At 37.7% G+C, this 115,931-nt stretch overlaps 8 protein-coding genes across 10 annotated transcripts; 3 read left to right on the forward strand and 5 right to left on the reverse strand.

Moving 5' to 3' along the window:
• Nucleotides 1-2,971: 2,971 nt before the first annotated feature.
• Nucleotides 2,972-3,907, reverse strand: LOC132779602 (olfactory receptor 10AG1-like). The gene has a single exon (XM_060783282.2). It carries the CDS (start codon nt 3,905-3,907, stop codon nt 2,972-2,974), a length of 936 nt encoding a protein of 311 aa, XP_060639265.2.
• Nucleotides 3,908-7,790: 3,883 nt separating this feature from the next.
• On the reverse strand, nt 7,791-8,729 carry LOC132779422 (olfactory receptor 10A7-like). Its single transcript, XM_060783117.2, has one exon. It carries the CDS (start codon nt 8,727-8,729, stop codon nt 7,791-7,793), a length of 939 nt encoding a protein of 312 aa, XP_060639100.2.
• A 7,075-nt stretch (nt 8,730-15,804) lies between these two features.
• LOC132779603 (olfactory receptor 6F1-like) lies at nt 15,805-16,527 on the reverse strand. The gene has a single exon (XM_067469498.1). It carries the CDS (start codon nt 16,525-16,527, stop codon nt 15,805-15,807), a length of 723 nt encoding a protein of 240 aa, XP_067325599.1.
• A 5,838-nt stretch (nt 16,528-22,365) lies between these two features.
• On the forward strand, nt 22,366-23,304 carry LOC132779605 (olfactory receptor 5B21-like). The gene has a single exon (XM_060783286.2). The coding sequence runs from the start codon at nt 22,366-22,368 to the stop codon at nt 23,302-23,304; it is 939 nt and encodes a 312-aa protein (XP_060639269.2).
• Nucleotides 23,305-25,539: 2,235 nt separating this feature from the next.
• On the reverse strand, nt 25,540-52,297 carry LOC132778046 (cytosolic phospholipase A2 gamma-like). 3 transcript variants are annotated; one of them, XM_060780652.2, is made up of 17 exons: nt 52,161-52,297; nt 48,006-48,058; nt 46,885-46,925; nt 41,867-41,978; nt 40,897-41,039; nt 39,171-39,369; nt 38,629-38,746; nt 37,438-37,578; nt 36,686-36,727; nt 35,758-35,796; nt 34,470-34,562; nt 33,461-33,580; nt 31,683-31,724; nt 30,949-31,041; nt 29,185-29,339; nt 27,014-27,185; nt 25,540-25,821 (listed from the first exon to the last, which is right to left on the reverse strand). In XM_060780652.2, exons 2-17 carry the CDS (start codon nt 48,006-48,008, stop codon nt 25,661-25,663), a joined length of 1,674 nt encoding a protein of 557 aa, XP_060636635.2. In that variant the 5' UTR covers nt 48,009-48,058; nt 52,161-52,297; the 3' UTR covers nt 25,540-25,660. The 3 variants fall into 3 exon arrangements, with proteins under 3 accessions (XP_060636635.2, XP_067326066.1, XP_067326068.1); XM_067469965.1 differs by lacking the exon at nt 52,161-52,297 and adding an exon at nt 48,592-48,637; XM_067469967.1 differs by lacking the exons at nt 25,540-25,821; nt 29,185-29,339; nt 52,161-52,297 and adding an exon at nt 48,592-48,653 and having other exon boundaries at nt 27,056-27,185.
• A 3,821-nt stretch (nt 52,298-56,118) lies between these two features.
• On the reverse strand, nt 56,119-58,418 carry LOC132779423 (olfactory receptor 2AP1-like). Its single transcript, XM_060783120.2, has one exon. The coding sequence runs from the start codon at nt 58,172-58,174 to the stop codon at nt 57,212-57,214; it is 963 nt and encodes a 320-aa protein (XP_060639103.2). The 5' UTR covers nt 58,175-58,418; the 3' UTR covers nt 56,119-57,211.
• Nucleotides 58,419-63,159: 4,741 nt separating this feature from the next.
• LOC132779606 (uncharacterized) lies at nt 63,160-106,911 on the forward strand. Its single transcript, XM_067470532.1, has 29 exons — nt 63,160-63,313; nt 64,906-64,963; nt 65,172-65,307; nt 66,565-66,776; nt 67,766-67,898; nt 69,628-69,725; nt 71,741-71,870; nt 74,902-75,116; nt 76,358-76,490; nt 77,518-77,615; nt 78,025-78,163; nt 79,222-79,445; nt 80,271-80,403; nt 82,249-82,290; nt 90,257-90,321; nt 90,613-90,701; nt 93,226-93,277; nt 94,326-94,455; nt 96,532-96,743; nt 97,641-97,773; nt 98,316-98,413; nt 99,050-99,179; nt 99,481-99,695; nt 100,283-100,415; nt 101,507-101,604; nt 103,264-103,402; nt 104,669-104,889; nt 105,994-106,126; nt 106,679-106,911. The coding sequence occupies exons 1-29, from the start codon at nt 63,229-63,231 to the stop codon at nt 106,724-106,726; spliced, it is 3,732 nt and encodes a 1,243-aa protein (XP_067326633.1). The 5' UTR covers nt 63,160-63,228; the 3' UTR covers nt 106,727-106,911.
• Nucleotides 106,912-112,944: 6,033 nt separating this feature from the next.
• LOC132779424 (olfactory receptor 14I1-like) lies at nt 112,945-114,252 on the forward strand. Its single transcript, XM_060783121.2, has one exon. It carries the CDS (start codon nt 113,054-113,056, stop codon nt 113,972-113,974), a length of 921 nt encoding a protein of 306 aa, XP_060639104.2. The 5' UTR covers nt 112,945-113,053; the 3' UTR covers nt 113,975-114,252.
• Nucleotides 114,253-115,931: the final 1,679 nt, after the last annotated feature.

The raw sequence follows: 115,931 nt of genomic DNA on the forward strand, positions 1-115,931 counted from the left end.
AGGAAAAGAAATCCAGAAGGCAATATAAAAGTTGTTTGGATTACTATTCTGCAAGCCTATTGGAAATGATCCTGAATGTCCTGTTGTTCAAGAAAATGTTATGAAAAAGAATGAAGACATGCAGGAAGCTTTTGAGGTGGAATTTATGACTCCAGGGATTTTGATTTAAGAGGAAAAGGGATGGGTGGAGATTGGAGAACTCATCCTTTCTGAAGAAACATGAACTGCATTTGCTTTTTGTAAGACTCAGTGGACTGACCCAAGTCTAGAAGTATATCAGATATGAATTTTTGTCAAGTGACTAACATCCCAGCTGTGTATCCTGGTTTTATGTTCCAAGTTTTTTCCATCTTTTTCGCAACTTTATAGCTCTTCTTTCACCTTAGTGACTACAACTGGGTGCAAGAGGCAAAGGGCTTGTTATGTGTGTACAAAAATGTGAAGATGCAGTAAATGTCCAGTCACGCTTATTTATCCATTTTATTTTGTGTATTCATTTGATGCATTTTATGATAAATATTCTGTGTTCTGACAAATCAGATTATTAACCATAATCAAGATGAAACACAGATGACAAACAGCAAGAACACAGACAAACCTATGTTTCATAACAATACAATACAAAAAAGAGTCCCTCCAAAAAATTTCATCACAAGAAGATTAAAAATGACATTAAAAACCACAAAAATCTTAATGGAACACTTTAATGCCAGTATTAAAACATAATAAAGAGAGAGCTCATCTGATGTATCTTGGGGAATTACATAGGGCTGCTTTTTGTTTGTTTTCCTAAACTGACTTTCTAATGTATTTTCTGACATCTTTCTAGAGTATTTTTTGTAATCTCTACTTGATCCTTCTGACTAGAGATATTAAAGACTGAACCAGATGATCTCTATACATATCAGAAGTCTTGAATTATCAATAAACATCCTTCTGCTTAGTTTACTTTTAATTGGAAACAAACTATTGCTGCATAATAAAATTGCAAATGTCTGCATACCTACATGCTTTGAGTTTTGTAAAATAACATTTCATTTCAAACATTTCCCAACTCTCATATCCACACATGCACACTCCATGGCTTGTGCTTTTCCCTGGTTTTTTCTTTTGACAATGCCTGTGTGCTTTTCCTTTCAACGCATCCAAAGAAACAGAAGAGCAGCAAAAAAAGAAAACTGGACAGTGACAAGGATTCGTCCAACAGGGAAGAGCAAGGGCTTGGTAGCTAGTAACAGGGGCATTCAGGTCTGCATCCCCATTGAGGAATGTACTGAAGATTTTGCTCATTATCTTGACCCCATGCACAAACATGGATATATACATATACACATGATTAGATATATAAATAATCAAGTAGATATCCCTAAGCAAATGAATCAGGTCATTTCCAATTTTTGTCATGTTCATCTCTGATAAGAAAATGAACATCTCCACTACTCCTTTCACAACCACTTTCAAGCCATAAAATGTTACATGTAAGACCAGAGGACAACTTAAATGGGGTAGATTGTGTTGAAGAAATGAGAAGCCTCTAGCCTGCTTTGATAAACCTGCACAAAATTAGTTGAATCTCATTTGTTCACAGCAAAAAAAACTTTCACCATCCAGAATAGCATAAGTGCCTCATCACACTAGAGCATGGATCCACTTTAAACCCAGTTGCTGCCTTCTGCAGAAATCTGGGGTTTGTAGTTTAGGGAGGTCCAGGACCTGTATGTCTGAACATTTTAAAGGCCCCTCCCTTAAACTACAAGCTCTAGAATTCTGCAGGAGGCAGAAATCAGATTTAAAGTGGATCTTTGCTCTAGTGTGATGTTCTAACATTATATGAACTAATTTTTGAGCCTTGGAGAACTGCTGTGTGAAAAAGGGGAATGGGGAAGTCTTTTTCTGAGATTTTTTTCTGAACTCTTTTTTGGACCCCATCTACATTGCCATATAATGCAGTTTGATTAGTCAGTGTAGATTCATATAATGCAGTTTAATTGCCTTGAAGTCCATTATATTACACTGAACACTGAACATATACTGCAGGCATGGGTAAACTTTGGCCCTTCATGTGTTTTTGAATTCAACTCCCACAATTTCTTACAGCCTACTGCCTGTTAGGAATTGTAGGAGTTGAAGTCGAAAATACCTGGAGAGCCAAAGTTTGCCCATGCCTGATATAATGTCATTTCAAGCTGCATCATATGCCGGTATAGATGGGGCCTCAGCTGTGTCTAAACATGAATCCCAATCTTTGACACTGGTAAGTTGGCAGATGTTATTTGAGATGAGAAGATGTTATATTTATTTGCATTATTTCTACCCTGCTCATATCAGCCCGAAGGCGACTCAGAGCTCATATTGTGGCCTAATAAATTCTTTCTCTCAGGATAAAGTCTGAAAAACAAAGTTGGTTTCCTGTATTGAATCAACCAATTCACAAAATGTTGTTTTCGTTTTTCCATCTTTACAGTTTCTCCATCTTTACAGTTTCTCCAACAAGTCATGTCTCACGATTTAATGAGATATACTGTGATTGTAAGTTTATGCAGGAGCATTGATGATTCTTGGAGATCTGTCATTTACAGAATTGCTGTAAACTAGCTTGATGTCAAACACAGCAGCATGATATGCAATATGGTATGGAGCCCATGGTGGCGCAGTGTGTTGAACCATTGAGCTGCTAAACTTGCTAACTGAAAGGTTGCAGGTTCAAATCCGAGGAGCAGCTTGAGCGCCTGTTGTTAGCCCCAGCTTCTGCCAACCTAGCAGTTTGAAAACATGCAAATGTGAGTAGATCAATAGGTACCACACTGCGGGAAGGTAATGGCGCTCCATGCAGTCATGCTTTCCACATGACCTTGGAAGTGTCTACGCACAATGCCGGGTCTTCGGCTTAGAAATGGAGATGAGCACCTATCCACAGAGTTGGACACAACAGTACTTAATGTCAGAGGAAAACTTTTACCTTGTACCTATACTAGAGAACCATTTTTCTACTAAACAGCTTCCCTAATGATACTTTTACTTCTTTGTTTCTCAGACTATATATGATTGGGTTGAACATAGGCACTAGAATTATATAGAACAAGGAAAACAATTTGTTAATCTCCACTGTGTCATTTGACCTAGGACTCAAATAAACAATAATTGCAGAGCCATAGAAAAGAGATATTACTGTGAGGTGTGAGGAACAAGTGGAAAACACTTTCTTCCGACCATTCACAGAAGGCATCTTCAGAATAGCAGAAATAATTTTAACATATGATGCAAATATAAGGCAAAATGGAATGACTAGGAATAGTGTGGCAGCTGCAAACACGAATAACTGGCTTTTATGGATATCTGCACAAGCCAAATCAAGCAGAGGGGGGATATCACAGAACAAATTGTCGATTTCATGGGAATCACAGAAGGGCAAGGTGAACAGAAAGTACACCTGTCCTACATGCATAAGTACATTGATAGCTAGTGACAAAAAAAGGAATCCGAAACACAATTTCCTGTTCATTATGACTTTATAGTGCAAGGGGTGACATATAGCCACATAGCGGTCATAAGCCATGGCAGCCAGAAGCAAACATTCAGTACCTCCCAGTAAGAGCATAAAGTACAGCTGGATAGCACAACCAATAAATGTTATGGTCTGGTTTTCTACTACCAAATTGACAAGTATCTTTGGGATAGTGACTGAAGTATAGCTAATTTCCAGAAAGGAGAGACTCTTCAAAAAGAAATACATGGGAGTGTCCAAGGCAGGATCAGTTACTGTAACATAAATTATCATTCCATTTCCTAATATGATGCCTGCATAGATGGACAAGAACAGCGCAAAGAGCAAACCTTGCAGATCAGGCAGCTTGGAGTATCCCAGGAGAGTGAAGCCAGAAAATGCAGAACGATTTCCCTTGAACATGTTTGTTTCAAACACATCTACAGAGATAGCAATGATAGAACAGGCAAGTCAGTTAACTTGAAGGAGGTTGTCATACATCCCACCCCACTTACACTTTTCAGTCCCAGTTATTTATTTCATATCAAAAGCATTGCATAAATTAGTATAAAACAGATAAAAATAGAAGGAGCACAACTGTCTAAATATCTTTTGACCAAAAATGGGCAACAGCAATGGCAATGTCTATATCCTCCAACAATTCTTCCTCTGTACATGAGGCAGGGCATAGTGGACAAGCATACAACAAGGTTCCTTATCTCTCCGAGCACTATAATAACTGATGGATTTTTCAAAAGCCTAATATTAGGTTATTTGAGATATGTAAAATTTTTGTATTTAACCAGTGCTTCAACCATCCACCACAATAATGGAGCCTATTCACCTTTTTCTGTGTGAATAAAATGTGTCCCTCTTTGTTGTCAAAGGCTTTCATGGCCAGAATCACTGGATTGCTGGGAGTTTTCTGGGCTGTATGGCCATGTTCCAGAAGCATTCTCTCCTGAGATTTCACCCACATTTATGGCAGGCACCCTCAGAGGTTATGAGGTTTGTTGGAAAAGGATTCCCCCAGGCAGGAAACATCTAGGTTTTGAAGCTGCCAGGCTATTCAATGCTAATTAAAATGATCAATTGCAACATTCACACCTGCCTCAAACAGACATGATTACTTTCTCCCACTCTGGACATTTCACAGATATATAAACCCCACTTGCCCAGTTTCCAACAAACCTCAAATGCCTACCATAATATTTATTTATTTCCAGCATTTCTATCCCATCCTTCTCAACCCCCAGAGGCGGACACAGGACGGCTTACACTTGGCAACAATTTGATGCCATAACATATAAACAGATACAACAATATAACAACAATTTAAAACAATAGATAAAACATTAATTAAAACAATTACAAGCATTATTGTCATACCTTAGATCTGGGCAAAACGTCAGGTGACAATGCTTCTGGAACATGGCCATACAGTCCAGAAAACTCACAGCAACCCTATGTCCCTCTTTGTTTATGTCTTCCAGTGACATATAAAACCAAGACATTGTTATTGAGCAGTACTTACAATCAATGATATTATTTAAAATGTTGGTTTTTGTTGATCCTATTTTAAATTGCTTTGTTTATTTGTTAATAGTTTCCACGACTTTTAAAAACTGTTAGCCAGCTGCAATGCTACTTTCTCAAGTGGAAAGCAGTATTCAGAGGCATGCTATCTTAAATGTTGTTAAAATAAATTGCCATCATGACTCAAATATGTCTATTGAGATATTCTCAGTTATTGTTTTTCTAATCCTGTTTTGTTGTTGTATAAAATGGAATGATCAAATATTTCCATCTTTCAAATGTCAAACATTTCACCTTGCTGCACTGAATGGACCCAGTTCCAATATCACTGGAGGGAGAAACGTTTTCTCACTCTAGTGTGCCCTCTTTTTATGTCTTTGCACTTTTTCCTGAAATTGAAATATATTATTTACCATATTATGCCTCTTCATTCAGTTTAGAGAAATCCTTTTGGAATTGCCACTCTAAATATTGTTTATATCATCTGCAAACTTGGCCATTTTTAAGGTCAGATCAATGACAAAGTTAGAAAGAGTAAATCTCCCCCTCCCCACTTACATTGTGAATCCATTGTGAGAACTGTTTGTATATACCACTTGCTTGGTCTCCATGAATGTACAAAGATGAGCTTTACGAAAAATTTCAAACTGTTAAGTAAATTTCAATTAGCATTTCCATATGCTTAAAGATGTAGTAAAATTCATTACTTACACATTGTTGGATGCACTTTTCTAGTGCACACAGCCTTCGCATAATTCATTTCTAAATGTTATATATATATATATATATATATATATATATATATATATATATACACACACACACACAAATAAAATAAATTTGGGGAACAGGGTTTACTGAGTAGATATGTGTATAACTGTACTTTAAGATTTCCTTTTGTGTTTTCTCCATGTCATAAAATTTCTTAGACTAGAATTTGAGGAGAAAGGTATGCAGAACAATGAAAGAAAAGAAAAAAAATAGAAATATGTTCAGCAGAATAACATACAGATCAAAAAGTAAGGGAAGAGAAGAAGATTTATGTTGATTGAAAGAGGTTTTGAAATTCAAACTATATAGAACTGCAAATACAAAGATACAGTTAGAGAGATTTAAAATGACACTTTACCAGTGCTGTGATGGAGGAGACACAATTCAGCCTTTCCGATTGACTTCCCAGAAGAAGGCATTGATTTGTTGTCAGCATTCTCTTGTTCTCAATACTGGAAAGACAATTATCTCAATCTGAAAGTAGCAGCAGATCCTTATGTGTCTGAATGTGCTGAACACGGTTTATTCAGCATACTCCCAAGGGATGTTATTTAAGAAGAATGTAATTGTTAAAATTAATTGTATGCATTATTGGTAATGGTAATTACATATTTGTATACAAACACATTTCAAATTCAGTGCTACTTGCTTCCTTGGGGGATTTTTTTTACTAGTACTGTAATTATTTTTCTTTGCACACTTTTCCTCGTCATTAGTCTTTGACTGTTCTTCAGCAGCTTTTTCTTTAAAGAATTCTATGACGATAATAATATGAACACAGTAAAGTTTCAAAGACAGTTAGTTGTAATACTTCCTCCCAAATTAAGCTTACTACTAGTAGTGATAGAATGGTGATAGTATGTTTTGGAAGAAATTTCTGTATATGTCACAGATGACTTGACATAGATATCAACCACAATTTGTATTACATTATGGTTAAAATTATTTCATTGTTCTAATGTGGCAAACTAGCCTGAAAGTTTTAAATGAACAGAAACCAAAATGATCTTTTCACTAGGGATATAATTATTGTAGATGTTTCTAGAAAGTAGAGATGAGTAATTTCAGCAATTCTTTGCTCACCGTGAGGAAGTCTTTGAAATTCATTCAGTTTTCAGATGCTATTTACATTTCAGAACTTACTCTTTGCAAAAATCATGAATTGTTATTTTGTCTAGAAAACAACATCTTCTTCATTAAAAACAATATTTCAATGCAAAAATTTTAACTCCTGGACAAAACATGTAATTTTTGGTGTAGAAAAACAATGTTATCTATGCAGATCAAAGAGGTAGGAATTTTACATAGAATAAATACACCATCAAAGAATTTTCTGCACAGAAAACAACATATGGTATATATGTTTGTTCCAGGATCAATATTTCTGTATTGAAATATTATTTTCTGCCCCTCAAAATCTGTTTTGTGCACAAAAATCTACATGCAAATCTTTTACATAGTAAACATTACACTATGAAGATTCTCCAGATTCCATCTTGTTAGAATTTCCCAACATTAAAGAAAATGTAATTTATACCATTTCCAGAATATTTCCAATATTCATCCCATCTCTACTTCACACACGTATATATAGATGATACAATATCTGTGTCCCATCACACAAAATTCTTACCCACCTTAAAGCTAGTTTCAAACATGCACTTTCATTGCACCTTATGAACAGGCTTTTCAGTTAAGAGTGCCCATATCACTGGATTTCATTTCAAATGCATTGGTTTTGCCTTCAAAAGTTAAGCCACGGCCACTCAGTAATGAAAAATGAACTGGTACTGCTCAAATATTTTATTTCACCTTTTAAATTATCTGTCTATAGATCTCTGCCATGGTCATATTAACTGTCTTTGGCTATCAAAGTTATATTTCCAGGATTAATTCAAAAAATGTCACAATACTGATTTATAATAAAACTTTATTTCCCACATTAATTACACATTAAGCACATCAAAAGAAATGTCTACTTTGAAGAATCTTGATTTAATCAGATGTTGAAACTAAAGATTTTGGAAGTCATTCTTCTTCTCAGAGCATCATTTATCTCCTTACTTCTCAAACTGTAAATAATGGGATTGAGTGTTGGGGTGATGGTAGAGTAAAGCAGAGCTAGAAATTTGTCAGTTTCAAGACTGTAGCTAGATGGGGGTCTCAGGTACATCGTACTTGCAGACCCATAGAACAAAATGATCACGATGAGGTGTGAGGAACAGGTGGAGAAAGCCTTCTGCCTACCCTTTGAAGTTGTGATTTTCAGGATCGTGGTGATTATGTGTGCATAGGAACCTAGAATCAGCAAAAATGGAAACAGAGTAATTAATAGTCCCGCCATGAAAACAGTGATTTCATTGATAGTTGTATCTCCACAAGCAAGCCTCAATAGTGGAGGAATATCACAGAAAAAATAGTTAATGTGGTTGTCCTCACAGAAAGGCAGAGTAAATATTAAACTTGTCTGTCCCAATGAAAGTGTCATCCCACTGGCCCATGATCCAGCTACTAGCCAGGTGCATAGTTGCTTACTCATGATGGATGAATAGCGCAGAGGGTTGCAGATGGCCAAGAAGCGATCATATGCCATGGCAGCTAAAAGAAAGCATTCTGTGGTTCCCAGGAAGAGAAGGAAATACAGTTGGGCAGCACAACCAAAGAAAGAGATGGTCTTGTCTTGTGAAAGAAAATTTGCCAACATTTTCGGGGTCGTGACAGATGTGTAGCAGATATCCACTAAAGAAAGACTGGCAATGAAATAGCACATTGGTGTGTGAAGAGAAGAGTCAAGTCTGATAGTGATACTTATTAGGGCATTCCCCAGCAGAGATGTAGTATACATGATGAAAAACAAAATGAAAAGCAAACCTTGCATCTCTACATTGCCAGAAAATCCTAAAATGACAAATCCTAAGGTTTTGTTCTGTCCTTCCATGTGCCTAGGATTCCTTACCTAGAAGTAACAACAAGGGGGTGAGAGATTATTTCTGTGAAATATGAGCAACTAGGTTATGAATTTTTATGCAGCATTATAAAAGGCAGCATTTGAACGAAGAGTGGATGAGGTTTTAGTTCAGTTTATATTTCGAGAATAATGTATCAACATTGACCAAAACTTCAGAATGCATTTGAATACAACAACTCAAATATTGTAGACCTGCAAATATTAACTCAACAAAAACAAGAGCTTTGCATTCTTAGCACTGTAAAGTTAACTTTTACATTTCTATGTATTCAACTACTTTAATACTGAGCACCTCTACACCAGAGAGCTGCCACATGATCTTCTACATGCTAGGAATAGTTACAGCTATTGAATTTCGCCAGTGCAGATAAGGGAGACTTTCACAAATTTCTTCCTCTCTCAAGTGGAGATTTCTGGGTTTTCAGAAAAAAATAATTCCTGAGAAAATAAAAGTGTTGGATTCATTCATTGGAAATATAAACATGTATCACCCATTTATTTATCAACCATTCACATGTATGTTAATTAACAGATACAGATTTTTTAAAATATCAGCATGATTCATTGATAAACATTTAAGTTGATGGTAAGTGTCAGGAAAAACGCATCCCCTTTGTAATTGTCAATTTTTAGATAACTTCATTTTTCAAAGCACCAAATCTAACCATAAAAAGAAAAAATTCCTATCACACAGCTAGTCTAACCTATAAACAGCATTTTCCTACCTTCTCAGCTCTGTGAAGGGTTTTCAACTACTGTATCACCTACAAAAAAATTGTCTTATGAGTGTGCATACAAAAGCTTCTCACTATACTCGGCATTATACCTTTGTTACAGACACCTTTATTACCTCTCAACATCTGAAGGGAGATGACATCCAGAAGAAGGAGGGGAGAGTAGTATCATGGGCATTACATCATTGTTCCTTCTTGACTGTACAATTGCTTGTCTGTATACTGTTATCAATTCACATGGATGATAACTAACTACATTTCTTCCAGATGTTTTGTGTTGTAGGAAACACCATGAAGAAGAAGAAGAAGAAGAAGAAGAAGAAGAAGAAGAAGAAGAAGAAGAAGAAGGAGAAGGAGAAGGAGAAGGAGAAGGAGAAGGAGAAGGAGAAGGAGAAGGAGAAGGAGAAGGAGAAGGAGAAGGAGAAGGAGAAGGAGAAGGAGAAGGAGAAGGAGAAGGAGAAGGAGAAGGAGAAGGAGAAGGAGAAGGAGAAGGAGAAGGAGAAGAAGAAGAAGAAGAAGAGGCTTTATTTATACAAAGGGACTCAGGGTGGCTGGCAACACAATGAATGAATACAGTAAATTAAGTGCAGAAACAATCACATATTGATTAATTATTTAAACAAAATAACATAATAATGTAAGTATAAATAAACAAGCAATTTTAAAGACTAAAACATCCTGTAAAAATCTGTGACGTGGTTTAGCAATCCATTCCTATGATTAGATTTATTTATTTATTTGCTTTATTTCTATACCGCATTTTTCAGCCTAATTAGGCCCAAACTAAAAATTATAGTCATAAAACTGTCCAATTAGGTGGTTTTTCTTTTTGCCATTACTAAAAGCCTGCTTGAAGGTTTTCAACTCCTTCCTAAATACTGTCAAAGTGGGTGCTTCATTATTTGATCTCCCACATGGTGGCACCAGCATTTTAAAATATATAGGCAGTTGGCAAAACTGCCTAAGAACACCCTATGAAAAATTCAGGCAACTTGAATCACTCACCTGTGCAGACAACAGAGGTAGTAGGAGACAGGCATGTAGCCAGGGGGGGGGGGGGCTCGGGGGGCTTCAGCCCCCCCCCCCCCCCGAAATTTTCATGGTGGTTCGCGAAAAGGCCTTATTGGTGCATTATTTAAACTGTTATGTTTATTCATATCATGATCTGATCACCATACTCAATATATCCCATATGGATGGGGGTATTGGGGTAATGATACAAAAGGTTTGCTAGGCTAGACCCTCTTTCACTCAGACTCAGCCCCCCCCCGAAACTCAGCCCCCCCGAAACCCCCCCTGAAAAAAAATTCAGTCCCCCCCCCCCCCCCCCGAAACGAAATCCTGGCTACGGGCCTGGTAGGAGAACTCTTTTTGGCCTTGTTCTTGAAGTCAGCACTCTCAACACCACCCCAAGATTAAATGCTCCCCATTTTCATTGGTCCATATAATAATTAATTGGAATAATCCTGCTAACAGTCGCAGCTCAACTCTGAGGTTGGTTGTAGTAGGAACCAGATCATTAATATTATAAAGTGTGGGTTATCTTTGGAGTTGGCAGCAATAGAAGTGATCCTCTGGGCATGAGAGATTCAGTAGTAGTAATAGGGTAATATTTTGTTTAAACCTGGAATTTCCCAAAAGCTCTTCAGTCTGGAAAACTCAGTTACCCAGACATGAATAGCTCATATATATTAGAGACCTACTGGCTACTGTACATAGTATATAATTAATCACAAAGTGTGCTGTGAAGCACAATTAGCATGTCCACACTCATGTTGTGCAATCCCTCCTATAGACTTGTATTGTTGAAGGAGACTCTCCACTTCATTAGATAGATGGTTTCCCCTGTTTTAGTGCACTGCTAGCATGCTTCCAGTATGGAATCTGCTGGAGCCCATCAAATGATGCAGGGCTGCTTTGAGTGGGGCTCCGTTGGACTCCATGTCAGTAGCATGCTGGCAGTGCACAAAGAGGGAGCCTTGAGAAGTCGGGTCTTCTCATTAAAAGAAGCCAGGAAAGCCAGCCCACAGTGGTAAGGGGACAAAGCTGGGTACTACCCCATGGTTGACCATGCTGTTCCCAGCTGTCCCCAGGCTTCTGGACCTCCATGTGATGAGGTCCTAACACAAGTCTCCTGTGTGAGGAAGCAATGGGTGGATCATAATTATTGCTATTATGTGACTTCAAGACATTTCTGATTTATGGTGACCCAAAGATGAACCTATCATGAGGATTTCTTGGCAAGAATTATTGTTGCCTTTGGCTTCTTCCAAGACCAGACACACAATGCTCAGAACACTACACCATGCTAACTTTCACTAATGACTCATTAACCCCTGATATTTTTCCCCTCTGAATTTTCTTAAAGAGATGCTGGAGAAATCTGGCTGAAAGTAAGCCATCACAGCTCAGCTCAAGTTACAAAAATGTTACAAAATGTTACAAAAAAAGAAATGTTTCTAAACAAAAGTTTGTCTCTGCCAAAAGCTAGATAGGGTTGCATTTCACAGAGATGGGGCTTAGACTTGAGAGGGATGGGAAACGCAAAGGTGGTGCAACAGAGAATATCAGCATCCAGAAGGAAAACTGACTCTGGTTTTGGAGAGCTAACAGAAAATTATTCAGAGATTAACATGCTATTTTCCATCTCAATAAACTTTTATTTGTTCATTTAAGACTGACTCTGACTGTCAAACTAATGCTTGTCACATTAGGTTTTTTCCCCCTTCTTTCCTAATTGTTAAAATCCATCTCTTTGCTCAGCTTTCTCCAACTCTAATAACGCTATGTTCCTGGTTTGAAAGTGTTGTTCCTGTTTAATTGTGTGGTATTTATTTTGAAAGTAGTTGTTATACTCCAGAAATTTCCTTTTTGTGGCTGCTACAAACTATGTTGAAATGGTTGCGAGTCTATGAGATATTCATTGAAAAACTATAGCAAAATGTGCTGCTGGATGCCCTGCAAAAACAGTTTTTTGCAATTTAATACATTTGTCTATGTTTTTATGATGCAACAACATTTATAACCCAGCAACAAAAATTGTGTTATATAGTGTAATTGTTGTTACTCTACCCCCAAGGAGCCAGCTTTAGGGAGAATTGCAAATAAATATATTTTAACTCTTTTTTTTTAATCTCTTGATGGATTTCCACAAAAAGAAGATTTTGAAAAACCATCCACTTGTTACTCCTATTTTTCTCCTGAGATCACATTGTACTAGTTTTTGCTGCCTGATATATACTCATTGAATTTGAATATGCTATCTAATTTTCTGTTGTTATACATACTAGTTATCAGAAAAGGTGCTCCCAGGTATGTTTTGCAAGAAGTATTTGCAATCTTTTGGTACCATGTTCTCACGTATGTCCCTCTGATTACTGAGCCTGAGATATGAGAATTTTGCCTATGCTTCCCATAGATAAATAATTTTAAAAGGAAACTACATGTTGCTATCTCTAATTTGTATAATAGGCCCTTTGTGAATTTGGGACAGAACTTGTTAAATTAATGAATTAATTCCCAATAACAACAATGAAATAAACCCTTTCCCCGTCCATTACTTCTGGAATATGAGTTAGCAGAAATACTGTAATTGGCACTTCAGATCATGGAGAAACAAAGCACAACAATAACAAATATGTTGTTGACTTGAGAATAAGTATGACAATGGCAAACAAAAAACCTTTAATAGACTGAACTGCTGTTCAAATTGAATTATTATAATTACATCGTTCTTTTATTATGACACAATTGCAATCCCATTTTTTCACCATAGGCAGGCATGTACCCGGGGGGGGGGGGCTTGAGGGGCTTCACCCCCCCCCCTAAATTCTGATGGTGGCCCGCGAGAAGGCCTTACTGGTGCATTATTTAAACTGTTATGTTTATTCATATCATGATCTGATCACCATACTCAATATATCCCATATGCATGGGGGTATTGGGGTAATGATACAAAAGGTTTGCTAGGGTAGACCCTCTTTCACTCAGACTCAGCCCCCCCCCCCAGAAACTCACCCCCCCCCCCCGAAACCTCCCCTGAAAAAAATTCAGCCCCCCCCCCCCAAAACGAAATCCTGGCTACGGGCCTGACCATAGGCATAACTGGACATCAAATAACTCAGATTTATTTTTAACTGGCATTGCTCCATTTTGTTTATGATCTGCCTCATTTCAAAGATGGAAGATGAATCATTTTTCCCAAAGAAAGGAAGCTGCCTCATACCTAATCAAGATAGCTTAGGAATTGCGTGGCCTTCCAGATGATGTTGGACAACACTTCCAATGAACAGTTATCCTTGGTTTTGCTTGGTAGGCCTGCAGGGTGGTAAAAATCCATCAACATCTGGAGGGTCACACAATTCCCAGTACTGTTAACAAGGTTCTATATACAGAGTGTAGATATACATGTTGCCAACATAAAGACATAAGCAACCCCTACAATATTTCCACCAAAGCTGGCACAGCTAATAGATATAGCTTTGTATAAGGAAAGTGGTTCATTGTTTAGCAATTAAGTGATGTGAAGTAGCACTGGGGAAAATTATGTGTATATGATTTTATATCACAAAATCATAAAACTGGAAGTGACCACTTGGGGCCATCTAGTCTCTCTGTTCAAAAACTTCCAGAGAAGGAAACTCCACCACATTCCAAAATGTATTCCACTGTCAAAAGGTCTCATGATTTAAAAAAAAAAAACAACGTTCAGGTGTAATCTCTTTTCCTGCAGTTCAGAGTCACTGCTTTGTGCCTTGGGATGCATCTACACTGTATTTATTTAAATTTATTTATTTCTAGCATTTCTATCCCATCCTTCTCAACCCCCGAAGGGGGACTCAGGACGGCTTACACTTGGCAACAATTCAATTCAATATCGAAGTAGAACGTCTGACACTACTTTAACTGTCATGGCTCAAGGCTAGGGAATCTTGGTATTTGTGATTTGGTGAGGCATCCACATTTTTTAATAGAGAAGGCCAAAGACCTTGTCAAACTACAACTCCTAGGATTCTATGGCATTCAGTCATAGCAGTTAAACTGAAACTGAACTGATATTATGGTGCCGATGCAGGGTAGCCCTGATCAAAGCCATCTTTGATATACCACATGCTATAGGCTGTATATCGGGGGAAGAAACAGGTAAAACCACTTCTGAGTGTCCCTGCTGGGAAAAAAATGAAATTAATGTGCTTGCCATATGCTGACAAGTGACTTGAAGACACATGTACACATAATGAGAAGTAAATTTTAGGTGATTCAGTTGTAATAACATCAAACATTTCCCTGTGAAAAGAAAAGCAACTGAGAGTAAGAATACAAGAGGTTTTTTTAAAAAAACATGCATTTCAAAAACAGGTTCAGAAAGTCATGTTTTTAAAAAGCAAAAAGCTGTATTGATTCCAAAGAAAACAGCTGCTGTAGAAACAACTTGCATTAGATTTCTCATTTTCTTTCCAGATACAAAAATTTACAAACAATTATTCCACAAAGGAGGATATATAATGGGGAATTACCCTTGTTTTGTTCTGTTCATTTTTCTTTATATAATACACACTTGTGTGTAATGTGAACTGAATGGGTTTCATTCCCTTTACTGGATTTGGTTGTGATTTTTTTGTCATTGTCACAAGTACAAGAATTACAATATTACATTTTGTTAAGAAATATGTTATAATCTATTGCCTGCATTATTTAATTGGTTTGTTTATGTGTTTAGGCTATTGATGTCTCATTGTTCAGCTACGGATGTTCTCAGGGCAGATTACAAATTGATCATTTGACAATACCCTGCTCTCAGGCTTACAAGACATGGTGGCAGCGTGTGTGATGTCCTGCAGACACAGCTTTTTCTTCTCTTTTGCTGAGGCAAGGACAGTGACAGTTGAGATGGAAGAAAGACCATGGATTTGCTTCAGGAACATGGAATAGTGGAGCTGTGTCTGTCTCCTTGTCTTCTATTTCTGTAAACATTACCTGTTTTTGCTTACATTGAGGCTGAGCTAGCATGGTGTAGTGTCTCAACATTAGACCATGACTCTGGAGACCAGAGTTCAAATCCACACTCAGCCACTGAGTGACTTGGACAAGCCATGCTCTCTTAGCCTCAAAAGGAGACAAAGGCACCCCTTCCTCAAATAAATCTTGTCAAAAAACTCCTTGATAAGTTCATTACTTATGCTGCCTATTTAACCTTAACAGGCGGATTTTTTGAAGTGCCACATTAAAGATTAACTTTCTTAAAACCCTACTCATGGCTTCTTTCACTTCCTTGTTTCTCAGGCTGTAAATGAGGGGGTTAAGTATAGGAGTCAGGACAGTGGAGGACAAAGATTTATGCGACTTAAATGTCTGGAACGAGGCAGAAGATAGACAAGCATAAGTGTTCCATAATACAAGGCAACTACAGTGAGATGTGAGGAACAGGTAGAGAAGGCCTTCTGCCTCCCTGAGGTTGATGGGATCCTAAGGATAGTAACAATGATGAAAACATAGGATGACAGGGTGAGGATAAAGGGTGGGAAAGTGAATACACAGGCATATACGAAAGAGTGTAGTTCAACTGAATGTGTGTCACTGCAAGAGATATATCTGATGTCTGGAATGACATCACAGAAAAAATGATCAATTTCGCCAGAGCCACAGAAAGAGAGCTCTGTCACTTTCATAGTTAAACTGGTGCTAACCAATATACCACATACCCAAGAGACAGCTGCTAATTGAACACTCATCCTGGCATTCATAATAGTGGCATAGTGGAGTGGCTTGCATATTGCCAAGTATCTGTCATAAGACATCATAGCTAGGAGATAGCATTCAGCCCCTCCCAAGAGGGCAAAAGTGAAAAACTGCACAAAACAGGCTCTCATAGATATGCTTTTTTCTCTTATCAAAAAATTTGACAACATGTTTGGCAGGACAGTTGAGCTACAGCAGGATTCCAAGAAGGACAGGTTCCCCAAGAAGAAGTACATAGGAGTGTGAAGGTGTCGATCAGTCACAACCAGGAAAACAATGAGAAGGTTTCCAGCCATGGTTCCCAAATAGATCAGTAAGAAAATGAGGAAGAGAAGAACTTGGAAGTTTTGAAGATCCCCAAATCCCAGAAGTACGAATTCAGATATAATAGTCTGGTTCTTCCATTTTTCATTTTCATTGTGTTGCATCTGGAAAATAAATAAACAGTATTGTGTAATTTAAGACTTTGTAAAGTGAAACTAGACAGAAACTTGCAAGTAAACTGGTTTTGGGAAGAAGACAGGTACCATCCCACTTTGAGGAACCCAAAGTTACACAAATAGCCAGGGTTAAAATATTGCTGCACTAAATACTGCCAGAAAAAACAAACACCATGTCGTTGTCACCATGTCATCTAAACACAAGCTTAGCTGAGACTGGAAATATCCGGCTTATGGCCCCATATTTTCCCACCCTGCCTTTTCCACATTTATCTAATAGTACTGCAAGGGGAAAGAAGTTAAGAGCTTCTCCATGACATTTAACACTTTTTGATAGACAATTCACTGTAATGCCTGAGATGTTTCTGATATATTTCTGCCTCTGATCTGAGAAAGACTGCTTGGTGTAACCTTTTAAAACGAAAGAGAACAGACAGTTAATGTCTTGTGTATGTATGTTCTCTCAAGTCGCCTGTCAACTCATGTTGCCCTCATGAATTTCACAGAGTTTTCTTACACAATGAACACTCAAAGGTGATTTTTACCAGTTTCTTCTTCTGAAATGTGGTCCATAGCACCTGGTATCCATTTGTGGCCTCTCATCCAATTAGTAACCAAGGCTGATCCTCTTGAGTTTCCGTTGATAAGATACAATCTTGTTTCTTTATAATATTTAAGCATTTCTGTTGGTACCAGTACCAGCTAGTAATGTACTCCTCTTCATTTGCTGCCTACACTGAAGGCACATAGGAATCTTGGGAACACTTCAAAGAAATCCCAGGTCCTTTCTGACTCTTCTGCTGATGACTCAGACTGTCTGGCCTTCAATGGCCCTTCCAACACTTGAAGACAATTTGTCCTCACTATATTTACTTTGAGTGTGCTACCCAGTCTTGGGTGTTTATTATCCTATCTTTCTCACAATATAGTTTACAGTGTAAGTTAAAACAAAATAATAGAAGCAGGAATTTCTTATAAAATCAAATCAATTTAATATCCTGTTAAACAAAACCTTCTTCTCAATTAATTAAATGTGGAAGGCCTATCTAAAGAAAACAGATCTTTACCTGCTGGTAAAAATCAATCTTTACACATCGTGAGAGTTTTATCTGGGTTTTTTCCCCCCGAATTGAGCATTTATTTAGGGTTTTTTTTTTCAAAATACAAATTTATTAAATTTTAAATATGAATGAAAAAGAATAGATGGGTAAAATACAAAGAAAGAGGGGGAAAGTGGTATGTTTTATTGATTAGCCCATTGGCCGTATCAAAAACATTTGACAAAGAAAGGGAAAGAATGGAAGAAGAAATAAGATATGGTCTAGGGACAGGCATAAACATACTGTAATCTTGTAATACTCCCAAATATTTTGTTGATAGCTGGTATCAGTAACTGATACTTTTCCACAGACGAATCATTAAAATATTCTGACATTGAATGATTAATGGTGCATATTTTTCCTTCCAGCCTTGGAGCAATGTTTTATCTATAGTAGCAGTATCACAGAATTATAAAGTTGAAAGAGACTACAAGGATCATCCTGGCCAACCCTCTGCCATGCAGGAAAATACAATCAAAGCACTCTCAATAGATGACCATCCAGTCTGTGCTTAAAAACATCTAGAGGAGAAGACTTTATGATGCTTCAAAGCAATATATTCCACTGCCAAACTACTCTTACCATCAAGAAGTTCTGGAATGAAGGATCCAAACAACCTAATCAAATAGTGGTGGTTTGTGTTGTATATTCATATAAGCGTGTAGTGGCAGAGACAATACTCATTGGATATGCTTGTGATTTATATCCTTCTCCACATTTCAAACCCACTTACAGTGATGAGATGGTCTAAAGCTGGCCTGCCAACTCATGGCTCTCCAAGTCTTTTGGACTTCAACTCCCAGAATTCATGTCCATTGGACGAACTGCCTAGAGTTTCTGCAAGGTGGAGGTCTAAACAGATTGTGCAGGCTGGTCTAATGCCTTCAAAAACTTACACAAAATAAAATTCCTGAGAGGTAAATGCTCTGCCTTGAAAGCTCAACATAATCATCTTGATGCTCAACATAATCATCTGGTGCTAATCAAGCAACTCAGAACATATTTTCTTGTTTTTAATGTGACTCAGTAATATCTCTGATGCAGTCACTGTTGCCCATTTTTGGTCTAAAAAATATTTAACCAATTGTGCTCCCTCTATTTTATCAGTTTTATACTTACTTATACAATACTTTTGACACAAAAATAAAATAATAATATCTCTGGTGAACAAAAAATACTTTTACTTATGGGCTAATATTGCAACAAATATAATGCTACCCAAAAGCAAATATTTATGTTTTTGAGAATAAAAGAAATAGACAGGAGATTTGTCAAATCTTTTCCAAGACCATTTTATTCAGGGTTTGTTTGAGGCTGAGAGTGTGTGATCCAAACAAGGTCACCTAGTAAGTTTCCATGACTGAGTGAGGATTCAAACTCTGTTCTTCAGAGCCAGAGTCCAATGCTCAAACCACTACACCAACGGTTCTCAAACTGTGCTCCATGGAGCTCTTACGGCTCCATGAAGCACAATCAGGGGCTCTGGAGGGCCCAGTGGCCCTCCCCCTCCTTACCTATGAAGCATACAACACATGAAGCCCTGATGCTGCCAGTGTGGCCTAGGAGGCTCTTCTCCTAGAAGGCTCTCCTCAGCCGCAATCAGCATGATCAACAGAGCCTCCCCACAGCAGCCACCAGCATGACTTTCCTGCCACCAGTTTGAATGTGCTTTTACTGCAAGGCAAAAGCAGGTTGGACAGAGTGGCCCCTGGGGATGTTGTTGTTGTTGTTGTTGTTGTTGTTGTCGCAAAGGCTGGATGACCATCTGTTGGGGATGCTTTGACTGTGCTTTACCTGCAAGGCAGAAAGCGTTTTTTCGTCTTTATTTTAAATATTATACAGTTCTTTATTTATTTATTTTTACACTACAAACAAGATATGTATAGTGTGCATAAGAATTTGTTCATGGTTTGTTTGTTTTTCAATTAGTTCACACAAATATTCTCCATCCATCTGCCACTGGCCCGGTCCTTCTGTCAAATTTTAAAATGCAATGCAGCCCCTATGTCCAAAAGTCTCTTGGGGCTCCACAATAAATTTTTCCTTGATATATATATATATATATATATATATAGGATTGCATTGAAAAATGTACCTGTCCTGACTTACATACAAATTCAACTTAAGAACAAACCTACAGAATCTTTCTTGTTCATAACTTGGGGACTGCCTGCATTGTGAGGCAATTTTTCATTAAAAAAGAGACTTATGAAGGGCCCCAAGAACTATTTTGAGATGCTCTATAAGTGGATCCTCCCAGTTCAGTTAAGAGTCCTGGAAGGATCCTGCAGTTCTAAACTGGCAAGAAAATGGAAATCTTCCAACTGCAGACCATATATATCTAACATGTGCAAAATATGTGGATGGAGCCATGTGAATAAACTTGAAGCAAGTTCACAATTTCCATAAAACCCTTCTCCTGCACCACCGCTTTTCTTACCAGCGTTCTTCACTATTCAGCTTTCATAGCTTTATGTAGAAATGGTGGAAGCTCCTTCCTTGGAAACTTTTAAACAAAGGCTAGCTGGCTATCTGTCAGGGATACTTTGTGTTTTTCCTGCATGGCAGGGGGTTGGACCAGATGGCCCATGTGGTCTCTTCCAACTCTATTATTATATGACATGGAAAATACAATAACATGAACAATTGTAACTTCTGTGGGATAACTGTTTTACATTCTAAGACAAAGCCTTAAAAACCCTAGGAAATAATTAAAGGGTCATTTTTCAGTACTGAAAATGACTGAAAACAAGACTCCTATGCCAATATGAATGCTTATAAGAAATCAAAGTATTTTCGCAAAAACATCTCAGATGTTTACTACAATTAATTTTAGTACAAAACTTGAAACTAAACTTCAGGGATATCTCCAAAGTTTTTCCATGGGGACATATATTGAGTTATGACAAAAAGCCTAAAACGGCCTCCTTGCTTTTTCTTTCTAAAGGGAAAGTAAAATAATTGACCCAGATGGGAATAAGTGCAATTATAAATTAATGGGAAGCTAACTGAAAATGAAAAGAGATCCAGAACATTACTAACATGAGCCCATAACATGTTTTCACGTTATGGAAAACAGAGAAATCCAAGATGTTTAAGAGGAAACAGTATAAAGTCCTTGCAACTCCCTTTTCATGAAACAAAGAGGTAAATGTGTTTCTTATACTATATGTTTTGCATCTTCAGATTAGTCTGGCTTTAGAGAAATTTCCTTTTTTTAAGTTACAGAAACTGTGTGTCACTGTCTACATAAGACACCACAGGTATGTAAACACTAGAGTCTGTCAAGCATCTGGCAGAAGACTTGGGCCCTTCCACATAGCCCTTTATCCCAGAATATCAAGGCAGAAAATCCCACAATATCTACTTTGAGCTGGGTTATCTGAGTCCACACTCAGATAATGTGGGATTTTCTGCCATGATATTCTGGAATATAGGACTGTATGGAAGGGCCCTTAATAGTTGGTTTTTAAAAAAACATCAATTCTATAAACTTTAAACTGCAAATCAGGGATAGGATAAGGCCACATGCTGACTTATTTAGCCTCATAGAATTTTTAGGGCATATTAATGGCAGTCCTATTGATCGGTTTTATGTTATTGCTATGCTATGAAGCAAAAGGTTAACAGAAATGTAAAGGCTCAACTTTTTAAAATGTTGTTATTGAGTGAAAAGTGTTTTCAGATATCCATGTTTCATTATATATTAGTGATGATATTGGTTAGAATTCTACATAGCTTACTTACATAGCTACCTTATTTTTGTAGCTAAGTGGTATTTTCCCCTCCCAATCTCAATCTAGTAGGACAGCAGCCCCTGCAAGCAACAAAAATCAGTTCTCCTGTCAGTCTATGGGCAACAGACTAATGTTTCTAGCTGGCTTGTATGAGTAATTTCTAGTGTAAGGAGGAATTTTGACAGGCATTCTGTTTCTGACTGTCACTCTGGAGATTGCTAGTGGGAGCATAATGAAAACATCAGTCTATTGCATCCCAATTGACAGAATAATGGACTCCCATTGCTTGCAGTAGCAGCTTCCGAGTAAGTCGGCGTTTGGGGACTTTGATAACACCTCCATTTTTATTTAATTCATAGGGATTGTTAATATAAATCAGTTGTAATTACATAACTCCAGCTTAGTCAGCTGTGTGACCCTGAATTTGACCTGGTATTGCTTGCCAAAACCATAAGGACCCATGGTTGAAATGATCAATGTTATATAAAAAGTGTGTATAAGGTATTAGCAATTCATCATCTACTAGATCAGTGTTTCTCAAATGTGCTCCTCCAGGTGTTTTGGACTTCAGCTCTCAGAAATCCCAGCCATCTTACCAGCTGTTAGGAATTGTGGGAGCTGAAACCCAAAACATCTGGAGGAGCACAGTTTGAGAAACTCTGTACAAGATAATGTGAACATTTTAAATCAAATTTTGAAAAACTATTACCATCACTTGATTATTGACTAGATGAAAAACAAATAGGAAGTCTTCATGAATAATTGTTTATATTTTGCAAGCAATTAAACTATGAATAAGACTTTGAAATTAACCCTTAATTCTGCACTACAGTTTCCTAGACAAAGCCCAGTCAAACATGGAAATGAAAAATCAAACAAGGATTTTAGAATTCATTCTTCTTGGATTTGAAGATCTACATTATCTGAAAATTCCCCTCTTCCTGCTCTTTTTCTTCATTTACATTCTGACGTTGGCTGGAAATCTTCTCATCATTATACTTGTTGTAACTGACCAACACCTTCACATCCCAATGTATCTTTTCTTAGGAAACTTGTCTTGCCTAGAAGTTTGTTCCAGTTCAACCATTCTGCCTAAGGTACTGGCCAGCTTCCTATTGACCAACAAAGCCATTTTGATTAGGGATTGCATGTTGCAATATTTTTTCTTCTGTGGGTTTACTGGCACAGAATGTTATCTTCTCTCTGTGATGTCTTATGATCGGTACATAGCAATATGCAAACCGCTGCACTATGCCACAATTATGAATAACAGGTTCTGCAGAAATATGGCATTTGGATCTTGGTTAAATGGATTTCTTGCCAGTGCTATTGTAGTTTTATGTATGTTGCAGCTAATTTTCTGCGGTCCCAATGAAATCAACCATTTTTTCTGTGACTCGCCTCCAGTTTTAAAACTCTCCTGCAGTGACACACATGTTGTTTCCATGGTGATATTCCTTCTCTCTTCTGCATTCACATTCCCCCCTTTTATCCTTACTTTGATTTCTTATGTGTGCATCATATTGACAATTTTGAGAATATCCTCTGAAGCAAGGAGACAAAAAGCCTTCTCTACATGTTCCTCTCATCTCCTTGTTGTGACCATTTTCTATGGGACTCTCATGTCTGTGTATGTGTTGCCTGAAACCAATAAGGTGATAAATCTGAAAAAGGTCTTATCCCTCTTCTACACCATTTTGACACCTATGGTGAACCCTTTTATTTACAGTCTGAGGAACCAAGAAGTCAAGATGGCTGCAAGGAAACTATTTCACAAATGTTGGACAAAAAGTTGAGCAAAACGTAAACCCCCTCCCCCCCCAAAAAATCTACAATTGCAGATCTCTTCTATCTTCCCATCATTAAACTGAATGTGTATTTGCGGAACAATTTTCAGGTTCTGTTTTTATCAATGGCTTTTTCAGAACAAATAGGAACATGGTGTCCATTTATGATGAACTGTGTATGCCAAGTTTAGGAAGCATGATGTGGACCCCATGGTGTTGTTGAATTTCCTTTACCAACATCTTGCATCATTTGGCCAATTGAGAGGCATTGAGAGTATTCAGTGCAGCCAACATCTGGAGGCCCAAGGAGACCCATTTTTGTGTATAATAATAATAGCTTGTGTGTAAATCAAGAGGGGTATGTTGCTTCTAACATGGATGGACTAAACATTGAGCCAGGAGACATAGCTAATGAGATGCAATTGTGACATCTCCCAATGCTACTCTCTAAAATTTTTACCTTTGAATCTTCTCAAATATGATTATGCAGCATTTCTTTTTTTTAAATGGGAAAGTTAGGCAGTAATGATGATTCTGTCACTATCCTATTCATAGAGTTTGCTTATATAGACAACTGGAGGACCTCCTGTGGGATTCTGTTAGTGTGCTCTGCAACTTTGAGTATTTTGGGAAAGTTGCTCACTATACATTTCTCCAGGACCCCAAAAATGACTGTACTAGGAGGTGAGATATAGATTCTACAACATTGCAGTTATTGAAAATTATATTAGCCAATGTTTTAGGTGCTTAAGATTTTATATTAAATTATACTGGAATCTTCAAAACTGGCCTCAAATTATGAAATGGAAGAAGACATTAAGCAATCCTCACATTTGCAAGAACTCAAACCCCAATATTCTTTATATATGAATCACTTTATTAACATTGTAAGGTTCTTCCAATATATATTCTTTTATTTGATCCCAGCAAATTCAAATCATAGATATAAACTAATACCATATTAATGATATTTTGGTTATATGTTGTGTTGGCACTAATACTGTGTTTGGAGTAAATGATTCCATGTGCAATAAAGGGATCTTCTTACTGCTACTACTACTAGGAATGACAGGTATGGCCAGCCAAGGCTGTAAGGGATAACACACACACATACCCTCACACGCAAGGCAGGAGAGTGGAATGCTACCACTGTATATTATATTTTACTTTGCTGCCACCAAATATTTGATAAGATTTCTTTTGCTGCCACCTTCTATTGATTCATAGGCCACCTCCTTGCCAGAATGTTGAAGAAACCACACAAACTCTTCAGGTGAAATGATACAAGAATATGTGGTTTATTTTGTTCTTGAACAGTAAAGATGTGTAATGGGTTCAATAAACTGACAGGCTTTACTTTATAGAGAATGGTCATTTAACTTAAGTTCCTTAAAAGCAATGTTCCACACACAGGAATACAAACAGGTTATTCTGAACCCTTTGAAGTCTCTCTCCACATCAGCTCTCTAACACTATAGAGGCCTACTACTTTCCTCCCTCCTTCTTCCTGGAAGCTTTAATTATTTTCCTCAAAGACGTATCTTTTAACAACAATTCCCAAAACCCACCCTTCCTTCGTTCCCCTTCAAAACTCCTAACCAACCCTTCAAATTCCAAACTCCCAACTGACCATAATGGCTGCCTTAGCTCCTTCTTTTCCCTTTGGCTCCGCCCATCTTCAGTTGCTAAGCTATTCCTTCCAATTTCACCTGTTTACTGCTTTTACACCAACCTTGTAAGGTAGGCCAATCCATTACAACATTTGACAAATATTAAAATAAGATGGAAAGTTATTCTTATATCTGTATATCAATTTCCACTTACAGCTTTTCTTCATAGTACAGGTTGGAATCTGATTTATACACTCAAATACTGTCTAGCGGAGAGGCAGGCGGGAGAGAGAGAGAGAGAGAGAGAGAGAGATAACAATCAAATGCATAAATTGTTGGTTATTTATGGAGTTCCAAACTTCTTTTGCATGGATTTCTCACATTAACTTTACAAATTCTGGCATAACAGTAGTGTCTCACTAAATATGCACATTGTGGAACAGGTCAGTTCTATTTTCCACAGTTAACATATGAAATATAAGTCTCCAATGAATTCTGGCTATTCTTTGAAAATGGTTTAAGAGAAAATGTAGACTTTTCTTAAAACATTTGAAGACAAGAGATTGTATCCAGTTTTAGTCATACTGAGAACATATGTAATAAAAATAATGGGCTCATGATTAAAAGTCTCGGATACCTGCTAAATGTAATTAAGTTTTCACCCATCCCACAAGTGGAAAAAGGAATAGCATGGCAAATAACATTGAGCAGAGCTTACAAAAGGCTTAAGAAAACGTTGGCCAGAATCTCATGACCTAACTATGATATAAAATATTGAGATTTTTCATCGCTTGCAAGATTCTTTCGGTGTTGTTCCTCACATTTGTTTTTGCTCCTTCCAGTAGATCTTTGATATCCTCTTCCGTATAAGAAAGTTTAATGGTGGAATATCTTTCTCTCCAATCTTCCACTTTATCTTTCAAACAAGAGCAATGAAGAAAAGTAAAAGAGCACCAAGTTATAAATATTGAAAATGTGTTTAAAAACATATTAGGGCTGTGCTTTTTCATAAGCCACCCACTTATAAAAATCAATTGGCTCAATAACTGTGATTATAATACTTGTGATTAGGTAAGGGATTAGACACTGTGTCTACCATTGTGTTTACATCCCACAATATGTTGTTAATCTCACATGAGTGATGAAAAAAATTCAAAGGTTCTAGCCTTGATTTCATCTTATTAAATTAGTCTAGTCTAGTGGAATATTAGAAGGAATTAGAAGGGATACTAGAAGGGATATTGCTTCTTGTTTTCACCCAGTAATGATGTTTGACACAGCTTTAACTGTCATGGATCAATGCTATGGAATCCTGGGATTTGTAGTTTGGCAAGGGACCAGCAAAGACCATGGCAGTTAAAGTGGAGTCAGAGTACACTATTTCTACAGGGTAAATGCACATTTACTCAGGGATAGAAATGCAGTGTTTCTCTGATGTTGTTTAACTGCAACTTATAGTAGAAATAGCCATTATAATCAAACATAGGAAGTGCTGAGTTGCAATAGACCAATATCAGAAGGGCACCAATTCCAAATTTGGCCTAAAAGTTCATCTGAAAACTTCTTGTATATCCACCCTGTTTCTTTCCATTCTTCACATATTTCTCATTGGAAGTCCTTAACTATCTCATCTTGAAGAAATTTCCATCTCCCTAGATACTGGTTATCAACCTGTGAGTCCCCAGGTGTTTTGGCTTACAACTCCCAGAAATCCCAGTCAGTTTACCAGCTGTTAGGATTTCTGGGGGTTAAAGGCCAAAACATCTGGGGACCCACAGGTTGAGAACCACTGCCCTAGAACTCTAAAGATTCAATGTTTCTTTAAGCTTATTATGCTCTATTTACTTAAAGTCCAGAGTGTGCATCTCACTGTGCTGAATAAAACATAAATCTTTCAGATTCAAATCCAAAATTAAGGCACACTAAAAGTAATCCATGTTTAGCCAAGCTTAGATGGAGCCACTACAAATGATTCAATGTAATTATTAATTACTATATTTAGTCTCATTAATTTGAGTAGGCCTCATCTAAACATGAATATGTATGGATCCCAGTCCATGCAATAAATATATAACCTATTAAGGATATCCAAGATATCACAAAAATACCTCTGCAGTTCCCTGTATTGAAGAGTGGGAAGTGCATGACAACTGGGGCATTGTTGCCTTGGAAGATGTAGCAATCAGAAGGGTTGTCTTTACTCTTTTCCAGCTCTGAGATGTCAATATCGGGGAAGGGAAGTTGACTTTCCTTACAATACAAGGCTGCATCCTTGACAGTCTGTGAAAACAGAGAAATGGGAGGAAGCAACATGGAGTAGACCCTCCACTTTTGTGGAGATTAGAGGAACAGAACCCCAATGAAAGTGGGAAAACCTGGATTTAAAATATCTAAGAGACCCACTCTCTAGGAACCTGTAGTCCTTCAAGTTGACGCTCAAGTCAACTTTCTCTGAAGGACCTGAAGATTCCTTCAGATAACACCTCCACCAAAAAGGACTATAGAGTCATCCTGGAGAACCTAGAGATTTCTAGAGAGAACATGTTAATTAAATTCACAAATAATCAAAACATCAAAAGTAGTCTGAATTCTTCACTTACATTCTACAATTTTCTCAAGCATGACCAGATGAATTTTTAAGAATGTGGAGGTTGACTTTAGATCAAGTTCCTCCTTGTGTTGTTGTCACCCACTTTGTGTACCACTCCCACTGTTTCTTAGATGAGGGAGTGTAACCTCTTTGCCTTAAGCTTGTCAATCTAAAATAAGGTAGAACTCCTTGGAGTACATCATTTTGGTCACCTAATCCCAAAGATGAAAACAGCACTATTGTTTAGTAAGGATAGCAACAGCAACATTTCTTTTAAGCTGTGCCTTTTCAAGAATTTTTTATAACAGGAGAATTATAATGTGGCTATATATACTTAGCAATTAAAACAATTACTATATAAATCTAGAAATTTTAGTTAAAAATTGTCCTACACAACCTAGGTTAATTTTATCCACAGCTCAATGTAAATATTGTGGCTTAACTCTTGTCAAATAAGGAACCACTCCCTTATTGAAATGAAATGGCAAAAAGTGAGGGAGTGTATCCTAGGAGAATATCTTCTCTGCACTTATTTATTATTATTTATTTACTTTATTTACTTTATTTGTATACCGCTGTTCTCAGCCCTTAGGCGACTCAAAGCGGTTAACAACAGGAACAGCAAAAATTCAATGCTACAAGAACACAATATTTAAAAAACAATTGACATCATAAACACATTAAACACATTGAACAGTTAACAGCAATAACCATTCACTGGCATCACATAACTGAAAACATGATCCAAATTCATCATCCATTGTTCCATTCCTATGATCACTTATCTGTGCTGCCAACACGTTGTTGGCACAGAGTCCCCTGGAGTCCATCAGATGACACAGGACTACTTCCAGTGGTGCTCCATTGTGCTCCGTGCCAGCAATGTGCAGAGCCCAGAGGAGTTGGGTTTACACCTGACTCCTCAAAGAAGAAGCCAAGGGGGAAGTGGGAGGAACCTGGGGACAGCAAGGAAACTTCATGGGAAGGGATCCCACAACCCACAACGGTAAGGGAATGCAGCATTATGCTGCCCCAGGGTTTCCGCCGCTGTCCCCCAGCTTCTTGGTCTCAATGCGATGAAGACTACTCCCTTTTAATTTTTCTGCTGCAGCACCACTTCCAGACTGTTTGAATGCCTGGCCAGGAAAATGGCAGTCACAGGAGCTAAGGAGGTCCCCCCTCTCCAAGAAAGCACTGCCATTTCCCAGTTTCACGGAATGATCCTCTATCACAGGATCAAACATGCCCTTATACATTTTTTTCTTGTTTTATCTTATCTGTTTTCTGATCTAGGGACTAAAGGAAGCTATGAAGTCGACTTATATAGAAGTATTTCTGGTATGTCAGCTAGTGAATTTCATTAGCACATGGGAGGCAAGGTCCTCAGCAGGTTCCAGAGGCCTGCAATTTGCTCCCAGAGCCATGCAATTTACCCACCTCTGATATAAAGTCTTTAAAGGGGGAATAATAAAGACAATTAGGTAATTAGGAGGGTGTGTGTTTGATGGCTGGGCAATCCAGAGATTTAATTTGTGCCAGAGAAGAATACATATCACCTTTAATACTTGTGACTTTGTAGCCCTTGACATTCCTATCTGGGTCATTTCATGGTAATTCCTTTGTCCTGGTGTGGAGTACTAGTTAAAATGTAGTATATATTTTTAAAGCATAACATCACAACAATCCTACCTCGAAAGGATCTCCCTCACTGAAGTCAAAGGAGAGAATGAGTTTCACCCCTCTCTCTGGACGCAAGACAAGTGGGTAAGCAGAATTGATAGCAAGACCAGCGTCAACCAGCTTAATGTCCTCATGTCTTTCCAAATCCTTGTCATTAAGTTCAGCTGAAGGAAGAGAATTTAGTATTTCCTTGGGAATACATTTCTAGGTATCACTTCAGAAATATAATCAAGGAAGCTCATTGAACAGGAGTCTGCCTTGTAACTACTGTATTACTAGAGCTTTCACATAGTATATGTGTGTATATTTATACATGGGTGTACTTCTAAATATACTTACTTACATTATAATTTTCAGATTCTAATTTTTCACCTAATGACCCCAATTCCCCAATTGCTTATTAAAACTAGACATTTCGATGTGTAAAAATTAGTCTCCTCATACCACAAAAATTATCCTGACTGAGGAGTAACATTTGTATTTATTTATTTACTTACTTATTTTACTTTACTAGCCGTCCCCTGCCATGCGTTGCTGTGGCCCAGTCTGTATATGTGTTTTGAGTGTGTGTATATGTGTATATATGTGTGTTTCCATAGATAGAGATAGATAGATAGAAATGTTATGTTCATTTGTGGGATTAACATAAATCAAAAACCACTGGACGAATTGATACCAAATTTGGACACAATATACCTATCAGGCCAACAAGTGTCCATCACCCCTAAAAACACACAAAAACCCAGCAAAACGGACTTTAAAACCCCCCAAATAAACTATATATACATATACACATACACATACACTCATATACATATACACATGCACACACAGACACCTCTCTCTCTCTCTCTCTCTCTCTCTCTCTCTCTCTATATATATATATATATATATATATATATATACAAACACATGTGTACATGTGTACATATATACACATGTACACAAATATATAGATAGATGGGTGTATATGTGCATGTGCATATGCGTGTATAGATGTGTGTATACTTGTATATATATTTGTGTATTTCTGTGTTTATATGTGTATATGTATATTGTGTATATGTGTGTGGTTGTGTATATATGTGTATGTATTTCTATTTGTATATTTGTGTATGTATGCATGTGTATATGTAAAAATATATGTATGTATGTGTGCATGTATGTGTGCATGTGTATAGGTATGTGTATATTTGTGTGTGCTTGTGTATATATATATGTGTGTGTGTATAGAGAGAGAGGTGTGTGTGTCTGTATGTATGTATGTGTGCATGTGTATATGTATATGTGTATATGTATATATAGTTTATTTTCAGGGGTTTTAAATCCGTTCTGCTGGGTTTTTTATGTGTTTTTAGGGGTGATGGACACTCATTGGCCTGATAGGTGTATTGTGTCCACATTTGGTGTCAATTTGTCCAGTGGTTTTTGAGTTTTGTTAATCCCACAAATGAACATAACATTTTTATTTATATAGATTTCTATACCGACTTTTTCCCTATAGGGACTCAAAGTGGCTAACAATAACAGGACACCAGTAAAAATGTAAAATGCATTAAAAAAACAATTAAATATGTTTCTATGAATATAAAGTTAAAATACAATTCATGCAATAAAATTACATTTAAAGTCCAGGATTCCCACAAAAGCCTACCCCTCACCATCCCACCCCCATATGCCTGGAAATAGAGATATGTCTGGATCTGCCTGTGAAAGGCAAGCAGCATTTACACATTTATACTGCAGTGTGTGTTATGTCTACATGTGTCTTACTGCATTTATAGAGATAGTTAGAGATGGTCCCCCATTTCCATTCGAAGAGACAAGACACGGTTTTTCTCAGAATTCTCAGTGTATCCCAAATGCCTATGATAGGTAATGAGATTAAAAATGGAAAAAAATGTTAAAGACTTCAAGAAGTGCCTTAATATTCTTAATTTATATACCATAGCCCAATTTTATTTCCATGATAAAGTTGTGAAACAACTTTATGATGATGGGAACCCCATCATAATTGCTTAACACGTAGTGACTTCAATCCTTAGTATTTTTCACTAGGGTAGAAACATTGCATTTATCTATGAGTGACTCACCATTCAGCAGTTGATTTAATGGGCTTACTCTAGTTAGGAATAATTGTCAGAATTCCAGTCATTATGTGGATGTGGTTTATCACATGAGCTGTGGTATACAATGGCTTTTGTATAATGAACAATAACAATTTAGGGAAAAGAGACAATACATTATATAAAAGAATTATGACTAAACAGAAACTCCAAAAGTAGACATTGCAATTAAACTATCCCTTTCAGGAACAAGAAATATTTTTAAAGTATACCTCAGGAACCATTTTTAATGTCTCAGAATCTATTTTTAATTCTTCTCAATTGCAATTGCTAACTTTCCTCCCAAATGCTAATCATGCAAGGACTGAATTCACAGTTCAAATACTGTGGATTTTTTGGCATTTCAATCACACAGTGCTTGAACCCAATGAGTATACTCACTTCTTTTTGTTTCGTTGTGGATGATGTGTTGAAATCTCTCAGCTGTCAAAAGAAAAAAATATCACGCAATCATAAAAGACAAAATGCACTGTAATGCTTACATAAGCCAACAGCGATATTGTCTTTCTTATTCAACAGAAATGAGCAATACATAGCAATGGACAGGTTGCTTTCTTGCATCTCCTTGCCCTGGGCTATGTAAGGTGGGGGGATCTCATACAAGTATTGTGATTTGAAACTTATTGAAATCCCATTTGCCAAAATGAACAAACCCTCCCTATAAAACAGGAACATGGGGTGTTTGCCCAGCCTTTGATCACCATTTGTATTTTGGGACCTTCTTGGAAAAAAACAATTTGAGCAAAAATACATTTTTTTTCTGTGCAGAAAATATATTTGCAGAAAGAAAAATGTATGAACAAAATACTTTGATTCTAGTGCAACAATACTGATGCATTATCATCATCATCATCATCATCATTGTCTCCACAACATGAAAACTAGTTGTGTTTTTACACAGGAATTCATGTAGAAATTGCATTAAATTGGACATAAAATTGGGCAAAACATTGTACAAATCGTATAAAGAAATTGTAGTTTTCCTCCCTGTGCTTTTTGTGAAAATAGGAATTATTCTTGTTGCAAGAATTGATTCCTTTCTCCAAAACAGACGTTTTATAGTTCAAAATGTTTTTTTTTCTTTGTAGGAAACTTTGGGTGGTTTTTATTTTACAGATCCATCTCCCTGCTCCCATCCCTTTCATCAAAGTATAAGAAGTATTTTATACTTCTATATACTAACTCTCTATCTGTTTATCTACTTGTCATCTGTCAATTTGCATTGACAGTGTATCTGTCATCGTCAATTTATGCATTCTTAACTGTCATGGTGAATTGCGACCAATATCTTTGGTACCCGTACCAAAAAGAAATTCATACTGCTTAAGGTAATCTGTGAATATATTCTTCCCATGTTTGAAAAAAATAGTTTTCCATTCTTTTCATGCATTGTTGACACAAAATCAAGCATTTTAAAGTCATATTGATTTCATGGAAGAAGAGATTCTTGCTTTCCAGCTGAAATAAGTCAGATATGTTACATTTTGGCTGGGCTATGTTCTCATTGAAATATGGCTAAAGACAAGGAGGTGGGGAGAAAGAAAAACATTATAGTAGAGGAAGCCTTTCTTTTCAACTTGGATATGTATGTTCGGTGAATCCCAACATGGGCAATTAAATGCAGGTAGGAAGTACATTGCATTTCCACTCCAGCAGAGGTCTTACCACTGCTGATATTTTGGAGACACCATGGCTAGTGCTGAAATTCATCACCATTTACTCACAGACAGAAAATCTTATAGGCTTATCTCATACTTTGCTCAGTATAATGCAAGAATTCCACTGGAACTTCACTTTGGCTCTCCACTTAACTGGTTCAAGAGCAATACTATCTTCCACTAAGGTCTGTCAGGGACCTGGTGAGTGATGTCATCAGGTGAAAAAGAATGTTAAGACTTGCATATGTCACTAATAGAATGCCAGGCATTCTCTGCTACACTGATGACTGGGCACAAGGTTGATCCCACATCACCATGACCTCCTTGTTAGAATTTTTAAAAAAATCTTTAATGCACTCCACCATTATATTCCTTTCCAACCCTATACTCACAGAATTCTGTTATCAAATATGAATGATGAACAAGCGTCATTGGAGATACTCTGTTGATCTGCAGGAGCAGAGTGGGAGAATGTACACTCATTCTAAAACTGCTACTTGCCTTCTAGAAACTTCGTCAACTTTCTAATGTGTTCATCATATTGTTCATGTGACTTCTCTTCTATGGCATTCATCAGGTGGTTAGTTACAGCTGAAATAGAATGACAGTCACATCCAGAACCTTCAAAGACAAAAAGAGAAAGAGGATTGATTTAGTTATTATATGATACGTATATTGCAAAATTTTGAGGTCCTTTTATTTCTCCTAGCATTCACATCCTCCATTTCACTAAGTACACATTATGGATTGTCACTGGTTTCCTCCCTATGTGAGAAGTGAGAAAAGCCTCTTGCTCCCAGTATGATACCCAGCAAGACAAATTCTGCTTGTTGTCTCATACCTAAGAAAGTAAAGGTATTCTGCCACCAGAACAGTAGATTAGAAGAGAAGAACCATTCCCCGTCCCCACACACATAATTAATCTGCTGTGGTGAAAGTGGTAAATCCGGTAGATAGGTGGTTCCCAACATTTTTTGACCAGGGACTACTCTCCAACATGAGTACCAATAGGGTTATGAATCAGTTATTGGTCAACTTTAGATTTGGTTTAGTCATTTGGTGTGCTGATTCAGAAAATTGCATTAGATAGATCACATCAGCTCTAGTTTCTGATACAGACATATGCCATCCAGTCGTCGCCATCTGCTCGCCCACAGAAAACCATATTTAATAATCTAAAGCTGATGTAGCAGTAGTAATTTTTGTGGGTAGTCGGTTTCTGCCCTCCAAACATCCCCAGTGCCTCGGCACTATAAGAGGGTTTTACGAGACCAGTAGCTCTCGTTGCTGCGTAGTTTCGAGGCAATGGTGTAGTAATGTTGAGGCCACGGATCATATTTTCATTTTTGTGGGCCACTGGTGATCCATGGACCACAGGTTGAGAACCATTGCTGTAGATGAATATCCCACCTTATACTACCATGTCAGGTGATATTCTAACTCTTTCATTCCAAATGCCTGACCTATGCACATTTATCACTGTCCTATGGATCAATGGTATCTTACTCACCTTGTGGTTCTTCTGGTTTAGGACACCCAACATTTTCTACTTCCTTTTCTACTTCTCCCACATCTTCTCCCACTAATTCTTCATATACGAAAGCTAAAATAGGAATCTCAAATTATGAAAATGGTTAACCTTAACTGTGTATTATATCCTAGCCATCTTTGTCCATCAAGGATAAAGTCTCTGACATATATGCCTTCTGCTCTTTACCACCTTTGGCAGCCTCTATTTCCCAAAAATATATCCATGATCCTTCCTTCCTCATCATCATCTAAAGAAGATGACAGCGGTGGCAGGAGTGTGTGATTGAACTATAGATGCCTGGATTGAATGCATAGGGCTTCTCTGGATGAGCAGTTTAAAGGCTCCTCCCTAATCTACAAACCCCAGAATTCTGTAATAACCACCTCCTGAAGAATTCTGGAGTTTGTAGGTTAGGGAGGGGCCTTTAAACTGCTCATCCAGAGAAGCCCTGGGCTTCCCTAAACTACAAGCCCCAGAATTCTGCAGGAGGCAGTCACAACATTTAACATGGATTAAAGTGGAAAAAATGCTCAAGTGTGATTAATCTAAAACTATGGATTTTTATTTGACCTCTGAAAAAGTCAAGGAGAATTTTTACACTTTCTTTGCACTTTATGTGCAAAAAAAACCCCTTATCATTTCTGCACAGAAATATTACTTTTCTTCAAAGAAAGCATTTTATGCCTAAAATGCCACTTGCATTTTTTGTGTGCAAATGATGTTTCAAATTGTGAGTGGTTTTCCAAAGCTGTGCAGTTTTCAATTATTTTCTGGGAGTGGGAATAATGCTAAAGAGAAAATTAGCCAATAATTGTATCCCTAACTCCACAGTCATATATGTTTTATACACAAATTTCCTCCTACACTCAGGTAAATTTTGAATGACCTAATTTTGGTACACAGTATGGACTGGGACACCTTTGCTGATCTACAACAAATCACTTGAAGATCTTTATCCTCCACACCACTCAGTACATTTCAATCTACTTTCTACCCACTCTTGTAACAACATGGATCGATGAAGAAAACTGCAGTGTTTCCATTCCTCTATCTCTGTCCCAAGCTTATCTTGCAGCCTATCAAAACATCTTTGATAACAAAATGTTTTCCTACCTCAAATATTGACTGAAGCTACATCCTTTCAAACTGACCTCCCCCACCTTTGACCTCCCCACTATGATATCTCCACACAACTTTGCAGATTATTGAATAGTAAAGGTCTCTCTCTTTCTCTCTGCAGAAATTTCAAGGAATTTTGATCACTTACCCAGATTTTTAATTTCAAAAATCAGATGTTTAATAAAATCTGAAAATAAAATTAGTGCAAACATTTTATTTTGCAAATAGTATTAGTATTATAACAGAAAAATATAGTGCCATAATTGTGGTGAGTTAAATTGAATTTGTTGTAGGTTCAATGTTGCCAACTAATCCATTAATTAGAGATGGAAAAGTTTTATTCTAGTACCTTATTCAAGTCATTTCTTTCAAGGAAATATGCAAGGAGTGGGTAAGTGCACTGTGTTTTCCTCCTCAGAAATATTGGGATATTCTCCACAAAAAGGTAGACTGTTGAGGGCGAAAGCCCTAGCCCAATGGCAAAATACAATTAAATTTTCTCTTTTTTTCTTGCAATTCAAGGAGATTTTTGTTCATGGAATGAACATTTTAAATGGCAAATAGTGTACTATGATGGAAGAGGCAATGTACCAGAAGGCTTACTTTATAGATCTGTTTGTGTTCTTTCTGTAAAAAAAATAGTGATTCAACAGGACAGAAATGCACCATTGTAGGTGTTGTAGGTTAAACTATCCATTTATGTCAGAAATCTTGTGAACGGGGGTAGGAGGGAATAAACATTTAATCACATTTCTGTTCCATCCTTGTTATGGGAGGATCAGAGCAGCTAACAAAAATTTATCAGTTGCGGTAGTGATCAAGACCTCCACAGTTTAAAGGTGAATTATATCCTCTGTAGAGAAGTTGTGCCAGAACAGTGAATCCCACACCTTAGAAACTTTCAATAAGTTCTTCTTCCCTATGATTTCCCTATTTCTCCACAAATAAGATGGGGTGTTTCATAGAGCCATTTTAGAACAATTCTGTATGTACTCTTCAGTCTATGGTTTAATTCTGTCACTCTCTTTACTTCTCCCTTTATCCATGTGCATTTAGAAATATTAAATATCACATACCTTCTATAGCTTTGAAACTTGCAATGGCACTTCCCCACAAACCTGAAAGAAAAGAAGAAACTGATTTTTCAGGGGACTGATTGTGGTTTGCAAGAAAGTACTGTTTCTAGAGGAAAGTATTAATGTTTCATTCAACAATGGACTATTGGATTTATTTTTCAAGAATGTAAAAGTTACAAAACAAGTATCAAAGACAAAAAAAACATAAGAGTTTCCTGGAACTCAGAATGAAAACAGAACAATGGGAATCAAAGTAAACAAAAGGAGACTTGGATTTAATTTAATGGCATTCTGCAATGGAGAAAAAATGCTAATTCATACATAAAGTTTGTACATAACTTAAAAGATTGAGCAAACTAAATGAAGCAAACAGATTTTTGTAAGCAAAATATTTCTCATGTTCAGCAAGAAAATGGCAAAGTAAGTTAATCGCCACCATCTGTTACTGGAACTAAGAATTCACTAGCCTGAATTGTATTGGTTAGTCCACAATGAAATGTATTGAATTAACATGTGTGTAAATCATATTTATTCAATGTGTCTAGTTTAATGGGACAAAATAGAATTCACACCATAATGATTGGTGTAATGGATTTGATCCAGTGAGAGAGCTATTCTAGGCATAATAGGAAGGTTCATAAAAAAGAATGCATAATTTTACCAATTATTTTTTCACTACAAGAACATTCAATTCATGTAGAGTTCTCACCACACTCCCATTAAATCTATTAAAGAACCTATTACAGAACTACCTCTCAAATAGGAAATGCTTTTTTCTTCCTTAATTTCTTTCAGTTTGCCATTCTCAAATACACTTCCAAACAACCTCATATCCACAAATGCTCCACGATGAATGAATCCCGCTTCATCAGGAGTAAACTCAAACCATATATCTTTAGAGGAAAAAAGGAAGAGAAACAAGACATAAATATGATTGGGAGTTGTTAGAAACTTGCTTTCACAGTATGGTGTGCTTTCTCAGCATTGAGCTTTTGTGTTACCTGATCCTAACATTACGCAATTTCAATGAATGTCTAAGGTTTTTGTGGTTTTTTTCTGAACTATTCTTCACATACTAGTCAAAGATGGGGGACACCTGTTATTGTTAGACAACTAAAATAAAAGCAGGACAATGACATAGAATGGACACATCACATGACTGACTCAGGGCCCATCCAGGCAGTCCCAAAATGCAAGACCTGTCTTGTTTTTACCTGAGCCATCCAAATGATGGCTCCAGTAAAAATGAATTAGTTTGGAATAAACCAAGTTTTCCTTGGTTTGTTCTGAATTAATCAAATACCTCATTAAATCAATGCCTTTGTGATCAGGGTCTAATAGGTTCCACAATCCCAGGGTAAGTCCCAACAGCCATCCTGCACCTTTTGGGCTCCTGAAGCCCAAAGGTGCATGAGGGCACCCATCCCCTCCCCCCAGCCCCTAATATACTCCTAAAAGGTCACTGACTGTCACAAAGCCTCTTCTTGCATCCTCCTGGCATGTGAAAATGATGCATGAGGAGATGGGGGCAAGGAGGAATTTTCCTCCTGTCTCCTCGGGCATTATTTTCTTCTGTCAGGAGGACACAAGAAGAAGATATATGGAGGCCAGGAACATTTTAAAGTAAGATTTAGGGAGAAATGGGGAGCTTCAGATGGCTTCGTGCCATCTCAATTTTAATCAGGATGGCATGTAGCTGCCACCACCACCCCATCCCATGGAAATCCTGTGGTTTGGGTGGGTGGGTGGAGACTAGAACCTGCACCGAAGCTGGTTATTTTAATCAATTTCAGCACAGATTTTACTTATGTGGAAGGGCCCTCAGAGAGAGAACAAAGATATATAGATATGATTCAGGCATGATTAATACTGTAATCTCATATAGATTTCAACTGGGAAGCTCTGCATTATGAGAAATAGTCATATATAGGCATAACATTTACCTGGATGAGTTTTAGAATTATTAGCTAATTTGTTTGAATCTACTGCTGCATAGATGGGGTAAGGCACTTTCCCATAAGATGAAACTCTCCTTTCTTCAGAAAAATAATGATAATCCAGCTACAGAGAAAAAAACTCATTAGCAATTGGAAAATATTAGATGTTCATCTCAACATGTTAACTCTAGGTAAATATTCTACAACAAAGAAGGAGAATGACAGTAGATAATTTATTTTCAATAAAAATGGGTGATGTAGATATTTTAAAAGCTTTTAAAAATCTATATTTTGGCTCCATCATTGATCAGAATGGAGGCTATTGGCAAGAAATTAGAAGGCAAAAACCAGGAAAGGAAGGCATGAAGGAACCAAATAAGATCACATCACACTTCAAACCCGGTTTGGAACATCTAAATTAGCTTATCTAATGATGGTAAGTGAATATTCTGTATGTGTGTGTTAGAGAGAGTGTGTGTAAATATTTTGTGGAACAAAAAATAAACAAATGGAACAAAAAGTATTAAAAATACGATTTTATTACTCACCTCATGTAACATTGCATTCACAATAACGTTACCCCAAAAATCAGTCAAGGAGTATGTATCATCTTTACTTGGTTCTACCAAGGCATCAAAAGCTTTCTTGGCACTCCAGGCTGTGTTTGTAAGTTGTTCACACAACTTCTTTTCCAAATTGGGAAGCTGTGTCACCCACTCCTCATGCTCATAGATATATGACATACACCTTGAAAAATACAAAATCCAACAAACAGAGATTAGGAACAAATCTTTTAAAATTAAATGAAAAACACCGTACAGTTTCCAAACACAAGGTTGAAGTAATGATGCCTAGGAATGGGATCTTTACAAATTCTAATGCAAAGCCCCACTTTCTACTAATCAAACGTATGTACAAAAATGAATGAGAATATGGAGAAGGTTTGACCCCTGAGGTGTTGTTGAGAAAAACTCACAATCCTTTGTCATCAAAAAATAAATAATTAACTTGCAGTGAAACAGGCTTTCATGCTTTCTCAATTGTTTTCTGTATTTGAATGTAATGTAATTTATTCATATAAGATGCCAGAACTCCTACCTTTGGGAGGAAAGATGAAGATGGTCCATGACTGAAAGTTATTGATTGAAGAATAGATTTTATAGTTATTGAATGAAAAATAGATTTTATAAATAAAGTTATTGATTGAAGAATAGATTTTATCCTGATCCATTAAACAAATTACAAATAAATAAACGCAAGGGCTGAGTTCTAAAAATTCACACGTCTCTGATGATTAAAAATGACTTCCAAGCAAATGGGGAGTATCCCTGCTGTCAAAGCATAATGAGATATCCATAAATTTTAAGAAAATGGGAACAAACAAGGCCAACTCATCTTGCATTCCATGGATATGTTGAGGTGTGTGTTTGCATCTGTGTCTGTCCACCTGCATTTTTACCTTTCAGTCATGGACCATCTCTCTTCCAAGGAGCATTGCCAGAAAAAAACAAGCTGTACTGAGTGCAGATCTAAACACATATTTCTCAGCATCACTGACTACCTAAGCAATACTTACCACTTCATCAGATGGGCAAAATTGCCTGTCATACGATGTTTCCTCTTCACTTTTGCCATGGAGCCCACTGGCTTCCATCCCAAAATATAGATCTACTTCTGGTGGAGCTCCATGGTAAAGGTCAAGAGGAAGTGTCATATGCCCATGGTAAAGGTCAAGAGGAAGTGTCAACAAAGAAAACTTCTTTGTATTGCATAGCCAACAACAGGGGGAAGCTCAGCATTGGACACTTCCCCCCATGGGATGGGGTAAGAGGGAAGCTAGATGATGCAGGATGTGGAGTAACAGGTTTCCCCTGCTCCCCTCCAGGCCCCACTGGATTCACCACAATTTGAGGTGCATCCTTTAGCGAATGTGATGAGGACTTACACTTATAATAGGTATATCTGCACTGACTACTTAGATCAGTGAAGGGTCACATCATTCTGTGGTGGCCAAATGCTGCATGGAATTGATCCGGGATAATGCAGGGCAAGGCCACATCAACACAACCTTGTCCGGAATTAACCACAGTCTGGGGATAATCTGAATTAGGTCAGTATAATGAGATCTGCACAATGAGAGCTAGAACTTGTTTTGGAAATGTATTGGCATGAAAAGACACAGTTGTGATCAAATCATTGCCTTCTCATTCAGCTGATACTACTTCTTTATGTACTGATCTCAATTGTACATAAAAACAGCTCACTTCCACTTACCAAGTAGAACCAGATACTCCACAGAGATACATGACAGCATCCAATAAACCTTGTTTCTGAAGTTCCGCCAGAACACCCTGAAGTGCAATCATGGCTCTCAGACCGCCACCTGAACCTAATATAGCAATACTGGGGAGACTACTCTGTTGGAGGAGGGGAAGAAATACAAAATATTATTACAGTTTGAGCATTCCTTATCCAGAAATCAAAGTTATTCCAAAATTATCAACATGGGTGGTTAAGAAAGTTACATCTGTACTTTTTGATGGTTTAAGGTGCACAAACTTTGCTTCATAAAAAAATTATTTTAAAATATTGTGCATAAAATTACATGCAGGTTATTATGTATAAAGTATATATGAAAACATAAATGAATTTTATTTTTAGGCTTGAATCCCATCTTCACCCCCATAATATTCCATTAAAAAAATCCAAAACATGGAAGACTTCTGTTCCCAAGAGTTTCAGATAAGGAATGCTCAACCTGTATTATTACAAGATGTATACATAATATATTATTTCAACATTATACCGTTACAGGTACAACGAAGAGCTTAAAAATCAAGTAATTGTTTTTTTATTTTGTGGGTTCTGGAACTATACTGCTAGAGGATTGTAATAATAACCCTATCTATAAATATTCTATATATTGTTTTCCCACTAAAACACAATAGTATGTAAAATTATGCCAAATGAATACATTAATTTAAGATTGTCATATTTGTCTGAAATATACATTTAAGATTTCATCCTTAGGCACATTCAGATTCTTTTGAAATCAGTGTGAAATGTTAGGTATAACTAAAGTAAACCATATTGATGTTAAAGAAAGCTTAGTTTGAATTAATTTAGACCTAATTTGCTGAGTTTCAGTATTTAAGTTTCTCTAGGTACTGCCTTAGGAATGCATGTTCATTGGCATCACCAGATTATTTAGCATAGATCTAATACATAGGTCATAGCTTTTTACCATAGTGCAATTCATCCCAAACTTCTGAAGACAATTGTACACTTCAGTTTTTCTTCTAGCAATTGTTGCTTTTTCTTTATCTGATATATCTCTAGAAATACGGAATGTATCACTAGTTGACAAAGGAAAAAAGGAGTGAAAAAAATATTAGCACCATCAAGAATGACTCTTTATCATCATCTGAGTGAAGTTTCCATTCTAGTCATCTGTTATGTCAATGAATAGCGCACTTGGAAAATTCAAGTATTGTAGAAACCCAGAATGAAAATTATCATTGATGAAATTACATTTCTGCTATTGTTAAGTGTCTGCATTATAAAGTTTTTATGACATAGGATGTTCAGTGGACTTCCATCTCTGGTCTCAAAAGTTTTCATTTAATATCAAATACAGTACATTGTATGATTGCTTCCCCTCCTCCCCTCTCTCCCAAAATCTTCTACTGTATGTATTAGAGTTGGTTAGGTTCACTTCGTTAAAACCTTAAATTTGTTAAAACCTATTGAATTTGGTCTTTTGAATCAATTTTGAACCAAGCAAGAAAAGTAAGAGGTGTAATTACGATTTGAACCACTTACCCTTTTTATTCATAAATATTTCGTAATGTTCGGAACTCTCCCAAGGTTATTTTAATTTTCACAAGCATTAAGCAAGTTTTGTAAAGTTTTGCTTCCCCTCCCGGCCAGCGATGCAAAGAAGGGATGAGGTAGGCATGCCTAAGCACTGCCACTGTTGAGGTTTGTGAAGCGAAGGCCCCCAATGGTAGAGATTGCAAAAGCCCTGTTGTTAAACTACATTTCCCACTCTGCCTTACTGCGCATTAGCCAAAATGGTTGAGCAGCTGACTCCTCCTCCTCCTCCTTTTCTGCATTACTAGCTGGATTCTCCCTCTGAGTTTGCATTCAAACTGAGTTTTCCTCACTACTCCCCCCCCCCCCCCCGACTTCTCATCCCAATCTCAAGGTTTGGCAACTGGGAGTTTAGCCAGGCAGGAGGCAGCCTCTGCTCAACAGGATCAAGCCAATGCTGGGTTTAAAAAAAGGAAAGGGGGAAGGCGGGAGAAAATTGGGAAGGGAGAAAGGAGAGGGTGCTTTCTGTTATAGATCAGTGGCACGAAAGATTGATTGGGATATTGGTTAAAGCAACCAATTTTGGAAAGGAAGGAGAACCTGTCAGAAGCACCTTCCTTCCCTTCCTTGCCTTCCTCTCTTCCTTCCTTCCTTCCTTCCTTCCTTCCTTCCTTCCTTCCCTCCCTCCTTTCTTCATTCCCTCTCCTGCCTCCCTCCCTCCAGGTGGAACAGGCAGATCTTATCAAGGAACCATTTCCAAATGTGTTGCCTCAATGCTACACAATCCTGGAAGCTGTAGTTTTGCATGGTTTTTTCCTTTGCCAAAAAGTGTCATACTACAAACTCAAGGATCCCATAACATTGAACTGTGGCTTGGCTGCATCTAATCCAGGCCTGGGCAAACTTTGCCCCCTTCAGGTGTTTTGGATTTCCACTCCCATTATTCCGAACAGCCTGAAGCCCACTGCCTGGCTGAAGCCCAGCAGCTGGAGCCAAGTGGCACCTGAGGGGGCGTCACTGCCTCCTCCTCAGCATTGACAGGCATGCCTGGAGTGGAAGAGCCCCTCGGTCAGGAGTGGCCTGAGTGGAAGAGTTCCTGGAGTTTCCCCAGTGCCAGTGCTTTTTTTTCCTACTGCACATGTGTATCTGCCATTAACGAAGCTGTTTTGGAAGTTTTGGAAAGTTTTGAAAAAATTTTTTTTAAGGAAGTGACTTTAGAATCGAACCACCAGCGCCCCCTAAATCCGAAATGAGTTTTGAACCTTTTTTTTATCAAACAAGCCATACTAGGGTATATATATAAACCCATGCACATCTGAACAGTGTCTACAATACACTGTAATTGTTCCCCATTATACTATTTTTCACTTCCACCTCTACCATTGCAGTAACCTCCCATCCTTTGGATTGAAGACATTCATATACAACCTTGTCCTCCCAGTAAAACATTCACCAATTCTTCTCTCTAGCAAAAAAAAAAATCATCATCCAAAAATCACACACAAAAATTCTAACAAAGACCAAATTCTGGAGCTTATTCAAAAATGTTTCCCCTTCTTCCCACAGAGTTCAAAGATAGTTCCCATTCCTTAAGATAGTTGTTCTCTATTTCCTCCCTATTCATCCTAGCCCATTTATTCACATCCCTCATTCAAAAAACGTTCACTGTCTATTTTCTTCTTTTGCTTTTCTTTTTTTTTTCTCCTTCACCACAAGTCCCTTTGCAGTGGGTTTCCATCACTGAATGAGCCTTCAGTCATGGTTTCCTAGATTTCTAGTCCTACATTCAAAGGACTGCACTACATGGGCAATGAAATTATTGGGAAAAGAAGAAGAGTCACAGAAACTAACTACTTTGTGTAACTTTTATTTCACCTGTATTTCACTTTAGAATGGATACTAAGGACCTGATCACATTAAGCTTTTTCCCTGGCAAAGAATACTTCATCTACATTTAAAGGATGAAGAAGCATGAAGCCCATCGCATGACATTTGCTTGCTTACTTCCATTCGTCATATGTTCCCCTTCATCTTCTATATCTAATTGAAGTGTACTGAAAGGAGGGAGTTCAGGCAGGTGAATAATCATGCTCTGAGCCCCTGGCACATGCCAGAATCATTGCTAGCTCCCAAAAACACATGTGTTGGGTTTAGGCCATGTGTAATTGTTTCAGTGATGTGGAGGAATGGGCATTTCGCATCACTTCGCTTTCACTGCGTTTTCTCTTAATAGTAATCTAGACTCAAAATTGTGCTCTTGCTAGCTTTTTTTAGTTTTCCCTATTTGAAGTTTCCCTGAGGATTCTCCATGTGATGATTTGAACCGTGGGCAGAAAACTGGTGAAAAACCGAAGAGGGAAACACGTGTGATGGAAGACAGAACTTGAAATGGGACGATTGGGGATTGAAAGTTATTATTTCTTCTCATGGTCTATGTGATGAGGTCAGAAGTTAACACATCAAATGTCTGTTTCTGCTTCACTGCTAATACTGAACTAACTACAATGATGGTGGAAGAATAGTGATTTTAAAACAAATGAAACAAGGAAAAAGTATGCTTCTTGGCTCAGTTCAAGAGCAAGCAGCAAGGTAAGTGAGAAAAATCAATAGTACAAATGCATAGTAACAAAAGCACTATCTGCAAATACTTCGTTCTTTTTCTACATTTTGAAGACATCCAAAGAAAAATTCAAACTTTAGTATAAATAATCTCCTTTCAGAGAAAAGTTGTTAGTTCTTACTATGCTCAATGACAACCCTCAGTTTCTGTACACCACCACTGATTTTGCAAGAAATCTGGTAATTATTAGTTAGCAAACACCATTTGGATAAAAGTGCACTTTTGTTTAGAACAGATACACACAACCTCTGCCCTTTAGAGATTAATGCAAGCTAACTGTTATATTTAATAGCTCACAAAAATAAGTGTCTTGCTTGCCTGTCTGGGCCCCTTTAAACAAGGAATATTATTAATCACCCCAACAATAAAACACTTGGATCTAAAGACTTTTATTGGATTCAGCAAGGAAGCTATCACATGTCAGGCAAATAAGATTACTATTCACTTAAAATACTGAGTGCACCTACACTAGTGTAAAATGAATGCTGATTTTAATTGTGATGACTTGGTGCTATAGACTCCTGAGAGTTGTAGTTTGGTGAGGCTCTAGCACTGGCAAAGACTTTGTAAAACAACACTTCTCACAATTCCATGGCATTGAGCAATGTCAGTTAAAGTGGTGCCACACTGCATAATTCTACAGTGTAAATGCACCCAATGAAATTATTTGCAACACACTGATCGTATGGTAGGATAATTTTTGGATTCCTGCCCCCAATATTATTTCACAAAGTATCCTTTTAGTCACTACCTGCTAGATTCAAAAGATCCTGTTGGACTTCCTTAGCAATACACCTTTATATACTTTATAGATATCAAAATGTCAATTAATACATGTAGATAATATGGAATTTCAGGAGCAAAGTATTTATGTCCACTATTAGTTACAGATAGATTGTTCTCCCCTGATTTCCTCATATATAAAACTGGGCATTCAAAGGATTATTATGCACATTCAGAGGAATCATACTTGGGACCTATGCAATGCCTCATTTTAATAGATCAACCAGAAGTCATGGTAAGGATTAGTATTAGTATAACCTACAATGAATGGCTTGTCTTTCAGCCTCCAAGTAGATTCAATTGGGATGGAAAAGTATAGTGAACCCAAACTAGAACAGGTGTCAGCCCACATTGCATTTGGCAACTGCCCAAGGATGTGAGATGCTAATGTTAAGAGCTTACTGTACTGTAATAGAAATAATCCCTGCCCATCTTGATTTTTATTTTTAAGTAATCTGTCAGGAAATATATTTCACTTTAGCAAGAACCAAGCTCCCCTGGCCTAAAATAAAACCTTTACATTTTTTTTTTCACAAAAATCATAGAAGAATACACAAAATATCCTCATCTTGCTGATGGGGACCGACTTTTTGACTGCTTACATTTTTGTTTGGATGAAATGAAACAAGCATATAACAGAATTAAACAACTGTTTTGGATTGTTCCACATCTACACATACAAAAGGGGGGAGGGGGAGAGGAATATCTGTGTGAGAAGCATGATATTTTTCTAGACAGCCACCCATTGATTTAAGCATGCTTATGAAGATTTCAAAGTCATATGTTGCTGTCTTCTGAATTTTTCAAATGTGTCCATGCTATTGGTCCCCACCTCTTTCTATGTTCAGAATATATCACAAGGAACCTATGCATGAATTTCTGATTGCAAATTGCATTTATATCCCCATTAGTCTTGGGAGTTGGAGGATGGATAAATTTATAGGGGGGGGGGGGAAGCTTTGAGAACTGCATTTTTCAGCCATTCTTAATTTCATGAATATCAGTAATGTGATTGAAAAATAACACATTTGTCCTATTCACATTACCTTTTCTTAAAAGCCATTTCTCCATTAACTGTTCCGTTTTCCTTGAAAAGTATAAAAGATAAAAATAAATGATGAGGCTCAACTATTCCACTCACAGGGAACATAAACTCTGTATTTCAATGCAATACAACTTTGTAATGTTTGGTGAACTCAAACAACTGGAATAAAGCCATATGATTGGGCATACAGATATAGAAATGAAGTCACCCAGACAGCCATTTTCCAGCCGCTTGATTTCATTCAATTTCCCCTCCCCTCTTCCTATCCTCTCTACAAATTAGTCAGCATTCAATTGCCACTCTTCATTGTACTGTTTCTGTGTTCCCCCTGGGGCAATTATTTCTGAAGGCGTGGCAAATTCATTCTGGATTTTGCTTCAACTTCTTCCACAACTGCTCCATGTTGAACAGAAACTCTGCCAGCAATGACACATTATACTTCACAATTTGCTGGAGGCAACTGCTGGTGGAGAGATGATAAAACCCACAGTAGACGTACTGCTTCATCAGTTGTGGATCCAGTGCTGTTCTTGGCATCTCTATCTTACGCCCCCCCCCCCCCCCACATATGCTAACCTTGTGGTATCTCAAGTCTACTGATTACTGAACGTTTGGGCTGTTGACAATCATCTATGTCAAGCCGCTTTGAGTCTCCTTCAAGAGGGATAAAGTGGGATATAATATAATATAATAATCTACAGCATGAAGTTATGATTAGGATATAAGACCAGGAGCACATTTACACCATAAAATGAATGCTGTTTGACACCATTTTAACTACCATGACTCAAGCAATGGAATCATGGGAGTTGTAGTTTTGAAAAGTCTTTAACCTTCTCTGCCAAAAAGTGCATGAACCTCTCTGAACTACAACTCTGACAATTCCATAGCTTTGGGCCATGGAGATTAAAGTGCTATCAAACTGCATTTATCCTATAGTGTAAATGTACCATTAATTTTTGTTTCATTATCTACCACTTTTTGTGACACCCATTGGCTGCCTTGCTGCAAGTTTTATTCACATGCACAAATAACTATTTTTTAATTTACCAAGGTAGCAAGCAATAAGCCATTTCATGTTGTAAAATAAGCAGAATGGACCAACATGTATATATTTCTTACCATTCCTCTTCTTGATTGTATTTTCTTGAGTAACTTACAGTTCACAGGTGTTTCTGTAAAAAAAAGTAAAGAACATTTTCAAAAAATCTCTCATTTTGTCACTGGGCATAATTATCTCAATATTTCATTAAACTGGTATTACAGATTTGAGGGCTGAAGGATGGTACATTTGAGAGATGGTCATTTGTTCAATGTTACCTTCTGATTTTGGAAAGAGACAGAATGTGTTAAGCAGCACAAATTGCAATGTTGCAATTCTGTCTAAATTTAGTCAGAATCAGCTTTTATTGGCAAATTATAAACAACAAAAATCCTAGTATGAGAAGCCAGACTTGAAATCCTCTGAATTCTCTTCTGTGCTCACCAACATTTTAATATACAACATTCAAAATTGACAGAATATGGTGTTTTTTTAAAAGAAAAAAGCTTATGCATTCTAATATTGTAATGTAGTGTAATAAACAACATAACTGATCAGTTCCAAATTCAAAACTTTGCAAAACTTCCTTCACTTAATGAAAGAGGGTGTCTCAACAGATTGAGAAATTCCACCCAAGGAATCACTAGCTGCCACAAGGAGACTCACCTTCAGTGTGAATATAAGGCATGTGGTGCTTTTTCCCCAGAGTTTCTGGCATTCATGAAAGAAGATTTCTTTACAAAACTAGTGTGTACTATTTACCTGGCAAGTGGGAAAGGACTGGCTGGTGGATTAAAAGGATTGAAACAACTCACCAAGCATTCTGAGTTGCAAAAGTCCATGCAAAAGTACAGCATCTGCTATATTTTAGCTATGTACAATCAACCTTCCACATTCACCAGGGCTAGGTGCATATTTCAGAGAGAGATGTAGTTTTTGAATTGAGTAAAAAAGTAGAAAGTAGAAAAAAGACCACTTAAAATTTGCTTTTTATTTTATCTAAGTGAACACATCTCAATGAATCTCTATATCTTTTAGTGCAACTATGGTCAGTTTTTGCCAGAAGGAAAAGCATAGAGCATCCTGTATCACCCTCTTTTACCCATAACAATGCCCTTTCCAACACCTTTTCAATAGGTTTTATCAAATTCAGTGATCAATTCAAGTCGTCCACTGGTACACCATATTTCAGAGTGATCACCAGCACTATATGATGCATATTGCTATTTTTATCAAATAAAATAAAAATGAAAATATATTGGTCAACTCAAACCTAAAATCAGTAGCTGAATGCATATGATCCCAAGCTTTGGATCACGTCAGACATACATTAAGACACAATAATCATCTTCCCAAATTTGCAATCTAGAAGGCTCTTAGAAGCCCATAGAGCCTGAATGCAATAGCCCAGTCTGGTCTTCTCATCAGCTATTACTAAGCTTACTACGTGGTGATCCTGAAAGTCCTACCCATCAGTCTGAGGTGATTTTTTTTTACTCTGAGCTTCCCAACAGAGCACAACAATAAACACAAATCTATGTTGAAAGATTTGTGTGTGTGTACCGAGTGTCTTTATGGTTTAGCTATCTTTGTGGTTATAGTTGCTCCTCTGTTGCTGTAGACTAATCACAAGTAATCATTTTACAGCCTATTCAGAAGGAAAGACAACAACCAGAAATGGCACTACTCACATTGTTATCCTAGGCACAGCCCCTTGGATTCAAAGGAAAGAATTTCCACTCTGGCTGGAGAGATTTCAATGGCAAAATATATATAGAATGGCAAAGGACCCTGGTCACTTTGTCTCAGCAAAGTGGTTGTTTCCAAAAAAAGGTAATGTCTTTTGTAACAGTTTCACACAGGTAATGAGCTAAGTTAATACATGCTTGGGCATATATTCTAGTTTTCCTATATATCAGTCCTTATCTTTATGGCACCTGAAGTGCTGACTTCACACTTCAATATCTGATTTAGTTTTTAGGTCCATCTTGGCTGCTGAACTTTAATCTCAAGAATTTTCACCTCAAGGATGTATATGAGGGCCGCCTTCTGTTAACCAAATAAGTACATAAACTTGTGCCCTTTCGCCATCCCAAATTCCATTATATTGTCTTGCAAGGAGAGAAGAAAAGGTAGGCCCAGAAACAGATGGAAACCTTCCCTTTCAACTGCCTCTGCCCTGGTTTTAGACATAGAGAAGAAGAGGCAAGCACAGCACCATCATGCCTGGCCCAGAAGCAGATGAAAAGCTCTCTTTTCATTCCAGCTGTCACTGTCCTGGCCTCAGAGGGAGAAACAAAGCGGCAGGAACAGCTCCGTAATAAGTGAAATACCTTGCCTCCATCCCAACTGCCACTGGCCTGACTTCAGAGGGAGAAAATAAATAAATAAATAAATAAATAATGCTATGAATAAATAAAGCAAACCACAATTATATTCGTAAACGCAACTGGAATTGGGGGGGGGGGAACGGATCTGTCTAGAGTCCTTGTGCTTTCTTCAACTTTTTTCTACTGTAATTAAATCCACATTAAAATAAATGAGAGTCTCACCCTGTCTGCATTTTGATAAGAGCCTTCGAAAATGTGCAGAAGTCTATCAAAATATGATAGAAGAGAGAAGGATAAGAAGGACAAAGAGGAGGAGGAGCAGGAGAGATAGAGAGAAAGAGGCCTCTTGAGTTGTTAGTTCAATAATATTTCTGTTCATCTTTTTCTAAAAGCATTTCAAACACTGTATTGAAGGAAACTGAATTTAGATGCATTCTGATTTAGGATCATGAGACTGGTAATCAAGTTGCAACCCATGATCCTTTGACAAATTATGTATAATGTTTTTTTCTCATTGACGCAAGTTTCACATGCGTCCCTTCTATTTTCTGTATGATGACAGCAAAGTGAAATGTTATTCAAAATCAAAGAGTGTCCTGCTGTAATGAAGTTGTAAACAGCAACCCTGAAGTAATAATTTAACATCCTACCTACTAAAAATCTCTTCTAATCTGGTAAATGGCATAACATAATTAAAATATTAAAAAATGAAATGCTGGGGTTAGGACCTGAAGGATCCTGTTACAATCAAGTGTTTCAAGGGGTCTGTGGAACTGCAGCGATCAAACTCAAGGCAATAGGATAGAATGTGTAGGTTATATTGACAGTTGCATTATTGTAAATCAATATCCCATATGACTAATGGTTGAGATGGGACTTCATAATTTGTGATACCCAAAACTTTCACCAGCTTTATATAGCTATTACAATAAATATTTATTTAACTGTCAGTTGTTGGCTCCTGGACAGCAGACTTATTATAGTAAGAAATCTACATTTCTGTTTCAACTACTATTTGCAAATTAGTCATTTCTCCAAATTTAAGAAACCTGTGCTCAACTTTTCTGGTGATAGATTCCCTCCCCCCTCTCCCCCCCAATTAAAAACACAACTAGATGGCTGCATAACCAGATTATTCACAACTGATTGGGCAATTGCACGAACTGTTCCTTCTGTACTGGAACAGTTTGTGAACAAAATATAGTAACAGGATTCAGAATATTCAGAGAATGTCTTGTTATTCAGTGTCGTAAATGAACTATTTTTTTTCTAATGATAAAAATAGAAAGCATTTCCATTGCCTATTGTACCTTCAACTCGGTTCTACCGCCGCAGATTATGGACAGAATGCTGTTAATGCATTACCGGAGGGTTTGCATTTTTGCCCAGGATTGTGCAGAAAGTACAAGGAAAGATGGGCAAAATATTTCAGAGTCAAACCATTGGAAGTGCAACTATATTTAGCATGTAGAGAGTCATATTTTATCTTAAGATACATCTACAATTTAGAATTAATGCAGTTTGACACCAATTTCAGTGAATGGCTCAAAGCTATAGGATCATGGGAATTCTAGCTTTATAAAGTCTTTAGCCTTTGCTAAAGACTACTTAGTTATCAAGTCCAGTACGGTTCAAAAACAATTAAGGATTTTGGGAAGAGGTTTTTCCAAGCCAAGTTTGTATACAAGATGATAGGAATTATTCCAGCATAAGTGCAGATCTGCGGAATATCAAATCAGTTCCAAAAAGATTTTGTTCATTAACAGATAAGATTTTGAGAGGCCCATTATTGTGCTGAAATCCAAAAAGTCCTGAGAGAAGTTGAGATCTCAGTCTAATGATTTTGTAATATCTCTAAAATGTTCTCTCTCATGCATTCTCTTTTCCACACATCCACACACAGACCTTTGTATCTTCAAATAAGCTTCCTTCGTTGGTGCTTTGACCTCTTTCCACAGCACATCAGGAGAGGTAGATTAGATATGAATGGTTCCGTACTTTTCCATTTCCTCTACTAAAAACTTGGCTACAATGAAAGAAAGACATGCCTAAATTTTCCAGCCTGTAGCCCCCAGCTACATGTTGTGCTTATTTATCTTTCTTCTGAGAAGGTGTACTCTATCTGGGCATTTTCTCCATAGGGCAATAGTTAAGCACGGAGGACACTCATTTAAATCAATAAAACAATGTAGGAAAGCATTTGACAAAAATAATGGCCTTGCCATTATGGCCACCTGAACAAGCCAGACCAGCTGGATTGACCAAAGGGAACCGGCCCAAACAAATCTGTGCACAATCCTAGTGGAAAGCCATACCACTCTGCCACCAATTGATAACTTTCAAGGCTACCCACTCCCTTGCCACCCTGGAGGAAACATGGCCACTGTCACTGCAACAACCCAAAGTTAAACCTTTTTGGACATTTCCTTGCATCTGAAAAAGATGGCCTATCTTTTTGCTAAAACTGTATTTGTTGCCACTGTGTCATCATATGCTGTACCCATCAAGTTGAACCTTACTAGGCCTATTCTCATTCCCTAGCTTTTCATTGTTGATGATTAAGGAACCAGTGGTTGATATATCATGATGTTTGAGTATGTTTTTAGAAAATTTAAGAGACATATATATTGGTTAATGTTTGATTGAATGCTGTGCTCCCCTCTTTCTCAAAGAACACTACATTTGCCACTGTGGAGTTCTCTTATCTTTGTGCTATAGGATTTATTGATTTCTTCTACAGTAATGGCAGTATGCCATTAAAAAACTATTACCATGTTACTTTTGTTAGGCAAGGATTTGCAAGATAGACATAATAGGTTTATATAACATATGGGATCCTGTCTTCATAATATAATGTTCTGTTATGCTAGTTTAGTTTTCTTTTTCAGGTGTGTGCACCCCGACAGGGGGAAGGCAGAAAAATTGTCATTGGGAAATGGAGTCTGAGCAGCTCAGCAACTTGTAAGCAATTTTGTTTTCTTGCTGTGGAAGTTTTTCTTTCTGCTTCACACTGTCACCTTTTGGCTACTTTGCTTTTACCACATTCACCTTCACTTTCATCACTACCTATGTCAATGTAGCAATTGCCCAGAATAGATTATGTTCTTTCTGTTCTTGAAATTTACATTTTAAAACATTTTGATTATGTAATACATGAAACAAAGAACTATGCACAATTTCATGTCTTTATGTTTATGCATACTCATCTACACAGTGTACAAAACTGTGAAGATAACATATATATAGTGGATATGCTATCCACTGTCATTTGCTTTTAGGATCCCCTTATGAATATCAAAATACATGGATGCTAAAGTTTTATTTATAGGCAGTGGCATCATAAAACTGTGTCTATTATATAAAATAAAAATCAACTCAAGATCTGTGATGAACCTACACATCAGTGTGGTACTTAGAAGATGGTAAGATACAGTTTTGCTTTTTGGATTTCTTTCTGAATATTTTGAGTTGTGGTTGGTTGAATCTGTGGATTCAGAATCTGGAGATACAGAGGGTAAACCAGACACATTTCAAAGATTCGACAAAGGTCAAAGTTTGACGTTCAACAGCTCTAAAATGTGTACTATTTTGTTTTTGTAATAAACATCAATTCCTGAAAGCAAGATAAGAAGTAAAGCAAGATAAGTAAATTTAAATAGTAGTTAAGATAGAAAACAGCCATTGTTCATAAAGATAGGTCTGAATGAAGCAAATGTCAATTACGTAGATAATCGCTTAGTTCACTTTTTGCATATATGCAGTGTCATGCTACACATTCTTACTGCCCAAAAAGGAAAGGAGAAGGACATGAATGATTTTGAAAACTAACATTGACAAAGTTTGGCAAGTCAACACCGCAACATCTCAGTTGCAAAATCTTGTAGCAATTTTATTGCAATGGTGAAGAAAGAGAAGCGTAACAGGAAATGAGGCCACACACAGATGAATCTGTTTCACTCCTAATTTTATTTACTAGCAGAGATTAATTGCACCTCTTCCCATTGTTGTATCAGTTTATTTCTTTTTAAAAACACAAACATTCACATGCATTTTGTAGTTTTGCTTAATATACACATTTTTGTTAGATGAGACTTTTTCCTACAATATATAGCCTTATGGAATAACCTTTTATTAGGGATGTGCTAAACTTCAGTTTTAATTTGTTTTTCAGATCTAATATCACAAAGTGATATTAAGAAACACAAGGGGTGGCCATGCAAAAAAATTTAAGATTTTTCCCCAAAGGATTCAACATACATGTGTTTGTAAACAGTCTTCAGTAGTGTACACATTTTGTAGCGATTTTTGACCATAAAAGCTTCATGTATTAGTATGTTTAAAATATATTGGTTCCTATTAACATTAATAGAAATATATTTCACTCTAACCCAGAAATGAGTAAGCAACAAAGGATTTCCATCTCCTTTAATCAATTTGCAAAGTAATATTCAGCACAACAGATGTGTCTCCTGGTGCTCATTTAGAAATACTGAACTAAGATAAGATTGTATACTCTACTGCTCATGGAACTACAAAATATCTTGCAGTGGCATGGGCATTTTTGGAAATGCATAGAGGCCACATGGCACTGTCAATATATGAGGACCTAAAAATGGAAATTAAGAAAACCATGGAATTAATAAGGGAAACCCAAATTATTACATTTTATTTCTCCTACACAGACACTTCATCAGAAGCAGCCAAAAATTGCTTCTCAGAGTCTTAGGGGACAGATAGATCCAGAACATTGGATTGGATTTGATATATGACAATTTAGCTACAACGCTACAGGGTTGGTCCGTCAATTGAGAATCTGGTGAAAACCAACTGTTGGGGTTCAGCCTGAGTTTGAACTTGAACCTGATTCTCTGTTTGTTCCTCCTGATGCTAATGAAAGTATATTTACTGATGCTAGTGGAAATGTACCTTTTGATGCCAATGCTCCTGAAATTAGTGAGGAAGAATCTGCTGTAGGTTTGGAAAAGGCCAATGTTCCTGAAATTAGTGAGGAAGGAACTTCTGTAGATTTGGAAAATGAAAGTACCAGTGTTAATGAGAATGTTGCAGAGGAAGACCTTGAACTTTCCCTCCCTTCTGCACCTGTTAACTGTAATGACAACAGAAGGAGCCAAATTTGGGAAGACAGAAATAAAACACTCAGTTTGCGTCGATCCTCCCGAATTCAAGAATTAAAAACATTAGCTTCACAACAGAAGGGCGGTTCACGGAACCGATTCTTGAGTTTTAATTGCAATACGCCAGGCTGATTCCCTCAGTTCAGGCATCGTTTCAGAATTGATGAAGACCTTGGCAGTTCTCCCGGTTCCATGGCCATAGTATGGAAAGATTTCTAGGATATCAAGTACGGTTAGTGGATTGCTAACAGATTCAAGTATTTCTCAGAAAGGATTTTGGTTTTGCTTTGTTCATTTAAATTCATGTTTGCTGATTTTGCTGTGGCTTTTGACTTGCATTTTTCCTTTATTTTGTAACCATTTTTCTTCAATAAAAAAGGATTGTTTTTCACAGCCAAGTGTGGTGGATAGTTATCTTAGGCCCCTTCTCTGCTCTGGATTGCAACACCAACTAACTATCTTTCAGCATGATATACCATATGCTATTTGAAGTCTTCTTGTTTCTTCAACTGTGCTTAATAAATATCCCACGGATCTTCCACTGTAGGACTTGTGGACAATATAAAGGATTTTCAGGAATCTCCCAATCAAATGCAGACAATGACCATACTAGAGTAAGTTCAGCAAGGTTACTCTGTCATTTGTATTTTGATCATTATCTACTAATTAAAGTAAGGCAAAGAAATCACATGTTTTCATGATTTTTATTTGTGATAAATTTTCTAGGATTCCACAACATTGAAAATTAAAAACTACATGTTAAAGTAATATCAAAGGATGAAGCCATACAGTAGTGCTTAATAAAAATATTTCATGAAAAGCCCTCAAATCAGTTGGATTAGTGGATGATATGCCTGAGGAAATACATCTTCATGTCATAAAAGGCCTACTAACTTATCTCAATGGGAACATTGTTCTGCATGGTGAATGTCCCAATAGAAAAGTTATTCCTCTGCATCAAGCAGTTCGGATATCAGCCAGCATGCCAGCACCTTAAATCAAGAAAATAGCTTCCTAAGATCTACATAGTTACTCGCAGGGACACCTCAACAAGCAAGAGTTCAAAAGTGGCAGGTTAAAACTCGGAACCTCAATCTTTGGCAGATACCAAATCAGATACTCCCTCCTGGGCACACAGAAGACTGGGTGACTTGGAGGCTGCTGAACAGACCGTGCTCTGGCCCTCGAGGTGCAGAGCTAACCTTAAGAAATGGGGCTACAAAGTGGAGTCCATGACATGCGAGTGTGGAGAAGAGCAAATCACAGACCACTTACTACAATGCAGCCTGAGCCCTGCCACATGCACAATGGAGGACCTTCTTATAGCAACACCAGAGGCACTCCAAATGACCAGCTACTGGTCAAAGGACATTTAATATAACGCCAAGTTTTTAACTTTGTTTGTATTTTAAAATACATTACAACTGTACCCTCAATTCGCTGATGACATGATAAATAAATAAATCACAGTGTCAGGAAGTGAATGATGGTTTTCATTTAAATTAACAAACATTTTAGCTACTTTGCATAACTATATTTCCCTGATTGCAAGATTAACTCATTTTGACATTAAACTTACACCTTTTTCTGAATTTCTAGATATTTTCATGCACAATCCTATTTTAATTATTCAATTTGTGGTTTTTCTACTATGGTACAAATGTACAATACAGAGACATCATGTGTCCATTGTCTATGTTATCTAGCACAGATTAAAAATACTAATAGCAGAAATGCTGTGACAGCTCTGCTTTATCAAATAGACCTCTGCCCTGGGGATTGTGATCTGAGTCTTGACTACTACTGGAACACTATATTTTATTATGTTTCCTGTGTTGTCCTCAGATTATACAATTTTCTCAATTGTTTTCCACAAGCCTCCTTAAATTCTCTGTTTCTCAGACTATAAATGAAAGGATTGATCATTGGAGTCAAGATTGTGTAGAACAGTGAGAAAACTTTGTTCAAACCCTTCAGGGCGCTGCTTTTTGGGATGATATATACAATTATTAGGGTTCCATAGAAAATCGAGACCACCGTAAGGTGAGAAGAACAAGTAGCAAATGCTTTACTCCTGCCAGTAGTTGATGGGATTTTTAAAATCATCATGATGATGCAAATGTAGGAGGTCAGTGTCAGCAACAGTGGAGGCATTGTGCAAGCAGAACCTAGGACCATCATTACTATTTCCGCCTGTTGAGTTTCACTACAGGAAAGTCTTAACAATGGTGTATAATCACAAAAGAAGTGATCGATTTCATTGTGGCCACAAAATGTCAACTGCAAAGTAAATCCTGTTGTAAATGCACTTGCAACAATACCAGCTATCCAAGAAGTAAGGGACAATTGAATACATAACATACTATTCATGAGAGTTGCATAATGTAGTGGCTTACATATGGCTAAATACCTGTCATAAGACATTGCTGATAAGAGGTAACTTTCTGCTCCAGCTAAAAAAGCAAAGAAGTAGAACTGGAGGAAGCATCCATTAAATGAAATGCCTTTGTAGTTAGTTATAAAACTAGCCAAAAGCCTAGGAAGGATTGTTGATGTGTAGCAGGACTCCAGAATAGACAAATTCCCCAAAAATAGGTACATGGGCTTATGAAGATTAGGATTGGTGAAAACTACCGTTGCTATGAGGATATTTCCAGCCATTGTCACCAAATAGATTCCTAAAAATACAACAAAGAGGACAATTTGCAGTTCGGGAACTGTCTTGAATCCTAAGAGGATGAATTCTGTCACCATCGTTTGATTAATTGTTTCCGTTTTTGACATTGATTGCTTCAGTCAATAACTAAAAACATGCTGAAAAAGCAACCACAGTTATGAAAAAGTTAGTGCATATTTTTTACACAAGATCATTATTGTTCAAATCCAATTGGCACTCTTGGATGTCCAGTAAGCATCTGGTTGTACACTATGAGGAAAAGGCAGAGCTGTGGTTGGATTCAACACGTTCCTTTTCAGGTTCATTGCTTAATAATAGTCAGGTAAGCTGTTTGGTTCTCATATCACATTTAATAACCTAAGAGACAAAAATAATATATATACAAGTTAATATTACTGAAATTGGATCAGAATGGCACTCTGCTATATTCTACTACGTAAATGATCAGGCTCTAAAAATTCCACACTGGAATTCGTATCATGCTGTTGTATGAAAACACAATTAAAACTGTAATGGAAACATAGAAACTATATTGTAGCCAAGCCATTTATGCCTATGGTATAGTTTACCTTCACTTGGATGAGATATAAACCATTTCTTCTGGGAAGATGTTTTGAATAATTACATTTCAATGCATGAATGGGAATCGGATTGATCCTTCCATTACCTATATAGATAATCTCCATCAATGCTACTTTACCTGACAACATCTTGGAAAATGTACAGTAGGTCTGTGACTGTAACATGGTCATTTTTCCCCCCTTCTTGTATAAAATTTTCTAACACTTTTGTCTGATGATGAATCCCATAGAATTTTGAAAGTGTGCATATTGTATTTTGTGCAGTTTTGGTTGGCCCGATAAAGCAATCACTGTTTTGTGGATTTCAGATGTAATTATCTTAAATCCACAAAACATGTCTACCCATAAATATGCAATCTAAGTGTATTCAGAACCAGTTCTGATTATGAAAAAATCTAAGATACCATTGACATATGTTTGTGGATTCAATTGAATATTTACAAAATGTTCTGCATGTACTCCTGGGATGCAAATTCATAGTACCTCTAGCATTCTCTTGCTTTCTCTCCATCTCCCTCCCTCTCATTTTCTCTTTCTCAGGCTGTATCTACAGTGCCATATAATGCAGTTTAAAGCTTCATTGTAATCAGTGCAGATCCAAATAAGGCAGCTCAGTCCAGGTAAACTGCATTATATGGACAGTGTACAACAACTTTACTCTCTGTCTCTCTCTCTGTCTGTCTGTCTACCTCTATCTCTCCTACACACACATGCAAACACACACATAGATCTTTGTACCTTCAAATAACATTGTGTCATTGCTGCTTTGACCTGTGTTCTGCATATCAGGAACACTGGGCATGGATCCTATGGTACTTTGTCCAAGCATTGTATCCCTCTTGCAAAGAAAGAACCATATATGATGTTCCAGCTTGTGTTCTCTAATAACAATTTGTCCACCACGGAGACATCAACTCTCTAGGCACATCTCCCACAGGGAATTCTGTTAAGCATTTAGAAAGCTCATTTCCAAGCATGAAAAAGGATGGAACATTTCTATCAGCTTAATAATAAGAAGAAAACATTAAGATGGTAGAAATGTGGTCCCTGAAGATATCTTCCAATACCACGACCACTTTTTGCTATTGTGTTCAGCGTTTCCTCAACCCTTGTAAAACTGGCAGCTGATGGTAAAGGCAAAAAAGCAATGTTCTTTGAGAATGTGTTGCTGCTTGTTGTGTTCCTTCAAGGCATTTTTGACTTATGGTAAACCAAAAACTGCTGAACAAATACACTGCTTGCCTTTAATATGCTGTCAAACATTTTTTGTACCAAAAGATATTACAGTAAGGTTCCACTTTTCTTGTATGGCACTTTTAATTCTATGATTTCCCAAAGCAGGCTAAGATTGCACTTGATGTGTGAAGCATTCTGAGATGCTCATGTTTAAATAATAACTGCAGCATTTGGCAAACAGACTGTGAAATGAAATAATAGCTACCTCTCTGAGGCAATTTAAGTTTTATTAATCACAGACCTGATAGATGTGATTACTTTAAAGGACAGAAAATCTGTCCCTGCCGCCATTAATTCTCAATTGTGAAAAAGCATTTAGCAAAATTAAGCAGCCTTAAAGGAATTTAATTTCTCATCAGAATTTCTGAAATGGATTCAGATTTACTTTAACCCACCTCCTAGAAAGTGAGTGATTACAACTGGAGGTCAGCTGTTACCAACAATGCTGTAGAATCTGAAGAGGCACTAATGGAGGGCGAAAGGGAGAAATGTGTCAAAAGAGAGGCATATCAATCCAACCCCTGTGTAAATTGATTTCCATCTGGAAACCTTGGGGTGAACCTTGTATCACTGCAAAATAACATGTGAATCAAGAATAGGTCTCTGCAGTCACCTATGGGCTCACCGCTAAGACCCTACACTTGGAAGGCAATCATAGTCAGCCATGAGTGATAGCCGATGATGATTACAAATGGAATACATTTTGCCTTTTCATCATCTAAAAAAGAGATTTGACTTCTATTATTCGTGCTGCCTTGAATCCCATTCCGGGAGAAAGGTAGCAAATAAAGTAAATAAATATGCCCCATATTCTAAACCAAAGGTTCTGCACTGATAATGACTGTTAGTCAAGGTGGACACATAATAAGAAATATAGATGCTAGATAGGCCCATTTATAACATTTTCCAAAGCCTTATGTCAATTTTATATTGAAATGTCAGGTGAGTTTATAGTTGTCTGAATGCAGCTAGTCTGTTGGGATGTCATAATCTAAAATGTGTATAGCAGGGTAATGTATTGGAGAGGGAAGACTTAAATCATTTCGTGCCACATTTCCAACAAAGATCCCTTCTCTGAAGCCATTTGCATTTGAGAAAAAGCTTCTGCAGGCAAAAATACAAAATTCCCCTCCCAATGAACCAGTCTTTTGTTCACATGGCTGGCTGACAAAATTGAGTTTTTTCCATCACATTTAATTTGGCACATGGATGTAACCCTAGAGTTATGAAAACACTGAAAAGCTTTTAACATTGCCAGGCCTTTAACCTAGTTTGTAAAAGATATGATGGATTGTAAAAAGAGTTATCTGTAGTCCAGTGTCAATCTTAACTGTAGATACAAGGTTCACCCCAAGGTTCATCCAAGAGACACAGGGCATAGAGTGATCCATACTAAATTAAACAGAACATACTTCATATAGTCAGACTACTACTATTATTATATTATTCACTGTTAGGTTGCAGACCTGCTCCTCCATATCTATGCCAAACTGTTGGAGAGGAACGTAGGAAGTTAGCTAGATATATGCCTATTCCCTTAGCCAGTGTGGTGTAGTACTTTGGGTATTAAACTTTGACACATTTTTATTGCAGGCCTATGGAACTTGTTTCTCAATAAGCATATTATTATTATTGTGTGGCTTCAAATTGTATATATCTTATGGGATCCTATGATAAATCAATTATGGGGTTTTCCAAGATGAGGTTACAGTTTAGCCTCTGTACATATCAGAAACCCCTAGCTCATTTCTGTTTTAAAAGCCTGCTTGAATAAAAAGGTTTCAGTCTGTCATTAGAATTACTACAAGGAGAAGGCCATTCTTGCCTCTCCAAAAAGAGAAAGGATTCCAGAAGCAGCTCTTGAGAAGGCCTCGTTTTGCATCTCCACCAGCCATGCTTGCAATGGTTGTGGGACTGAGAAAGGCCTCTCCTGAATATGTCAGAGCCTAGGCAATCTCGGAATTTGAAAAGGCTTTCTCCGAGATGCTCAGGTTTCTTCACCTAAGAGAAACTAAGGCGGAAGTCTGGGAAGGAGACTAACTGCCCCATCTGTTCCTGCACAAAGCCATCCCCTTTTCATATCTATCAGTTGTGTGTTGTCTTGTTATTCCACAAGTTGGTCAGCAAAGTGGATAGCTTCATTCCTGCTAGTGAAAAGGTGTGGGTTTTCTATTTCATATGCTCTGGTTCCTCTATATTCATACAATAAGGTGATATTTATGCATGTTGTGGGGAGGTTCTAGCAGGCATTTGGTGGGTGTTAAACTTGCCCCGTGTTTTATTTTGAACCACAGTGGAATGATCCACCTGCATTGGAAGTATTATTCAGCACCTTGGATAGCTCCATAAAAGTTCAAACAAAACTCTGCAGACTTCCTGCTATGAAAGCTGCCAGTCATCACTAGAAACATGTAACACGGTGGTTCTCAACCTGTGGGTCCCCAGGTGTTTTGGCCTACAACTCCCAGAAATCCCAGCCACTTTACCAGCTGTTAGGATTTCTGGGAGTTGAAGGCCAAAACATCTGGGGACCCACAGGTTGAGAAACACTGATGTAACTCAAATGTCTTACTTTCTGTTAAATTCTCATCACTGATCAATAAGATCCAGGTGCTTCATTCCACACTCACCCATATATCTAGCTTATTGATACTAAGATTGGTTTTCCATAGCAATAGATAAGTAAAATATAAGCAATACTACTCTGAAATAGCTTCTGTTGTGGAACAACTTTAATTCTAATATGTAATAAGGCAGGAAGAAAAAGAAGGAGGAGAAAGTGAAGGAGAGGTAGGTAGCAGCAGCATTACCACTAGTAGATATAGTAATGATAGTAGTATTAGCTGATTTTTACCCAATTCTAGTTCAGATTCCAAATCTGTTGCAAAATATCAAATGTTTACTCGTATGCAGCCTTGGAAATTAACGTCACAGATCTCTGGTCTGAACTTGGGGTCTTTAACTTGACAAAGAGCCATTGGCCATCTTACATAAATTCAATTCACCTTTGGACAAACAAAAGTGAGAAGAGAGAGGTTTGTATATGAGTAACGAAGAATGCTGTTTGCCTAACTGCTTTGAAGTATGTTAAGGGTAATGTCTATTTGTTCTAATTCTGGAAAAAATGACTTTGGAAAGATTTTGTGACAAGATGCCCCCTTAACAAACATAATGAGCAAATATTTTATCAATGTAATTATTAGCAGAACTATTTGTATCCCTCCCATGCATACAACGAACCATAGGTGGTTATTAACCCAACATGCAGCTGCTAAAGTATAAAAGCTCTGCCTTCTCCTTTGCTCTTCCTACCTGCACATTCAGGCCCCTAACAATTCGGAATCATGAAGTGGGTAACATTCATTTCTTGCCTTCTCTTAGTAAGCTTTGCTGAATCAAAACACCTTCCTAGAAAATACCGAGATGCAGGTAAGAACATTTTTAATAGATGGCTTCTATCCAAAATACCAGTCATGTCACTAATTTATTTCATTTATAATGTCTAACGTAAGTTATAGCCAAAATTGCAGCATTTTGTGGTCTGATATGATAGCTTCCTTGTGCCAAGCAGAACTCTGTGCTAACATGACACAGATATTTTATGTCAGACATTACAAAAGAAGAAGTGACTCAAATATACATTTGAAAATGATTCTATAAAAACTAGATCTTAATTACTGTAGATATATTTAATAAACATAATGTTTTGATTAGTGAAAGAAGTAACAAAAATGTTATAATCTATCTTCATGTTCTAACAGAAATATTAGGAGTCCAGGATTCCAGCCAGAGATGCCTACTTCCAGGATATCCCATTCTATTTCCATCCTAATTTATAGCTACTGATAGCTACACTATATCTTCAGTCCCCATTGGCTTCTTGGATAAGGAAGGGGGAATCCTCCTTTCAAAGAATTTGTTGTTCCTCAAAATCTATGAGTATCTAGAACTTGTTAATATCAACTCTAATATTTCTCAGTGGCCCTAATTTTCTCAACTTTCTTGTTGTTCATTATTTTTAGAGAAAGTAATAGCATTTTTGCAGAGCTCCAACATTTCCTCATGAGCACTGGGACTAGTGGTTTTTATGTATGCACCAAACTACATTCTGTATGAGAATGAATCACACCAGCTTTGGTGTACATTTTCATTGAGCTACACAAGGTGCTGCAACTTATTTGGGAGGAGTTCTGCACCATGGATAGCTCTTTTGAAAGGCACAATGACACACATGCACCACTCCATTGTGCATGTAAGTGTTGAAATATGTCCTGCCTTAAAGGAAGAACTTGCTCCATGCAGTGGAGGGAACCAAACCACACTGTCTTCAGTGTTGAAGACAAGAGATAATTCCATCCACATGAGCTCCTTTGGGACTCACTCTCATGATCCTATTCTATTTCCTTTAATGAAAAATGCATCCTGTACAAGATGGTATTCTACATTTCATTCTAAGTTACATTTCACCATGTTACCTTTGATAATTTTTTTTGCCAGTGATTCAAGGTGACACTAAATGGCTGAATTGGTTGAAGAATCTGCTCTTGGAGAGGAGCACAGATTTATTATTCTCATTGCAGATAACCCAGAGATGAATTAATTTGTACTTAATACATTGTACACCAACTCACTGAACAATATGTGCAGTTGAATGCTCACTTCTTTTAACATTTTTTTATTCCTTCTTATTTATTCCATCAGTTGCAGGACTTGAACCAAATTACCAAATTTTAGGTCTGAATACTTGTGTATGTGTGTGCACTTTTTTAAACTATAGGATCCCATTTCAGTGTTGGGTCCGTTTAATTACATCAATTCTACAGCGCAGAGTCCTCAATGAACTCTTTTACCTTCTACTGTTAAATCACTAGGCCTTCATTCCTTGACCTGCTTAACCAAGAGCAAGTAATGACACACCCAAGAGTTTTTCTTTTAACCACCTTGTAAGAAAGTTTTTTTAGATATGCAAATAATTTCAGAACTACTGTTTTAAATATAACCAACTATTGTTTACTTTACAGATGTTCATGACACAATCAGCCGGGCCTCTGAACTAGCAGAAGATGATTTTGCAGCAATGTAAGCATTTCAATAGTGTCTTGCTTCCTTGTTTGATTATCCAAGTCTTTAGCATTACTCTCCCATTTGTATGACAATTAAAACAATATTTCTTGGGTGAAGCTGTGGGGGGGGGGGGGGATAGAGGCCAAAATGAGAATATTGCAGACTATTACCACACAAAATCAATTTTTTTTTGGTTTCTGTCTTCTTTCATACCTTTTTCTAGTGCCATGATCTTATACTCTCAAGTGGCACAGCAGGCCACATATGAAGAGGTGCATAAACTGATGGATGACATTGTTGCACTTGCAAAGAAATGTGGTGCTGATGAACACTCAGATCCTGAATGTGCAAAAGCTTTGGTAAGCTTTTTGAGCAAAATCTGGAGACTATATTTTGAAATATTCTAAGTGCAAAACATAATACTTATCTGGCCAGTCATGGCTTTATCTAATATTTAGTCTACTAACATACATTGTGGTCAAAGCAGGTTCTAACAAATTGTAGATAGAATGCAAATCGTGACAATAGAAGCCAGTTTATGCTGTCATGTGATATTAAAGTAAAACCTATACATAACATATACAGTGTTGATCTCCTTGGATCCGATGAAGGCCTATCTAGCATATAGAGATGGGGTAAGATGCTAGTGAAATATGGATTTTGAAGAGTATTGATAGATTGTTGGCATGGTATCCAAAATTTTAGCAGACTTTACCAAACTATTATTCTTTAATTCAACTTAGAATTTAGAAACTGGGAACAGGGAAAGAAGGGATGGAATTGCAGTAACTTTAAGTCTAAAAGGGTCACACAACAAGATGGGGCATCATAAAGCTCCATCAAAACAGATAAAGGTGCATGTCTTGTGTTATTTTTCAAACACCAACTTCTGCTGCCGTCATCCCATTCCAATATGACTATTGATTTCCTGATGAAGACTGGGAGGGGTGCAGAGGTGCTAGAGGTCAAAACAGAGTTCAGTGGTTCTCCATGCTCACTTCCTCTAGTTTCCCCTGCAAGAGCAAAAGCAATTGAGCTAGAAATTGGTATTTGGAAGGTGAGATAGGACAGGTATCTTCATTCTCCATGATGGAGCTTTTCAGTAACCCAAATAGATCCTGATCCAGAATCTATTAGGTTTAAAGTTATAAGAGCTCTTTCTCATAACACATAAATGAACCCTAGTTATAATCAATATAGCCAGTGTTGAGAAGTTAAAGGTTCTTTATAAGAATTCTTGGTTTTTAGACCTGTTCCTGGGGCTATTTGGGAAGCTTATTCAGAAAATTGCATTGGATAGACTGCATCAGCTCAAGTTTTATATATGGCCATTATGATTTTCTATGGATGAGTAGATGAAAACTGGTATGCGGCATATGTTCTGTATCTCAAAAACTAGTGCTGATGGAAGGAACTGGTGCAATTTTTGGAATTAGCAGGTCAAATATACCCAGAAACAGGCCTAACATTTGAGGTACCAAAATGTGTGTTTGGCAGAGAACCTGTTTATGAGAACCTGGGAGATATTCAATAAGATATGCTAGTTTGCCTACTGTGAATGAACCACTAGTTTCATTTCTCACAAATTTAAGCAGTGATTTGTATCTGTCCACCAGCATGTTGTTTTCGAAGACGAAATATGTCATGAACAAGGTTTTGCTGACAAACATGGATTTAGCGATTGCTGCACTAAAGCTGATGCAGAAAGAACTGAATGTTTCTTGGCTCACAAAAATGCAACTCCAGGATTTATTCCACCTTATCAAAAACCAAATGCTGACGAAGCCTGTGCAAAATTTGCAGAGAACAAGAATGAAGTTTTGGGCCAGTAAGTAAATCCATCCATTGCTGCTGATTTGAAAGACTGGTTCTCCCTTTTGTGTGTAGCGATGGAAAATCCATGCCTTTCTTTTGCAGGTCCTTCATCAGATAACTGCAAATTCTGGCTGCCATTTTTGTGTTAACTGTCAAATAACTAGTGGGACTTGCAACAAATCTTTTTTAAAAGAGTTTCACCCACTTATTCTGCAGTAGATTAACATTCCTCCTTTTTTGCATAATCTATTCCAACTCTACCTTTTATTTTGTCTTAATTTAATTTATTTGTTGAATGGCGCACAATATTGTGTAGCTTCTTCTGTATATGTTCTCTTTATTTTATGGGCTTGGGAAGAAGTTCTTAAATTTATCTTTCTTCTGTTTTGATATTTTGGTTGTGGTTTTTGGCCCCAAAAGCCTTGGAATGCAAGCCTTAAAATTCTCTTATTAGGATGTTCTTTTCTTTGTTTCTTTATGTATGTTCCCAAACTTGTGGTGGCCTGAATCCTAGTGTGAATGCCAAATAATAATATATTATTTATAATATTATTTATTATTACATTATAATATTTATAATATTATATTGTAATACAATATAATACTACTACTAATAATAATACAATAGTATAACTATATATATTATATTACATGTAATATTACTAATAATAACAATATAATGGTGTAGTACAATATAGTAATATATAATACTAATATTGTAGTATGCTAATGAAATAATATGTTGTGTGTGTATGTGTGTGTGTGTGTATGTATGTGTGTGTGTATATATATATATATATATATATATATATATATGGCCGCTCTGAGTCCCCTTCAGGGTGAGAAGGGTGGCATATAAATGTCGAAATTAATTAATTAATTAAATAAATAAATAAATAAAGTAGTTAGATCCTATTACTATTAAGGTTTATAGCACTGGTGTCTTTAACTGTAAGAAAGATTAACCCGAATTAATTTGAGGTGCCTTTCCTTCCCCCACAGCTACATCTATGAGGTGAGCAGAAGGAATCCCTTCGCAAATGTTGCCATAATCTATAAAGGAACTGCTGCTTATGAGCATGTCCTAACTTCTTGCTGCGCAAAAGAGGACAAAACTGCCTGCTTCCAAGTAGAGGTATGTTGCTATACTCTAAATCAAGCCTTAAAATTCTCTTGTTAGGATGTTGGACAGCATCTTCTTTTCTTTTCTTCTTTATACATGTTCATGGCTGCACCCAAGTGAATGAGTGGCTATTGCCCATGGCAAGCTTGACCTAAGGAATTCATAGCAGAACACAGTTTGTATAACATTAGACAATGAGATATTAATTGCTACACATTTTATACAGCATAAATGGATGGCAGGAGTAATAGTCAATGTCCTTCCTGTTGGTATGAACAGAGGTACTAGAACTAGGAACCCCTTGTTTCCAATTCCATATTTACCCATTATCATAACACTATGTAACAAGATTTTTGTTCCTGGGTTATAAATGTCATTTCCTAATTGGTTCTATCATAAAAACATGGAAACATTTCCATGTTTTTTCATATGAGAACTTTGTTTTGGCAGGACATCCTGCAGCACATTTTGCTATAGTTTTTCAGTGAATATCTCACAGAGTTTCAATCAATTCAACATAGTTTGTGGCAGCCACAAAAACAAAGTTTCTAACAATTACTTTCAAAATCTGTGTGGCACAATTAAATAAGATATAACACAATTTGCAGATAAATTTTAAAATAGGGGCTGAAACCTTCAACTTCAGAAGTCTCTTCACAGTGCTCGTTTTCTTTGCCACTGGCATTAGTTATTCTCACAGATGAAATACAATAGTCAATATCCTACATAGCAAGCTAGAATAGATGTTTCCATCCAGTCAGGATTTTACTCTGGATATGCCTACAATAGAGCGCAGTGGGTTAAACCACCGAGCTACTGAACTTGCTGATCAAAAGGTCGGTGGTTCAAATCCAGGGAGCGGGGCGAGCTCCCACTGTTAGCCCCAGCTTCTGCCAATCTGGCAGTTCGAAAACATGTAAATGTGAGTAGATCAATAAGTACTGCTTTGGCAGGAAGGTAACAGCGCTCCATGCAGTCATGCCAGCCACATGACCATGGAGGAGTCTATAGACAACACCGGCTCTTTGGCTTAGAAATGGAGATGAACCCCATCCCCCAGACTCAGACACGACTAGACTTAATGTCAGGGGAAAACCTTTACATTTATGTCTACAATGTAGAATTGATGAGGTTTGACACCACTGCTATGGCTTAATGCTATGAAATTATGAGAGTTATAGATTTGCTCAGTTGCTAGCATTCTCTCAAATAGTGACAGTGCCTCACCAAATCACAACTCCCATGACTCTGTAGCATTGGCAGTTAAGGTGGTGCCAAACTGCATTAATTTTACAGTGCAGATGTGCCTCTGTCACATCTCCAGTGGAATTCAGCTATTTCACAGGGGGATCCTCTTGAAATTCTCTTGTTAGGGATATTTGAGAAGGGGCAGAGAAGCATCTAGCTATGTCCCTATAGCAGTGGACATACAATGACGAAGGAATCTTTTCCTTTGTACACAGAACATGGCTAAGTATACAGAATGCTGCATGGCTGAATAATATATGGGCACAATCTAACTTTTGGTTTACTTTCTGGCTTAATCTTATTTTCTGGCTTTATGACATTTAACATTTAAAAGTGCCTTAACTTTGTAGAGATTTACAGAAATACTTGAAGATTACATCTCAGGAAACCTTTCTTTTGCTTTGTTCTTCAGTACAATTTGCTGTTTGTAGTGAATTGTTTATCCAAGGAGATTTACCTGCCATGTATCACATCAGTTTTCATTTTACCATAGGCTCCACCTGTGAAAAAGCAATTGATGGAAGACCTTGGTATACAAAGACACACTTGTGCTGTCATGAAGAAATTTGGATCAAGAGTATTGAAAGCATTGTAAGTCTAGTTCTTTTTTTTCTTTTTTGAAAAGTTAATACAAATGTGAGTAGATCACTAGGTAGGTAGGTAACAGCGCTCTATGAAGTCATGCTGGCCATATGACCTAGGAGGCATCTATGGACAACGCTGGCTCTTCCACTTAGAATTGAGATGAGCACCACCCCCTAGAGTTGAACACAACTAGACTTAATGTCAAACGGAAATCTTTACCTTAATCTAGGTCAGTGGTTCTCAACCTGTGGGTCCCCAGGTGTTTTGGCCTACAACTCCCAGAAATCCCAGCCACTTTACCAGCTGTTAGGATTTCTGGGAGTTGAAGGCCCAAACATCTGGGTACCGACAGGTTGAGAACCACTGATCTAGATGAGCAAGATTGATATGTTTCTCAGAGTTAAGATGGTGCTATAGAGGGCTACAACCAATGTAGAAAGAAAAATGAGCTCTCTGCTCCATTTTTTGGATTCCAACAAGCACATCTGGACCATTTTACTCTGAGAAACATAGGCTCATCTAGATAACTTTTTTAAACAAAATCATTTTTGTGGACTGCTTCTGGTGTGAAAGGAAGCAGGCCTTTTTGGGAGCGGGGAGGAATCAAAGGAGAAAATAAACTCTTATATCACTCCTAATTTTAATGAGATAACATCTCATAGGAATGTTTTCCCTTATTAGGGAAAACTGTTTGCCAACCTTTGTGACCACATTTCCTTTTACAATCCTGCGCGATCTATCTTTGGGGAGGCCCTCCTCTCGCTCTCACCTTCATCATAAGTGCGACTTGTGGGGATGAGGGAGAGAGCCCTCTCTGTTGTGACCCCCCAGCTTTGGAACTCTCCACCTAGTGAGATTAGGCAAGGCCCCACCCTGGCAGCCTTTAAGAAAGACCTAAAAACCTGGCTCTTCCAGCGTTCCTTTGATGAGTGAACGCATATCCCCATATCATGTCCATCCCAACTATAGTTCTGTCCTCATGACGCATTTTCCCTTGTCTTTAATGAAGGCTCAATTGCATTGTTCGCCCCTTCTGAGCTTCCCCCAGACATATACTTCTCCATTTACTTATCTCACCCAGGGTTTTATCCATCTTATTCTGTGCATTTGGCCCGCCCACTGTGCTTTTATTTTATTTCTTCATCACTTTATTTTGCATCTGTTTATTTCATTTTCTGTCTTTTTATGTATTTTATGTTTTTATTGCATTTTATTTTATTTTGTTGTTCTGTAATTCTGGGCTTGGCCTCATGTTAGCCACCCCGAGTCCCCTTTGTGGAGATGGTGGCAGGGTATAAATAAAGATGATGATGATGATGATTATTATTATTATTAAAAGGGGCTTATACACCAAGAAATTGTGTACAAAAGATATATCCTGGATATGTAAATGTCATGATTTATGTGTATTTTTAAGTCAGACATATGGAAATTGGGTATAATAGAGTTATAGTTTGCAGATATTCAGTCAAAACTGTATTGCACTATTTCTACATCTCTCAAAAATCATTTTTGCAATTGCCATAGATAAATTGCCAGAGATAAATCCCTAATTATGAATAAACTTCTAGGGATGGAAATAGTATTTAAACCAAGAAATTGATTTCCCAGTACCCATGAGATTCTGGATTATTATTATTATTATTATTATTATTAATAACGTTTCAGCTTTCTCCAGTATCCACACACCCTGAAGTGTTTTGGAAAACTAGTCTATGCAATAAGAGATGGAGGGTTTATTGTTGTGTCTTGCCAAAAATTTTGGAGCGTTTGCAGGTATGGAATTATTTTTCCACCACACTTCAGAATGGACAAATAACAGACAAAAAGTGATGAGAATTGGTTGTTTCCCACATACCAGAAACAAAATTGTGAATATTATTTATCCTTACATGCAATGACAAAAAAAATTACACCCCAGTTCTGACCTTTCTGGAACTCCGATCTTCCTGTTTAGGAATATAGTCAATACATTCTAAATGTGATACTGAATCTGTTTTAAAACAATCCTAATATTTCAGTAAAATAGTTATCTCGGCTCAGAAGTTCCCAAAAGCTTCATTTGCGACAATCAGCAAGATTGCTGAAGATATTGCACACATCCATGAAGAGGGTTGCAAAGGAGATACATTGGAAAGCATGCTTGATCGGGTAAGAGTTGTTCATTTTGTTTTCATTACACAATATCTTCAGCAAGATCAAATCTCCCTTCCTCTCCCTCACTTTTGAGATCCATTTAGTATTAGTTGCATTTCCAGGAGTAGTTTCCACTCTGCTTTCCAAATCTTTGAAGGTAGATTACATTAAACACAACCCTCCTTAATATTCTTTTCAGAAAATTGTATATACTCATGTATAAATCTAGAAGTGATAATCCAAAAATTATCCCCAAAATCCTGAGTTGATTTATCCAAAAGTAAATGGCGTAGTTAGCTCTTAATTTAAAATGGTCACCTCAGAGTAGAATGGCAAAAGATGGTAATTTAATTTGTCCCAGTAGAACCTCAAAGAAGCACCTAACTTCTCTATTCTTCCTGCCACCTTTGGAAACTTTTTGTATAGGGTAGGAAAATAGTGGTAGAAATAGGGTAGGAAATGGTGGTGATGTTGACCCCCCCCCCCCCCCCCAGAGATGGCATTGATGCCTTCCCCTCTTTGTAGAAACACCCTAGACTTATCTCCTTCTCTGGAAGTTTTTAAAAAGAGGATTAGGAGCACTTTGATTATTTATTTACCCCACCCTTCTCAACCCCCTGGGGGGACTCAGTGCGGCTTCCAGCTAGCACATATTCGATGCCTACAATTAAACACAATAAAATACACAATGAAACAGTAATTATAAATAATGAAAACATTGAGTTAATACAATAAAATCTACTAGAAAAGAAACCAGCCTGGAGGCCGTCATGTCACCGAGTTCTGTAATTAGTGATTCCATTCAGCTTATCATAATCCATTTCCACAGCTCTTGTCGTCATTGTCCTTGTCAGTCTGCCAGCTTACCCAAAGGCCTGGTCCCATATCCATGTTTTTAATTTCCTTCTAAAAGAGAGGAGGAATGGCGATGATCTAATTTCCTTGGAGAGTGAATTCCACAGGGGGGGCACCACCGAGAAGGCCCTGTTCCTCGTCCCCGCCAGTCTCGTTTGTGACAAGGGCAGGGCTGAGAACAGGACCTCTCCAGAAGATCTTAAATTCCTAGTTGGGATGCAGAAGGAGATACGTTTGGACAGGTACACTGGGCTGGAGCCGTATAGGCATTAATGCCTGACCAGGGGTAGTTTGGATGACCCTTGAGTACTCTTCCAACCTATGATTTTATGACTGACCTAAACATGAGTATAAATGGTAATGTCATAAGAAACTCAGACAGTGGTAAAGACTTGGCTCAAGCCATTTTAAACTCCCAAGTTCCACTTTGTACATAGAATCAACACAGGCTGGGAAAGGGGTTTGAAGATTTCTGTGGCAGACCTTACTTACTGCAGTTGAATACTTCAATATGGTGCCTACACAAATATAATCAACTGTGTAAGTACTTGGGATTTTCAACACACACACACAAAGGGAACACCATCCTATCTCAACCATGTGCATATTCCTAAGGAATGAGTCAGGTGTTTAAAATGAATTTGATTCAATGGTCTAGACCAGTGTTTCTCAACCTGTGGGTCCCAGATGTTTTGGCCTTCAACTCCCAGAAATCCTAACAGCTTGTAAACTGGCTGGGATTTCTGGGCATTGTAGGCTTAAACACCTATGGGAACCCATAGGTTGAGAATTATTGGTCTAGACCTTCAAAAATGTTGGATACAAGGGGCATCTATCCAGTGTTACTTTTCATTTTTTAGTTCCCAAGATGCCAATTTTGCCCCATCGTTGCTTTCTGGGATTGTTTTTTTAAAAAAAGAAAAAGAAAAAATACTCTGTGGGTAACTTTATTTTTTAAAAAAAGCCTTTATTGGGCCTAAAGAATTTCCAGAAAGTGAAAACATGACAAACTTTGCCAGGAGACAATCGGGACTTTTGTGTAATAGAAATGGAAGACCATTAGAGGGAATGCACTAACCTCACTGAATGGACTCATGCAAAAACTTCAGAAAGGAGTAGGAAAGGCTGCTAATATTGCGCAATGCTGAAATTTTTCCTAAGGGGAAACATAAGCCAGACATAGAGAGATAGTATATCTAAATGTTTATCTTTCTAAGGCATCTCTTTTACGCTGGTTTATTTGACAGGAAACCTGTGTATCTGCCAGTGCATCTCAAGAGATTATGGGTTATATCCTAGATCGTTTATACTGTTATAAAACCCTAGTTTATAGCAGGTTTCTTCCAGACTGTTTGGGCCTTGTTCTGTATTTGGTAGTTAGAAATAGGTCACAATGCCTTTCAATGATGCATTGTAAACAGGAATTGTCATCAAAAGGAAAACTTGTTGCTCCAAATAAGATCCACTTGTTGAAAGGACAAACTTACAAGAAACCCCAGACTTCTCCAGTCTATAGTGTGAAAGTTATTTGCGTGTGGATGGGCAACACCTCTCCTGCCGAAGGCACAATGATGATGCAAACACAGAATTGGGAGAAAGCTGGCCACAACTTGTTTATTGGTTACAAGAACATGGGTTGGCTGCCATGCATGGGTTCTGGATCAAGATTGTTCAGCCCGCTACACCCCCAATACACCGGGGGTGCTGACTGGTACAATACCAGGCTAACTTAATGGTACCCCTTGATGACTGGATGATCCCCCCCTCCGATAAGGGGGGGGGGGAGTGAGCCAGATCCAGGGCCCATGCCACATGCCAACATAAGTTGTGACAAGCTAAGAATAACAGACAAGTATGACCGAAACAGAAAACATGAACAGCATGAAGGGAGGGTGGAAGGCCAATCTGGACAGGCACAATGCCTGAAGAGTAGCCCAGGCCAGCTAAATAAGGCTGCCTGGAACAAAGGGGATCCAGCCCTGGCCATCCAGGTAGGGTCCAGGTCGCCGAATGGCTAGCTGGCTGGGCATCAGGAAAACTTCCCACCAAGCAGGGGGCTTCTGGGAAGAAGACCCCTGTACATAACATGACCGACAGGAGAACACCCCCTGCTGCAACGGCCCTCACCCGGTAAGTCAGGCAAGGCATTTCCATCAAATAACAAGTTGTTTATGAACCTCCTTTCTTCTAGGAAAAACTGACAAAATATGTCTGCTCTCACCAAAATGAGATCTCTTCAAAACTGTCAACTTGCTGTGAAAAACCTGTGGTGGAACGAGGAGAATGCATGGTCCATTTGGAGCATGATGACAAGCCTGCAGATCTGTCTGAAACAGTCAGAGAGTTTGTGGATAACAAAGAAGTGTGCCAACGTTATGCTGACAATAAAGACCTGCTTTTGGCAAAGTATGGCATAGAAAATTCAGATTAATCCCTATTTTCCCTAGTGATAGGGCTTTACAGTGGAAAGGATTCATGAAATGGATCAGGTTGGATGAAATGTTGGGGCAGACCCTGCATGTTGTAAGGTCAATTTGGAGATAGTCACTCACAATGAAAGGCCTGACTTGAGAACTTAAACCAATATAGAAATGGAACAGTATGCAGGGAGAATAAAAGTAAAACAAAAAGCAAGCAAGATCAGGAGAACTGTGGAAGATGTCCAAGAGAAGGAGGAAGTTATGTTGATAAAGACATAGGATAGCTAATCCAAAAAAGTTGATGTGCAACTGATTTGCTTTCTAGAACACAGCTCCTACTCTTGTACGTTTTTGTTTTGTTATACATTGTCAGCTGTGATGTTGTTGATTTTTCTGTTGTGACTACTACTGCTACTAGTACTACTGCTGCTGCTACTACTACTTTGTGGGACACAACCTTATAAATGTGTCCAAGGCTAAAGAGCACAAATCAAAATCATTTCAAAACAAATAAGTAAAATTGCCTTACTATTTGTATCAAAATTGAATGGCAGGATATTAATCCAAAGTGAAACAGAATCTAGCAAACAGAAAATATCACACTAGCCCTGTGTGAAAGCAAAGTATCACTCTGCAAAAAAAAAAAAAAGGCTGAAATCTGATGGGTGATAATAGTGGCTGTTCCAAAAAACTCACACAGAGAATATACCAGAAGAGAAATCTCACTTGCAGATCTTATATGGAGAGTTGTATACTTAATCTGTTCTCAGTATTCATAAAAGTTATTGAACCCCATATCTCTTCCAGCCAACAATCAGCTAAATTGTTTGTCTATAATGTGTGTGTGTGTGTGTGTTGTTATTGGCTTACAGAGACACAGTGACTGAAAGACCTCTATGAGCCCAAGTTTTTAGCGGTCCTGCTCAGATCTTAAAAACTCAGTGTCATGAGTTCCTTAATTGAGCAAATCTATCTGCAACATGGTCTTTTTCTACCACCTTCCATTTTACTGAGCATCATCATCTTTTCTAATTATATTTTGGATTTTACTGACAGTACAGACTTGGTTTCTTCAATGAACTATTGGTCTTTTCAGCAGTCCATAGTATTATCAGAACTCTCACCCAGCACCACATTTCATACAAGTTTTAGACATGTCAGAATGTGTTAGTTCAAATTGATAAGTTGTGATAAGAGTAAACTCATAAAATCTTTTGTTTGTTACAGCTTTATGTATGAGTATGGAAGGAGACATCCAGAGTACTCTCCACAACTGATTGTCAGATCTACCAAAGGCTACGAGGAGCTGCTGGAGGAATGCTGTAAAACTGAGCATCCTGAAACATGTCTGCCAAAAGGGGTAAGTTGTGATTGAGCTTCACCAAATGAAGAAACAAGATTTCATTTAGTAAGGGTGTTGTTTTTATACAAAATGTTGATTAACATTTCATATGAAGATGACACTGGGTTTCATAAAAATAAAAATAAAACAATGCTGGGTGTCACCAATTTCAGACCATTATGAGATCTCCAGAAATAACTACTTGTACTTCAAAACCTGTATTGCTATCTGTATTTTTACTATTATCCTGCCCTCCATTTCCATCTTATCATGACCCTAAGATGAACTCAATAGAGGGTTTTCTGAGGCTAAGAGTGTGTACTTGCCCAAGGTCACCCAGTGGATTTACATGGCTGAATGGGATTTGAAACCTGTTTTCCAGAGTTGTAGTCCAAAGCTCAAAGCACACTGGCTCCATTGAAAGATTCATATTACTCCATGTTAGATATTGTGACTTTTCTCTGCCCTACCTAGTTACTTTGATTTGCCAGAAATAGCACTACATTCCTACTTTTTCTACTTTCCCAAAGAATCTCTACTCTCTGCGGTCCATCTATTTATTTTCTCTTAGTACATATGGTAGTCTTAACTGAATGAAGGAACTGTTGCAGGCAAAGGACATCCTCTACCAAAAATGAACAAACAAATATAACCATACAATTTCTCACTGGAAGGTGAAGAATTTTGGTGGGTTTTTTTAAAAAAAAGTTTTAAAATTCCATGAAAAACATTATTGCGGAAAAAGAACATGTTTCATGGGAAATGTTGCTTTTTCAACAATCATGATGCCTTTTGCATAAAACCTTCTATTTTACACTGGCATAACTTACAGAAACTGCAAAAGCAAAAAAAAAGTCAGATTTATCCTCACTAAAGACAATAAAAATGTGTTGCAAGAGTTGCCAATTAATTTGTGAATATTCTTCACAGCCTTAATAATAAGTGAGGTTTGAAAAGCAAATCAGGCTCGTTCCTAATATCATCTACTGTATCTCTGCTCATTTTTTCATTGCAAATCTTTGAAAGCAATTACATTCTCTTTTAGGAGGCACTACTGAAAAAACACATTACTGATACCCTGGAACTGGTGAAGACACGCTGTGACCATTATGCTCAACTGGGACCCTACCTCTACCACAATGAGTATGCTATTCTCATATGACTGCAGCTTGCAAACAGAGGCAGGGTTCTGAGTGGTATTTAGCAATTTTGGCTAAAGATGTAAATACTTCTGCTAGTCTTTATTTGTAATCAGAAGCAAAGGAATTCATGCTTGCTGAAAAGTTTAAGCAAACAGATTTCTGATTTTTCAAAATGTTCTCCTTGCTTCTTTTCAGCTGTTGTGAAATGTCTTTTGGCAAAATAAATCTTTCCCAGTTACTTATCCATGAAAATATTTACAAGCTTTGCTGCAAATGGGATCCCAGTTTTAATACTGTTTCCTTGCATTTTGAAAATACAAAATTTAGTAGTTGGTTTTTTTAAAAAAAATGTCTTGATTACATTAGTTTTTCCTCTCTGACTAGTATCTACTGGGTTATCTTTGTTGCAGATTTCTTGTTGCCTACACCAAGAAAGCACCAGAGCTCTCCTTCCATGAGCTCCAGAAGTACACAGGGCAATTCAGAGATGTTGCTGCCAAATGCTGCAAGATGGATGATGCCCACAGAATGACATGTGCTGAAGGATATGTGAGTATTATTTCCTCAGTATTTGCTTTTCCACTTTTCTTCTTTAGTCCAGTATTGAACTCAACAAACTGTGAAATACCTGCACCCATATCAATTTAATATTTAAACATAACAACAATTATTTTCAGTTTTGCTTGGAGACATCAATACCTTAAATGCAGATGAACTCATCTCACACTACTAAGAAGATCCCCCAATAATATCCCTTCTGAGAACATTTGTAATAACCTTATTTAGATATGACCAAAACATAACCAGATGTTTACCTGGATATAGGTAAAGCTTTACTGACAGTCTCTAGATCTGACTTCTGTAATCAGCATGACAGCTGACTGTCATGCTGATTACACACAGTTGTAGCCTCAATTGCAAGTTGATTAGCAAAGCTAGGCCCAGCAGCACTTTCAATTGTGCCTGGGGTCTTTCAGACAAAGGAACTGCAACTCAATCAAGGTTAAATAATGTTCAGCCCTAGACTGTCACTCATCAGAGAATATTCAGCTTGTGTCTTAATGAAGCTATTGTGTTTAGTGTTGGACTGGTGTACAGTTCTATAAACCTTATTCGGACAGGAGTTGATTGTCAACTCTCATTAAATGACTTTCTTTGTAATATGAAATGCACTTTTATAACACTGAATTAAACAGTATATATTACTCTCAGATGTTTAGCATCTCATAACTTGCAGCTGGTAAACTTGTAGATACTCATAACTGGAGCCTCCGGTGGTGCAATGGGTTAAACCTTTGTGCCGGCAGAACTAAAGACGGACAGGGAGAGCACGGATGAGCTCCCTCTGTCAGCTCCAGCTCCCCATCTGGGGGCATGAGAGAAGCCCCCCACAAGGATGGTAAAACATCAAAATATCCGGGTGTCCCCTGGGCAATGTCCTTGCAGACGTCCAGTTATCTCACACCAGAAGTGACTTGCAGTTTCTCAAAAAATAAAATAAAATAAAATAACTAATGTGAAATGTTACATAAACTGTAAGGTATGCACCTCTATTTATTTTTCAGTTAAAATTATGTTCTTCTTTTTCTCTTTCCCTCTCCTTCAAGGCGGATCTAGCAATAGGAGCTATCTGCGAGAGACATGAAGAACATCACATCAACAAACAAATTTGCAAATGCTGTGGTGACTCCTACTTGAAACGCCGTGAGTGCTTCAGTAACTTAGCAGCTGATGCAGAATTTCATCCTATTGCATTTGATCCTGCATTGTTCACCTTCCATGGAGACTATTGTGCTGCTAAAGAAGAAGAACAGCGATCAATGAAACAAGAGTAAGAAAGCCAAAGTGCTTGACTAGCTCTTTCTAATCAATCAGTACATGAACTGAAGTCAGTGTCCCTTCTGTTCTTTCTAAACATCCTTAAATTTAATTTTTTAGCTTTTTCCTTCTCTAGCTGACCACTCAGCTTCCATCTACATTGCCATTTAAGGCTGTTTGAAACTGCATTTTATGATCAATGTAAACTTAAATAATTTGATTTAACTACATTGAACTGTATTATTTGAGTCTACACTTACCATATAATTCCATTTCAAACTGCATTACATGACAGTGTAGATGGGGCCCTTGTCTCAGTCATTCAGAAAGCCCCTTTAAATGAATGACCTATTATTTCCATTCTCTTGCTGTCTTCTCAAATCTCTGCTTGTTTATTTCCTTGGGGCCTTCTTTTTCTATTTCTATTTTTCTTGGTGGAGCACATTTTCTTTCTATAGAAGCAAAAGCCCTGTTGATATAGGATAATAAACACATATTTCAGCATATCACAATATCTGTGAAGATGTGCTACTGAAGTGACCCAGTTGAGGATTCACCTCTCCTCACTACTTTCTCTTGACCTTTCTACCACTTCAAAATTAAAAATGCAAGAAAAAATATTTTGTTCAGTTATTTGTTCTTACCAATACAGATTGCCTTGACTTAAAAAGATTAAATTGCATGTTTATTAACCCCCATCAGTTGTCTTGCCTTTAACATGAGAGTGATGAGTCTAAAGAGAATTTTAAAAAATAAGTCATTTTGATCATTTGTGTAAAAGGTTTCTGGTAGTAGAAAGATTGACTAACTAACTGAATATCTCTTCTTCTCATTACAGGCTGCTTGTCAATTTGATTAAACACAAGTTCGACATCTCAGACGAGCAACTTGCAGTTGCTATTGTGGATTTCAATGGCGTGGTAACAAAATGTTGTGAAGCTGAAAACCATGATGGATGTTTCACTGAAGAGGTATGTGTGAGTGTGTGTGTGTGTGTGTGTGTGTGTGTAAAGGATATATACCTAGGACATTTTTTTTTCATTTAACATTTGGAGCCCCATAAAATACATCCACTATGTTCACTTGTTCTTAGGTCTCCATAGAATTGTAATTTTAGGACTCTGATCTCCTTTTCAGAGACAAAAGATCTCATCCTATTGGCCACCAGAATCACCACGGATCATGGCAAATCTGGTACTGCACATTAGGGGGCATGGGGAACCCATCACCATGCCCCACATCACCCAATTTACCTAAACCAAATCCCATGGGGGGGATGTCTGTCATCCAGCTTCCCCCCATTGTTGCTTATGCAACACAGGAAGCCTCCTATGTGGCCACCATGGTGACATACGCCAGTTCTGCTGTAGTTTAGCCATGCCTCTTCCTCCCTGGACATGGCTGTATATTGTGGAGTGGGAGCCAACGGGCTCCAAGGCTAAACTACAGCAGAACTGGCATATGCTGATGAAAACAGCCCTATCTGATGAGGTCAAACATGGTGGGTGTCTCATAGACATGTGAATGTGTCCATGTCAGTAGGAAACTATTCTCCAAGCAACTTATTTTTTGATAGATTATGGAAAGTGTTGCTTGTTTCAATAGGCACAAGTGTGCTTTGAAGATAGTGAGAAGATGATCTCATTAATTGGATGATTACAATTAAGAAGCAGAACTGAAATTAATTAATTTATTTATTTACTTCGCTTATATACCGCAATTCTCAGCCCAGGGGCGACTCACTGCGGTGTCATCTCCCAGAAATGTCATCTCCCAGAGTTTAAATGACTTCTACAGACAAGTTATCCTTTGTAGTCAACATTAATGTACACCAGTAGTTCTCAACCGTATGCCATGACCACTTAATATGGTTCCTCATGTTGTGGTGACCCCCCAACCATAACATTTTGTAGCTATTTGATAACTGTAATTTTACTACCTTTATGAATCATAATGTAAATATCTGATCTGCAAGATGTAATTTCATTCACTGGACCAAATTTGGCACCAATACACCCAAATTTGAATACTGGTGGGGTTGAGGGGTTGATTTTGTCATTTGGAAGTTGTAGTTGCTGGGACTATAGTTCACCTACAATCAAAGAGCATTATGAACTCCACCAATGATGGAATTGAACCAAACTTGTCACACAGGACTCCCATGACCAACAGAAAATACTGGGAGAGTTTGGTGGGCACTGACCTTGAGTTTTGGCGTTGTAGTTCACCAACATCCAAAGAACACTGTGGACTCAATCAATGAAGGATCTGGACCAAACTTGGCATGAATACTCCATATGCCCAAATGGGAACACTGGTGGAGTTTAGGGAAACGAGGCCTTGACATTTGGGAGTTGCCATTGCTGGGATTTATAGTTCACCTATAATCAAAGAGCATTCTGAACCCCAACAATGATAGAATTGGGCCAAAATTCCCACACAGAACTCCCATGACTGACAGAAAACACTGTGTTTTCTGATGGTCTCCGCCGACCTCCTCTGAAACCCCCTCGCAACCCCCCAGGGGTCCTGACCCCCAGGTTGAGAAACACTGATGTAGAGTCTTCTTATATGGAGACATACTGGAGATCCCTAACAATAAATTGTGGAAGAAATTATATAGCCACATCACCACATATATTTGCCCCTCCTGCAACTTTATTTAGGGGGCAAAGTACTCCTACATATACACTGTGTGTTTCATAAAGTCTGTAGAACTATCCTGTTCACATTATGAAACTTGTGAAATAGATGGGGATACCACAAAATATCTCAAATATTGCATCTCTTCATCCTTCCCTCCTCTCTCCCTCTAGAGCCCTAAATTGATTGAACGGATTAAGGCTGCTCTTGGAGAGGCTTAAAACATCTGAGGTGAGCTAGTGTGGACATATGTCTCAAGAAGTATGTCTCATTTATATTAAACTGATCATGCCAAAAGAAGGAGCGCATTATTGGAAAATACCTTGTTGAAAATTAATTCATTGCACTTAATGTGCTGTTTTCAATCAACAAATGAATCTCTGAATACAGAATTCATGGATGCAGAGGACTGACTGTAAATCAGTTTTCTTTGCCTCCATTCATGATTTGCCTATGAATAATTTCTTAGAACTTCATATATAACACAATTTCTCAAAAGGTTTTTGCAAGTTAATTTAAATGCACACTCCTATTTTTGTCCCATGTATAATTTTTTTTCTTATTTTCTTTCAGCTCAGCAAAAGGAGAATGCTGGAGATAAATTCCTAATAAGCTAACGCACCCTAGGTTGCTTGCTGTTTTATCACGTGCCAACTTTCTGATTGAAAGGAAACAAGGATTTGATTCCTATGTAACTTTCATGTCTTACGACAGTGTTACTATCAAGAATGAATAAAATCTTTAAACAAAACCTTCCCTGTTGTGGAGTATGTGCAGTATGGGGTGATGTGTCTATTTGTGTGTGTGGAGGGAGGGCAAGAGAGATGGTGATGCAGTTCATTGACTTGGGAAAGCAGAAGTCAAGAAGTAACTGCTGACTTTTCCTCTTCATAAACTAATTTGCCCCACTTAACTCTTTATTTCACTTAACTCTTCCCAACAGGCATGTAGCCCGGGGGGGGGGGGGGGGGGGGCTTGAGTGGCTTCAGCCCCCCCCCCCTTAAATTCTCATGGTGGTTCGCGAAAAGGCCTTACTGGTGCATTATTTAAACTGTTATGTTTATTCACATCATGATCTGATCACCATACTCAATATATCCCATATGCATGGGGGTATTGGGGTAACGATACAAAAGGTTTGCTAGGATAGACCCTCTTTCACTCAGACTCAGCCCCCCCCCCTCCCCCTGAAACAAACTCCTGGCTATGGGCCTGCTTCCCAATGACACCAGTGGTATAAAGGAGATCAAACATGAATATATGAAACGTTCTCTTCTTCTACTTCTTCTCCTGGGCACAGCGAGGACAAAACCATTTCCCTTTGGGTTTTGTTGTAAAGTCTACGCAATCAAAATGTAACACTTAAAATATAGAAAAAAGAAGGATTGTGTTAGGCTAGTAAAAGGGAACAAGAAAATAATAGCTACAGAAATCATTTATCACAATAGTATTGAGGTTATTGAGAAGTTATTGAAAGAAAATAGCAGAGTTTTGTTGTGGTCTGAAAAATGCAGCCACAGGTAAAAGTGACAGAATGTCTGTGATGAATAGTGAAGCTGGCAGCCCATTATTGTGCATTACATGAAAGTAACATGTGGGGAAAACCACAGGACTGTTCAATACCCAGTTAATACTGGGATTAATTAATATAATAATTAATATGATTAATATGGGAGGAGTAAGATATTTTAATGGCGCTCCATGCAGTCATGCCGGCCACATGACTTTGGAGGTGTCTGCGGACAACGCTGGCTCTTCGGCTTAGAAATGGAGATGAGCACCACACCCCAGAGTCAGACATGACTGGACTTAATGTCAGGAAACAACCTTTACCTTAAGATATTTTATGGTTCCCAACACAGAAATAGAGGGTAAGATTATTTCCCATTGATAGGAAGAATGATTTCATAGCATAAATACAGCATTCCTAAATTAACTACATCTCAGGATCTCACATCAACTGACAAAGAATCCCTTTAAAAATCCCATATTTGGTACCACTGAGGCCCCTTCTACACTGCCATATAAAATCCAGATCATCCCCTTTGAACTGGATTATATGGCAGTGTAGACTCACCTAATCCAGTTCAAAGCAGTTAATGTTGATTACCTGTTTTGAAAAACTGGATTATATGACAGTGTAGAAGTGCCCTGAGAATTCATTTTAATACTTTCACATAAGGTTGGAATCTTATCTGTATTTATTATGGCTCAAAAAGAAGCCAAACACTGTATGAGAGGAGCCTTCAAGACGGCCTCCTTTCATTTCCATACTGCCCTGAAGTTTCAGAAGGACTGTGACTAGCAATGACATACCCTTCATTATGAGCTTATCTGATATAACTAAGGTATTTCAAGTTAACTGGATAGCCCAGAGCTATTCACATAACAGAAAGGTTACACCAGAAGGAATTCTTTGTGATACAAGATTTCCTAATTTCACAGCTTATATACAATTTAAATTAGTTTTAAAGACTTTTTAAGAGAGCTTTTCCGATCAATTTCAAACTATAGCAGGATAACTTGGTGTGTGTAGATCCAAGGACTGTCACATGGATTGTTATTAGTAATACAGATACTTTAATATTTCAAGCCTGATAAACATTCTATAAAATACATATATTAAATATCTTTCTACAAATTTATGATGGCATGCCCAAGCCTTTGGGGAAAGCTATATGTCTGACTTTACTCTGAGGCTAACCGATACCTTCTGTTAAGATTAAGGCTCTTAGCAGACAGCAGCACTTTGAGGCAAGGTGAAAATATAAACAAATGAGTTTACTGAAACAAGATGAATAAAGGGTAAACTCCATCCAGGACTATCATAGTATAACTTAAAACAATACATCACAAAAGGAGAATTTGCTGGTTGCAGGCATCTTTCTGAGGTCTTTGAAAGTCTTTTTTGCCTCTGGTGCAAAGCGATGGTTATAAACTGCCTTAATCTTCTTTCCTGTGAAGCTTAGGCTGTACAAAAGCTTCTGTTGTCCTTTGCACTGTTGGTATAAAATACTGCTAAATGCAGCAGCATAAGAAAGTGCTAAGAATGCCTATTTGGACTGCTAGGCCTAAAATTCCAGACAATATCCAGGCTTCTAAGGCTCTACTTCAGAAAAGAGGAGGAGTCCAGCAAAGAACTCTGTGGAGAAATGGAACAAACCAACTGAGGCAGGTCCCTGAGGGATGTTTTAAGCTCCACCCAGAAACTAATACAAAGGAAGGTCTACACTATTGGGAAAGCCTATAAACAGGGGAGAATTAAAGCAGAGGAGAGGAGAAGGCAGAACTAAGACTTCACAAAAATGCTTATAAAAATACACATAACAAAGATTAAAACACAAGACGAGTTTAAAATTCATGATTAAGACTGATTAGACGATCTCAAAGGTTCAGCACCTCCTGGAGACTAATGTGTAGACCAGAATTCAGTTATCCACCTGAATATTTGGGTGGTAGCAAAAATGTCAAATGCAAACTAGTCCATCTATTTGACGTCTCATTAGATATAATCATAAGTGCATATTAGAATTCTGGCTAATAATGCATGTTGTTTCTTAAACACTTGCAAAAAGAATGATTTTCTGCACTACTTGAATGATCTTAACTATTGGAATCTCAGGATATTTGCTTGGAATAATGATCAGTAGGCTTGGGTAACCACGGAAAAATTTGGTTCTAAACTCATTTAGTTTTTAGGGGGCCCTTCCATTTCGTTTTTTTAAAGAATTCCGAACTTTTACTTTAAAAAAATTCGAAATATACGAAATTTTGTAAAATTACGAATTGATTCGTTAATGGCGAACGCGATTGCGCAATATGCTAAAAAAAAAACCTCCAAACGGGACAGGGGGAACTTCTGAAGCTTCCCTCTCCCTCTGTTGTTGACTGTTGGTGTGATAAAACAAACAACAACTATATTATATTATATTATATTATTATATTATATTATATTATATTATATTATATTATATTATATTATTATTATATGATTATATTATATTGTTGTATATTATATTATAATATGATTATATTATATTATTGTATATTATATTATTGTATTATTATATTATATTATTGTATATTATATTACATATATATAATATATATAATATATTATATTATATTATAATATATTATATTATATATATTACATTATATTATAATATATTACATATATTATATTATAATATACAATTATAATATAATATAATAATAATATAGTAATATAATATATAATATAATAATATAATATACAATACTATAATATAATAGTATTATAATAATATAATGTAATATAATATAATATATAATGTATATTATATTATTATAATATTATTATATTACATTATATTATTATATATTATATTATAATTGTATATTATAAAATATAATTACAAAATTACGAAAATAATTATGAAAATAGGAAAAATTGTTTCGATTCTTAATTACTCCTCACACTATTTCTGCATGGCTCGATACTGGATCGTAAGCTAATTTAAACACGAATTAATAACGAATTACGAAATTAACGAACTGGATCACCCAAGCCTAATGATCAGCCTCTTTGGATATCTTAAATAATATTATGCACACATATACCCATTTAGGCCATCAAAAAAAATGCTATCACTCCCAAAGACCAACGGAGTATTTGGCTAGCTGCCATCCTAACTGCATCAGCAATTAAATCTATTACAAGATTATTATTAGTTCTATCTGCTGATATCTTGAAGCACATGTGTGTTTATCTTATTTATACCTGAATCAGACTAAATTAATATAATTGCTAGCTGAGGAAAGCATTTTTGATGGCCTTCAATGGAAGGAGGCCAAGTTAAATTATACCATGGTATTGAGCACATCAAGGAATGAGGGAGAAGTGGGTGTTATTCAAGGTTTCTCTGTCCTCAGTAGCCTCTTTGGCCTTTTGGAAGTTGTCTCACCATCTCAGTTCCCACCCATTTAAGATTTTTTGGTCTTAAGAGCTGAGTAGGACTCTTCTTTTTTCCACAGATTTTTCACCCTCTCTACACTGTGCTTTGGAAAAATATTAATTGTCTTGAGGTGGTGTCCTTATTAGATGGGCGTTTTTTGTGTCAGGAGCTACTTGAGAAACTACAAGTTGCTTTTGGTGTGAGAGAATTGGCTGTCTGCAAAGGCATTGTACAGGGGATGCCTAGATGTTTTACCATTGTGTGGGAAGTTTCTCTCATGTCCTCACATGGGAAGCTGGAGCTGACAGATGGGAACTCATCCCACTCCTCGGATTCAAACCACCAACCTTTCAGCCAGCAGTCCTGCTAGCACAAGGGCTCAACCCATTGTGCCACCGGGGGTTACTTTGCAGGTAGTGTTTCTCCCTTTCGCCCTTTATTTGAGCCATTTCAAAATTCCTAGCACTGTTGGTAAAAGATGAACTCTAGTTAGAATACATGAGGTTCAGGGATTCCCAGTTCTCAGTGTTTATGCCACTTTTTAAGGTTAGCTGTAAATTCATTTTTAAATCTCTTTTGCTGTCCACCAATACTCAATTTTCCCTTCCTAAGTCTTCTCCCAAAGCAGTTATTGTCATGTAGAACTACCCTTGCTGAACAGCAAATGTGTCTAGCAGAGAAGGGCAATTTCTTCAGACTGGAATCTGAATTGACTTGTAATCCTTCAGAAATTGGTACATCCATCTACCTCTGCCACTGCTGCAGCTACCACCAAAATTCAGTGGCTTTTCTAATGCTGTTCTATTTACGAGATATTTACTAGGGCTGGGCAATTCGTTTCGTTAATTCGTAATTCGTTTAAAAATTCGTTAATTTTTGAATTACGAAACGATTACAAAACTTTTTTTTTAACCTGGAAGTGTTTTTAAATATCGAAACGGCAGGCGCCAAAAAATGTTGTATTTCCGTCCATTTCGGAAATACGTAAGATGGCCGCCTGCCGATGCTTGCTGAGAGGGCGAGCTTTTACTTTTCCTTGGAAGGGAGAGGGGCGAGCGGGCGGCGAGCGAGAGGGGCGAGCGAGCGGCGAGCGAGAGGGGCGAGCGGGCGGCGAGCGAGAGGGGCGAGCGAGCGGCGAGCGAGAGGGCCCGCCAGAGTGAGTGCCTGCCTTCCCTCCTTAATAATAATTTTAATTTCTCCTCCCTATTCTACTAAATTAATAATTAAATTTAAAAAATATTTAAAAAATATTGAAAAAAAAAGGGCGCCATCTTTACAAAATGTTTTGTAAATATTTACGAAATTTCGTAAATACTGAACTTTTTTTTTGGAAAATTTTGTAATTATTTTAAATATCGAAACAAAAAAAACCCCCAATTACAAATCGATTTTAGAAACAAATTTTTGCATTGTTACCCAGGCCTAATATTTACGTATATACAGGTAGTCTTCAAGTTACAAACATCTGACTTACAAATGACTCACAGTTAAGAATGAGGGGAAACAACAGGAAGTGAGAGAAGCCTATGCCTCAGATGAAGAATTCACCCCTACAAGAGTTATTGTGCTGGTACGGCTGTACCAGGAGCTCCGACTTTATTTGCTTTGTATTAAATGTTTGCTTGCAGTCCTAGGTTCCAGGGGTTCTGCAGATAGGTGGCTTCCTTTGGTTGCAGTCATAGGGCAAGTCACCTGTCAATCATCTTTAAGTTTTGGTTCCGCCCCTTGCTCAGAGCAGTTGGGAAGAGAAGGGAGCCATTTTTAGTTAGTCTCAGCAAGGAAAGCTAATGTACAGGACGTGTGCAAGCTTCCCCTGTACAAAAGCTTCAACCCTTAAGAGTCTCCAAAGATTTCCAGGAAAACAGCCCTAAAGATCAAAGAACTCCAGCTGGATAATATCTAAACCTTTACTGGTAGGTCCACTTGGTGCTTCGAGACGCAGTTCGACCCGGTAGTGGAGCCCACATCAGTAAGGGTTAGATTACAGTCAGCCTGGGAGAAGTTAAAAGGGGGATTTTCCTTTAAAGTAAAGAAGAAGTTATTGAAGACAGTTGCCTGTCCTTCGTGGGCAAGATTAGGAAGCCACCAGTTGCATAAAGCCTGGAAGCATTTGTTTAGCTTTATTGAAGACAAGAGAAGTTTCTGTTTGATTGTTCATTAATAAAAGACTTTGTTATACTTCACAAGCCATCTAAAGATCATTTGTGGTGGAAAACCTCTGAGAACTTCTCCTTGGGCCCCCTGGCTTCCTGCTGGGCAAAGGTTGCACGTCCTGTTCTAAAGGAAATTCTTTACAGGCCCAGCGCGTGACAGAACAGTTATCATGGCGAAGGTGCCTCCACTAAAACTTTATCACCAATGTTTGTTTCCACAACAAGCCATGAAAATATTTGACAACATGTTTCCCGTCGAGTCTGAGTCTGGGGGGGGGGGGGGGGGGGCTCATCTCCATTTTCTAAGCCTAAGAGCTGGCATTGTCCATAGATGCCTCAAAGGTCATGTGGCTGCTATGACTGCGTGAAGTGCCATTACCTTCCTGCAGAAGTGGTATCTATTGATCTACTCACATTTGCATGTTTTTGAACTGCTAGGTTGGCAGAAGCTGAGCCTAACAGCAGAAGCTCACCCCACTCTCCAGATTCAAACCACCAACCTTTTGGTCAGCAAGTTCAGAGGTTTAACCTACTGTGCCACCAGGGGTGCATAATTTTATTTATGATTGATAAATCTATAAATAAATAAAAACCCAATACTGTCCAATGCCTATATATATTTCATATACTGGCAGTCCACATTATGAACGAGATTGGTTCTGTAGGTCTGTTGGAATAGGTACATTTAAAGTGAAACTCCCTCCCTCCACCCCCCCCTCTCTCTCTCTCTCTCTCTCTCTCTCTCTCTCTCTATATATATATATATATATATATATATATAAGACCTACAGAACCAATGTCGTTCATAATGGGGACTGCCAGTATATGAAATACAAGAGGATCTTCTAACATCATTGCAATGGGTAGTCATGCGATTGTTTCTATATCTTTCATATAAAATAAGAAAGCAGCTTTAAGTTTCTTTTAAGAAAGAAAAAGCAGGCTCTAAATAAAAAGCTCAGAAGGAAAGGGCAGGGAGAAGGAGAAATGGGTTTTGGTGAGTTTATTTCTGAAGCAAAATTCCCTGCCTCCTACTCAGTGCCATTACAATCTGTAAGTATTAAAAGCAGATTGACTCTTCCTACTTACAGAATAACAAAGCAGCTAAGTTTCTTCATAACTTAATTCATCACACAAATAACAGTCTGAAGGAAGAGTGAGATATTAGATTGGTTTAAAGGAGGAGATCAATAACCTTTCTTTTAGCATCATAAGGCCAAAGTCTGTTTACTCCTATTCTTTAAACAACAGTTTGCCAGTATTTGGGGAGAAATGTGTGTTCCTAGCAAACAGAGTGAATAGTCTTTTAAAAGTGAATTATTAGCTGACATTAACTTTTCATTAACTTAGAATGGCTTTTCATTAGCTGAGAATGGGGATACAGGATATAAAAGCTTCATTGACTCCATTGCTCTTTCTCCCTCACACAGTCCAGCCCATAATAAAGCATGAAGTGGATAACATGCATGTTTTGCCTTTTCTGGGCAAATTTTGCTGAAGCAGAATCCTTGACAGAAAGACAGCAGATATTATTGGGTAAGATGATTCCTCCCCACTCCAAAAAAAAGGGTATTAATAATTCAATCATAAACAAAACATGCTTTGGTCAGAGCTAAGGTACTGCATGTAAGACTGCTTTATGATACTGTGCACAGCTGTGTCTCATTCTAATTCCATATAAATATAGGTGGCAAGGCTGCATACTCTCACCCAACCTTTTTAACTTGTATGCAGAACACATCATGCGATGTGCGGGCCTTGATGAATGCAAAGCTGGGGTGAAAATTGCTGGAAGAAACATTAACAACCTCAGATATGCAGATGACACCACTCTGATGGCCGAAAGCGAGGAGGAGCTGAGGAGCCTTCTAATCAAGGTGAAAGAAGAAAGCGCAAAAGCTGGGTTGCAGCTAAATATCAAAAAACCAAGATTATGGCAACAAGAATGATTGACAACTGGAAAATAGAGGGAGAAAATGTGGAGCCGTGACAGACTTTGTATTTCTAGGCACAAAGATCACTGCAGATGCAGACTGTGGCCAGGAAATCAGAAGATCTTCCTTCTTGGGAGGAGAGCAATGTCCAATCTCAATAAAATAGTAAAGAGCAGAGACATCACACTGGCAACAAAGATCCACATAGTCAAACCCATGGTATTCCCTGTAGTAACCTACGGAGGAGAGATCTGGACCTTAGGGAAGGCTGAGCAAAGGAAGATAGATGCTTTTGAGCTGTGGTGTTGGAGGAAAGTTCTGAGAGTACCTTGGACTGTGAGAAGATCCAACCAGTCCATCCTCCAAGAAATAAAGCCCGACTGCTCACTGGAGGGAAGGATACTAGAGACAAAGTTGAAGTACTTTGGCCACATCATGAGGAGACAGCAAAGCCTAGAGAAGACAATTATGCTGGGGAAAGTAGAAGGTAAAAGGAAGAGGGGCCGACCAAGGGCAAAATGGATGGATGGCATCCTTGAAGTGACTGGACTGACCTTGAAGGAGCTGGGGGTGGTGACGGCCGACAGGGAGCTCTGGCGTGGGCTGGTCCATGAGGTCACGAAGAGTCGGAGACAACTGAACGAATGAACAACAACAACAACATAGGTGGCAATTCCAGAGATCTGTTTTCCAAATGGGTACCATAGGTGTTGACCATACTGATGCTTTTCTCCCCCACTACTTGCAAAGTTACCATGAAATAAGGATACCGTCTCAAGACAATTAATAGATAATGCCTCTCTGGTGGTATCAGAGGCAAAGAAGGCTATTTTGATAGACTGAGATTATTTAAGTTTTCTGAGGTAACAGACATGTGTATGGGAAGCAGACTTATTTTACAGCCCCAGATGTTCTCCTGGTCAAATAGCTGTAGTATTTGGGGTGTAAGAACAGAGTAGGACAATGCAGAGGTGATACTGCCAGGAGTTGTTTCTTTTCTTTACTCCACATCGATTCTGTAAATTTTAAGCAATGATTCTCAATCCCACAGAGAAAGCAGATCATTCATATTGGAGACAATTTCAACATGGTGTAGCCTCAATGAAGCTTTCTGTCTACACTAGAGAAACAATCTGAATATAGAGCAAGGAATCTACTATATTAAATTATATGTCCTATCAGTTGCAAGTGGTATGTTCCAAGATATATGCTATATATTCTCGTAAATTTCTATTTGTCAGGTAGTCTCCATGTTCATTTACAGCACAAAGTACAAAGAACAGTCAAATATGCGACTCTATGGACTAGGTTAGGGATGGTTGATTGCTAAGGATGGGGAGATTGCATTGTACCACATGGAATCCTGAGAGCATCAGATCTCATTGTCACTCTTCCACCAACACAAATTGGAGCAATGATGTTTGTCCTTCAAATTGCCAATAGCACCATCCCCTGGTTTCTGTAGGGTATTATTGAAGACATTAGTCATTTGGACGTTCTAGTACTATGAATTCCAGCACTTAAGAGTCAAGCACTAATCTGAGCAAGGAGCTCAATTGCATCCTATTTCCAAAAAGGTAGATGTCTAAAAGCCTGAAAGTGTTTGCAGACATCTCAGAAGTGAGATTTCTTGGGTGCCAGGCATATTTGGCCTTCATTTATGTTGTCTATCCTGACAAATCTGATCATCACACTTCCATGTGCACTTTAACTGACAAGGTAATTTCACAACAGTCGGGTTTTGCTTAAAGAAGAAAGTGCCTTTCCTTCATATAAGGAAATGTGAGCTCACTTTCTTTTTTTGTAATTGGGAGTTTCTAATTTGACCAAAATGAGGAAGTGACCATCTTCCTCATCAAAATAATTGAACAAAATTTAATGAGGAACACTTTGTGTATCACAGTGCACATCCAGGCATGAATGATTCAACTTTGTGCAGGCACAGGACTGTTCTGCCTTGTTGGAGAGAAGAAAATGAAATAGTCCTTAGAAGCCACACACCAACTTGCAGTGGGCTCTTTCTTAATTTTAGCAGACATTTGATTATGTTATTCTCAACACCATTATCTCACAAATAACTCATTTTCCTCTTTTTGTTTTGTTTTTTACACTAACTGTCTTTACAGAAAGATTTACATTGCTGACCCATGGAGAACCATTTCCTGAATTCACATATCTGTAAGTCTAAGAAAGGACAATGTTTCTGGATATGACCCTTATTGATTTCATCTAAACATTTACAGAGGGATTAGAGAGAGAGTGGGGGGGGGGGGGGCTACCAGGAGAATGATTACAGAGAATGATAACAATAATATCATACTAAGTAAACAGTGAGTGAATTTAAACAAAGTGCTACATTTGTTAGGTCAGTAGTAACCTTCATGCCACTTCTCAGCCTTGGCCTGAAGAAAAGAAAACTGAGAGGAGACATGTATAAATATGTGAGAGGAAGTCGTAGGGAGGAGGGAGCAAGCTTGTTTTCTGCTGCTGCCCTGGAGACTAGGACACGAAACAATGGCCTCAAACTACAGGAAAGAAGGTTCAACCTGAACATGAGGAAGAACTTCCTAACTGTGAGAGATGTTCAGCAGTGGAACTCTCTGCCCCAGAATGTGGTGGAGGCTCCTTCTTTGGATGCTTTTAAACAGAGGCTGGGTGGCCATCCATCAGGAGTGCTTTGAATGCAATTTTACTGCCTCTTGGCAGAGGGTTGGACTGGATGGCCCACCAAGTCTCTTCCAACTCTAGGATTCTATGATTCTATAACTGGCCTTTTCTACCAAAGCAACATGTTCTCAGTCCACACTGTTCAGCTTTAGTTTTGCTACCTTAAATAAGAACACCATTGCTTCTTTTCAGCATTCATATATGACACAGTTCACTAGTGGTAACTGTCTACTCAGGCATGTAGCCGGGGGGGGGGGGGGTTGAGGGGCTTCAGCCCCCCCCCCCCCCCGAAATTCTCATGGTGGTTTGCGAAAAGGCCTTACTGGTGCATTATTATTTAAACTGTTATGTTTATTCATATCATGATCTGATCACCATACTCAATATATCCCATATGCATGGGGGTATTGGGGTAACAATACAAAAGGTTTGCTAGCGTAGACCCTCTTTCACTCAGACTCAGCCCCCCCCCCCCCAAAACAAACTCACCCCCCCCCCCAATCAAAATCCTGGCTACGGGCCTGTGTCTACTTACATATATTCTTGGGTTTTATTTTAGTGCATTGATTGCCCAGAATGTGCAAAGAGCCACATATGAAGAGGTGATGAAAATTACAAATGGCATTGCTGAACTTTCAAAGAAATGCATTCCCAATGAACAAGCAGATCCAGAATGTGCAAAGCCCTTGGTAAGCTTTTATGAGCTAGCTTTGTAGATCATGTCTGGGATTTATTCTGATGGGTTTGGTCCATGAATACCAAGTTTGATATTTGACTAGTTTTATGCCCAAAATGGCTAAAATTTCAATTCTCACCTCCCCCCCCCCCTGATTTTTCATACTTATTTGTCATCATCTGTGTCTGCTTAGAAAATATTGGCAAACTAAAAAAAATCTGGAGCCCTAGGTGGTGCAGCAGGTTAAATTACTGAGCTGCTGAATTTGCTGACCCAAAGGTCAGTGATTCAAATCTGAGGAGTGAAGTGAGCTCCCGCTGTTATCCCCAGCTTCTGCCAACCTAGCAGTTCAAAAACATGCAAATGTGAGTAGATCAAAAGGTACCTCTTCAGGGGGAATGTAATGGCGCTCCATGCAGTCATGCTGACCACATGACCTTGGAGGTGTTTGACAACACTGGCTCTTTGGCTGACAAATAGAGATAAGTACCAACCCCCAGAGTCAGACATGACTAGACTTAGTATCAGGGGAAAACCTTTACCTTTACCTAAAAATCTAGATGGTACACGTGCTATATTTTATTGTTACAAAGAACTATATGTATTAACTCTTTAAATCATTCAAGCATGGAAAACAAAGTGACAACATTATTATGTAGAAAAGAGTTAAGGGCTATACTTCTCCAGACAGCAGCAAGTGCAGTGAGAATTATTTATTTATTTATGTATTTATTTACTTTATTTCTATACCGCTTTTCTCAGCCCTTAGGAGACTCAAAGCAGTTTACACAACAATGCAAAATATCACAAAACAGTATAATGCAATTAAACAGATTATAACATCAACAATTAACAATAGTATAACAATCATAACGCCTCAACAATAAAATAAGAATCCACTCTCATTATCCATTGTTCCGTATTCCTATGTTCAATTTCACTGTTTAGTCAAACGCTTGTTCGAATAGCCAGGTCTTCACCTTCCTCCGAAACACCAACAGCGAGGGGGGCAATCTGATGTCTGCAGGAAGGGCATTCCACAGCCAAGGGGCCATCACTGAGAAGGCCCTGTCTCTCGTCCCCGCCAGGCGCGCCTGCGATGCAGGCGGGACCAAGAGCAGGGCCTCCCCAGACGATCTTAGTGTCCTGGTCGGTTCATAGGAGGAGATGCGTTCGGAGAGGTAAGTAGGGCCAGAACCGTTTAGGGCTTTATAGGCTAACGCCAGCACTTTAAATTGTGCCCGGTAGCAAACTGGCAGCCAGTGGAGCTGGCGCAACAGAGGAGTTGTATGCTCCCTGAGTGCCTTGCTGCCGAGCGCTGGACCATTTGAAGCTTCCGAGCAGTCTTCAAAGGCAACCCCACATAGAGAGCATTGCAGTAGTTATTAGGCCTGGGTAACAACGGAAAAATTTGTTTCTAAAATCGATTCGTTTTTTGGGGTTTTTTGCATTTCGATATTTAAAAGAATTCTGAAATTTTCCTTTAAAAAAGTTCGATATTTACGAAATTTCGTAAATGGTAAAAAAATTACAAAACAATAACGAAACAATAACGAATCGATTTGTTAATGGCGGCCGCAATCGCGCAATATGCTAAAAAAACTTCTGAAGCTTCCCTCTCCCTCTGTTGTTGACTGTTGGTGTGATATTATATATATTTTTCACTAATTAAACAAAAAACAACTATAAAACTTGCCCCAGACATGCGGAAATAATAATGAAACGACCTCAAACCAATAACGAAACGAATACATAATGAAATACGAAGCATTTACGAAACGAATTGAAAAATTCGTTTTGTTTTTAAGTTGCTCCAGAATGGTTCGTTATCGCTTCGTTAACAAAAAAATTATGAATTTTTAACGAATTACGAATTAACGAAACGAAACCGCCCAGCCCTAGTAGTTATTATAGCTTTATTCCCTCTTCACTTTTAACTTCGTTTTGGGGTAGGAAATGCTTTGGGTAAGCCTTGGGTCCTTTCGGAATGAATTGAGTCCATTTCAGACCTGGGATTCTTACAGCAATCCCAATAAAACATATCTATATGACTAATAAACTAAAGCAATGTTCTGTTTCTGATCTTTAGGAAACTGTTCTCTTTGATAAAATTTGTAATGAACAAGGACTTGGTGACAAATATGGATTTACTGAATGCTGTGGCAAAGTCAGTGAAGAAAGAAATGAATGTTTTCTATCCCATAAAAATGCAACCCAAGGATTCCTTCCTCCCTTTGAAGAACCAACACCAGAAGAGCGCTGCAAAGCTTTTCAAGAAGATCCCACTGCAGCAATGAGCCAGTATGTAAACCAATCCGTTATTATTATTAGTTTCATTTACTTCCTTTTGTGATGTTATGAAATGTATTAAATTCTGCTAGAAGTCTAAGTAAAGGTAAAGGTTTACCCCTGACATTGAGTCTAGTCGTGTCCAACTCTGGGGTTGGTGCTCATCTCCATTTCTAAGTCAAAGAGCCAGCATGGTCCATAGACACCTCCAAGGTCATGTGGCTGGCATGACTGCATGGAGTGTTGTTACCTTTTCTCCAGAGCAGTACCTATTGATCTACTTACATTTGTATGTTTTCAAACTGCTAGGTTGGCAGAAGCTGGGGCTACTAGTGGGAGCTCACTCCGCTCCCCGGATTTGAACCACTGACCTTTTGGTCAGCAAGCTCAGCAGCTCAGTGGTTTAACTTGCTGTGCCACTGGGGGCTCCTACTCAGTCTTATATCAGATATTTATCAACTACAAATCTGTTGCATATTGAGAATACAAGGCATGCAACAGAATGTGGAGTGCAACATTTTAGGATTCCAACCATTCATACTCTCTTCCAAGGTGTTCCTGTTCAGTCGTATTATTTTTAAATAATCATTCAATATTTTTATAATAACAGACATATCTCAAAGGTTCTTGAGGGTTTCTCCCCCCACATACTTCCAATGCTGGTGATATTCCTGATTGCTCTCCATAGGTGTTTTTAAAAGTCTGGCAACATGCTCTGTGCAAAAGAGATCAAGTCTCCAAATATTTGAAAAGGAGAGTTTGTCTAACAGTTTGACAATTTTATACCAGAAATCCACCAAGGACACATGTCAGAGTAATAACTCTAAGGAGAAAAGTGGAGTTGTGTCCTGATAAACTACAATTAAGAGTAATGCAACTAACTTTTTTTTTTTTTTTTTTTTTTTGTAGCTATCTCTATGCGATTGCCAGAAGAAATCCTTTTACAAGTGTTTTTGTCCCCTTTGCTGTTATTCAGGACCTTAAGGCTGTATTGACAGACTGCTGCCAGGAAGGCAACCAAAATTCATGTTTGGATGAAAAGGTATTATAATCTATTGTGATCTAGATTCTGTCTTGCAATTTTGCACAGCTGGATAGTCCACTATAAGAATTATCAAGCCAAATGCAGTACGCACACAGCAGGTTTCCCTCTTCTCTTAGCCACAGAAAAGAGATTCCACGTAAACATTCAGAAAAATTTCAGGACACAAAAGATTTATTTATCAGCAGAACTGATTGCATCAGAAGATAACACACTTGCACACGCTTGTTTTTAGACAAAAATTGCATAGTAATCATTCAAGGTGCTTTAACTGGTTATGCCTGCAGGCAAGAATTTGGACTTTGAGATCTATGACTACAGTAGAGTTACTCTAGAGCAGTGCTTCTCAACCTGCGGATCCCCAGATGTTTTGGCCTACAACTCCCAGAAATCTCAGCCAGTCCACCAGCTGTTAGGATTTCTGGGAGTTGAGGGCCAAAACATCTGGGAACTCACAGATTGAGAACCACTGCTCTAGAGTCTGCATCCAGTCCACATTTTTGATAATGTGCCTTAACCATATTTTATTTTTTTTAACCCAGATCCCAAATGTCAGAAAGAAACTGTTGACAGCCATTCATATGGAGAAGCACACCTGTCATATCCTGAAGAACTTTAGGAAAAGAGCTATCAAGGCGGTGTATGTCTAATGGTTTGGGTTTAAGCTATTTTTTCAGCAAGTAAAAAAAATGAAAAAAAACTTTTTAGAACAAAGTAAATCTGAGGGTAATAACTTGGTAGTTGTTTTGAAAGTAACTTTGGAAAGGGAACAAATGCATATTTCTTTTCAATGTCACTCCTAACAAAGTACATTCCCTGTGATGCATGTGGGTTCACAGAACTGTAGAGTTAGAATGTAGAAAACCATTACCCACAGCAAAGCCAGAGCCTGCTATATTTACATTATGGTATGAAATAAAAATTGACATGTTATTTCAGGGAGAGGGAGAGGTTTTTTAAAAAAGGAATATATGTTTGTACACAACTGGAATGGCTGTTCATGAAACCAGTCAAGTGTAAATGCAAATGTAAACCAGAAATTCAAGCAAGGCTCTGCATTAGACTAATCAATGGACAGAACCCTGTTTGTGTACCATTTCCCAATTGATCTAGAATTCTAACCATTGTGAATGCTTTTTTTTAAGTGAAGGGAATCACAAAAGGGGCAAGACATCAAATATTTGTCATGTTAAAAGCATGAATGTTTGTCTGAGTCTGATACATCTGACAATAAATGTGAGGCTTATTATTAATATGTTGTTTGATTTCTTCCCAGAAAATTTGTTCAGCTCAGTCAGAAGTTTCCAAAGGCAGAAGTTCTTACCATTGATAAACTGGCTGAAGAAATTGCACGTAGTCAGGAGAAGTGCTGCAAAGGTGACACACTGGAATGCTTTCTTGAAAGGGTAAACATTTAATTTCATCTCAGTTACAGCAAACAAATGATCAGTTAGTGCTCAGAGAAGTACTCTAAGTCCATTGGGAGGTATTAGTTCCTTTCACTGTTGAAACCGTAAGAAATATTTTCCTATAGCTTAAAACTCAAGTATTTGAGATGGATTCCCAATCTATTCCACATATGCCTGAATATAATGTTTTTAAAGGTATCTGTAATATATTTACAAACTCAGACAAACCTCCAAAGAACATCTATGATTCCCCACAGTACAACTTTTAATGTAATTGCTTTCTTTTTTTTTCTTACAGGCAAATGTGACATCCTATATCTGTGGCCATCAAGATATTTTATCCTCTAAATTGGAACTCTGCTGCAAAAAGCCATTTTTGGAACAAAATGGTTGTATTATGAATATGGAAAACGATGAAAAACCAGCAGATTTGTCTCCAGATCTTAGAGAGTTTGTGGACAAGGAAGACCAGTGTCCACGCTATGCTGAGGACCAAAACCCTCTCCTGGCAGAGTATGGCATAGACTGTATAGATTTAGGACCTCATCAGACAAACAGGGGAAAGGGGAGGACAGTGTGGGACAGTGGAGGGAACCATCTTACTCTGTTCCCTCCCATTGAGATCCATCTACTGCCATCCCATGTCCTTTCCCCCTTCAGGTCTATCTTACCCATGGCATTCCCCCATGGAGGAGTCCTCCAAAGGCACTCTGAGTTCCCTTTCTCTACACTGCCAAAACAGAGCCCCACAGAGTCCAGCTAGGAGTTGTGATAGACTCCATGGGACTCAATTTCAGCAACATAGAGAAAGAGGGAGAAGACCCCAAAAAACCTGTGCCTGAGATCATTACATAATTTTGAATAAATTCAATCCCAGCTATTCATAAACTTGCAGAACAGAACTCAGTATGTAAGGAGCATTAGCATAAGTTTATTAAACCTGGGAATCTGAAGGCACATAATGACCTTAGTGTAGTCCAGAACAAGCAGAATTATCTTAGTTTATTGGAATAATGAAATTGTATTGTGCACACTGCAATTTAGTATTGTTTCTTTTATTGCTCTTGCCCATTCATGGTTTTTTTCCCCCTGTGGTATAGGTTTGTTTATGAGTATGCCAGGAGACACCCTGAGTTTTCTGCAGAGCTGATTCTGAGGCTTGGTGAAGACTATGAAGAATTGTTGGAAAAGTGCTGCAAAACCGAAAAGCCCAAGGAGTGCCTCAGCCAATGGGTAGGTTGTTTTACTTTCACAAAAGGATGGGCATGTTGTTGGTATTTTGCCACTACTGTTAGCCAAATTATCAATCATTGGTACCACTATCCCAATGCGTGATTTAAAAATGAATCCAAAACCCACCTTAATCAAAAATTTCTACCTGCTAGCAGAAATAGGAAAGAAAGGGCTAGTAAACACTCCCATAGAATGGAGTTCTACAGCTTTGGATAAGCCACAGAGAAGATTCTCTCACATCTTCAAATGTTTTCATTGTCTACTTTGACTAGCAATAGCGGAGCAGAATTTCGGGCAACAGTCTTCCTCAACCCTCCCAGTAATACAAGTAATTAATTTTTTCCTAAACAAAATATAGGCTTTACTATAAGCTATAACATTTTCTTATATGCTTGTTTTCTTTGGCAGATAGGTTTTCTGGTTAGCTTTTGCCTATTGATGCCAGGCATCCAATAACACTTTCATTTTACTAGAAGATTCACCTTCAAGCTCAAGGCACAGGACTGCTTTTTGGAGATTCAGATGTAGCATGAGAAAGCTGTTATTCTTCTTCAGTATCCATATGGAGCTATTCAAATGCTTTATACTTCCAGAACTTGCATATCTATCTATTATAACAGTGACAATAAAGAGTCAAGAGAAATGGGTAAATAAACCATGCAGGAATAACTATAATAGGTTGCAGTAGATTGCCTTCATTACCTCACCAATATATATTGTTTATACTGTGATTTGCTATTTATTCTTTAGTCTATATCACATTCAAAAAACAATATTTATTCCCTAGTCCATATCATCAGAGCCAGCAAGACATGATGGTATGAGTGAATTTTTGCTTGACCATGAAACCTACTGGTGACCTTAAGAGAGTCTTATTCTATCAGCTGCTGAAAAGGGCAATGCAGAAAAAAAAACCTTTGAAAAGTCCACAGTAGCTTTGTCATAAATGAAAAGTGACTTGAAGGCACACAACAACCATATCATTTTCAAGAGATACTGTTCAGAATTCCCCCAAAGAGATCTACGCGTTTTCTGGTTGTGCTCTTTTTCACTTTAGACATTTAACAATAATCCCCTTGCTTTTTTTCCAGGAAGAGCTCCTTCAAAAACACATTGCTGATACCCTAGAAGAGACCAAAAACACCTGTAAGGTGTCTGCAGGAATAGGAGATTGTGCCTTTCACAATGAGTATGTTGTTCTTCTCCTGAAATTCTAACTTGCAGTATATGGATTCATATACTGCACTGGTCCAGTTTAGCTTAAGGATGCATCTATCCTGCAGAATCACTTTAACTGCTATGGACCAATGCTATGGAAACCTGGGATTTGGAGTTTAGCCTTTGACAGAAAAGGCTAAAACCTTGTAAAAATATAACACCCTGGTTCCCATAACATGGATCCATAGAAGTTAAAATGGTGTTAAACCCCATTAATTATGTACTCCTGCCCAAGTCCCAGGATCCTATAAGTGTAGAAGAAAAAATTCCAGGTCGGCCTCCCGCATTTTCCTTATTCCTTCACAGTCCTCTATGGATCATCACAGTGTGGCCCACCTTTGCGGTCATTTCAGGACTGAGTAGGAATTTACTCCTCTTTACTTGGTTGGTTGTTTTTGACCCATAATTGAATCAGTTAAACTTTGATGATGGGCTTATAGATGTATGTAAATGAACTAAAATAAACTTACCTGACCTCCAGTACACTCTTGGAGCAGCTCTTCTGTCATGTAGAAATTACATGCCAGGAGAATGGGGGGGGGGTAAAATAATTCCCCCCCCCCCCCCGCTCTCCTGGCACATCATTTCTACATGCCAGGAGAGCTGCTCCGAGACTGTACTGGAGGCCAGGTAAGTTTATTTTACTTTTCAAAGGGGTCTGGGGGCTTCGAGGGAGGAGGGTAGGGCCTCCAGATATTCTCATGGGCCAGTCCCGCAAGAGCATCTGGACACCCACCCCAGAAAGCGTGTGCTTTCTGGGATATGTGTGAACAGGCCCCCAGGAAGATCCGCCTTTTTAAAACATGTATTCTCCTGGAATAAAGGCCTTTCTGGATCTGCCCTAAGTTACAGAATCCCTTCAGTGAAAGAAAGTGCCAAGATGTAGACCAAATTCTTAAGCCCACTCCATCCCCTAGCAAATGATAGTTCATTTCTATACATCTATATGTCCATCATCAAAGTTTTACTGATTCATTATGAGCCAAAACAACCAACTAAGTAAAGGGGAGAAAATTCCTACTCAGTCCTGAAATCACCAGGAAGGTGGGCCACACTGTGATGATCCATAGAGGACTGTGAAGAGAGGGACCAGGCGTTAAATGGTCTATTACCCCAACCCATTAAATGACTTGTTTTGGTATCTAGCACCACATGTGAACCTTCTGGTCACTGTCCATACAGTCCATCAAAAGTGTATCTTTCCCTGAAGTGTCTTTTGCCATGCTCTCTCAAGTGTGCAGTATACCTGTCACAACATCATCCACTTAATGTCGTCGAAATTAAAGTGAACAGATTATACCTTAAAGCAGCTATCCAAAGTGCAGAACTTTATCTCTAAAAGAGGTTCCACATCTTGAGTAATACTTAAATGTCTATACTAAAATTAAGAATGGATTTACTTCCCCAATGGCATCCCCTCTTCTACTGAAGCTGCACAGTCTTCATTTCTATACACCCACCAATCCACACCTTAAAGATAACTCAAGCTTTGTTTTCTTTTTCTTTCTTTTTTTGAAACCCCTGAGTTCAGCCTTCTATGCTTCAGACTCCTTAGAAACTACCGACATATATAACTGTCAAGGTTTACATTCCTCTTTGACTATAATTCACTGAGACATTGTTGTTGCAGGCTTCTTGTTTGCTATGCCAAGAAAGCACCACAGCTCTCCTTTGAGGAGCTCTATGAATATACCAAGGGATTCATAGATGTTGCTGCCAAATGCTGCAAGAAGGATGAGACTTATATGCAGATTTGTATTGACAGATATGTAAGTATTGTTTCCTCAATATTAATTGCCTTTCTCTCTTACTTTAGACATACAAATACCAGTATATATTCTTGGAAATATGTTGGCCCAGCTTTATGACAACTCAAGACTTGCCACACAGTGACAAACATTTCCAGCTAATCTTAGAAAGTACAGATAGCCCTCTACCTTCACAGGAAAACCCCTCTTTAGGAATTTCAAGTTCCTCCAGGATGTCTTTTAACCTTATGATAGAAAAACCTTCCTCTTTTTCACAGAGGAAAAAGAGGGGCAGTTGGGTGAATCCATCACCCTGCATGCAGCTCCCTCTCGACAATGCTTACCCCATCACACGTGGGAATTGTTGCCCTTCTGGGAAGCCTCCTGTGTTGTGGTTGGGAGTAAGGCCTTCACCAGAAGTCACACAATGTTGTGTGGTGGCAGGCACGGGGCTTAGCCTTCAAAACAGGCTGGAAGCATCCCAGGATGCTGAATTTGGTGATTGTGATGAGATCATTTATGATTCGCTTCAGCTGACCACGGAATTGCATTGGAGGGCCCAGAGATCCCTATAGAGGTAATCTCACTAGAAATATACAATCCTTCCACATAATTGGAAAACATTGATCACAGAGTCACACTGGAGTACCAAAAAATTCCTATAGAAAATGTTTTAATCAAATCAAATATGCAAAAAGTTAAAACTGCATATGTGGAGGGACAGCTGTGGTAGTGTAGAAGTAAAAGGATGAGATTCCAATGACCTTCCTTCCTTCATAGAGCACATTGCTATAACCTCACTTAAGCTAAAGGATGTAACAATATCCTTACCTGGATATGAATAAAGTTAACATGGCTGCACCCAGATATAGCTTCTATGAGTAGACAGTACTATTACTCAAAACAATGCAATAGCAGGTATTGCTTCAAATGTAAGTCAACCAGCAAACTATACATAGAATTATTTAGACAGTAAAAGTCTTACACTATCCAGAACAGCATAAACTATGCTTTCTGAACTAATTTCTTACACACAGTCATGAAATGTGGATGCCCTGTAAAGCCATATAAGATTTTTACTATTTTTATTTTTATTTTAGGACTCATATTTTCTCTGTTACTAAATATGTCTTACCACATTTTCTGGCAACTATTTAGGATCATATAATAACAATGACTTGAAATTGAACATGATCTGCGTAGATATGATTGAAAAGATTAATGTATGTTATAGGTGGAACTCCAATCATTTTGTATTTCACAAATTAGCCCATTTTCTCTCTCTAGGTAAATCTAGTGGCAGGCGATATATGTCAGCGACATGAAGAACATCCCATCAACAGACGGCTTGGCCAATGCTGTGAGGACTCCTACATTAATCGTCAGAAGTGCTTTACTGGTTTAGGAATAGATGAAGAATATGTTCCTCCCCCATTTGACCCTGAATTGTTTGCCTTTCATGGAGATTTTTGCTTAGCCAATGCAGATCAGCATGTAAAGAAACAAAGGTAAAAAATAAAATAAATTTAACATAGCATTTTAATGGTTATTTAATATTTATGTCAATTAGCATACAGTATATCCCAATTCTAAAATTCATAATTACATCTTCTATCTATAATTTACCATTCTTTGCTCCTTGCTTATCTCAAGAATATATGTGCAAAATTATCAGGTTTTAGTCTAAATTTATTTCTGAATTTCTCTCCAGCTTCAGTCTCCCCTGCTCAAATTTTGTGCTGTTTTATGTTCACATTTTTCTTATGTGTGCAAATATGCCCACTTTTTATTGACTATAGCATGTATATAGCCATGTTTCCAGTTGATATATTTAGTTCAATACTTTATTAAAAAAGTACGCATTGTTTTGTTCAGTTTTTCTTTCCCTCACAAATTTAGGAGCTTTTGAAACAAAAACAAATCCCTTGATAGTCTTCATAGGTGCAAAATAGTATTGTTTTAAATTTCCCAATGGAATTGCAGTCAATTAATTCTCTATAATAAGATCTATTTTTTTTCATTCTTATTTATCTCTTTTTTTCCATTTCAAATCTTGTTCTCTCTCACTTGCTATTCATTCAACAAAACCTTTCATCGGAGAATCTGTGGTTTCCCTTCATGAATTGCTTTCTCAATCTTCCTGCTGCCCTATTTTCGAGATACCTGCTTTACCTACTCTTCATACTCTTAGCTATATTCAATTAAAACAAATGATTACATATAAGGTGACTGCTGGGTTTGAATATCTTTTAATATACATTGATTTTTATATATCCTGAATATATTTTATTAAAATGTTTTTCTTTGTTAAGGATGTAGTGTCCTTTGGCTTCAATGGATTAGGGATGTGTCAACATGGTAGAATTAATGTGCTTTGATGCCTCGTTAAATGTCATGGATCAATGCTATGGACTCATGGGGGTTGTAGTTTGGTAAGGCACTCATGCTTTTTGGCACAGAAGGCTACAGATCTTGTAAAATGACATCTCCCATGATCTTCATTAGCATTTAGCCATGGCATCAAACTGCATTACCTTTATAGCATACTACATGCAGCCTTGGAAAGCTGTCTTACAATGTGTTGTATGATTTAGCTGTTCTTCTCATTGCAGACTACTTGTCAACTTAATTAAACAGAAACCCACCATCACTGGTGAACAACTTCAAGGTGTAGTCAAAGAATTCTTAGACATGGAGGCAAAATGCTGTGAAGCCGACAACCACGAGGAATGTTTTGCAGCAGAGGTATAATGATCTCATGAAGGATAAGTAAATAACATAGGCTCCCCCTAGAATTGACAATCTGAAAAGTCTGTAAAAATAGAAATGAGTTGTGATTATAGTGGCAGAATTTGGGGTGCTTTAACTGTGTATGTATGTATAAGAAAGGCTGAGGATAAAAACACCAGTATCTGAACAAGAAAAGGCCAAACTGAATGGAATGTTCAGGGTTAGATATATTTTTATGCACAAAGGGTATACATTTGCACAGAAAATCTTGACAGAGGACAAGGTGTAAATTCAATATAACGGATTAATGAATATGATTTTTCTGTGCAGAAAAAAATCTGTTTCTTGTACAAAGTTGTTGTTTTCTGTCCAAAAGCCGCAGAACAATGTGAACAATTTGTACAGAATGGTTCTGCTATTACAGCATTTTCTGCACAGAAGATAATAATCACTCAGAATCATAGAGTTGGAAGAGGCCACAGGAGCCAACCCCCAAGTCTGCTTGAATGGTATCTGCTGGGAAACCTTTGACTAATATTGTCTCAGAGTATGCATCTTTTCTTTCAGGGCCCAAAACTAATTGAGAGGACTAGAGCCAGCCTTGGAGAGAACTAAAGTGAATTCATACAGAGATATTATTCATTTTAAAGACTACAATGACAACCCCCTTCTAAAAGAATCTTGCCAAGATGACTGCAAGTTAGAGTCAACTGAAAGACAAACAACATTTTATTAATAGTCAGATATAACACTGTGACAAGAATATTCTTCCAGATTAAGATTAAAGATTTTAAACCAAATGTTCTCCTATCAGAATCCAGCAATTTAATTTATTAGAGCTAAGAATTATGTGCTGTATTTCTGTACTTGTTTGTATTAACAGTGGATAAACTAGTGCGCTACCAATTTTTCAATTTATATAGAAGTTCCACCTAGGTTCCAGGATAATATTGAAATAAATTAGTCTGGAAGGTGCCACCGGAGTCCTTTCTAGTTTCCACATTTGTTAGTGTAACTATGTGAGCATATTCACATGCAAATCCACACTAAAATCTGAACATTTTTCTTTGGGCCTTTCTTTTCTTACATTATGCACATTGCTTATATTATGCACATTATACACATTTCCTCCACATCCCTATAGTATGGATGTGAAAACAATGGAGCAATTAGTAACCAGCCAGAAAACAAGCACAAATTGCTCCATAATTTGCTTTGCCCCTCTTTCCTGATAGGCAGAAACCATAACTCAGAAACATCAACTCCCGGTAGTGGCCTGGAGAGACAAAGGTCTCTATTTTCTTCTTAGAGGTCTCTGCCTGCAGGAACTCAGCAACTTCTTTTTGCAACTTTTTGCTCAGTGTGGCTTTCTCCATGCTGACAGAATGAAATTACAGTTTTGCACACTGAATATAGGAGAAAGCATTGCTGCTCTGAGTCCCCTTTGGGATGAGAAAGGTGGGATATAAATATGGCAAATAAATAAGTAAATAAATATTTTGGCTTAGGTTAACCAGTGAAACAGAATTCTCAACACATCCACCTTGTTTTCAGTTTGACTTGAGACCTTCAGTGATGGTCTTTCAGAACTTTCAAAACTCATCCTCCCAATCAGAAGATAATAGAAGTCTCCTCACTCTGTAATGTTGTGCTGTTTGGGGACAATGGGGAGCAATTGGAATAAAGCAATCCTAATCTTTTCCCAACACTTATCTCACCAGTAGCATTTTTCTCTCACCTTCAGAATTCAAACTAAATCAATAAAAGACTAACTACTCACTAATGAGAAGATAACCAGGAGTTGTTAGACAATATTAGGATTTTTTTTAAAAAAAAACTGCTCTTTTTGATTGGTCTTGGAAGTAGACCTCTTCCTTTTTTTATTTTTCTGCTCTTTCCTATTTTGTACCATTAGAGTAGACTCAATCTTAGATGTTTTAACTAGATATATTCTTGTACAATGGCTTTTGGGGGGTGGGGATGCATGTGTAATCCAAAATGACATACTCTTATGTTGCCAATAGAATTCCAGATTTAGTATCATACCATGTGCCTTGTAATTGTGATATGAGAAGGAGGAAAGTACGAAGTAGATGCTGTAGATCTCTTGAAAGAATGATAATTCAATTGAAATCAAGGCTGTAGGTGAGTGGCTCTCAACCTGGGGTCCCCAGATGTTTTTGGCCTTCAACTCCCAGAAATCCTAACAGCTGATAAACTGGCTGGGATTTCTGGGACTTGTAGATCAAAAACACCTGGGGACCCCGGATTGAGAACCACTGCTGTAGGTTCAAAAATGTTGTGTAACTGTTTGCAGCACAATAAATTGTAGGCCCACATAATACATCGTGGAAAAATAGGGTTTTTCACTATTGCTAATAAGGCCTATTTTGCTTTTCATTTCTGTTTGCTACTAGTAGAAAGAGTGCACTGAAAAAATATGCTCTGAAACAGCAATGATTCCAAAATGGAATAAATTAGATGAAAACTATTTTCATTTTTTTTTCTTTTTCTGATGTGCATGGATTTGTGAGGAAATCTGAATCTTTATCGGATCCCAATTTAGACCTTATTGCAAAAATGCAAATGTTGACTTACCAACAGACTAGGAAACTAAGGTCACTCACATCTTTAATATTAGACTACACACGATGATTTTATTCAAGTCTGCACAAATGGGACTGGAAGAGTTTATTTTGAAAAAGTAGAATAATGCAGCACAGGCTTTTCTTTGTTTACTTTATGTTAACCTGTGTTTACATTATGTTAACTTGGTGTACCAATATTTATGTGGGAGGATTGAGCAAATGCAGCCACTTGCACAAAGAGGCCTGTTAGTGACAGACTTCAAGGACACTCCTTGTTTAATCAGATAGATGGTATCAAGAATAAGAGTATTGGCATGAAAACACAGCATGAAGGATTGTGTGCTTGTCATGCTTCCAGTTATAAGCAGAGGTCCTCTTACTTTCTATTTTCAATTATAAAGGGGATTTGATTAAACAGATATTCCCTTTTAGCACCATTTACATTATGCCAACCACCCACTGGAACAATCTATACAAAGGGGCAACCTGTACTAAAACAGTAATGATAAAAAATAATAATAATAGACATCCGTGGAATATGAACACACTGAAATTGACATGGGGGGGCATGTAAACAACCTCAACTGAGTGCTAAATAAATCCCCAAATCCTCTGCCACCCCATTGACACTCAAAAAATGAAGTAGGACCATAACTCAGTGTCTGCTGTGATGGGGGAAAGTGGCCAATAGAAGCACAGAGGAAAGGAATTTGTCTGAGAGAAAAGATAAGTTCAGTATCATATTTGTCAGGCCTGGATTGAAATGAAAGTTTTTGCAAACCAGACTTATGAAACACAACACAATTCACCTCTGGAATAGTGCTAATGGATGCAACTGCACTAGCCTTAATCCAACCTCCAGGTCATTTAAATTGCTTCAGATTATCACATGTTTATCAGATTATCACATTTAAATTGCTTCAGGTTATCACATGGAGCCCCCGGTGATGCAGTGGGTTAAAGCACTGAGCTGCTGAGCTTGTTGATCGAAAGGTCGCAGGTTCGATTCCGGGGAGCGGCGTGAGCTTCCGCTGTCAGCCCTAGCTTCTGCCAACCTAGCAGTTTGAAAACATGCAAATGTGAGTAGATCAATAGGTACCACTCCGGCGGGAAGGTAACGGTGCTCCATGCAGTCATGCCAGCCACATGACCTTGGAGGTGTCTACGGACAACGCTGGCTCTTCGGCTTAGAAATGGAGATGAGCACCACACCCCAGAGTCAGACATAACTGGACTTAATGTCAGGGGACTACCTTTACCTTTACCTTATCACATGTTTAGTGAGTAAGCAATGCCATATATGGGAATTGTCACCCAGTGCAAGCTCAAATCTAAGGTGTCATGGAGGTATACTTCCTTAAGTCTATTATAATTTGCCTTTATTAAATTTTTAAAAAGTAAACAAATTTCATCCTACTCTCACACATATACAAAGTTCTGAGGGCTTTTCTAATCTAGATTGGACTCTTGGGACTCAAGGTCCCAAAATGGGGGAGGCATGGATAGTTGACTCCCATGACATGTTTTGCTTATGAAGGTGTGGTGATCAGTTAATCAGTTCACTTCTCAAATGGATGCAGAGAGTGAAGAGTGTGATTAAGACTGAAATCTAGTCGTTTCAAAAAAGCAAAACCCATTGAGTTGGGACTTGCTCCCAGGTAAGTCTGCAGGAGGACCTAATAAATAATGTGAGGCAGAGATTAGAGAAAATTTTCCTATGATAATAGAGAGCCAAATGAAATTACTTTTATTTGCTGCCAGCATAATTTAAACAAGATTGAGCTTACATTCAGCATCTTTATAGATAACCTACATTGTTTGCTACTAGCAAATTTTGGCTCATATGTTGCATATAAATCTGCCCAATTTGCTAAAGCTGCAAAAAGTATTCATATTGGATATTTGAAAGAAATTGCTATAGAGATTTCCAAACATTTTATGTTAATGACAGACTTTTTAGACATGCATCATTTCACAACACAGTAATTAATTTTACTAGCAAACCAGAGGTTAAAGCAATCCTTTATATGAGATACAAACACATAAATAAGTTGTAATAACAAAATGTATGGGGATACAACATATCTCATGAAAATCTTTCATTTATATATTTTAAAACATATTGTTTATTGGGTTGCTGTGAGTTTTCCAGGCTGTATGGCCATGTTACAGATGCATTCTCTCCCGACGCTTCCCCCACATCTTTGGCAGGCATCCTCACAACCTGCCTGCCACAGATGTGGGTGAAACGCCAGGAGAGAATGCCTCTGGGACACGACCATACAGCCCGGAAAACTCATAGCAACCCAGTGATTCTGGTCATGAAAGCCTTCAATAATACATATGGCTTATTGCTTATTTCACATGGACTTGGAGGGCTCTTTTTGCATTCGTGTGACACATCTATACACTGAGGCCAACAAACTAACATGTCATGACACTCAGTTTGGAAAGCTCAGCAGCAGACTGTTCAGTGGATTCATTAATGTGATATTTTTGTATGGATGCGCATGCACATGTATTCTGTTAAAATGTTTGTTTTATAAGACTTATAAGACTTCTTTAATCCACCTTAAATGCTGTGACTGCCTCCTGCAGAGTTCTAGAGCTTTAGGGAGGCCCAGGGCTTCTCTGGATGAGCAGTGTAAAGGTCCCTCACTAAACTACAAACTCCAGAATTTTGCAGGATGCAGTCACTGCAGAATTTGGGGTTTGTAGATTAGGGAGGGGCCTTTAAACTGTTCATTCAGAAAAGCCCTGGGCCTCCCTATACTTCAAACCCCAGAATTCTGCAGGAGGCAGTCACAGCATTTTAAGTGGATTAAAGTGGGAAAATGCTCAATTATGATGAGGCCCTTAGTAAAATACAATTAATGATTGATTAACCAAGGTGTCATGGACAGGATATATAGGGTTCAGATAGGCAGAGGCTGTTATGCTACAAGAATACAATTTTAGCTATTTCATAGAATATGGGAAATGCTGCACATTTTTAATTTTGTGTTGAACACTGAAGTGAATGATGCAGAAGTCTGTGGTAACTTACCAATCTTGATTAATTAAGTCATTGTGAGATCCCTAGGTCTTAAGATTAAGCTCATTTGGTCCTCTTTCTTGATATAAAAGAAATGTATTTTCAAAGAAAGTCGTAAGAGAATGTGTACTTTTTCTATACATGCTTTATGCAAAAATTGTGCACACTTAAAATCTGTATCTACTATCCCAAGCAGGTTATACTGGCATGATGCAGTTTTGCATGCATTTTTGGAAATACAGCCAGTTTGTCCACAGTGTACATTGCTTCAAGCATTTTTCCTCAAGACAGACTTCACTGAAAATCTCCCGAGAATGTGGATTTTGGAATACACACATATTTTGGCTCCCTAAAATGTATTTTTTAAATTTGCTTAAACACATTTTTATCCATCCCAGCCCTGAAATGGACAAAAAATCACTGGGGTTACTAGGACTATGTCAGGTGCTAATATTTGTTTTTGAGTCACAATTCTGGGGGTGGAAATGGGTCTATGAATTCACATAGTCTTGAATAGTGTTTGCTATTCTGACATCAAAGTTTTCCAGAACAATGCTCTTGATCAGATGTCATCTATATTTCACAAAGTGAAAAATGAGAAATTGGTAGCACTTTTTATTTATGATGCTTAAAAGCAGTAGTTAAATGATCACTTTTCTCTCCAGTTTTACCAAATTTATTTATTATTTATTTATTTACATTATTTATATCCCACCCATATCAGTCCGCAGAGTGTTGTTGTTTGTTTGTTTGTTTGTTTGTTTGTTTCTATCCTGCTTTTCTCCCACCGGTGGGACTCAAACAGCGTGCAATGGTTTAAAATGGCTATATATATATATATATATATATATACACACACACACACACACACACACATACATACATAAATGAAAAACAACATAATAAACCAAATAATAAATAAACAAATTACATATTTCAAAAATCATATCCAACAAACTTAATAAATAACAGCATATACTATTATAATTCCTTGTAGAATTTTTAGGTAAAGAACTGTCTTAAGAAATGTTCATTTCCACTATAGTTTTTATTTCTTTTCTTCTTCTTGTGAGCCTTCATTTAATTTCTGATTTACATTGATTCTAAGGCAAACCCATCAAAGGGTTTCCCTGACATGATTGGTTGGGGGGGGGATTATTTTCCTCTGAGGGGAGTACGATTTGCCCAAGGTCATTCACAGTGAGCAGGGATTCAAACCCTGCTTTCCTAGCGACCAAATCCAAACTTCAAACCACTATAGTTTCTCCTCTTTTCTGAACCACCTTCTCGTCTTTTCACAGGTATCACAAGAGGAGTCCTATGTCCAACCAATCATTAATTCCAACTGAGTTTATTCTGCATGGGTTCTCTGATATTCAGGAATCCCAGCCATTTCATTTCCTTGCTTTTCTCTTCATTTATTTGATGGCTGCCATAGAAAATGTTCTCATCATCACAGTAATCATCAAAAGTCATCACTTGCACAAACCCATGTACTTCTTCATGGCCAATCTGGCATTCCAAGACCTTGGCTCCATCTCGGTTACAGTTCCTAAATCCATGGAAAATTCACTGAGGAAGATCAACACCATTTCATACAGCGGATGCATCTGCCAAGTTTTCTTCCTTCTCTTCTTCACCATATCTCACTTTTATCTCCTGGGCATTATGGCATATGACCGTTACATTGCCATCTGTAATCCATTGAAGTATGAGACTATAATGAACAAGAAAGCATGCATTCAGATGGCAATGAGTACATGGATTAGTGGTTTTGGCCTTTCTTCACTATATACTGGCTCTTTATTTACAGTCAGTTTCTGTTCCAATGATGTTAATCAGTTCTTCTGTGAAATCCCACAACTATTAAAAATTGCATGTTCTGATACATATCTAATTGCATTTTATACTATATGTGCTGGCTCTTCCATATCCTTCATTTATATTAGTTTAATAATCTCCTCCTATATTGAGATATTCCGAGCAGTTCTAAGAATTGCTTCTAGCCAGAGAAAGCCAAAAGCCTTTTCAACTTGCTTGCCACACCTTATTGTAATAATTTTGTATATTGTAAGTGGTTCATTGATCTATCTAAAGCCAATTTCTCGGTCCCTGTCAACCATGGATCTTGTGCTTTCTGTGTTTTATTGCATGATGCCTCCTCTAATGAACCCACTAATCTATAGTATCAGAAATAGGGAACTTAAAAGAGCATCTTGGAAGTTGATTGCTGATCTTTGATCCCCTTTCATACCCATTCCAGCTATCATTGCCAATAGTCTAGAGTTGTCGGCTATCTAAAAATGCAGCTACATTGTAGAATTAATGCAGATTCATTCAATTTTAATTGCCATTTATCAATGAAAACATGATTGTTGTCATTCTACAAAATCTTTAGCCTTCTCTATGCAAGAGTGCTGGTTCCTCACTATACTACAAATCCCCCTATTTATTAACTGATTTTTGATAACGTAGCAGCTTGAAGTTGAATGAGACAGAAGGCATTATTGAGAACAATTTGCACATATAGGGGTCTAAAATCCTCAGAAAAAGAAATATATTGTGTTAGGCAAAACAATGTTAACACATTCTTTAAAACCAAATGTATATGATTAATTGTTTAACTGATTTATTGTATATCTTGTATTAAAGTTAGTTGTGTGTGATTTATTTATTTATTGTGAATAATTTTAATCTATTTATTAATATTGTATTTATTGTGAATATTTCAATTAATTTATTGATATTTTATTTATTGTGATTTTTTTAAAGAAAATTCTACTATTCCAATAAAACAGTCGAATAATGTATGCATTTTAAAACAAAATGGTAACGATTGTTTCAAGAAGCATAATATGTTGATTTAAAGTTCATTCCTGATATAGAAAATTAACTCTATTCAGAAAGGGATTAGGAAGTTGGGAAAAAAACCTACAAGAGTAGTCATTTAGTTTAATGACTCCATGCCAGAGGAAAAAGATTGAATGTAGATGGGCTGCTTCTCTACACATGAAGCAGGAATTCCTTTCCTTTTCTCAGAAAGTTGATATTTAACTATAAAAGTTGGGCTCAGTTAACATCTAATAAACATATACTTTATTTTATTATTTTATTTTTATCCTGCCTTACTTCTAATATAGTGACTCAAAGTGATGTTTAGAGATGTGTAAACCTAGAACAGGTATGAGTCCATGCAAGAACTAATAAATCTTGTATACTGTACTCTATCCACCTTTTAATGTCTTCTATGACTTTAATCATCTGTGTATGAGGAAATTAGGAGGAGGAAAAGAAAGACTTCACCTCAAACTGAACTTTCATATTATGAATTATTGTACTATTAAATTTAATGATTAAAAGGAAATATGTGTGGCGGAATGAAAGTCACATGTCTTTCACATCTTTAACAATCCACACACTGTCTTGTTAGAGAAAAACTATGCTATGCAGATGATCAGTAAAGAATAAGATTTTTACTCTTTGTTTTGCAGAGCAACATATATACAGTCATGGGAACAGTTGCATTGACTCACACAACGTCCTTTGAGAGATTCAAATGGTCCTTAGGTGTCCATGTTAGAGATCTTCTTCCAGCATCCAAGAAGCAAACATTAAAACTGTTTTAGCAAGCTCCTACACAGAAAACTTAAATATGTAACTGTTGCAACACTGGGCAGCACACATTTTAGTGCCTCAAATGTTAGACCTGTTTCTGGATATATTTGACCTGCTAATTCCAAGCATGGCACCAGTTTTTCCCTATCAATTCTAAATTGTGAGATATAAAATTTATGCCATATTCCAATTTTCATCTGCTTGCCGTAAAACAACAACAATATTCATCTGCTCTATCCAATGCAATTTTCTGAATCAGCATCCCAAATAACCTCAGGGGCAGGCCAAAAAACAAAGACATCAAGAATAACATTTTGTTGGGCTGTGTAATAAATGTGTGTGTGTGTGTGTGTGTGTGTGTTACATTTGTTTCAGTACCCTACATGTTCAGACTCCAATGGCCACCTGGAACTGCATTACTTCTGTTTCTCCAGCCCCCACCCCTTACTTATTTGACAGGTTAGGGACCAGAGCGCTCTCAAAACTCAAAAATCATCAAAATGTGGATCCATTATGTACTGTGGTCCCTAACCTGTTACACCCAAATAATAAGGATAAACTTTTCCTCAAAAAGATGGGGATA

The sequence above is a fragment of the Anolis sagrei genome, chromosome 6 (genome assembly GCF_037176765.1).
Source record: "Anolis sagrei isolate rAnoSag1 chromosome 6, rAnoSag1.mat, whole genome shotgun sequence".
Taxonomy (NCBI): Eukaryota; Metazoa; Chordata; class Lepidosauria; order Squamata; family Dactyloidae; genus Anolis; species Anolis sagrei.

Coding starts and splice junctions, on each gene's coding strand:
- LOC132779424 (XM_060783121.2), top strand. CDS start 113,054: ATGTCCAACCAATCATTAATTCCAACTGAGTTTATTCTGCATGGGTTC.
- LOC132779605 (XM_060783286.2), top strand. CDS start 22,366: ATGGAAATGAAAAATCAAACAAGGATTTTAGAATTCATTCTTCTTGGA.
- LOC132779602 (XM_060783282.2), bottom strand. CDS start 3,907: ATGTTCAAGGGAAATCGTTCTGCATTTTCTGGCTTCACTCTCCTGGGA.
- LOC132779422 (XM_060783117.2), bottom strand. CDS start 8,729: ATGGAAGGACAGAACAAAACCTTAGGATTTGTCATTTTAGGATTTTCT.
- LOC132778046 (XM_067469965.1), bottom strand. CDS start 48,613: ATGCCTTATATTCACACTGAAG. Junction 46,926..48,005: donor TACAATCAAGAAGAGGAATG/GTAAGAAATATA, acceptor ATACTTTTCAAG/GAAAACGGAACAGTTAATGG. Junction 25,822..27,013: donor CAATACAGGGAACTGCAGAG/GTATTTTTGTGA, acceptor CTTGTTTGAAAG/ATAAAGTGGAAGATTGGAGA.
- LOC132779606 (XM_067470532.1), top strand. CDS start 63,229: ATGAAGTGGGTAACATTCATTTCTTGCCTTCTCTTAGTAAGCTTTGCT. Junction 65,308..66,564: donor CTGAATGTGCAAAAGCTTTG/GTAAGCTTTTTG, acceptor TCTGTCCACCAG/CATGTTGTTTTCGAAGACGA. Junction 71,871..74,901: donor TGGAAAGCATGCTTGATCGG/GTAAGAGTTGTT, acceptor CCTTTCTTCTAG/GAAAAACTGACAAAATATGT.
- LOC132779603 (XM_067469498.1), bottom strand. CDS start 16,527: ATGGCTGGAAACCTTCTCATTGTTTTCCTGGTTGTGACTGATCGACAC.
- LOC132779423 (XM_060783120.2), bottom strand. CDS start 58,174: ATGTCAAAAACGGAAACAATTAATCAAACGATGGTGACAGAATTCATC.